The sequence below is a fragment of the Elgaria multicarinata genome, chromosome 22 (genome assembly GCF_023053635.1).
Source record: "Elgaria multicarinata webbii isolate HBS135686 ecotype San Diego chromosome 22, rElgMul1.1.pri, whole genome shotgun sequence".
NCBI lineage: Eukaryota > Metazoa > Chordata > Lepidosauria > Squamata > Anguidae > Elgaria > Elgaria multicarinata.
The window spans coordinates 15210098-15352304 of NC_086192.1; the positions used below are offsets into that span (position 1 = coordinate 15210098).

The 142207-nt window shown below is 48.3% G+C and overlaps 2 protein-coding genes across 3 annotated transcripts; one reads left to right on the top strand and one right to left on the bottom strand.

Moving 5' to 3' along the window:
• Positions 1 to 7967: 7967 nt before the first annotated feature.
• On the bottom strand, positions 7968 to 13863 carry LOC134412753 (putative methyltransferase DDB_G0268948). The gene is made up of 6 exons (XM_063146766.1): positions 13753 to 13863; positions 12684 to 12844; positions 11859 to 12072; positions 10803 to 10903; positions 9292 to 9429; positions 7968 to 8058 (listed from the first exon to the last, which is right to left on the bottom strand). The coding sequence occupies exons 1-6, from the start codon at positions 13861 to 13863 to the stop codon at positions 7968 to 7970; spliced, it is 816 nt and encodes a 271-aa protein (XP_063002836.1).
• A 5103-nt stretch (positions 13864 to 18966) lies between these two features.
• ZZEF1 (zinc finger ZZ-type and EF-hand domain containing 1) lies at positions 18967 to 108921 on the top strand. Of its 2 annotated transcripts, XM_063146676.1 has the most exons (56): positions 18967 to 19476; positions 19594 to 19611; positions 27126 to 27270; positions 30808 to 31002; positions 33117 to 33288; positions 35829 to 36028; positions 37426 to 37636; positions 40320 to 40436; positions 42031 to 42209; positions 44240 to 44338; positions 45987 to 46078; positions 47350 to 47498; positions 48325 to 48436; positions 49809 to 50024; positions 51001 to 51101; positions 52431 to 52603; positions 53686 to 53816; positions 54116 to 54186; positions 54977 to 55091; positions 55526 to 55685; positions 55776 to 55897; positions 56792 to 56914; positions 58860 to 59026; positions 60057 to 60138; positions 60873 to 61074; positions 62089 to 62237; positions 63745 to 63985; positions 66157 to 66236; positions 67474 to 67567; positions 69789 to 70290; positions 71349 to 71513; positions 73439 to 73558; positions 74134 to 74295; positions 75012 to 75141; positions 76774 to 76912; positions 77858 to 78023; positions 79171 to 79433; positions 80841 to 81007; positions 81674 to 81848; positions 83722 to 83879; positions 85632 to 85909; positions 87111 to 87285; positions 87435 to 87567; positions 89204 to 89403; positions 90623 to 90742; positions 91259 to 91441; positions 92998 to 93098; positions 94110 to 94245; positions 95745 to 96104; positions 96919 to 97062; positions 98892 to 99060; positions 101045 to 101143; positions 102049 to 102214; positions 103837 to 103987; positions 104439 to 104510; positions 106113 to 108921. In XM_063146676.1, the coding sequence occupies exons 1-56, from the start codon at positions 19066 to 19068 to the stop codon at positions 106185 to 106187; spliced, it is 9036 nt and encodes a 3011-aa protein (XP_063002746.1). In that variant the 5' UTR covers positions 18967 to 19065; the 3' UTR covers positions 106188 to 108921. The 2 variants fall into 2 exon arrangements, with proteins under 2 accessions (XP_063002746.1, XP_063002745.1); XM_063146675.1 differs by lacking the exon at positions 18967 to 19476 and having other exon boundaries at positions 19568 to 19611; positions 83734 to 83879; positions 95727 to 96104.
• The last annotated feature ends 33286 nt before the right edge of the window (positions 108922 to 142207 follow it).

Consider the following 142207-nt stretch of genomic DNA (forward strand, 5'->3'; position numbering starts at 1 on the left):
TAAGTCTAGAATGTAAATAGTGTTCCATGTAACAGCCGGTATAGCTCATTCACTTATCCAACTGTACTACCTGAAGCTGAACAGGTGAGCGGCTTCCATTCAAAAGTATTGTGCTTGATGTTATTGGAGGTGAAATTAAAGTTTTTACTCACACATGCAGGACATCACTATATATATATATATATTCTAGCATCATAGAATCATAGAATAGCAGAGTTGGAAGGGGCCTACAAGGCCATCGAGTCCAACCCCCTGCTCAATGCAGGAATCCACCCTAAAGCATCCCTGACAGAGGGTTGCCTCTTGAAGGAGAGCCCACAACCCCCCTAGGTAACTGGTTCCATTGTCATACTGCTCTAACAGTCAGGAAGTTTTTCCTGATGTCCAACCAGAATCTGGCTTCCTGTAACTTCAGCCCGTTATTCCATATCCTGCAGTCTTCCGTTAAGAGACGCTGAGCATCAGCAGTGCAAGGAGAATGAACATCTGTTTATTTTAATTTTTTTTAAAAAGCAGCCCTCGGGGCAAAGCGTATCTGAGTCCATTTTCTTTGGGGAGGGTTCTCAATTCTGTTTTTAATAGTGGAACCCAGGGCAAAGGGGGTGTTCAACCTCAGCCTGAGAGCTGAATTCCGCTTTGGAGAAGCCGTCAGGGGCCAAATTCCCATGGTAGGTGTAGCCCAGGTGAAAGGGGGAGGGGCCCAGGCAAAAGGGGGAGGGGCCCAGGCAAAAGGGGGAGCCCCCCCAAAAAAGTACCAGCATTCATTAGCTGGAAACTCTTCTTGCCAAGTTAACTAAACTTTAGAAGAGGCATATCAGTCTTTTAGAACAGGGGGTGGGAACTGCAGAAAAAACAGAAACCACCCAATGGCCAGTGGTTGTGGGAAAGGAGGTGGAGTCAAGAGAAGAAGGCGTGGCCTCCTAGATGGGGCTGGATGGGGCTACAGGCCTGCACTTCAGTGCATGTGTTTGTGCGTGTTTAAATGCATCTTCCAGAAACCAGGGTAGTATTCATTTAAGTTTGAAACACACACACACACACACACACCTTTTCTTCCCGGCTTTATAGCCTTCTTTTCTTTAGGAGGGTGAAATTCTGGCAGGGCTACTAAAAATAATCTTTGAGTGATGAACAAACCCAAACCTGGAATTGTCCGCCCTCTTTAAAAATCCTGGAGGCATCCTTAGGATTTTTACAGGATGGTTCCTCATTCCAGAACACAGCGCTCTTGATCCCGTCGAGCAGAATTAACCCACAAATGGTCCCCATCGTGGTGACCATGGGCCAAGGAAATATTTTATTTATTTATTATTATTTCCATCTTTTAACTATACATACATGGATTTGTATGAAATGCATATAAGTTTCTAACAATTATACATGGGCTGCAAGAAAAAATATATCCAAATATCCACCAAATAAGTATCTATTTGAAGGTGACGTCTATATGCTACCCATTCAAATATTGAAAGTGTTATAAGGTCTTCAATCCATCACATTATAGGTGAGTGTTTATCCTTGCAATGTTGTAATATCAGTTTTTGAGCTGTCAAAAGGGTGCAGAGAATCCATTTACGCTGACCATTTGTTAATTTCCATGAAGGAGGTCAATAACCAGTACACTAGTGAATATGAAAGACTGTTCCGGTACAAAATTTATCTGTGTAATAACCTCCTCCCCAAAAGAAGCAACCACTGGACACTGCCAAAACATACGCTGTATTGAATTGCCAGTAATCAGCTGAATTAGACAATCCCTTATTAACGAGACAGTGTGACAACCAACAGACCTGAAACAAACCTTTTTTTCCCTGAATAAGACGCAGTCTAAGGTCCATAGACGTGACAGGTAGATGCCAAAGCAGTGGCCCACGGATTAGGCATTTTGTCGTGGTGCCCACAGCATGGTTTCAAATTCCTAAACGTTCCCATGAGTCCAAAAGCGTTGGGGTCTCCTGTTCTATGAATCCTCCTTGCCAGCCTGCTGCAAAACCTCAAAGCTCCCGTCTTCTTTGCTAACTGCTCTGTAAATTTCTCTGGCTTCCACTTGAGCTACCAGCCTTCCGAGGTTATCGACAGTCATCCTTATGTGCTTGTATGCCACCCACTTTAAGACATCTTCATCAATTCATGACATGGAGGGGGATCAACTGATTGGTTGGCCAATTGATTGAAGATGCACACCTAATTGTTGTTGTTTTTTTAATGATGCCTGCATCCCTCTTCTTGGAAGAGGCATTCTCACCCATGAGAGGAAGAATACCTCTTCTTAGATGTGACCTTTGGAAGCATTTTTATTAAAGGTTCATCATGTTGTCCAGTTAATCGAGGGCACATTTTTAAGCCAATCAAAGGTTTCTTTGTTTTATAAATGGAAAGGCAGGGTATACATTTTTTAAAACACACACACACACACGTATGAAACATTTCTCCCAGTTGAATGCAAACATTACTCTGCAGCTAGAAACTGGAATATGAGACCAACACAAATGAAGCCACCTAAAAGGAGAGTGTACACAATTAAGAAATAAGCAAGAGCTCTCTGAACTTCTCGAAGAAACTCAGCTACAAGCCCAGGAACTTCCTTCTTCTCAAACATGTCCAATGCTGTGTGTGCCTTTAAATCGCCGTTGAACTCACAGCCTTTGGGAGGCTGAGATAATGAACGGAGCCCTGAATGCACGGAAATCTCCATTTGTGCGTCTCAGCTTGGTTCTCCTTCCATCTTAAGTTGCTGTGTTGTTGTTCCTGTGGGAAGACAGAAAGAGAAGGAGCTTTTAGGTGGTTGGGTTTGGTTTTTTTTTACCTTCAACTTTCATGCTCAAGGAAGGTAACATTTAAAGGGAAGGGTCTGATCCTTTCGACTTTGACAGTTCCCTTGAAGAAATGCACTTTCTTGCCTTATTGAAATGAATATTCACCGATGTTCAACGTTTCCCAAAGTGGCCACGCACATTTTGAAGGTAGTCTTGAAGGAAATTTTAATGGTGGGATTCTAAAATTTGAGTGCGTTAAAATATTAGCTCTCGTGAACCCCAGTCCTTCCATTGTTCTGCAGAGTATTCTGATGAGGGCCCTGAATAAGGACAGCCAGTGCCTTCTTTGGAGTCCTCCCAGAAAGAAGACACAATGCTGCCATCTCCTGGCTCAAAAGGACAGAAACCTGGCAGAACCTGGCAGAACCTCCTTCACCCCAGTCTCAGGCTACAAAATCAGCCATGTGCCCTATAATAATCCAGTCAGCTCCCCCAAGAAGGGGTGAAGTCCATCACACAATAGGTCTTGTCAGCCTTCAATTGAAGCTTTATTTTGGCTTTCACCTATATAAAGTTTCATTTGGCTTTAGCTCCCTGCTAAGACAACATCCTCCTATTGTTCTAGTTGAGAGTTTTGTCCAGCAACACCTACTTGGAGCTATCTAAGGCCCTACTTTCTTCCTACCTTGATCTTACTACCAGCTTCCTTTGTGAGCTTCAAGGGACTGCAGAAGGGGACACTGGCCTCTGTTGATTGATTGGATTTTGGCAGGTTTCAAAAAGAAATCAGCTGTCATTTATTTATTTCTATACCACCCAAAAGTTGAAGCTCTCTGGGAGATTCACAAAACTATCAAATCCTAATTGCTATTACATGTCAGCTATCAAACACTATTAAATGCCACTGCATGAGAATCATCACATATATGGGAGAGCATTAAGACAGAGTTCATATGTGGCGCAATGCACATACATGAGCATATGCAAATTTTATGTAAATACAAGTGCTCTGGATCAGAAATGCATTTCGTGCCTCCTGAGACCACAGAGGCCCTTTTGGTGATGGATGTCCTTCTTTGGGGCAACGATGGTGCCTGAGGCAGAAATACCATTTTGTGGAATTCTAGCATTCATTCATTCTTCATTCATTCATTCCACCCATTAGTTCTTCAGTCAAATCTCCTCTTCCTTACTGCAAGTCTCTGTAATTATATGGGTTCAGGATACAGCAGTCTTCCCTAACCTGGGCCCTGTAGATGTGTTGGACTTCAATTCCCATCATCCCCAGGCAGCATGGCAATTGGAAAGGAAGCCCAACTAGACATCCCCAGTTTTAATCCAGAAGAACACCTCCTTCAAGCCCTCCACTGGGAAAGGCAAAGAATTTTGTTTCAGTTTGGTTTTGGCAAGAATTTACCAAAATTCACCAAACATTCCATCTTCAGGACAAAAAGAACTTGCGGTTCAAAAAAATAAATCGAATGTGGGGGACACCTGAACTGACAGATTTCGCTCTTCAAAGTCTGGGTTTGAATCTCCGTGATCTCTCAACCATGTTAGTGCTCAATTTGGGTTGCCACCTCTTTTTTTCTTGCGGGCGCCTCAACTTTAACAGCTACAGGGCAGGCACATGATGGTTCTTCCCACGCTGGGAATTTCTGCACCTATTGAATTTGGCTGGTGCCGACGGCTGCAAATTCCACTCCAGTTGGCTTTTGATCAGCATTGACCCAAATCCGCAAAGTTCATGTTCAGGAGAGAAAGAACTTGAGGTTAACAGATTTGGAATCCAGAAGAAATGCATAGATGTGTCTCTGAGAGTGGTCTGCTTACCTTAATTTGCCCCACGCCTTGACCAGTGACGCCCACGGATCTGGAGCGTCTCACCCTGCAAATCCTACATTTCAAAGACAAGGAAGAGGTCGCTTCCCAACCTCCCTTGCGTGATTCACCAGGATGCTTTCTCTGTCCTGCTGCCGGGTGCCAGAGCAATTTCACGGTGGGGATTTGCAGCCGCTCAGGGCAGGAGCTGTTCAAGAAGTGATGGATCCGAGCGACGGAGCAGCTCACACATTCTGACAGAGTGGGGAGTGGGAAAAGGCGACGGCGATTTACGCCTTCCCCTGCCGCCTACGGCCTCTTTCATCTGCCTCTCGCCGTCCTCTTTGTCGAATGGCTGCCGTTGCTGGGAGACTCCGTTATCATCCGATGCACATCTTGTCCTGCTGTCTACAGTCCGGAGTGATTGATGGTGGGAGAGAAAGGTTGCCTTCGCTTGCAAATGTTCGAGGCTACGCCGGCCTCCTTGGTTTGGTGAGATCGCCAGCTGGGGACGAGTTTTTACCGGGTGCACCATCAATCCTTATCGTCTTCTTCCTCATGGGTCCGGACATTGTGATCACCCAGAAATGCCAGAAACAGTTACCTTCGCAAGTTGCACCATTGCTTCAAAACAGAAGTGCAGAACCTCACCTCTGGTGGTGTGTCCCCGAGGGCTACGCCCCCTTCTTTTGACCACACCCCTTCCACGCAACCACTGACCATTGAGTTCCTGCCTCTTTGCATTGTTAGTCCGTCCCCCCAATTCTAAATGTAGGGGAAGGTTTTGCTTGTCATTTACTGAAGGGGTTGCCTGTTATTCTTTTGTGAGCGGTGTCGTTGGGTGTTTATTTAGGGGATGAGTGTGTGTGGGGGGGTGTGAGGTGTGTGTGTGTGTTGCATTTCTCTGATCATCACCGGTTTGCCTTCTGTGAATTGGTTTTGCATGCGCAGGAACGCTTTGTTTTTAACATTTATTTTCTTTAAACAATATGCATCAAATGCAATAAACGTGACGCACAAATCTATCGTCTAGAATAAAACTTATAAACAGAGGAAGAGAAAAGAAAAAAAGGGGGGAAAGAGAGGGAAATCCGCAGTAATTTAAGCAACCTATGGAGATTTACTACAAAACATCGTGAACGATGAACAGAAATCTTGGGGGGATATAAAGATAAACAAATATAAACATAAGCAAATATAAACATAAACATTATGGGACTGTTCAGACAACATGCTAAACCATGGTTAGGGCCACTAACCCTTTTGGATCAAATCAGGGGTCTGGAAACAAAGCCCTATGAAGAGAGACTGAAAGAACTGGGCATGTTTAGCCTGGAGAAGAGAAGATTCAGGGGAGACATGAGAGCACTCTTCAAATACTTAAAAGGTTGTCACACAGACGAGGGCCAGGATCTCTTCTCGATCCTCCCAGAGTGCAGGACACGGAATAACGGGATCAAGTGACAGGAAGCCAGATTCCGGCTGGACGTCAGGAAAAACTTCCTGACTGTTAGAGCAGTACAACAATGGAATCAGTTACCTAGGGAGGTGGTGGGCTCTCCCACACTAGAGGCCTTCAAGAGGCAGCTGGACAACCATCTGTCAGGGATGCTTTAGGGTGGCTTCCTGCGTTGAGCAGGGGGTTGGACTCGATGGCCTTGTAGGCCCCTTCCAACTCTGCTATTCAATGATTCTATGATTCTAAATGGTTAGTGAGTGTGTTTAAACACTGGCTCCGTAGCCACCATGGTTAGGAATGGTTCGCATGACACACTAAGGCCATGGTTCACACGACATGCTAAGCGATAATGTTTAGCTCAAAATGTTTAACCACTGTGGCTCAGTGTGTTGTCTGAACAGGGTCTATACTTAAAGGCGGTTTATACCTTAGGTAAGGCACTGTGGCGCAGAGCGGTGAAGCAGCAGTTTCTGCAGCTGAAACTCTCCCCACGGCCTGAGTTCGATCCCAGCGGAAGCTGGTTTCAGGAAGCCGGCTCAGGTCGACTCAGCCTTCCATCCTCCCGAGGTCAGTAAAATGAGTACCCAGTTAGCTGGGGGAAAGGTAATAATGGCCGGGGAAGGCAGCGGCAAACCACCCCGCTTATAAGACCTGCCAAGAAAACGTCAGCGAAAGCTGGCGTCCCTCCAAGAGTCAGTGATGACTCAGTGCTTGCACGAGAGGTTCCTTTCCTTTCCTAAGGCAAATATTACTGAAGGCTTTGGGGACTAAATGCATATTGCTATCTTTAATCACATGGGCCATAAAAGTTCCCCACTTGACTGCAAAACTTTGCTCTCTTTTGTCCTTTTGCTATACGTAACCTTTGAGTCACGTTTTCTATTAGCGCTTCTCCCTTCCTATACCACCTAATTATTGAATTTCCTTGTAGATTTCCAATGTCTGATAAGAAGCACTCGTGCTGCTATTAAAAGGTATCCCACCAATCTCTTATGAAATAGGTTGTTATACTGCCCATACATGTGCTTTGTGAGGATTTGGGAGTCAGCCCCCACCTCTGCGTTGCACTCAGTTGCTTGGCCAATGAACGAAGGAGATCCGCCGGGCGGATGCAATAGCCGATTTGCAGGTGCACAGGGGAGGAGAGGTGTAAAGACGCACGAACCCTAAAAGCGTACAGGTGTAAGTGATCAGGGCTTCACACGCTTTGGAAACAAAGGGGGATAATACGAGCAGGCCCGGTGCTGCCATAGAGGCAACTCAGGCGGCCGCCTAGAGTGCCAAGCAAATGAGGGCGCCGAACAGCACACCCGGAAGCTGCTCTCCTAGAGCAGCTTCCGGGTGTGCTGTTCCAAAGCCGCCGCCCCAGCCTCCGCCCAACCCCAGCGTCCTGGCTCCTTCGAAGCCAGGATGCTGGGGTTGGAGGCAGAGGCTTCAGTATGGCGCACCAGGAAGCCACTTCCAGGCGCGCCGCTTCAAAGCCGGGAGCGGGAGGGAGCGGGCGGTGAGTGGGCGAGCAAGGGGGGAGCCGTAGCAGTGAGCGAGCGAGCGGGGGTGGCGGACGAACGATGGGGGAGCCGGAGCGTGTGAGCGAGGGGAGAGCCGGAGCGGCGAGCGGGCGGGTGGGCGGGTGAGGGGGAGCAGTGAGTGAGCGAGCGAGCGAGTGGGCAGGCGAGTGGGCAGGCAAGTGAGCGAGCGGGGGGGGGGGCGGCTTCAGAACACACCTGCCTAGGGTGCAATATAGTCTGGTGCCGGCCCTGAATACGAGGGCAAAGTGTAGGTGCAATGCAGCGTAGTGTCGTAAATCACAGGAGTTGCGAGATAAGTAGCAGCTATTTTCTTTTATTGGAATCGTTTATCTTTTAGCGTGTCCGCCAGGCACGGTTTTCTTCGGTCTCGGTGCGCCTTCCCAGTGTGGATCTTGGCTCCTTTCAAGGGTTCTTACAACCCAGAATGCAAATGTGCTTCATCCACAGCTCCACTGTGGTGTCGCGAGAAGAAACCCCCATCGCCTCTAGGAACCTGGGGGCATGGGAACAGAGATGAAAACGGGGTTCAGATCAAAAAGCATTTGTAAAAGAATGGCCACCCCACCGCAGATCCATCTAGCTCAGCCGTTCGGCTTGTTCAGCCCACCGCCGGCCATGATGAGGAAATGCTTCCCAACCCGCCCATTGTTTAACCTGAATCGAGGCCACCACTGGCACACAAAAACAACAACGTGGTGACCTCAAAGCAAAGGAAAAAGACGTGGTCAATCGACACTCACAACACAGTTTTGGGGGGGAAAGACTGTGGTGGCTGCAAGCTGGCATCACCTAAAGAATGCAGCGCAACTGCGTTGCCGCAAAGGGGTATATAGTGCAACTCCCATAATTACCAGCCAGCATGCAGGCTAGGGATTACGTGAGCTGTGGCACAACACTTCCGGGTGCTGCTAATCTATAGAAAACAATCACATTTCATTGGTGAGGGATGGGAGAAGCAGCAATGTTCTAGGTTGCTGAGACTCTCCAAACTTCACTTTGAAGCTCAGATTGGCTCCCATTTTGTGATGTATTTTTCTCTTGGATCAAATAGGGAAGTGTGCATTTGGGTACACTTTAAAAGAAGAACTGCACATCCAAATGTGCACTTTTCCAGCATAGATGAAAGCATGAAATACGTATTGTTATATTTTTAAAAGTGCACTTTTTTTAAAAAAAAAAAAGGTACACATTTTTTTTACAGGTGTACATTTTTTAAAGAGCACATTTTTTTTACAGGAGTACATTTTTTAAAAGTGCACATTTTTTACAGGAGTACATTTTTTTAAAAGTGCACATTTTTTTACAGGAGTACATTTTTTTAAAGTGCACATTTTTTTACAGGAGTACATTTTTTTAAAGTGCACATTTTTTACAGGAGTACTTTTTTAAAGTGCACATTTTTTTACAGGAGTACTTTTTTAAAGTGCACATTTTTTTACAGGAGTACGTTTTTTAAAAGTGCACATTTTTTACAGGAGTACGTTTTTTTAAAAGTGCACATTTTTTTTACAGGTGTACTTTTTTAAAGTGCACATTTTTTTTTACAGGAGTACATTTTTTTAAAGGTGCACATTTTTTTAAGGTATGTATTTTTTTCAATGAGAACACAAGTTTGGGGAAATGCAAGATTTCCCCTCCCAAAAAAAGGGCTTGTATTCATGTTCACTTTCAGTGGGGCTTATCCCAGTTAAGCATACACAGCTAAATTAAGTTTTGTTTTGTTTACCTTTTTTCTGTGTTTTGCAGAAGCGCTTTTGCTACCTCAGGCTGGGCTTTTAGGAAAGTTTGGTACATGGCAAGAGACTCGACATATCCCATCAGGCCAGCAATACTGAAGGGAACTTTATCGACAATATCAATGAACCTGGAAAGAAATGGAAATCGTTTGGGAATGCAAGGTTGACTAGATAAAATTGTCAGTTGCATTTTCAGTCCAGATCAATGGAGAAGCTTTGCATGTTTGCTTAGGAGGAAGCCCAGTTGAATTGAATGGGCTGGATCTGGAAGTAGTTAGTTACACATAATCCCCCATTGAATTCAATGGGATTTAAAACCACCTTGTGTAATCTGCATGGCAGGAGGTCAATGAGGTGATGCTAGCCTCTCCCACATCTCCCCACATTCATTGGGTGATCGGACACCTCCAGGCTCAGGGGCTTACAATCACTGAGAGTGCAATCCATATGATGTCTATCAGGTGATACTTGGGGCAAAATCCCAGTGATAGAGACCCATTCTCTGTCATCCAGATGGCCAGACTCACAAAGCTGTTAGATTTACGATACTTTTGTTTTGCTCATTGCTTTGGGTAGAAAGGTTGCTGGGATTAGGGTGACCATATGGAAAGGAGGACTGGGCTCCTGTATCCCGGGCAACCAGGATGATCAGGGGTCTGGAAACAAAGCCCTATGAAGAGAGACTGAAAGAACTGGGCATGTTTAGCCTGGAGAACAGAAGATTGAGGGGAGACATGAGAGCACTCTTCAAATTCTTAAAAGGTTGTCACACAGAGGAGGGCCAGGATCTCTTCGTGATCCTCCCAGAGTGCAGGACACGGAATAACGGGCTCAAGTGACAGGAAGCCAGATTCCAGCTGGAGATCAGGAAAAACTTCCTGACTGTTAGAGCAGTACGACAACGGAACCAGTGATCTAGGGAGGTTGTGGGCTCTCCCACACTAGAGGCCTTCAAGAGGCAGCTGGACAACCCTCTGTCAGAGATGCTTTAGGGTGGATTCCTGCATTCAGCAGGGGGTTGGACTTGATGGCCTTGTAGGCCCCTTCCAACTCTGCTATTCTATGATGTTTAACAGCTGTGTAGAAAAGGGAATTTCAGCAGGTGTCATTTGTACGCATGCAGCACCTGGCAAAATTCCCTCTCCATCACAAAAGATCACAACAGTTAAAGCTGCAAGAGCCATGCCTAGCGTGACCAGATACAAAAGGGGGCAGGGCTCCTGAAGCTTTAACTGTTGGGATGAAGAGGGAAATTCACCAGGTGCTGTGGGCATACAAATGACACCTGCTGACATTCCCTTTTCTACACAACTGTTAAAGATACAGGAGCCCGGTCCTCCTCTCCACATGGTCACCCTAGCATAGACCATAAAAAAAACACGCCCTTTTATGCAAAATAAATTCATCCATTCATTCATCCAAGTTGCAAGTGGTTAGATCCAGCGTGGTTTAGGTCTTAGCCAATTGCAGAGCGGTATACAAAACCCTATCGTTCACTCACCTCTTCTTGTCCTGATAGAGCAGGGAATCAAATATTTCTTTGTAACCATTCATAACACGTTGGATCTTTTCGTCCGCGTAGGCAAAAAACTGTTCCCGAAGCTGTCAAGAAAGAGAGGAGGTGTGGATGGCTTAAAAGATCATTTCGCTTCAAGCTCTTGCTGCCAGCAGCTGAGCCTTAAGAAAGGGCATTTCAACTTTTTAGACTGAGGGAAAAACTGGACAAAAACTTCCAAATGATTGGTTGTTGGGTGGAAGTGGGAGATGCCTAGATTGGGTTCTGCAGCCCACTGGAGGCTCAACTCTGAGCAGATTTCAAATGGACCTTGGGTCCATTCGGAACCACCAGAGTGACCAGATACAAAAGAAGGCAGGGCTCCTGCAGCGTTAACTGTTGTGATGAAGAGGGAAGTTCACCAGGTGCTGCATGCATGCAAAGGACACCTGCTGAAACTCCCCTTTTTATACAACGGTTAAAGATACAGGAGCCCTGTCCTCTTTTCCATATGGTCACCCTAATTCCTAGCGCTTCTACCACTAGGGATCTTTGTGCAGAAATGAGACCCTGGAGGTTGTATAAAAGGAGGCCAATGATTGGACCATCCTAATTCTGTGTTGAAGCTATTCTCTCTCTCTCTTTCTCTCTCTGGGCCCATCAGCTCTCTAGGGTGACCAACTGTCAGGATTTATCCGGATTTGTCCTGGTTTTTGTTCTATCCTGGGTGCCAGGGTATTTTTCTATAATGTCCTGGAATGATGCGCTTTCTCCTTTAAGGCCTCTATTAGCATGGCTACACGCTTTCTGGAGGTGCATCATGCCCCCCCCCTCCGCTACAATCGGGACCTTAAAGGGGAAAGCGTGTCATTCCCGGACATTATAAAAAAGGCCTTTAACCACTGTGGCAGGGGTCATGACATGCTTTCTGGAAGCCCTGGAAAGCCACATTCCCACCCACCCCTTGCACTGGGTGTCCTCTTTTTCGGTTTCCCAGAAATGGCCACCCTAGCCTCCCCCCGCCACGAAGACATGATTTGGAAGGCTGCCTTCTCAACTGACCTCCATGAAGATCTCCGTCAACTTCTCCGAACAGTCTTTGTAATGCACTTCTGCCTCTAGGTTGTAGGAGCTGACGGCCACGCAGCCTGCCGGCGTGAGGACACGGTCCACCTCCCTGAGGAAGCGAGGAGCATCAAACCAGTGAGCTGCATTGAAGGCTGTGATGAGGTCGACAGAGCTATCTTTGAAAGGAAGGGCTTCTGCAGGGCACAGGCTGTGTGAGAAAACGGCACAACGGTTGTTGGAGGGCTAGGTTTCAGGGCTGACTTTGAGGAAAGATATAAGAAGAACCTTGCTGGATGAGACCAGGGGTCCATCTAGTCCAGCACTCTGATCACACAGTGGCCAACCAGCTGTCGGCCAGGGACCCATAAGCTGTTGGCCAAGGACCCCTCCCACCCATGTTCCCCAGCAACTGGTGCATATAGGCTTACTGCCTCTGATATTGGAGGTAGCACAGAGCTATCAGGACTAGTAGCCATTGATAGCCTTTTCCTTCTTCAGGAATTTGTCCAGTCCCCCCTTAAAGTCATCCAAATTGGTGGCCATCACTACATCTTGTGGCAGCATATTCCATTCTATATTCTATTCTCTCTGCACCGGCTGGCAGAAGGAAGGGGAGAAGGTTTTGGAGGGAAAACAAGCAATTCTCTCTTTGCCATATTAAGTTTCAAACGACGATGAGGCATCCAAGTTGAGATATCTGAAAGACGTGCCGAGATATGATCCTGATACAATTGAATAAGCCAAGCACTTCTTTGCATTCACGGAGCACAGAAGAATAGGAGGCGTGTGAGCGCATGTGTCGAGCCCAGTTTGACTTACAAGTAGTCGACATTTGGAGGGTGGCTAGCTCTCTTGGCTTCCTTAATCTGAGCTGCGCTGATGTCCGTCCCAACCACCTTCTCAAAACGCTTCGCTAGGACCAGAGTGCTCTGACCTGAGCCACATCCCACGTCCACCGCCAGTTGAAAGGAATTTGTTTTCTGCAGTAAGGTAGAGTCAGATCTCCAAAAATTCACCCTCAATTCGCTTACAAGACCACATCCTACTGTGTTCCATATACAGCCTGTTCTTGCCTTCAATGGCAGGGCTTAAAACAGCTCTTGCCTGGTTGAGCAATGGGGATGCCTTGGAATGTTCATTGACATTCTAACTGGTGAAGGGAAAGGCTGGATGTCACTTCACGTGTTCACTTCTCTTACGTGCAAGCAGCTCTAGTAGTTCTTTGGCCTACAGAGGTAGACCTCACCCCCCATACCTATGCCCCCAAGGAAATCCCATAGTTATGCCTCCAGGATTACAAATCTGTCTTTCTCTGTGTCTATCATCTATCCTTCCATTCCTGCTTTTTTATTATTTATACTCAAAAGGAGCTAACACTCTGCTTGAAAACTCCATCATAAAACACAGACATTCTAAACAAATCAACAAAAGCATCATTAATAAAATCTTGCAATTGTCTTTATGGTAGGATGACCCTATGAAAAGCAGGACAGGGCTCCTGTATCTTTAACAGTTGCATAGAAAAGGGAATTTCAGCAGGTGTCATTTGTATATATGGGGAACCTGGTGACTTTCCCTCTTCATCACAACAGTTAAAGCTGCAGGAGCTAGACTAGAGTGACAAGATACAAAAGAGGGCAGGGCTCCTGCAGCTTTAACTGTTGCGATGAAGAGGGAATTTCACCAGGGGCTGCATGCATACAAACAGCACCTGCTGAAATTCCACTTTCAGTACAACTGTTAAAAGATACCGGAGCCCTGTCATCCTTTACATAGGGCCACTCTACCTTCCTAAACATCTCTTTCAGGTTGCTCTTGGGTTTCCAAACTGGTAGCCATTTGCTCTCTCCTTTTCAAAGCCTGCTCAACCATTCTCTGCATCCCTTACCTTTCTTTCCAGGTATGAGAAAATCACCCCAAGCAGGTTCTGCTGGGGAGAGAACCTGAATTGCTGATATAAAGCAATGTGATCTTTCTCCTCAAACAAGCGGGTGGCCATCGCCTGTGAGCACCGCAGTTCCTCTGGAGAAGGGTCAAACTGGGTTGGATGTTTCTGTTGCACAAATTATGCCAAATCCGAGTGTGTCAAACTCCAATACCGAGACACTCGCGAAAGATCACAGGCAAGGCGTTGGGCTCCAAACGTTTATTCTCGAGAATAGGTGATGACTTGGAGCTCACGCAGCAAAGACAGGGTGACACTGTGCTGAGGCAAGGCAACACCTTATATACTTCCATGCAGCGGTCAGAGGTCCCAGAAGTGAAAAGAGAAATTTGTCAACAAGTCAAACTTCAATGACACTTGAGAGAACGTTTATGGGGCAGCAGGACCTGTTTTGTGGGAATGTGGTCGGAGAAAAAGAACGAGTGGATATGATTGCGTTTGTACTCTGAATCAGACAATGGTGAAGGTTTGGGGAAATAAGTGCACCAAGTGGGCCAGTGGGAAAAAACCCTGCTTAAGTGCACCCACGTCATCTCAGAGACCTTGCGGGCACTACTCGAAGACCGCAGGGTTATAGCTAATATGTGGGAAGTTTGCTTACAAGCAACTTCTAAAGGACTGGAGCGGGAGCTGCTACATAGGAGTGATGGCCCCCGCTTTCAGGATCCTGGATGACTACCCTAAAGGGAGGTGGAGGAATGCAAGAGAAATAACTTGGGGTGACGTAGGAAACTTCTCTAAAGGTTAAAGGTGAACACACTGCCTTGGCAGTCCTAGTGAACGTGCCCAAAGTACTGGAGCAACTCATGAGCACTACTGAACGAGAGTTTCAAGCTGTAAAGGAGGGGTTTTAAGAAGTTTAGTAGTTTAGTAGCAGTTCAGAACATAATGTTACTTAAGAATTAGTTGACCTCATAGTTTAGCAGTCTCAGTTATCCATGGAGGGGATGGATGTTTTTGTTTGTTTGTAATAATATGTATCCGTGTGTTTACTTTTTATTTTATTTATTTTATTTTATTTATTACATTTTTATACCACCCAATAGAGTGTCCAATTCCCCCTGACACGGACACACCTAGAAAATGTAAAGAGGCACACAAGGCAGGGAGGGGGGAGTGGCGAGATGTCCCCAGCAAAGAACTCCTTTTACCGCCATACAAGTGGCATGTAGACACTTTCCCAGCCCCCTAGCCTTGTCAGTCCCAAAGGACACCGAATGAGTTAATCCCATCAAATCCACTCACACTAGCCCACATCTCACCACATAGGGGAAAGGTTAAGTGCAGATATGCAGGGCAAAGGACATCTGAGAACAGTTATTTCACATTAGAATCATAGAATAGCAGAGTTGGAAGGGGCCTACAAGGCCATCGAGTCCAACCCCCTGTTCAATGCAGGAATCCACCCTAAAGCATCCCTGACAGATGCTTGTCCAGCTGCCTCTGGAAGGCCTCTAGTGTGGGAGAGCCCACAACCTTCCTAGGTAACTGATTCCATTGTCGCACTGCTCTAACAGTCAGGAAGTTTTTCCTGATGTCCAGCTGGAATCTGGCTTCCTTTAACTTGAGCCCGTTATTCCGTGTCCTGCACTCTGGGAGGATCGAGAAGAGTTTGAGAAGGTTCCATTGATGAGTACTCTTTGAGTCCGATTCTGTAGCCAACTGTGAATCCACCTAATAGTTGTTCCATCTAGCCCACTTTTAGCTAGTTTGTTAATCAGAATATCATGGGGCACTTTGTCAAAAGCTTTGCTGAAGTCAAGATATATGACATCCACAGCATTCCCACAGTCCACAAGGGAGGGTACCCGATCAAAAAATGAGATCAAATTAGTCCAACAGGACTTGTTCCTGACAAATCCATGTTGGCTTCTAGTGATCACCACATTGATTTCAAGGTGTTTACAGATTGACTTCTTTATAATCTGCTCCAGAATTTTCCCAGGGATGGATGTCAGACTGACTGGTCTGTAGTTCCCAGGTTCCTCCTTTTTGCCCTTTTTGAAGATAGGGATGTTAGCCCTCCTCCAGTCGTCCGGCACCTCACCCGTCTTCCATGATTTTGCAAAGATAATAGACAAAGGTTCTGAGAGTTCTTCCGCTAGCTCCTTCATTACTCTAGGATGCAGTTCATCGGGCCCTGGAGATCTGAACTCATTCAAGGAAATTAGGTGTTTTTTGACCATTTGTTTATCAATCTCAAACTGCAACCCTGCCCCCTCAACTTCTGCTTCACTTTCTCCATTGATGGGGCTTCCACGTTCTGGCTGCGTTCCAATTCAGCTTGTTTCTCTGCACGCTCTAAAATTCTTCTTTTCTCTGCTTGCATGCAAAGTGCATCAAGGAGCAACTACATATGCGGCACTCTACGTAGGGCTGCGTTTGAAGACAGTTCGGAAGCTGCAGACATCTGCTTTGATTACTCTTAAGTTGGAGTAATTTTGGCTATTGACATGATTTGTCACATTAAGTACCTCAGTGCAGGCCACAAGTACCCCCCACATTCTTGGCATTCTCTCCTACCCATCTAGAGAGACAGGCAGTGTGATTGCTGGATGTGGTACAGACCACTGGGAAGAGGAGGCTGAGAGTTTTGCAGGATTCGTTTCCCCAAGCCTCTTTCTCTTGAAAAAGAGCCATTAAACATTCCATACCTTGTCGGTTATTACTCCATCCAAAAGGGAAAGAAACCACTTGAGCCACTGGTCTTCCTGATGCACAAGGATAACAATTACTTTTGTTTAAACTATGTGCTGTGTACTTGACCTATTCTAACCAGGCATTTACTTCTCCATATCCTGTTTCTACTTCAAATGTTTGACGTAAATCATCAATCTTAACCAACTTTATTTCCTCTAGTTTATATGCTGGAGGTCTGAATGGTTGTATAACTGGCATGGTAATTCTAGCTAACTGTTTCAGATCTCCAATTTGTATGTTGAAACAACAGCCTTCGTGATCCCCATTGATTCCTGTTCCAAAACTCCAATTAACATTAGTCACTCTTGCTTGATTCTTTATAGCTAGTAGGATTGGGTTACATTGTTTGTTAGCACAATTCTGAATGGATTTTCTTTTCATTAATGTGATCATACCTTTGGGTGGTCCAAATTTAATATCACTGGTCTACTCTTTTCTTCCCTCTGTGTTCCAGGCACGGTTTTTCCAATAATCACATGGCCCGAGACACATGTATTTGTGGGAAGAACTTAGTTTTCGTTGGGCTTCTAGATTTCCACAGTCCACTAGATTGCACACATCAGACTTCACCGTATAAGGTTTGTTACTCTCTGGAAGTATGATTGTGAATTTCGTAGGACGGTGGACTGGTGTAATTCCTGACTTCTCTATCCAAGCTATCACTTCCCGACTTAGGAGAGGAAGGAGGAGTCGGAAAAACATTAAGCAGTATGTTTTCATGTTGTTCTATGTGTTCAGTGTCTGGACAGAAGGTATTTTTATACATACAACAAACAACGATTTTTTTCTATCACACTTACAGCCACTATCCAAACAAGCAATTAGCGCAGTGTCTGTTATTGGTAAGGTGGTATTCTCTATCCAGGAAATATAGGACGTGAGTGGGAGGAGGGCCCAATCGTACAGATGATTTTTTGCTAATTTTAAGGGTCTTTCTTTCTGTGACCTTTGCAAGATGATGATTTCTTGTACTCCAGGGGTTCTAATTTGGAGTGGTTGTACTTCAACGGGACTTCCTATATGAATCAGAGGTCTGCCCTCAATCCTCCCCCACAGTAGATGTATTCTCCTTTAGTCCCTTCAAAAATGACTGTGGTTGTGTGTATGTATTCGTCTGAGTCTTCTGAGTCACTAGTGTCAGGGAAACAGAACTTCTCTAATACTCCCTGCCTTCCACACTTCTTGCACACTTGCTCATGGAAATTATTCAACTGAGGAGGGTATTGAGAGATTACGTGATTTGCCCACTGTTGTCTCAGGTCCCGTTTTGCCTGTTCTTCTTGTATTTCAAATACCTCTATGGTAGGGTGACCCTATGAAAAGGACGACAGGGCTCCTGTATCTTTAACAGTTGCATAGAAAAGGAAATTTTATTTGTATATATGGGGAACCTGGTGAAATTCCTTCTTCATCACTCCAGTTAAAGCTGCAGGAGCCCTGCCCTCTTTTAAATCTGGTCACTCTAGTATAGCTCCTGCAGCTTTCACTGCTGTGATGAAGAGGGAATTTCACCAGGTTCTCCATATATACAAATGACACCTGCTGAAATTCCCTTTTCTATGCAACTGTGAAAGATGCAGGAGCCCTGCCCTCCTTTTCATAGGGTCACCCTACTCTATGGGTCGGTTCTCTCTTACTCTCAAGATGTACCATATATCCCATTCTCTACTTTTTCCTCTTTTTTTACCAAACAAGACCCAAAACTGCATGACCTCGACAGGCCCAATGCACATTGTAACTCTATTTGTATATCTTTATGCCATGGGCGACTCCCTTCTTTTGCGACGTTGCCGCAAAGTGATAGCTTAGTGGCCGGCCGGCTGCAGCCAAGGGCCAGTTTTACGACGCTGCCGCAAAACGACAAAGAAAACCTCCTTTTTGCGACGTTGTCGTAAAGCATTGACCGGCTATCCCTGCCTCTAAGCTATGGCTATACTTTATGCCGGGTTTACCTGGGTAACGGAAAGCAACAGCCGTCAAGGTTTTTGCGACTATGTTGTACATCAAATTTTATACCCTGGCCTAGCCTCTTTCCACAGGGCTGGGTTTGCGACGCTGCCGTAAAGCGGCGCCAGTTCCCTACTCATCCCGAGTTTACGACGCTGCCGCAAAGCGAGACAAGCCTGCTATTGCCATAGAGATGATGGTAATATTTCCCTTCCTCCCTCTGAAGGGCTGCGTTCCCACCCCACAGAGACGGAAAGGCGCCCCGTTTTTGCGACTATGTCGTACATCAAATTTTATACCCCGGCCTAGCCTCTTTCCACAGGGCTGGGTTTGCGACGTTGTCGGAAAGCGCCGCCTCCGCCGTCCTTTCTGAGGGCGGCGCCCGTTTCGCGACGCCTCCGCCGTAAAGCGCGCTGTTCGCCTTCCCCCTTCTCCTCACAGCCTCCCTTCGCGCCCAAGCGCTGCTTTGCGGCCGGGCCGTAAAACGGCCGTCGGGCGAGGAGGCCCGTTCGCGACGCCTTGGCGGAAGTGTGGCGGCCTGAGGCGAGGCCAGGCCCTGGGCGAGCGCTGACAGGAGCCGCCGGAGCCGGAGCCGGAGCCGGGCGCTCCATGGGGAACGTGGGCAGCCACAGCGAGGGCGAGGAGGAGGAGGCGGCGGAGGCGGCACCGTCGTCCGAGGCAGGAGCCGCCGCGTCCGCGTCCGCGGGAGAGGCCTCCGCGCCGGCGGCCTCCATGGCCGCGGCCTGCCCGGCCCCCTCAGCGCCGCCGCCTCCTCCGCTGCTGCCGCCGGCCTCGGTCTCGTCGCTGCCGCCGGCCGCGGTGCTGCTGGGCCAGGCCCGGCTGCGCGAGGAGGCGGCGGCCCGGCTGCGCGAGGCGCCCTCGGCCGAGCTGCTGCTCTCGCGCCACCACGCCGCCCTGCTGCGCTGGCTGGAGGAGCGCCTGGGCCGCGGCGAGCGCGTCGTCAGCCTACAGCAGCTCGCAGAGGTCCTCGAGAGCCGCGCCGGGGCCGCCGCTGGAGCCGCAGGAGGGGCCACAGCTGGAGCCGGAGCCGGAGGGGCCACCGCCATCCCCACGGGACCCGCCGCCGCCGCCGCCGCCGCCTTAGGCCTCCCCGCGGGCACCGCCGCCGCCGAGGAGCGAGCCCGCAGCGAAGAGGTGAGCCCCTGCGCGCCTCCTTCCCCTGGGGAGAACCGGGCCCATGTGGCCCGTTTACTCGGGAGCAAGCCCCAACAACCCCCCCCCCCGGGGAAAGCCCAATGCACTCTGCCCATGTTCATAGAATCATAGAATAGCAGAGTGCCTCTAGGCTATAGCAGAGTGCCTACAAGGCCATCCAGTCCAACCCCCTGCTCAAGGCAGGGATCCACCTGCTTCAGAGGAGCTTTGCCCTTTGGCCCTTTCATACCCCTATATAATTATCCCCAAAGCAAACAGAGGCAGGCTTAGGAAAACTTCCGCCCTCCAGGTATCCTTGGGAGTTTGACTCCCATCAGCCCCGGCCCATGTGGGTTTTCTCAGGAGTAAGCCCCAACACACACACACACACCTGGGGAAAGCCCAAGGCACTCCGCCCATGTCCACAAGCATCCCAATGGCTGCATTTTGCGCCAGTTGATGTTTCAGAGTTGTCTTCAAGGGCAGTCCCACACAGAACACGTTGCAGTAGTCTAGGCCGGATATAACAAGAGCATGGGTGGCTGAAGCAAGAATTGTCTTCCCTAGATAGCCACGATACCACTCATGTTCAGGTTATTGTTTTTAGGTATCTATTTTAGATCTTTGGCTTTGGACTTTGAATTCTGATGGCTAAGCTGGGCTGTGGAGCATTTTAACGTGTGTGTTACGTGAATTGTTTGCTGGTTTCTCCAACTTTTGTGATGCGTCTTGAACCTTCTGATGAATTTTTATCGTGATTGCTATGTTATGTTTTTAAGCCACCCTGAGCGGACTTTTCCTATAATGTGATCCAAAAATAGCCCATAAAGCTCATCAGAAATTTGTTTCCTTTTTAAATCTGTTGCTGTTGTCTCTGCCCATAATGGGAGATAAAATGTGCTCTTGTTTCTTTTCCTTCCTAAATGTGACGTTAGGAAGTATTTAGACATACAGGTTCATAAGGACTTGGTGTATGGTGTTTAGGACTGTCTGGGTTCTTTTGGGTTATAAAGTATCAGCACTTGAGAAGGTATAAAGATACCTGGAAGGCACCTGACAGATTTAGAACTGAGAAGTTACATGTACATACTTCAGCGTGCCCCAGGACCATTTTAGAGTTTAAGTTGGTAGAGCTGAGAATGGAGGAGGCAGGACGTGTGTCAACTGGGTGTTGCTATGGGCATTTGTATACAATGCAAATCTCACAGATGAGGATTTGGGTTTATTGGTCTTGGAACGATCCAGGCTTAGAACTGAGTGCAGGGAATTTAGTCAAGAAAGGTGGATTTGGGAAGGAAGTAGTATATTACTATTTAGAGTTTATACTTCATGTCTGTGGATATGCAAAGTGCTTTATTTAAGAACATATGAAGAGCCGTGCTGGATCAGACCAAGGGTTCAGTGCTTGCAGCTACAGCCTCCAGTGACTTTTTCTCCTTTGCTTGTAAGTGTCAAATAAGAAGAAGAAGAAGAGGGGGCTATTTATTTAATAATAAACACTGGGCTTCAAATCACATGAGGTACTGGTTCCCCTCTATTCGGCCCTAGTTAGGCCTCATCTAGAGTATTGCATCCAGTTCTGGGCTCCACAATTCAAGAAGGATGCAGACAAGCTGGAGCGTGTCCAGAGGAGGGCAACCAGGATGATCAGGGGTCTGGAAACAAAGCCCTATGAAGAGAGACTGAAAGAACTGGGCATGTTTAGCGTGGAGAAGAGAAGATTGAGGGGAGACATGAGAGCACTCTTCAAATACTTAAAAGGTTGTCACACAGAGGAGGGCCAGGATCTCTTCTTGATCCTCCCAGAGTGCAGGACACGGAATAACGGGCTCAAGTTAAAGGAAGCCAGATTCCAGCTGGACATCAGGAAAAACTTCCTGACAGTTAGAGCAGTACGACAATGGAATCAGTTGCCTGGTGAGGTTGTGGGCTGTCCCACACAAGAGGCCTTCAAGAGGCAGCTGGACAAGCATCTGTCAGGGATGCTCTAGGATGGATTCCTGCATTGAGCAGGAGGTTGGACTCGATGGCCTTGTAGGCCCCTTCCAACTCTGCTATTCTATGATTCTATGTTTTTCAGAGGGCATGAGGCAAAACACTTCCTCTTGAGGATAAATTATACTGGCCTATGTAAGGACATAAGAGCCTTGCTGGATCAGACTAAGGGTCCATCTAGTCCAGCACTCTGTTCACATAGTGGCCAACCAGCTGCACACAGGAAAGCCACAAGCCTCCCACCCATGTTCCCCAGCAACGGGTGTAAATAGCCATATTGTCTCTGTTTACTGCAGGTAGCATAGAGGCATCAGGACCTAGTAGCCATAGAAAGCCTTCTCCTCCAGGAATTTATCCAACCCCCTTTAAAAGCCATCCACATTGGTGGCCATCACTATATCTTGTGGCACTGAGTTCCATAGTTTAACTCTGCACTCTGTGAAGAAGGACTTTGATCTATCCTGAATCTCCCACCAATCAGCTTCATGGCATGACCCCAGCTTCTAGTATTATGAGAGAGGGAGAAAAAATATCTCTATATACGTTCTCTGTACCATGCATAACTTTTCACACCTCCATTGTGTCTCCCCTTAGTCACCATTTTTCTAAGCTAAACCAACCCTGATGCTGCAACCGTTCCTCATAGGAGTTGGCTCCATCCTCTTGTTTATTTTAGTTGGCGTTTCCAGCACCTCTTCCAACTGTACAGTGTCCATTTTTAGGTGCGGTGGCCAGAACTGGATACTGAATTCCAAGCGTGGTCACACTGTAGATGACAAAATGATGGGATCCGTGAAACATCAGTATCAATACAGGGCTGGAAGGAAGGAACTAGTTAGGGCACTGCATTATGTCAAGTGCGTTTTGGAACCGTGTAACGGTGGGGTATATTTTGGTCCAGTATGAAGTTGTCTCACTGTACTGCGACAAGCAACCTTTCCCCATATGACACATGGCCATAAATAACCTTCAGCTGTGGGAGCAATGTGATCCCAAAGACATGTTTGAGGCATGCTGTTTCATGCAATGGCCTCAATCCAGAATCATAGAATCATAGAAAAGCAGAGTTGGAAGGGGCCTACAAGGCCATCGAGTCCAACCCCCTGCTCAAGGCAGGAATCCACCCTAAAGCATTCCTGACAGATGGTTGTCCAGCTGCCTCTTGAAGGCCTCTAGTGTGGGAGAGCCCACAACCTCCCTAGGTCACTGGTTCCATTGTCGTACTGCTCTTACAGTCAGGAAGTTTTTCCTGATGTCCAGCTGGAATCTGGCTTCCTTTAACTTGAGCCCGTTATTCCGTGTCCTGCACTCTGAGAGGATCAAGAAGAGATCCTGGCCCTCCTCTGTGGGACAACCTTTTAAGTATTTGAAGAGTGCTATCAAGAGTGTGTGTGTTATTGTGCATAGTGGAGCTTTTAACTCCCCTCTCATCTCTAAAAAAAAACCAAGCCAGAATGCAATTTGGAAGCTGAAATTAAGAATCCCAGTATGGGAAATGCATGCATAAGGAGAGCATCTAAATGTGAGGCGGTTATTGCGTAAGAATGCAAAGTCAATTTCGCGTTGGCTGTTCTCCACAGTTTAGGACTTCAGAAGAATGTGAGTCCAGGTCCCTAGAATGGACTGCTGCTTTCTCAAACAACTTATTTCTGGGAGTATTGAAGAATTCTCCCTGTGAAAATGAAAGTTTCATAGCAAAGTTTGCCCACAACTGAGAAGAAGTGGGTTTATATATAAGTGAGACTAGTAGCGCTTTTAGTTTGCAATATCCACTTTTTAAGGTGCAATCTTATGCATGTTTAGACCGAAAAAAAAGTCCTGGAACATTCAGCATGGCTGGCTGGCGAATGCTAGGAGTTCTACGAGTTTTTTCCTGTCTAAACATGCATAGGATTGTCCCTTGGTGCCTTTTAATTTGAGGTAAAAAATGTAAGAGGGTCACCTTGAAATTCAGTACACATTCTAGTCAAGAAACGGGTTTAAATTTATACTGTAAAGGCGAAAAATGCAAAAAAGCAGTTTACGGGTAGCTTGCGGGGAAAACTTCCTGGAAAGTGCAGTTGAATCCTGTAGGAGAACTTGCACTGCCTGTGCTGGACAGGGTGTGGTTTCACCTTTATGTAACATCTCATGTTGATCGTTCCAGGGTTATGATTTCTGAGCAAAGGTTCGGGGACAACACCCTCTTAAGAAACATGACCTCCCGTTGTTCAGGCTGCCCTCAGGGCTCTTAGTGAATGACAGAGCTCTCTGCCTTTTGTAACTCATGCTCACATGTGTGTGTACATGTGTTATATATATTGCGTATATATAATAAGCTGTACCCGGCGTAACATACGCCGTTGTAGCATATCTTAAAGTTTATTAATTAAATATCATCGCGGGGGCGCAGGGTGCTTGGAGGTTGCCGATACAGCGCCGTCTGGCAAACCTGGGGGGCTTGGAGGGAGGGGGAGCAGGTGTCCCCCTCTCCCCGGGGTTCCTGTCAGCCTTGGACCGCCCGCTCAGCTCGCATGAGATCAGGCCGGGCCTGGGCTCGCAGCAGGCTCCGGACCTCACTCATGCTCCGGACTGTGGTGCTGCCCCCTTCGTGGGGGGGGGAGCGAAGAGGCAGAAAGGGGGGCAGGATTACCTTGGAAAGCCCGGAGGAGTCAGGCGAGGGGCTTAGCTACCTGTATCAGCTGACGTTACACGTTGTTACTGTTGCTTAGCAACCTGTATCAGCTGAAGCCTGTACGGAAACATACCTAAGCATTTTATATATATCTCCTGGATCCTCCTCTTTAAATCTAAGCAAATGGGTGCTGATAAACAAGGCAAAAGCACAGGATGTGTGCCGCCAATCTTTTCTTAAGTGTTTCCAAACCTGATGCTCTCTAGATGTGTTCATAGAATCATCATCATCATAATACTAATAATTAAAAACATTTATTTATTTCTTACCCGCCTCTGGATCGAGGTGGGGAAGAGCATCGAATATAAAATACATAAACTGATTAAAAACATATAAAACTAATACATTATTAAACTAAAAGCCAGACACCTTAAAATTCGACCGGGTAGGCCTGCCGGAAGAATAATCTATCTATTTGTACATTAAGACCTTCAGTGGAGGGCCTCTTGCGGGTGTCTCCACCATCAGATCTAAGGCGGGTAGCCTCCAGCAAGGAGGCCTTCTCGGTGGTAGCCCCATGGTTATGGAATGGTTCTCCTCCTGCCTACCTTATTGTCCTTTCAGTGCCAGGTGAAGACTTTTAAACTTTGCAGAGCTTTTTAGAAACAGTTTTAATACTTTTGACTATCCTGCTCTTTTGACTTTATGACCTTTTCATTTGTTCGGTTTTGTGTTTACATTTTAATTGTTTCCCCTCCCGTTGTTTGTAAACTGCCTTGGGAATATGATTGAAGGGCAGTATAAAACATTTACAATAAGTGCATAATGGGCTCTTCCCAATTCCCTACCGTTCAACCCCTGATTTCCCCTGCCCTCTGCTTACTAATACTTTTGTTTGAATATACATGGTGTCAGAGTGAAGGATGAAAGCCCATTGCGGGAGCCAACACCATTTTAAAAGCGGCGACATACATTTTTGTGTGTGTGCTTTAGATCACTGCTGTATCAGACCATTTGGTGCTTCTGTCTGTAAATAGTTATTTCTGTTGGGTACATCTTTGCTGATAATACTGCTTGTAAATGGAGATTAATTATCTTCTTATAACAAAGGTCAGAAGCAGCGTCTCAATAAGTTAACTCTGAAATAGCACAATTTAAACAAAGGTATCTGAGTGCCTTGTTTGTTGTGCGAAATTGTCCCCAAATCTGTGCGGTCAACAGGTTTATTCAAACCTACTTTGCATGGAGGAAGACCGTGGGTTGTATTGAGTTTAGCTGCAGAGGTGGGGAAGTCAGTGGCCTTTACCTCCAGAAGTATTTGTATCCGTGGACTCTGCGGTTCTCTGAAAGTGAATTCTCTTGGCGAAAGGCGGGGTTCAGTTTGGCCATAATACGGTCCCCTTGGCAACAACTTGCCCAACTCTCTGTGTGTGTTGGTGCAGTAGGTGTGTCATCTTTGCGCAATGAATGCATGCTCCGATTGCTCCCCCTGTGAGGTGTGGTTGCAGTACTTTGAGTTTTCTCATGCTTAGGCCTTAGCTAGACCTAAGATTTATCCCGGGATCATCCCTGCCTGCTCCCGGGATCCCCTGTGCGTCATTTACATGAACAGGGATGACCTCAGGACGATCCTAGGATAAACCTTAGGTCTAGCTAAGGCCTCAGTCTCAGATTATGCTTCATAGGGATGCAATTAGAAGGAAAACTCACCGTGCAGAAATGACGAAGTCCAGACTGCTTTTAGCATGTCAGAAACTTGGAAGTCTCATAGATACAACGGGAGCACCTGAGCTGGGAGCAGCAGGTGCCAGAGAAGAAAATGGAACTAATTGTGATGTACATAATACTGCCAGGCATTCACACCAGATATAAGTGGTTGTTGATGCTGTTTCTGTTGCTTTGAGAGCACTATAATTTATACTCTCCCTCTCGCTCGTCTTCACAGCCATGTTTTAAGGAAGGTTTTGGTGTTGAGGCACTAAAGGGCTACAAGAACAGCTAGTTCTGCAGAGCAACCCTCTAAATTTTGGCAGAGATCTGAAACCAGTCCCCCAAACCCAAAGCTAGTATCAGAATTCCCCACAGTGAGTTGTGCTAATGGCTGAAGGCTGCTGCGTTAACACACCCCAGCTTAGGGAGAACTGTATTTGGACCGGATACACTGCATGTTCTGGCTTTTTGAGTAAGATGACTTGGCAATGTGATGGGGCAAACCTAGTTGAGAAGTAATAAACCCTGAGAATTCACCGCAGGTGATGAACTTCCCCGCCCAAATCCTAATGAATTTCATGCCAACGGAGTAAAGCTTTCTGTTGTTGTGAGTTGTGCCTCATCTAGAGTATTGTGTCCAGTTCTGGGCTCCACAATTCAAGAAGGACGCAGACAAGCTGGAGCGTGTTCAGAGGAGGGCAACCAGGATGATCAGGGGTCAGGAAACAAAGCCCTATGAGGAGAGACTGAAAGAACTGGGCATGTTTAGCCTGGAGAAGAGAAGACTGAGGGGAGACATGATAGCACTCTTCAAAGACTTGAAAGGTTGTCACACAGAGGAGGGCCAGGATCTCTTCTCGGTCCTCCCACAGTGCAGGACACGGAATAACGGGCTCAAGTTAAAGGAAGCCAGATTCCGGCTGGACATCAGGAAAAACTTCCTGACTGTTAGAGCAGTGCGATGGTGGAATCAGTTACCTAGGGAGGTTGTGGGCTCTCCCACACTAGAGGCCTTCAAGAGGCAGCTGGACAACCCTCTGTCAGGGATGCTTTAGGGTGGATTCCTGCATTGAGCAGGGGGTTGGACTAGATGGCCTTGTAGGCCCCTTCCAACTCTGCTATTCTATGATTCTATGCCCGTCTTTAAGAAGTGATGGGAGTGATAAAACAGCTGATCCTTTTTTCTCCCTTCCAGGCCTTTGCTCAGTTTGACACTGAGGGAGATGGCATGGTGGACGTGGAGGACATGTTGGAGGCTCTCAAGAACTCCAGCGGAGCCAACCTACAAGGAGACCTCAGTCACGTGATCAGGCAGCTGCAGGCTTGTTTGCTCGTTCCAGGTAAGGAAAAGGGAATGGGCAGGAGAGATTTGACACCCCGGGAACTCGGGGACCGCCGCAATGGATTTGGGGATAGGGAGGTGTGCCAAGACACAACCTTGCATATCGGTGCTTCACTGGAAGAGCCGATACTTTGCATGAGGGAAAGTGACAGTCATTCCCTGGAATCTTCAATTCAGTGGCCTTGATAGGCTGGTGGAGACCTTACCCAGAGACCCCGGATCGTTACCATCATTTGGGACATACAGTTTTACGATTTTCATCATTTTTAATTTTTCCCAACAACGTCTAAGCAAACATCACACATCATACAAACACGCATTATGCATACCAACAAAAATACATATAACAACTACAATTACACTAAAGAAACACTTAGGGGTGAGGTTAGGATATATATTTTTCTTCTTCTTTCGCCCTCTTCATGCCAGAAATGCCCCTTAATTTCTCAGTTACCCTTCCACCTAATTTACATACATTAGATTCATAAAATTGTTCCCTTTCCCCCTCTTGATTTAAAGTCCACAAACAAATACATCATTTTTCTCTGTCTCTTTCAAATATTCTATCAAAGGTTTCCATTCCAACATAAATGTGACTGCTCACTTTTCTCTCATTATCGCTGTAAGTTTTGCCATCTCTGCCATTTTCAACATCTTCAACATCCATTCTTCCATTGTCGGTATTGCTGGATCTTTCCAGTTGCAATCTTGCTGCTGTCACTGTATACAAAAACAAATTTCCCCCTTCTCTTTTCTTTGTTTGTCAATTAGTCCAAGTAAGAATGCTTCCGGTTTCATTTCTATATTTGTCTTCAATATTTTTTGAATTAAAGAATGTATCTGAACCCAAAATGTCTTGGCTTTTTTTACAAGTCCACCAAAGATGATAGAAGGTTCCTACCGGGACATACAGTTTTTAAAGAACCTAAGATGGTTTCATGTGAAGTAGAAGCTGACTAACATTTTTCAGATTTTTGAAGCACTAACCAAGCCTCTAAGCAGAAGCGGAACAAAATTGTGTCCCCTTTAAATTTTGTGAACCGCCCAGAGAGCTCCGGCTATTGGGCGGTTTAGAAATGTAATAAATAAATAAATAAATTTCTGGCAAAAAGCTATTATCTAACAGAACTCCAAAACTCAGGGCTAGGAACTTTAAAATGTGAAAGACATGTTTGCCAGAAATTGAGGCTTTTTGTGAAATCAGACAACGCAGAAAACTCTGCTACCAGGGCTTTACAAGGGCTTTTTCAGTTAAGTTCGTCTGTTCAGTTTCTGATAATGGATTGCTTCACAAAAAGGCTAGGCCGTGGTTTGACCATCGGGCCTGTACTTTAACTTCAGGTGTGCCTCCCTGTTTGTTTCCACTCCTCAGGCTCGGATTCCCTCCTCTTACTTCCTTGTTTTGGAAAACCGTAGGTTTGCACATGATTGTAAATTATGGTTGCTGCAAACCAGGAACTGAAGGGGAAATCGGAGGCTGGAATTGTGGTGGTGGTGGAACTCTGCTCAGCTGTGATATTACTCACGGCAAGCCTCAATCTCATCTTAGTGTTTTGAAAGACTTTCAAAACTTGCAAACAAATCAGAGGCTTAAGTTTTAATTTCCTCAACTAAAATATTTATACCTTGCTGTTCCATCCCTAATGGGGTTTTGAAAGCAGTTCCTCATAGAAACATTAAAGCAATCACTATTATGCTGGTTTCAGGCATTGTCCTTATACCCTGTTTCCCCGAAAATAAGACAGTGTCATATATTAATTTTTGCTCCCAAAGATGCGCTAGGTCTCATTTTCAGGGGATGTCTTATTTTTCCATGAAGAAGAATACGGTACACGTTTATTGTTGAACAACAAAAAAAAGGTCTTATTTTCGGGGGGATGCCTTATACTACAGCGAGAGGCAAAACTGGAAGTAGGTCTTATTTTCGGGGGATGTCTTACTTTCGGGGAAACAGGGTAGCACAGTTTATGCAAACTAGGACTCAATTGTGAAATCAGCACGTGAATGGAACAGAACTGCTGATTACTATGTTTGAGGGGGGTGCTTGGATGAACTCATAAACAATAGCTTTTAAGGCATGTGGGCACTTACCAGGACATGCTGCAACAGCACCCTCCCACCCATGTTCCCCAGCAACTGGTGCTCACAGGCTTACTCCCTCGGATACTGGAGGTAGCACATAACCATCAGGGCTAGTAGCCATGGATAGCCTTCTCCTCCAGGAATTTATCCAACCCCCTTTTAGAGCCATCCAAATGGATGGCCATCAATACATCTTGTGGTAAGGAATTCCATAGTTTAACTCTGCGCTGTGTGAAGAAGTCCTTCCTTTAATTTGTCCTGAATCTCCCACCCATCATCTTCATGGGATGACCCCGTCGGGTTCTAGTATTTTGAGAGAGGGAGAAAAATGTCTCCCTGTCCACATTCTCCACACTCTGCATAATTTCGTCCACCTCTATCACGTCTCCCCGTAGCCTCCTTCTTTCCAAGCTAAACAATCCCAGTTGATGTAACCTTCCCTCGTAGGGGAGATGCCCCAGTCCCTTAATCATTTTAGTTGCCCTTTTCTGCACTTTCCCCAGCTCTATAATATCTTTCTTTAGGTGTGGTGATTTAAGAACTGTATCCAGTAAGGAGAATCCAAAAGAGCAAAACGTTACCTATAGATTTGCTGCACTTGCATTTAAATCTAAACCCTTTCACAGGTTTTGCTAAAAGTCTTCGTGCCCCTGGTTCTCCTAATGCAGTTTGAAATCACCTAGGCATTTTCCATTTGGGGTGGGTTTTATCAACTGATTTCATCGCAGCCTATCAAGAGTCAGAGGGGCGGGAAAGAAATATGGCAGCCCCCTCATTTGGTGACCTCCAGCTGGCCTTTGGCCTTGTAGCCTGGGACCTATGTTAGTTGCCGTCCAACACATCTAGAAGGCAATAGATAGGGCACCACACTTCAAGAAGGACGCAGACAAGCAGGAGCATGTTCAGAGGAGGGCAACCAGGATGATCAGGGGTCTGGAAACAAAGCCCTGTGAAGAGAGACTGAAAGAACCGGGCATGTTTAGCCTGGAGAAGAGAAGATTGAGGGGAGACATGAAAGCACTCTTCAAATACTTGGAAGGTTGTCACACAGAGGAGGGCCAGGATCTCTTCTCGATCCTCCCAGAGTGCAGGACACAGAATAATGGGCTCAAGTGGCAGCAGGATTCTGGCTGGACATCAGAAAAAACTTCCTGACTGTTAGAGCAGTCCGACAATGGAACCAGTGACCTAGGGAGGTTGTGGGCTCTCCCACCCTAGAGGCCTTCAAGAGGCAGCTGGACAACCATCTCTCAAGTATGCTGTAGGGTGGATTCCTGCATTGAGCAGGGGGTTGGACTTGATGGCCTTAGAGGCCCCTTCCAACTCTGCTATTCTATGATTGTAGGGTGAGTCTAAAATACGGCATTGCTAATTGGAGCACACAGTTATTCTTTTTCCTTCCTAGTAACGTTTGACTGTAGCGTCCTAAGCAACTCTCCTTCTTTGTCTCAAGGTTTTATAGACATATTTTCAGACTCGAATGATCGCCTTAGCCTTCATGCTTCCATGCTGCTGAGATTCCTACATCGACACCGTATCTCCAGCGCCGTCATCCCATATCCAGTCTTGGAGTATTTCAACAATATTTGCACTATGCGTTCTTCTGTACTCAAGGATTCTTTAGACCGACTCCTCCTGAAAGAAAAGGGTATTGGAATTTATTTGTCTTCTGCTCAGTGACTTATTTCTGCTAGCAATCCTCCAAGGCAGCTTTCAAAATCAGAATGAAACAGCTGGGATTTATTCTTTGGAAATTGTCGCATGGGCCCTTTGGCTGCATTTTTATTCGTCTTCCCCTGATCTTGGCTATTTATGCTTGATCTTCATTGATAATTATGCTTTCGTGGTTGAAATCGGTCTATAATAAAGCCAGCTCATTTGGCTTCTTGATAATAATAATAATAACAACAATAATAATAATTATTTATTTCTTACCCGCCTCTCCCTTTGGATCGAGGCGGGGAACAACATTAGAACAGGAATCAACACATCTTAAAAATTCTTGATTTAACATTGATCGGGATAGGCCTGCCGGAAAAGGCTAGTCTTTAAAGCTGCCTTAAAATCACACAGTGAGTTAATTTTACGAATCTCATCCGGCAGACCATTCTACAATCTGGGGGCGACAGAAGAAAAGGTCCTCTGGGAAACTGATGTCAGACTAGTTTTAGCTGACTGAATTAAGTTCACCCCAGAGGACCTGAGTGTGCGGGGCGGACTATATGGGAGAAGGCAATCCCGCAGGTAACCTGGACCCAAACCATTTAGGGCTTTAAAGGTAATGAGCAACACTTTGTACTTTGCCCGGAAACTAATTGGCAGCCAGTGGAGTGATTTTAATGTTGGAGTAATGTGGTCACCCCTAGATGTACCGGTGACCAACCTGGCTGCCATATTTTGAACTAGTTGAAGTTTCCGAACTAGGTACAAAGGTAGCCCTACGTAGAGCGCATTGCAGAAGTCAAACCTTGAGGTTACCAGCGCGTGCACGACCGTCTTTAGGTCTTCCGACTCTAGGAAGGGGCGCAGCTGGCGTATCAGCCGAAGCTGATAGTAGGCACTCCTGGCCGTCGCATCCATCTGGGCTGTCATTTGGAGCGACGGATCCAGGAGCACCCCCAAACATTTGTTACATCAGTCGCTTCCAGATGGGTTGGAGGAAGCAAATATTTGTATCGAGCACAGACTGTTGGAGATAAACTTCCAGAACTGTTGTTTTGACGGAAGAGGTTTACTCGCCAGTGTACCTTGGCTTACAATCTAAGGCTGATTTGCAGCCTGCAAGGTACTTGACAACATTAAATATTCCCAAATATGGAAGAGCGTTTTCCATGGCCACGCTGAATTCTTTGCCATTAGCTGTCATAGAAAGCCAATTTAAAAGTGTTCCCTGGGCCTTTAGAGTCTGTCCATAGAAACAGTATCTCCTATCTGTCTTGCAATTTCTATAGGATTATGAGAACCCAGACTGGGCCCATTCAGAGGACATCTTAAACCATGGCTTTAACCACGGTAAATAAGGCCTTTTGCTTTATCCACCATGGTTAAAGCCATGGTTTAAGGTGTCTTCTGAACTTTGTTTATGTCCAGGAAGGTCTGATGATTTTTTTTTTTATTATTTCTATACTAATGTGACAGATACTAATATCATGATCACTGTGAAACCACAGCCAAATTCCTTGCTGCAGCTATTAGAACGAGGTCACAGATACTCAGCGAGATTGAGCTGTTTTGATTCTGATCTTGTTAAAGATTATTATTATTATTTGTTTATTCTATTTGTTTACATCTATATACCGCCCCATAGCCGAAGCTCTCTGAGCGTTTTACAAAGATAACGTAATGTTCCATTAATAGAATGCATTTGGTTTAATTTTGGCTCATTTTTTGGTTGCCTGAATGTTTTTTTATGGTCTGTGGACTAGAAATTTAACTACTATTAAGTAATCTACTAAAGATAAACCAACTGACAACACAATCCGAATAGAATTGACTAGCAACCCAAAATATACAATCCGTAGTAGCTGCAATGAAAACAATCATTTGCTTAAACAGCAGGGAAAATGTTACTGTTAACTCTTTGCCTGAAAGATAAATGTATGCAAAGAAATTAAAAAGGGTCTCTGCCCAAAATGGCTCGTGGACTCCCCAGGGCATGAAAACAACCACTTGGCGGGGGACAGAGGGAAAGGCAGAAGTCAATATATTGGTGGCAGTTCTTCTAATTATCCTGTCTTTGTCTCCCTTCTGGTCCTTTTACAGAGTGCCCTAGTGACTTAAACGGAAACCAGGAATTAGACAAACTCAAATCGGTTACGAAGTGTTACACTCACATAGAAACCTCCTCCAATTCGGCTGACATTGACAAAATGACGAACGGAGAGACGTCCTCCTTCTGGCAATCTGATGGGAGTGCTCGGTCACACTGGATACGGTAAGCGAGAGGCTCCCTTCCGTGATGAATGAGCTGCCTACGATATCCAGGGTTAAAATGATTCTCTGTTTGCCAGTCTTTGATGGAGTTAACACAAAACTCCCAAGTGGAACATATTTTTGATGTTAAGCCCAGGATTATGTTGTCTAACCTCACGGTTTGCTGGGTATCCATATGCCAGATATAGGTCCTGTTCAGACAACACACTAAGCCACGGTTAGGCCGCTAACCCTTCTGCAGCAAACGGTTAGTGAGCATGTTTTAACTGTGGTTATGTAGCCACCATGGTTAAGAATGGTTCACACAATATGCTAAGCCATAATGTTTACCCCAAAATGCTTAACCACCATGGCTTTGCAGGTCGTCTGAACAGGGTCATAATGTTGGGAAATGGTTGATGCACGTAAAGTCCAACCTTTTGTAGCCCTGATCTGTTTGGCTATGTGTGAGTAGAGCCAAAAGCATTGATCTGATGCCGGTAAGTTGATCTTAGATAGGATGTAATGTTTACCTTTAGTAGTGGTGTCTCTCGATTAAAGAAATTTTATTTGTTGGGTTATATCTGCATCCAAGACAAAACAAAACATAGCTCTAAAGAAAAAAAAGCCTTACTCGGTGGCTAAGTGTGGGTTGTTGAACTATGGGTTATCGTGTTGTCTGAACCCATCTATGTTAGGAAACCATGCTAGTTAACCATGAAAAACGCAAAGTTTACAATCCAACACAACAAAAAAGGGTTCTCAGGGTGGCTTGTTCGAGAGAAAAAATATGCCACCCTGCAAAAAACGTGCTGGGTTCAGACATCCCGGTAACCCTCAGTTCAACAATTTATAGGGATATAGGAGGAGCCATGCCTGATCAGACCCAGGGTCCGTCTAGTCCAGTGTTCTATTCACACAGTGGCCCACCAGCTGTCTACGGAAAACCCACAATCACGACATGAATGCAACAGCACCCCTCTGCCCATGTTCCCCAGCAGCTGGTATGCATAGCCGTATTGCCTCTGCTACTTGTGGTAGCAAATAGCCATCAGGACTAGTAGCCATTGATGGCCTTCTCCTCCAGGAATTTATCCAACCCACTTTTTAAGCCATCCAAATCACTGGCCATCGCTACATTTTGTGACAGAGAATTCCACAGGGGGCCATGAAGAAAAATAACTGTTTTAAAACACTGGAATAATTGTTCTTCCATGGAGAACAATGCTGAACTAGTTTCCCCCTATCTTTAATGCGATAACCCAGGGTCATCCATTGAAGCTGAATGGTGGGAGACTGAGGGTAGATAAAAGCAAGGAAAGTAGTCACATGGTGCAGGCCTGTGGACTTCTGATGGCCACCAAATTGGATATTATTATTTATTTATTTATTTATTTATTTATTTATTTATTTATTACCTGCCTCTCCCTCTGGATCGAGGTGGGGAACAACACCAAACACAATATAATACGTAAAATTAGTTAAAAGAGCATATAAAAGCTATACAATATTAAAATAACAATCACAGCATCTTAAAATTCTTAGGTTTAAAATTCGTCTGGGTAGGCCTGCTGGAAGAGACTGTCTTAAGCTCAGAGAGAGCATTAAGCTGATGAATCTCCTCCGGCAGGCCATTCCATAGTCTGAGGGCAGCAGAAGAAAAGGTCCTCTGGGTAACAGTTGCCAGCCTAGTTGTGGCTGACTGAAGTAGATTCTTCCCAGAGGACCTGAGTGTGCAGGGAAAGGCGACCCCGCAGGTAGCCTGGACCCAAACCACGTAGGGCTTTAAAGGTAATGACCCACACTTTATACTTTGCCCGGAAGGCCGTTCCCAGTCTGGGATGGCTTTAAATTCATGGAGGGGTAAGGCTGCTAGTCACAATGGCTTTATGTGAAGCCATGGAGCGTGTTCAGAGGAGGGCAACCAGGAAACAAAGCCCTATGAAGAGAGACTGAAAGAACTGGGCAGGTTTAGCCTGGAGAAGAGAAGATTGAGGGGAGACATGAGAGCACTCTTCAAATACTTGAAAGGTTGTCACACAGAGGAGGGCCAGGATCTCTTCTCGATCCTCCCAGAGTGCAGGACACGGAATAACGGAAGCCAGATTCCGGCTGGACATCAGGAAAAACCTCCTGATTGTTAGAGCAGTACAACAGTGGAATCAGTTACCTAGGGAGGTGGTGGGCTCTCCCGCACTAGAGGCCTTCAAGAGGCCACTGGACAACCCTCTGTCAGGGATGCTTTAGGATGGATTCCTGCATTGAGCAGAGGGTTGGACTCGATGGCCTTGTAGGCCCCTTCCAACTCTGCTATTCTACGATTCTATGTTACCTCCAGCACTAGGCACTGTGTGGTTCTTAATACGAGTTGGAGGGTGCTGTGGCACTCCCATCTGGGCACCTGTCTGGCCGCTGTGGGAAGGCATCGCTGGACTAGCGAGGCCTGTGCTCGGATCCAGCGAGCCTCTTCTCACCTCCCCGTAGAAGCATTCTGCTTCCGGAGAAGAACACCAGCCCCACACCAAGCGGCCCGCAACGCCCCCTTTCCTCTTTGCCTCGCAGCTTAAAGATGAAACCGGACGTGATCCTGAGGCACCTCTCGATCGCCGTCGCGGCCAACGACCAGAGCTACATGCCGCAGCAAGTTACCGTAGCGGTTGGAAGGACTGCCAGCAATCTCCAGGAGGTCCGCGATGTTCACATTCCCAGCAATGTTACTGGATACGTGACATTGTTGGAAAACGCTAACATTAGTCAGATGTGTGAGTCAATAACAATACAATTGGTGTTCCTTCTTCTCCCCCCCCCCCTCACCCTTTTTTTAAAGAAAAAATAAATCTATCTTGACTGAATGGCTTGTAAGGTACAGGGAGAAGACCTCAAAAACAGCGTCTTTAGGGTGCCTGGCATTAAATGTATTGGGCAGTGGTCAGCAAATGCCAGCTTCGCTTGCTAGTAGAAGCCATTACTTGTGTCCGTTATTTCTCCTCCCTTCCATGAGTCCCTTGGCATGTGCAGAGATCTCAGGGAAGTCAGGGTGTTGCTGCTTGCTTTAGGGCTTTTGAAAAAGGTCCAGGCAGCTCCTTGGAGATCCCAAAGGGAAGAAGCCGCTGCTCTTGCCCATCCCTCCAGCAAAAACCAAACAGGAAAGGAAAGAAGCTACCCCCTGGAGAAGAAAAGAAAAGGGGGGTGTCTCGTTTTTCTCAATTCTTGTTGGGTTTTTGCAGGAAGTACTCGGAATGTGCTGCGGATACTTTTTATGAAAATCACTTTTGTGTCCTAACCTCTTGGGGCGTATTCTCTGTACAGAAATAACAGCGTTCCAGAGCTGTGTTTCTCGCAAGTCCTCTCTACTCGGGGACTTGGTCCGTTGCTAGAATTATTATACGTGCAAATCGCAAACTTGGAGGGGTTGAGCGCCTTGTCAGTGGGAAATAGAAATCGGTTGGCTGGCTCCTACATGCTCGGTGGACTCGCTACGTGTACAGAAGTGTAAATGTTTGTAAAGTTCAAAGGAAAAGAAAAAAAAATGACCCCAGAATGACCTGACAAGGACCTGTGAGCTCCCAGGATGTACAAAATGTTGAGGTGTCAGTTTGGGTGGGTGGGTGGCAAAGGAAAGGGAGAGGGCAGAGAAGGAATACCTGTGCTCAGGCCTCTTATGGTTTTCAGTAAGTATCCAAGGGTGCTAGGATACACCAACCCCCCACCTCTGCATTATACAGGGATGTTTCAGGATGCAAGAAAGGAAAAAGGACCCCTTTCCCACTTTCCAGAATTCTCTGCCAGAAAGCGGGTTTGACCCCAAAGGTACCTATAAATCAAATGTGTCTAGATAGCCAAAGAAACTGAGCCAAGCCTTGGATTGCAAGTGAAGTTGATCTTCTGCCCTCTGCCGTCAAGATGACCAGTTTGACCCTGATTGTAACTTGAGGCGAGATGAATTGAGGTGTCCCTTCTCTCCGCACAATTCACTGCTAGTTGTGGTGTCACACGCGGAGCTGCAGATATTCACGGCACATCCGGCAGCGGTGCGCCCCGTTAGCTGTTCTTAAATGTGATCGGTTATCAAGAGCTTCTTTTTGCGCGATAGAGCGGTAGAGCTTCCATTTCGGCCCACGGGCAGGAAGAAATGACCCTTGTTTGGTCCTCTTGACAGATGTGCAGATAAACATCAAACGCTGCCTTAGCGACGGGTGCGACACCAGAATCCACGGTCTCAGGGCTGTCGGGTACCAGAGGGTGAAGAAGGGCGGCGTCTCCGTCTGCGATGCCTCCGCGATCTGGTACTGGTCGCTTTTGACCTCCTTGGTCACAGCCTCCATGGAGACCAACCCTGCGATTGTTCACGCCATCCTGCAAAACACTCAGTGAGTGCAGCAATCTCCTGCCCTGTGGCTCTTCTCTAAGCCTTTATAATTTAATATTTATTTATTATTGTGTTTATATCCCACCTTTTTTCCTCCAAGGAACCAAGGCGGCGTACATAACCCTCCTCCTCTCCATGTTATCCTCACAACAACAACCCTGTGAGGTGGGTTGGGCTGAGAGTCTGTGACTGGCCCCAAGTCACCCAGTGGGTTTCCGTGTCCGAGTGGGGACTATTATTATTATTATTATTATTATTTATTTATTTATAAAGCACCATCAATGTACATGGTGCTGTACAGAGTAAAACAGTAAATAGCAAGACTCTGCCGCATAGGCTTACAATCTAATAAAATCATAATGAAACAATAAGGAGGGAGAGAATGCAAACAGGCACAGGGTAGGGTAAAACTCACAGTATAAAGTCAGAACAAAATCAAGTTTTAAAAGCTTTAGGAAAAAGAAAAGTTTTTAGTTGAGCTTTAAAAGCTGCGATTGAACTTGTAGTTCTCAAATGTTCTGGAAGAGCGTTCCAGGCGTAAGGGGCAGCAGAAGAAAATGGACGGAGCCGAGCAAGGGAACCCGGGTCTCCCGGCTCCCAGTCTGACACTTTAGCTGCCACACCACACTGGCTTGTCTTCTACTATATCAAGTGGTCTTGACAGCTAGAAATTCCAGTTAAGCATTTCCTTGCTGATATAACCGTTTCAGCCTTACAGTACATCCAGGCACGTCCATTATTCCAATCTCGTCACGCAGTTCACTTGCAAGAACCAAACCACATACAGAGCAGGCATATCAAGGCTTCTGGCCTTGTTTTCTTAAACCCAGTGTGGCTAACAACAAGCAACCATCCGGAAAAGAATATAACACAATTATTCCGGGGTGCAGGCAAGCCCTACCTTGGCAAATGTCCGCCATTATGTACTTCTGCTGCTGCTGTGTTGTGGGAAACCTCGTCTGTTCTCAACCAAGGCCGTTCTGCAGGGTTTTTTTTATAGTGCAGTTGGACACAAAATGTGCAGTTGGGGGGGAAAAATGTGCAGTTGGAAATCTGATAATGTGCAGTTGAAAAAAGGGGTGAAAAAATAAGACACGTGTTATGTGTAGTGTGTTTGCTAAGAACTCCGCTATAGACAAAGTCAGGGATGGCGTGTAACACAAATTCTATAAGGGTGCAGGTGATGGTGTGACTGATGTTGTTGGGTCCTGTGACAGGGGTGCCTGAATAGATGTGGGGGCAGAGTTGGCCCTTGGGTCTATTGCATGGACTGGTCTCTCTGTCTGTGTCTCTGTCCTGTGTACTGTTGCTGGTTAGCATCTGCTTCAGTTGTCTGGAGGCCAGGACCGCTCTGCCTCCCAAGGCTTGTGAGAGAGAAGTGTCTCTGCTGGGTTGGAGTTCACTGATGATCCGTTGCTGTGGTTTCAATTGGGGGCTGAAGGTGACCATCAGTGGTGTGCTTCTCTTGGCCTGTCGTCCTTCCTGGGTATCCATACGGCCCTGTCGATATGTCTTTAGGTTTAAGGTGCTACTAGTGTTGGTGACCCTCTGTCCAGTCGTGGAAGAGAAATGTGTTCAGCTTGGGCGGGACGGGTGGAGTGTTTGTTCTACACTTGACCTTAGCCAAAAGGCCGAGAAGCGATATTTGGGATGTGGAATTGCAAAATCATTTGAGTTTGGCTTCAAGGTATCCTGAATTTAGAGATAATGGGAGGATATTTGCTTATGCAAAATATCTGGTGGACTTGAATATTCCTAAATTCAGGAAAGCGTTCACTCTGGCCAGGTTTAACGCTCTGCCTTCAGCCCTTTTGGATGGAAGGTTTGGAAATATACCCTACCAAGAATGGGTATGTCCTTGTGAGATGGGTGAAGGGGAAACAGTAGGCCATGTTCTGCTGTATTGTTCCTTTTACCAAGATTTGCGCCAAACATTTATAACCTCTATCTTGCAGCGAACTCCCGGTAGATCAGATGAATATTACATAAAACATCTTCTATCGCAGCCTTTCTCAACCTGGGGCACTCCAGATGTGTTGGACTGCACCTCCCAGAATGCCCCAGCCAGAGCTGGCTGGGGCATTCTGGGAGTTGTAGTCCAACACATCTGGAGCGCCCCAGGTTGAGGAAGGCTGTTCTATCGGATCAGAATCCTCAGGTTACTCTAAGAGTGGCCAGTTTTTGTGCGGCTGCCATAAGCCGACGGAAATTGATGTTGAAGAATTGTATTGCACCTTAGACTTAGTCTGAGACTGCCGTGTTTTTTTGTATTTTATTTATTTATTTAAAATATTTATATCCCGGCCTATATCACTCAGATCTCAGGGCGGCGTACAGATAAAAGCATACAGTATAAAACAATAAATATATACAGTTAAAAACAAATTAAACCATGATCCAAGCATCCAAATATGTATGTATGTATTTTATTGTACGTCGGGTTTTTAAATATTATTATTATTATTATTTATTTATATAGCACCATCAATGTACATGGTGCTGTACAGAGTAAAACAGTAAATAGCATTGACGATGTTTTCTGCTGCGCTGGTCTATGACCGAAATAAACAAACAAGTGTCTGACAGGGCATTTGTGCAGTTGGGAAAACCCGGCCGTTCCGCCTCGTTGCAGTCAGCTTGAGTTTCCTGACAAGATGCTCTCTTTCCTCTTCCTTGTCGTCTAGGAAGGCCCTGCAGCATATGCCGCCGCTCTCTCTGTCGCCAGGTTCCACAGACTTCTCAAGTTTCTTATCTCCAAATGTTCTGGAAGAAGTGGACAGTTTTCTCCTGGGAATTACCAGGTATGATCATAATGGAGCCAGGGTGCAGGAGGAGGAGGAGGAGGAAAAGGTGTTACAAGGATTTAAGTCTGTCCCTCCACACCCCTCTCTGTTTACAAAAAAAAAGAAAAGTGGCTAAGGGGGGGGATGAATGAATGAATAGTTTATTTGTTTGTAGCACAAAGACCATTACAAAATACAGAGTTGCTCACATACAGCAGCACACATTATTTAAAATATTCAAAATATTTGAGGTACAATCCTTTCTCAACCAAGGAGTCAGTCAGTGGGTCGCTCTAGGGGTGCTCCATTTATGTGCAGCACCCACCCTTTGCGATCACGACGATGACATACATGCCAAAGTCACAAGGATAATTTCAGGGATTACATTATAACCTGAAATGCTGGCAGTCAGTATCTGGCACTATCAGATAGGTGGGATCTCTGATGATTGTTTATACAAAACTATTAAATCAAATGGTCCCCCTTGCAATCTACGCAGACTTTGTTAAGAAAGTTATTTCTGATTTTTTGGGGCTGCAGCCGCAAACTTTGCTGCCTTAATTGTGATTGCTTTACTATGGTCCGCCAGCAGATCGCAGATAATGTCTCTAGTGTGCCAACTCGCTCTTGCTAACAATAGTTCTTTTAGCAAACGCTCCCTGATTTCTTTGTACAGAGGGCAACGCAGAAGATAATGCGCTAGGTCTTCGATCTCCCCCGAGCCACAAAAACAGATCCGCTGGGCATGGGGGACTTTTTTATACTTCCCCTCCAAGAAAGCAGAGGGCATTGTCTGAAAACGAAGGGCAGTAAAGGCCTTTCTTAGGGCAGGTTTACTCTGGTTTCTCTTCAGAAGTATAAATCTTTCGCCTTTTACTAAGGGGGGATGTGATAGAACAGGTGTCTCCCAAGTTTTTTGGGCCTGCGGGCACGTCTGGGTGCCGCCACCAAACAGCTCCCGTGGTGGATATGGCTCTTCTTACAATAGCTGCCACGGGGCCCCAGCTAATAAAAACTGAGCTAAAGAGATGGTGATGGGGAAGAGCCAAGTTTCTCTCCCCCATCATCAAATAATATACAATTATTTGTATATTTTATTTCATATACAAATATATTTTATTTGTATATTTTATTTAATAGACAAATAAAACACCAATACCCTGCCTCTAGGCAATACCCTGTCAGCCTCTAGGCAGGGTATTGCTGTTTTATTTGTATATTCTGTACAGCACCAAGTACATTGTTGGTGCTATATAAATAAATAATAATAATAATAATAGAAGGGACGGGCAAGAGAAAGAGCAATGCTAGATATTCAAAAAGGAGAGAAAGAGAGAGCAAGAGCGCTGCTTTTAACATTTTCCAAGGTTTTTCTTAAAACAATTTCTTTTACGGCGGCAGGGAAGGAGAGGGCTTCGTAGGCACCAAATTGGTTTATAGAATTCTGAGTCATGAGAAAAGGAGTATATCTGGATTTCTTTTCCTTCCAGTTCCTTCGTAACAGAATCTGGGGTTTCTTCGCGTGTGGTCTTCCACTGAAACCTGTGACAGTTGTGAAACGATCATCCAAGCTTCTTCTTTTTCTAATATAGACTTTCTGTTCCTTTTCCAGTTGTTACGCTACTCCAGAGGTAGAGCTTACGTTGCTGGCGTTTTCCCTGGCCCGAGGGAGCATCGGCAAAGTGCTGGGTTCGCTTTGCACCATCGCTGGCCACCTGGAAACGCCCTACAAGGCGGCCTCTCTAATCGCTGCCATGGCCACAGTCAGGCAGAATTTGCTCTACAAATACGGTAAATCGGTTTAAGAATAATAATAATAAATTTCTTGCCTGCCTCTCCGTTTTGATCGAGGCAGGGGACAACAATAAAAGATAAAATACATAAAACTGAATTAAAACATAATTTACATTGTTAAAAACATCCTAAAAACATCTTAAAATTCCACTGGATAGGCCTGCCGGAAGAGATCAGTCTATTTATAGCTTTCTTGAATGCTAATAGACCGTCAAGTTGACGAGTCTCCTCCGGCAGGCCGTTCCACAGTCTGGGAGCAGCAGAAGAGAAGGTCCTCTGGGTAACAGTTGTTAATCTAGTTTTTGCTAGCTGAAGTGGATTCTTCCCAGAGGACCTGAGTGTGTGGGGCGGATTGTACAGGAGAAGGCGATCCTGCAGGTCACCTGGACCCAAACCATGTAGGGCTTTAAAGGTGATCACCAACACTTTATACTTTGCCCGGAAACTAATCGGCAGCCAGTGATGAGATTTTAAGACTGGTGTAATGTGGCCACCCCTAGGTGTACCGCTGACCAGTTTGTTTATCCCTTACATTTGTACACCACCCAGTAGCCAGAGGGCTCAGGCGATTCACAACAATTAAAACCATAAAAATAAAATATGGTACAATACAATATAAACGTTTTTGTGTGTGTTTTATACCTTTACTGAAACCTCAGGATCCAGCAGCTAATTCAGCTTTCCCCAACCTGGTGCCCTCCAGCTGTGTTGGAACGCATCTCCCATCATTCACAGCCTGCATGGCTATGCCCATGCAGGCTGGGAATCATCACCATTATCACCTATTTATTTCTTACCCGCCTCTCCCTCTGGATCGAGGTGGGGAACAATATTAAAATACCATAAAATGCATTAAAACGGATTAAGAGCCTATACAACTGATACAATATTAAAATAACAATTGGACATCTTAAAATTCATCTGGGTCGGCCTGCCGAAAGAGATCTTAAACTCAGAAAGACTGTTAAGTTGACGAACCTCTCCCGTCAGGCCATTCCACAATTTGGGATGGAGGATGCTGTCTAACACAGCTGGAGGGCACCAGGTTGGGGAAAGCTGGGCTAGAGCCAGAGGCAAAACGACGATTGTGCAGGTCCGGAGGCAAATGACGCCGCAATCTATGCTCTTGATTGCATAAATTTATACACCACTTTCTAACAAACTTTTACAGCAGTTAACATAAGACATAACGATAAATGCAGAATTGGAAAATAAATAAATCTCCGGTCAGTTATAACCATGCTGGCAGGAACACTTCCTCAGGGAAAGGCTGCATAAAGAAGTAACCTTTGAGCAGAGGACTAAAGATCAAGACAGAAGTCGCCCGTGTAATGTCAGGGGGGGCGCACACTCCTGAGGGTGGGCACTGTAACAATAGACGCTCCGTTACGGGTGAGTCTCAGAAGCGTGTGGCGCCTTCAGCAGTGGTTCTGGCTGGGGAGAAGAATTGCCTCCTGTTCCCAATGAACCATACGCTGGGAAGACCTGCATATACAAGATAAACCATGCTGCCTCTCTTCAGCATCACAACATTTGGAGAAGTGCAAATAACAAAGGATAACTGTGTTTGGATTCGCGTATTAGTTTGGGAAGCGTGAATCCGGTCAGTTCGTATTAAAACGTGAACCAAATGCGTTTCTCCTCCACCCCGTCTACTTAAGTACGCGTGAGTTTACAGCCAGAAGTCGTGGACGTGATCCACCACCGCTCCCAGCGGTCACAAGCTAGGTGGATGCAGGTTTGAACAATATTCCCAGCACTGAGCAGCTCTCCTCAGATTTTCCTGTCTTGGATTGAAACAAAACCTCCGTTGTAGATTTTGTATTCATGGGGGGAAAAGGATGCATCTGCAAGATTATTGGTAATTATTATTTATTACATTTAAATGGTTTCCTTTTCTCTTTGGGAAATCGTGTTCATTCCTGGTAAAATGGTAGTTTTGGCCACAGCTCAGATTGAAGAATCTGCAGGGAGCAATTTTTGCAGGTTCTCTATTTGTTGACAGCCCTGTCCATCTGCTTTTCCAGGCGCGCCCTTGCACCTGACTCTTCAGGCCTGTGATGTCAAAGGAAAAGAAGACAAATCGGGTCCTGAGAACCTCCTTTTGGAGCCCTGGACAGGGGACGGTAAGGACTCAACTTGTTCTGATTCTGTTTTGTTAGAAACGAAACAAATGACCAGAAGAGGGGAGACATGAGAGCACTCTTCAAATACTTGAAAGGTTGTCACACAGAGGGGGGCCAGGATCTCTTCTCGATCCTCCCAGAGTGCAGGACACGGAATAAGGGGCTCAAGTGACAGGAAGCCAGATTCCAGCTGGACATCAGGAAAAACTTCCTGACTGTTAGAACAGTACGACGATGGAACCAGTGACCTAGGGAGATTGTGGGCTCTCCCACACTAGAGGCCTTCAAGAGGCAGCTGAACAACCTTCTGTCAGGGATGCTTTAGGGTGGATTCCTGCATTGAGCAGGGGGTTGGACTTGATGGCCTTGTAGGTCCCTTCCAACTCTGCTATTCTATGATTCTAAGTACCGTATCCGCTGTTGCATCAGGTCCGTCGTCGTCACGAGGGCGTACTCCTGGGCAGGGAGGATTAAATCACGATTTAAATCACTACTCATAAAGACTAGATTTAATCATGTGATTTCCCCCCCCCCCCCCAAAAAAAGTGCACTCTTCCTCGCTATATTTTACAAAACTCAGTTACCAAAGACTCATTCTTGCTGGTATAGTCTTAATATTTACAACCGGATGATGGTTTCATTTTTAGAATAACAACTTTTCAGATTAGTTTTACAGTTATATAAAAAAACCCACTGATTTGGTGATACTATTAGAAACGCATCATAGAGAGAAAATTATGAAATTATTGCGAGGTGAACGATCTCCAGTTTAATAGGTTAATCATACATATTTGGACCACTTTTCTGCTGTACTTCATTGGAAGGAGAAAAATAATCTTACAGGTACGTCTGGAAGAACGTGACATTGTGAATGGATTCATGGAATTCATTTACCAAAAAATTTAAGCCTCATGCTACATAATTAAAAACAAATCCTTATTTCATGATGAATAACCTTTGGACTATAATGTATCTTAAATAGAAAACTATCTTTAGATAGATTTTCCTCAAAAAGCATTTTATTAAAAAAAAAATCCGATTTAAATAAAAAAAATCTGATTTTAAACCATTGATTTTTATCCACCCTGCTCCTGGGAGAGTCCACCAGGAGAAGAGCCTTCAACGTGGTGGCCCCCTTTCTGTGGAACTCCCTGCCACTGTGTTGTTTACAGTGCTGACACTGTAAACTGACAGCTATGTCTTCATTGGCATTCTGTGTTCTTTAGCATAACAATGGTGTCTTAATTTTTGTATCTTTTACTATTTGACTTCTTACATTCACCGCTCCAGAATCTGTTTCAGATATGGAGCGGTATATGAGTTTTGTGAATATATCAATCATTTTTTAAAAAATGAAATTGTGAACCAGGAAATCCTGAGCCACTCCTAACAGGGGCCTTGGTATGAATTTTGAAGTCTCCACGACCACCAACCTAGTGGATTCCTCCACCACACCCAAGATCACCAACAGCTAGCTCAAGCAAGGAAACTCATTCAGCAGAGTGATGCTAGACGCAGGTCTTGTTCTAACCAAATGCGGTGCACATCAAGTAATTGGTCCCCCGAGGTTTGGTGCAGCGGTCATGTTGAAAAGACTCCATCTGAAAGTTCTGGCTCAATGGCTGGGTCTTGTGTTTTTCTTTCAAAGGCTTCCTTACGGAGACTGGGAAACGCCAGGCCACCATCATCCTCTCGACAGGGACGGAATCCGCCCTTCAAGTGACGCAAATCAGAGTAAAGGTCTGGATGCTCTTGAGAAACATTCCTAGTGAAACATTCCTTGAAACAGTGAATTCTTTTGCCGTAGTTTTGAGAGAGGGTTTTCACTGCATGCTTGGCTTATGCTGCTTTAAGGCTTAGCCTCATTACAGCGGTGTTTCCCTGTGTTAAGGATGTTCAGTAAAAAAAGCATTCCACCATGTTAAAAGGCGTTATTGGGGGTGGGTCATTCTAGCATCCTAAAATGAAAAATATGTCACCAATCTTTCTGAAACGGAGTCCTGCCAGAAAGAAATGCTGGTTTTACATTCCCTGCGCGTTTCAAGAAGATTGTTGAAATATTGAGGACAGGATGTCACTTTAAATGACAAAAGTGGGGGGTAGCTTCTCTGTTTCAAACTGACACGGAAATGCTCCCGGGTTGGCGACCATTTTTTTGCGCACTAAAAGCTCTGACTTGGGACCCTTACCATGCAATCCAATAGTAGGTTCCCCTGTCCTTCTAGTTGTTGGAATGGCCTTTCTTTTTAAAAATATTTTTTTTAAAAAAAACCAAGAAAAAATAAATCAAACGGTCATCTTACAAAAGTCGCCTGCAGTTTCTTTCAGGGGGATAAAACAATCACGGTTGAGATTTTTCCAAATTGTCTGTTTGCTGAAAGAAGTACAAACTCCCCTAGTTTCTGTTCAGACGTAGTCTGTTAAAACCACGTGCTCCCTCTGTCCCTTAACTTAAGAATTACTGGGATCGTGCTTAAGAACACTTTGAATGACCAGGAGAAGTATTATTTGTGTAGAATAAGTTTATAGTCAGGTATTGGATGGCTTTAAAACGGGGTTGGATAAATTCCTGGAGGAGAAGTCTACCCATGGCTACTAGCCCTGATGGCTATGTGCTACCTCCAGTATCCGAGGCAGTAAGCCTGTGTGCACCAGCTGCTGGGGAACATGGGTGGGAGGGTGCTGTTGCACTGTGTCCTGCTTTGTTGGTCCCTTGTTCACAGCTGGTGGGCCCCTGTGTGACCAGAGTGCTGGCCTAGATAGACCCTTGGGCTGTTCCAGCAGGGCTCTTCTGATGTTCTTAGGTGTGAGGATGGAGTCTCAGCCAGGTGGAGCAAGGGGATCTGCAGTGTAGTAACTCTCTCCTCTCTGCCCTTCTGGGATCAGACTGCGGGGTGGGGATTTGCTTGCTGAAGCTGTTCAGTATCTCTGTCCGGCCTCGATTTCTTTACGCCGTATTTTGCGCCTTCCCTCGTAGCTTGTGCACGGTTAAAGCTTCGTTTTCCCCCTAGGTCCGGAGAGGAGCGATTGGGGCCCGGTGCGGGTTGGTCTTTGCGTACAACTGCCCTACGGAGAAATTTCACGCAGAGGAGCATTTCAAACGGTTCGAGAGCTACGACAAATGGAAGCTCGAGGATTTCCGGCACTTCTTAAAAATCAGGTACATGCAGCTCAAATGAGCCCCGTGAACCCGTTGGGTGTAGGGCGCTGCCTTGAACTGAGCTGGCCCGCACGTTCTTCCTGAACTGAGCTGGCCCGCACCTTCTTCCTGAACTGAGCTGGCCCGCACCTTCTTCCTGAACTGAGCTGGCCCGCACCTTCTTCCTGAACTGAGCTGGCCCGCACCTTCTTCCTGAACTGAGCTGGCCCGCACCTTCTTCCTGAACTGAGCTGGCCCGCACCTTCTTCCTGAACTGAGTTGGCCCGCACCTTCTTCCTGAACTGAGTTGGCCCGCACGTTCTTCCTGAACTGAGCTGGCCCACACCTTCTTCCTGAACTGAGCTGGCCTGCACGAGTTCCAAAGCACTGGAGCAGCCACCGAGAAGGCCCTCTCCCATGTTCCCACCAAACGCGCCTGTGAAGATGGCGGGACTGAAAGAAGGGCTTCTCCAGAAGATCTCAAAGCACGAGCAGGCTCATAAGGGAGAATGTGGTCTTTCAAATAACCTGGACCCGAGCCATATAGGGTAGATACTGGAGGTAGCACATAGCCATCAGGACTAGTAGCCATGGATAGAGGAAGCCCCTCCCTGGGAGCAGGACTAAAAAGGCCTCTCCGGTTCTCTGCTGCAGACTGGCTCTACATTTGCAGCACCTTTCTCTCCTGCTCTGGTGCATCTCTCAAAGGGATCTTTAGGTCAGCTGTATCGGTCACACCCACTTAATGATGATCAGGTCCATGCCGGGAGGGCCTGAGACTTGACAAGGCGCAAGCCCTGTGGATTTCCACACACACACACATACACACCTCTTTCTACGTTTGCAGGAGCGGCACTCCGCGTGACGACCTGGGAGAGGAGGACCCCGTCGGCTGGTTTGAAATGGAAGAGGAATGGGATGAAGTGGAAGTCAAAATGCAGCAGTGCAGAATTTCCAGGGTAAATCTGCTCATCTTGGTGGGAATGAGTAAAACCGTGGGTGGGTGGGGGTGGGTGTAACCAGAGGGTTAAAACTTTTGGGGCTGACTTGGCGAGCCGGGCGAAAAAATCGTGGTTGCTAGGTCCCTTCCCCCTCTGTGGCAGGATCTATACTACTGCTTTATAACGGTTTATTGACAACTGCTAGGGCCCAGGAGACATTCCATATGCCGCTTTCAACGTGTTATATCCTGCTCGGTGTAAATTTGGCCTCTCTCTCATGTCTTCTTGGCTGTTGCTTGGCATGGCCAAAGAAGGCCAGTGGGGAAGAGCATGGAGGGCGTGTTGGCTTGGGTGACGCTCACTGCAGGCACTCAGAGAAGGCAGAAGTAGCCAGGGAATCATTCTCTCTCTCCCCCGCCCCACTGCAGTGGACGTTGGTGACTCCAGTATCAGTAGGGCTGTGAATCCGCTCCAAGTTTCAGTAAGAACTCTAAAAGAGCTTTCCAAAGTGTTTTGCCGGGGCAACATTATTTTTTTAAAGAGAGACATTTGCGCAATTGCGTGGGTGTGATCCTGCGCAAAGGAATGATTAAAAACCGCCCCCCAGCAAACTCAGCACTGGAAGACGCCAAGCGCCATCCTAAAGATGCCGAAAATGTTCACCCCCAATGCCCACAGACTCCCCACACACAACTCCATTCCCAAAACAAGGCTGACAACTATTGCCCGGAGGGCCTTTTCTTCTGCCGCTCCCGGTTTGTGGAATGGCCTGCCGGGAGAGCTTCGTCAACTTAACAGTCTTCCGGAATTTAAGAAAGCCGTAAAGACTGATCTCTTCCGGCAGGCTTACCCAGTGGTATTTTAAATGTGCCTTTTTTTAATGGTGTGCTGCTTTTAATGATGCACTGGTTTTAAACTGGTTTGAATTAGTTGTACGTATTTTATGGTGTGTTGTACCCTGCCTTGATCCAGAAGGAGAGGTGGGTAACAAATAAAAAATTATTATTATTATTATTATTATTATTATTATTATTATTATTATTATTATTTCCTGAGCCCTGCTGCTTGTGGGGAAGAGGGAAGATCCCAGGAGAGCCACACCGCCCGCAGAGTTTGGGATGGTCCCGAGACAGCGGGGAAAAACCAGGGGGAAAAGCGGTCGCAGCTATCCCGGGAGAACTGAGCGCTCATCCCTGGTTCACCCCGGGATCAGCTGTGCGTCATTTGGATGCACAGGGAGGATCTTGTGACCACCCAGGGGATGAATGGCAGGTGTAAATTAGGCCTCTCTCTTTTAAAAAAATGAAATATTGCTATGCCACTGGTGCAACCTTTACACTTTATTTCGGAAGTAACGATTTGGGTGTCACGTCCCTTTCCGCATTTCTAGTACTTGATGGTGAAGTTCTTGTGCACACGTCAAGAAAAGGCCGAGCGGCTCGGAGTACAAGGGTTGAGCGTCTTCGGGTACCTTCGTCCCGCATCGACGGAGCCCGACAGAAGCCAGAGCTGTAAGGAATGTGGCCGACCCAGCGGCGATACCGTTTGCGGCACGACTCTCCTCCTGAAAACGCTCTCCTTCATCCAACAGCTGGCTCAGGATCTGGTATGTTCTCCCCGACCGCTTGCTGCCCCTTCTCCCCAAATGCTGGGCTGTTCCTTAGAAACACGACGAGTTCACAGGATGCTTTAAACAGTTCCTAGCAAAAGTAAAAGCTGTTTCGGAGAAAGTCATTGGCTGTGTTCAGGGTGGTTTGAGTCATCAACCGCTAGTTGAACAGTCAACCGTTGGTTATTGTGTCGTCTGTTGGGCAAAACCCACCCCATGGTTGACTATTTCCCCAAAATAACCAACGCTCTGCAGAGTTGGTTAGTCGCACAACCGTTGGCTAACGTCTTGTCACAACCCAGTTGAGTTGACTATTTCGGCTGCCTACAGAGTCCTCCAGCAAGAGCGGCCAAAGCTATGCTGGCTGGCGGATTATGAGAGTTGCAGTCCAACCCATAAATTGAACTGGAGGCTGTGGTCCCTCCCACACTAGAGGCCTTCAAGAGGCAGCTGGACAACCATGTGTCAGGTGTGCTTTAGGGTGGATTCCTGCGTTGCGCGGGGGGTTGGACTTGATGGCCTTATAGCCCCTTCCAACCCTACTATTCTATGGTTCTATGACACCAGGTTGGGGGCAGCCGTACTAGCAGTATCCAGACTAGATTACTCTAATGCCTTCATACCAGGCTAATGTTGAAAAACATCCAGAAATGTCAACTGGTACGGGTTTTGTGTCTCAGCGGCAAGCGGACCGAGCCCTGTGACTTAGAGTTTTATTCAGCTTTCGTGGACTAGAGCATCAGATGCATGAGCCATTTTCTGAAGTGATCCACAAAAGGTTATTCTGCACATTCGGTAGCTTTTAAGGCGCCCCAAAGATTCCTCATTATTAAAACCAGATGTTCATCTGGTAGAGCGTGGGGGAAGAAAGGACGGGGGCTTTCCCCTCTTTTTTCCCTAGGAAAACCCCCTTCCCCAAACTCCTTGATGTGAAATTCTTTTGCAGCTCCATATTTAGTCTCTTTCTTCCTAGGTTCAGAAGAAAGAAAGCGGCTTACGATACAGGTCATACTTGGACTTTGCGGGCCTGGATTTAAAGCTTTTCTGGAATTTCTATACCAAACTTCATGAAAAGTAGGTGTCCTTGAGTTACATCAAATTAGCTCAAAGTGAGGAAAGTTTAGTTGAACGTTGTTGCCGCGGTGGCCTGTGTTGTGAGATGGGCAGACGCTTCAGTCTGCGGCCGGGTACAACCCAACCAATTGCCCGAGGTCCTGGGAGGTTAGTACCGTGCCCGGATGTGTGTTCAGAGGAGGGCAACCAGGATGATCAGGGGTCTGGAAACAAAGCCCTATGAGGAGAGACTGAAAGAACTGGGCAGGTTTAGCCTGGAGAAGAGAAGATGGAGGGGAGACATGATAGCACTCTTCAAATACTTAAAAGGTTGTCACAGAGAGGAGGGCCAGGATCTCTTCTCGATCCTCCCAGAGTGCAGGACACGGAATAACAGGCTCAAGCTACAGGAAACCAGATTTCCTGTAGCAGGAAAAAGATCCTGACGGTTACAGCAGTACGACAGTGGAACCCATGTCCTAGGGAGGTTGTGGGCTCTCCCACACTAGAGGCCTTCAAGAGGCAGCTGGACAAGCATCTGTCAGGGATGCTTTAGGGTGGATTCCTGCCTTGAGCAGGGGGTTGGACTCGATGGCCTTATGGGCCCCTTCCAACTCTGCTATTCTATGATTCTATGCACCCAGTGCAAGAGTCTCAAGTATCTCAGACATGTGACAAGCCTGCTACAAGATATGGTGGAACAGAGCTGTAATTAATTGCCAACAGACTCAGCGCTGTTGTGTAAAAAAAAAAAAACCCCAAAAGAAGCCAACATTATTGCCCCGTTCATGCTCTTCACTCATTGAATGCCCGGTTTCTAACCCGCCCAAGGGTCTCTTCTTCTCTTGCTCAGCTTCGTCCGTTTTCTCTCGCTGCCCCTTATGCCTGGAATTCTCTCCCAGAGCATTTGTGAATCACAAGTTCAATGACTGTTTTTAAAGCTCAGTTGAAAACTTTTCCTTTTTTCTGCAGCTTTTAGAACTTGACTTTGATCTTACTTTCACACTGTTCGTTTTACTCTCCCCTGTGCCTGTTTGGTGCCTTCCCTTCCCTTCCTTACTGTTTTATTGCGATTTTATTAGAACGTAAGCCTACGTGGCTGGGTGTTGCTGTTTTATTGTTTTACTATGTACAGCACCTTGGGGGAGCTAGGGGTGGCGACGGCCGACAGAAAGCTCTGGCGTGGGCTGGTCCATGACGTCACGAAGAGCCGGAAGCGACTGAACGAATAAGCAACATGTACAGCACCATGTACATTGTTGATGCTATATAAATAAAGTATTGCTGCTCTTGCAAATGCCATGATAAAAGGGTGTTTGCCACAGCGCTTTTGTGACTTCCCCCCCTTAGCCCAAGAGAAGAGTGCGTCGACGGCCAAACCATGTTGCTTCGGCTTCTCCAGAGCTGCTTCTCGGCGCTGGCTTCGGGCAACAAAGACGTTGACAAGTCTCAGGAAACGGCTCAAAGCAAAATGCCGGACAGCGCAGAAGCGGCTGAGGAGCTCTACAAGCACCTGTGTGAAGGTGATCCCTCTCCCTCCTCTGCAATGCCCCCCTTTGCCACATGGCCTTGGCCTGGCCCATTTAATCAGATTGGATGGGCAAGTTCAGTGGGAGGCTAGCATCAGCTTTGCACACTGGAAATCCCAGTTTCAGTGCCCAGTAACTCAGATTGAAAAGAGCTTAGCTAGCAAGCCTGGGAGAAGTCTACTTATCTACCTGAAGCAGTGGTTCCCAAAGTGGGTGGTACTGCCCCCTTGGGGGCGGTGGGATTTCACAGGGGGGCGCTAAGAGGCAAGGGGGCAGCAGAGGGGGGGCGCTCGAGGTGGTCTTTTCTGAGAAGCACCTCACCAGCAGGTCTTAAAACCCAGGGACATTTTTATGGGAGAAGGTAGTTTGGTCCCAAGCCATATAGGGGAAGAATCCACACATGTATTAATACCGTTTAAGAAGAGTCCTTTTAACGGTGAATTGAAATATTTCAAAAGCACCAAAACACTAATGAAGAGACATACCCTGCTTGGTGTGCCCCGCCATGCCGGCTGCAAAACAGAGGCGTTTGCTCTCTTTTCCCTCCCTCCCTTGGCAAGCCTGTGGCAAGTGCTTCGGAGTTTGAATAAATATTCAATTAATTGTTACTGTTTTGAATTTTATTGTTATTATCTTCCTTAGTGGGTCGTTGAAAACCGCTGTTCTGAATAATGATTTTTATAGTGTAGGGTAGGGGGCACTGGGCATGAGTTTGTGGAACCAAGGGGGCAGCTACCTGAAACAATTTGGGAACCGCTGACCTAAATGGTTGCTAGCATGAATGATGGTAGCCTTAATTATTATCATTATTTATTACATTTATTTACCGCCCCATAGCCGAAGCTCTCTGGGCGGTTGACATGATTAAAACACGGCAACGTTAAAAACAAATATACAAAATGTAAAAGCATAAAAGCTTCCTTAAGCTCCTTAACAGATTGTAAAGCACAGGGTGACGTTGCAGGCAGAAGCTTGGGGACACGGAAAAGGACGTGGGATTCCACGTTGCTCTTGTTTTCCTTAGTTGAGCACAAATCTCTCTTTGCCTTTCTTCTCGTTTTTTTTCAAATGAACAGTCGTTGACAGCAACAGCCAGGCCACACCACTGAAGACCTTGAAGCAGGAAGTCAATAACACGTTACTGAACGGAGCAGCCATCTTCTTCCCTCACAGACATACCAGGCGGGAGCAGCTCTTTGCGATGTTGGTATGTTGCGGACATGGGAATTGTAGTAAAAGCCAGTGTGGCCTAGTGGTTGGAGCGATGGACTGGGAGTCGGGAGATCCGGGTTCTAGTCCCCACTCGGCCATGAAACTCACTGGGCCAGCCACAGACTCTCAGCCCAGCCTACCCCAAAGGGTTGTTGTTGTGAGGATAAACATGGAAAGGAGGAGAAGGATGTGTTCACCCTTGCCATAGACCTTCCATCCTACATATATGTTCTGTTTAGGGGGGTGGGGGAAGGTGAGAATTAAACCCCAAAACTTTTCCTTCCTGTTTTCCAGAAAAACATCACAGAGCAAGAGCACAAACCATCTGTCCAACTTACTTTCAAGTCCCTCTGTGCGTATTTCAGGTAAGCAACCCAATGAGAGCCTTTATTTTGGACGCAGTTGTCTCATGCCCCGTTCAGAAGACACCTTAAGCCACAGCTTTAACCGCAGTGAATAAGGCTTTCTGGCTTAACCACCATGGTAAAAGCCGTGGTTTACGGTGTCCTCTGAACACAGGTCTGCTTTCTGGCTTAACCACCGTGGTTAAAGCTGTGGTTTAAGGTGTCTTCTGAATGACATCTTCTTCCCCCGCTTTCTTTTTAGCAGATCCTGCAGGTGAGCAAGATGGCCTGCAGAGGTTGCAGATTCCGGCAAGACAAACGGAAAAGTCCGTTGAGGAAGAGAATCTGCAACCTTAGGTCCAACGATCGCGTAGGAAGAAGAAGCCATCATAGCTCTCCCTCCCCCTGCATGTGCTGGGCGTATGCTCGACCGCCGTTCGCATAATTCCCCGTGACGCAGCGTGGGTTGGCGTGTCGTCCGAACCCGACGCGTGGCGCAGCGGGGCTGGCTTCGTACCCACCCTACAACTCGCCGCTCGTGGTAGAGGTTGCAGGGGTGGGTACGAAGCCGCCTCGCCCTGCGCTGGGTTTGGACGACACACCAACCCACGCTGCGTCTCTGGGGATTACCCGAGTGGCGGTAGCGCACACCACATGCGCGGGGCTGGGAGGCGATGCCGCGACGCCTCTCCCTATGCGCTCGCCCGAGCTCAGTCCGCGTGTGAAAGTTCGGCCTGCAGGGTTGGTGGGAGATGATTTGAGGGCAAACCGGCGTTAATAACATCTTCGTAAAATGTTCTTTCTTTGTTAGTAATCGGGACCCAGGCGGGCTTCTTTTATTACCAGACAAGGGAGCTCCTACAGAAGTGGACGTGGACCAAGTGTTAGCAGTGACGGAGACCCTTCTGATGGTGACATCAAGAGAGGTTGTCATTCTTACCCGCTTTGGGGGGCGATAGTGAGCTGTTGTTGTTTTTCATGTGGAACCGATGAACTTGATTGCAACATTTAGAATACTGACATGCCGGTCCTGTGGGGTTCTCCCCCCCCCCCCCCCCCTTAGCTTGAATTTAATGTTCTAAAATCCTCAACTTCGAAAAGGCGAGAGAATAAAAAGCCGTGCGATCTTGAACCCCGTGCCCTTCTAGGGCAGTTACCCTAGCTCAGGGCTTGAGGAGCTCATGACCCTCGATTTCTGGTTGGACTTCAATTCCCATCAGCCTCAGCCAGCCTGGCCAATAGTGACGTGTCATGGCTGTAGTAGTTCATCGACCTCTGGCGATCTCCAAGTACCCCAGGCCTGTCCTGGTAGCTTTATATCTCACATTTTTTACATCTGCGTTTCGTTTTGTTTCTTTAGTGCGAAATGTTGATGACGGGCGTTGCCCAGCACGACATCGGTCCGGTGCTCTCGTCTTTATTCTGGTCCGTACAGGGCAGCCTCCTTTCTTGGTGCTATTTGCAACTCAAGGGCAGCGAAGCGGCACCCAAGAACCTCGCTGCAGAAATCCTCACGAAATGTAAGTATCCGAGCCGGGAAATTTGCTGCAAAGCCTCAAATCTGTGCCTGCTTCGTTTCAGTTACCTGCATTTCGCTCTTCTCTGTCTAGATGTGCAGCAGTTCCTGACGAGCGTTAGGACAATCTTAGGGTCGCTCCTTTCCCAACACAGCGGGAAAACCGTCATGGAGAAATTAAGCCACTCCGTCTTCGCCAGTGTCACCCGCCAACTGGTGAGTGAGTTTCACTGGATTCTTGCGATGGGGGCCGTCCCCCGTCCTTAGAGTTTTGTGTCCTTAGAATCATAGAACAGGAGAGTTGGAAGGGGCCTACAAGGCCATCGAGTCCAACCCCCCACTCAGTGCAGGAATCCACCCTAAAGCATCCCTGACAGATGGTTGTCCAGCTGCCTCTTGAAGGCCTCTAGTGTGGGAGAGCACACAACCTCCCTAGGTAACTGGTTCCATTGTCGTACTGTTTTTCCTAATGTCCAGTTGGAATCTGGCTTCTTTTAACTTGAGCCCATTATCCAGTGTCCTGCACTCTGGGAGGATCGAGAAGAGATCCTGGCCCTCCTCTGTGTGACAACCTTTCAAGTATTTGAAGAGTGCTGTCATGTCTCCCCTCAATCTTCTCTTCTCCAGGCTAAACATGCCCAGTTCTTTCAGTCTCTCCTCATAGGGCTTTGTTTCCAGACCCCTGATCATCCTGGTTGCTCTCCTCTGAATATGCTCCAGCTTGTCTGCGTCCTTCTTGAATTGTGGAGCCCAGAACTGGACGCAATACTCTAGATGAGGCCTAACCAGGGCCAAATAGAGAGGAACCAGGACCTCACGTGATTTGGGAGCTATACTACTATTAATGCAGCCCAAAATAGCATTTGCCTTTCTTGCAGCCATATCGCACTGTTGGCTCATATTCAGCTTGTGATCTACAACAATTCCAAGATCCTTCTCGTTTGTAGTATTGCTGAGCCAAGTATCCCCCATCTTGTAACTGTGCATTTGGTTCCTATTTCCCAGATGTAGAACTTGGCATTTATCCCTATTACATTTCATTCTGTTGTTTTCAGCCCTGTTTCCGTTGTTGTTGTTGTAATTGTAACATGACGTCTTTTATGCCCCCAGATGACCTTCCTGCAGGACTTCTACGCTTTAGACATTCCACACCGTACCCTCCTGCAAGATGTGAGCACGTTGACGACTCTATTAAACGATCTGTCTGCGGAGCCTGGAGACGGTCCAAATAAGGTAGCCCTAGAGAAGGCGCTGATGCAGGGCTGTGTTGCTGTTGAATCCTAGGATCCTAGAGCTGGAAGGGGCCAAGAGTACAAACCGCTACTCAGTGCAGGAAGACACTGTGTGGGACCCTGGTCGAGAAGAGATCCTGGCCCTCCTCTGTGTGACAACCTTTTAAGTATTTGATAGCACTCTTCAAGGACTTGAAAGGTTGTCACACAGAGGAGGGCCAGGATCTCTTCTCGATCCTCCCAGAGTGCAGGACACGGAATAACGGGCTCAAGTTACAGGAAGCCAGATTCCGGCTGGACATCAGGAAAAACTTCCTGACTGTTAGAGCAGTACGGCAATGGAACCAGTGACCTAGGGAGGTGGTGGGCTCTCCCACACTAGAAGCAGCTGGACAGCCATCTGTCAGGGATGCTTCAGGGTGGATTCCTGCATTGAGCAGGGCCTTGGACTCGATGGCCTTATAGGCCCCTTCCAACTCCACTTTCTATGATTCTATATGTGGGACCCTATTATTATTATCTGCCTTTTCTCGCTCGTAGCGGGTTTTTTAGACGGACATGACAGGCTTTGCCAAGTCATGCTGTCCTTTATTGACTCATAAACTTCCTGACAATTGAGCATGTTTTAAGTACGCCTGCTTTCTGGATGTGGGTGTGGATGACAGGCATTTGATGACTCTTGTATTTTTTTGCTGCTGCTGCATTCTTTTTTTATAAACTTTTGTATTTGGTATTTCCCTTTGCTGCTTTGAGTGATTTGTGTGTGTGGAATAGAGGGAATGGGATGAAATGTTGGGATGGGGTGGGGGAACCAGCCTCCACCTCTGCTAAGTCATGCAAAAGAAAGAAGGTTCTAGCTTACGCGGTGTTGAAGCTGCAGGATCTGAGTTGCCAAGACCCTGGCCTATGAGGAGGCCGTGTGGAGAGACGCCTGTGCAAGCCAGCCTAGTGCTCCCACGGGCCCCGGTCAAAACCCACTTCCATTATTATTATTGTTGTTGTTGTTATTATTATTATTATTTATTTATTTATTTATTTATTTATATAGCACCATCAATGTACATGGTGCTGTACAGAGTAAAACAGTAAATCGCAAGACCCTGCCGCATAGGCTTACAATCTAATAAATCATAGTAAAGCAATAAGGAGGGGAAGAGAATGTAAACAGGCACAGGGTAGGGTAAAACTAACAGTGTAAAGTCCAAACAACATCAAGTTTTAAAAGCTTTAGGAAAAAGAAAAGTTTTTAGCTGAGCTTTAAAAGCTGCGATTGAACTTGTGGATCTCAGATGTTCTGGAAGAGCGTTCCAGGCGTAAGGGGCAACGGAAGAAAACGGACGAAGCCGAGCAAGGGAAGTAGAGACCCTTGGGCAGGCGAGAAACATGGCATCAGAGGAGCGGAGAGCACGAGCGGAGCAATAGTGTGAGATGAGAGAGGAGAGATAGGCAGGAGCTAGACCGTGAAAAGCTTTGAAGGTCGACAGGAGAAGTTTATATTGGATTCTGAAGTGAATTGGAAGCCAGTGAAGAGATTTCAGAAGTTGGAGTAACATGATCAGAGCGGCAAGCCAAGAAGATGATCTTAGCAGCAGAGTGGTGGACAGAAACCAACGGACTGTTGTGAGAAGAAGGAAGGCCAGAGAGAAGAAGGTTGCAGTAGTCCAACCGAGAAATAACCAGTGCATGAAGCTCTGGATTCCAAGCTCTGGATTAACTTCTCAGATGCCCACTGGGCAGCTGGTTGTTACGGCTTCCTTGTCGATGGGAATCCAGGATGTTAGGCCGTTTCTACACCTGCCTTTCCCCCCGGCATCATCCTTGTGCCTCCACAGGGGATCCCGGGAGCAGGCAGGGACGGTCCCTTCATTTGCCTAGGATAACCCTTAGGTGTAGAAAGGGCCTTAGCCAATCTGTGCTCACTTTGACCTGATTTTTGTCCGTGTCAGCTGGCCATCGAAAGCTGCCAGCAGGAGCAGCCCGTGGTGCTGCGAACGTGGACGGCGGAATCTCCCCACAACTACGACAACAATTGCCACGATGTCACCGTCTTCCTCTGCCCGGGGGCAACGTATTTCGAGGTGGAGTTCGACGAAAGATGCGAAACGGAGCGGAGGTAAACGCGCAGCGAGGTAGCCCAAGCCCTGACTCCCGTGCCGACTTCTCCCTTTGGCTCTGCCGGCTGTATTTTTGAAGGCAGTCCAAGAGAGCCGGCTCACGCAGGCACACGCGTAAGAGCACACCCAGGGCGCTTGCGTCCCCTCTGGCTGAAAACCCAAGGGCCAAACCGGGGAGAGGGGGCGTGTCTCATGCATGTGCAGCCGTTAGCATGAGGGATGGCAGCTTAGGGATAGAGCAGCGGCTGTTTGGCATGCAGAAGAGTCCAGGTTAAAAGGATCAGGCAACAGCAGCAGGAAAGACCCGTCTCTGTCTGAGAACCTGGTCACTTGCTGCCAGTCAGTGTAGATGGTCCTGGGCTGGGCGATGCTGGGTGTTTTGGGACACTTCTCCCCCCACCCACCCCCCGGCTGTCTAAACATGCATAGGATTGTAGGATGGCTTTTCTGCCTGAACATGCATAGGATGATAGGACTTTTTTTCCCTTTATAACCATGCATGGGATTGTACCCTTACTTTTGTATCTCAGGATACATATGTGTGGAGAAGCCTTGGGGGAAGGACTTTAGCCTCACCTAGAGTAAGGGAATTTCTCGCACCCTGATCCTTCTCCTCTGTTACTCCTCATTCTCTGCCTGATCTTAAAGAGCCACAGAGCTCCTTCTTGGGCCTTTTATGTGCCGCCTTCCAGCCAGGCCTTCTCCCTACCGTCACTTCCTTGCTTACAAGTAGGCCCTTACTCCCAAGCTGGCTATTCTCGTAGCCAGCCTCCGTCTGGCTCAAAGGAACTGGCAGCCTGGTCAGCCGTCTTCCTCTGGGGCTCCCCTCCCCATTCATCTCTTCCTTCATCCGTACCCCTATATGGGGGGGTGCCTTTGGCTGCTAAGAGTCCCCCCTCAACCCTAACACTGAGAATTTTCACGCAGGGTTCATTTGCTTCTCTCATTTCCCAGCTGAGGGGACAGTGAGCGCCAGAAGAAGCCCGTGTAAAGTTTGTTCTTTAATGCTGTTCAAATACACCTTTGTAGGTATGATTATCTGGAATTTACTGATGCCAAAGGTGCGAAAACGCGCTACGACACCAAAGTAGGCACGGACAAGTGGCCCAAGGTGAGTGTTGGTCAAATACTGATCAAGCGAGACTTCTGTGCGAGTTTAAAACCTTCTCCGGTGCAGTTGGTGTTGAGGCAGGCCTAGATCGTCTGGTGACAGCAGTGAGAGAATCTTTAAGAGGACCACGGATCTTATACCTTCTGAAGCGAGGGAGGAAGAGCGTTGCCTTTTGACAACGCCACACGCAGTCGTGTTTCGCAGCGTGTGACTTAAAACTTTGCACGACGTTGCGATTGCGGGGATGTATATAATCACTCGAAGACGATTGAAAACCACCATTAGAAACGGGCAACGTCAGACTCACTCAGCTTCGGGAACTTGGCCTTGAGCTGATGTCTCTTACTAACCCCAGAGAGTGCAACTTCTTTAGACTCACAGCAGCCTTTTTAAAGCTCCTCAGGTTTCTGGACCTCATGGTTACAGAGTGACGTCTTAGTGTATGACTGCCGTTCCTTTCGTACCAGACGCATGACCAAGCTTCTTGCAAAACCCATGGCGTGGGAAATGTTACTTTTCTAAAAAAAAAAACCCCACAACAACTGCATTTTAGACTCTTCACATTAAATAGATTATTATCCCACCCTTCCATTTAAAATTTACCGGGGTGGCTTTCGTGCAATCAGAGTACTCTTGAGGGCTGTTGGGTTGGCTTTCATAGCCTGGGTATTCCTGATTTGTCTTCCTGCCTTGTTACCCTTGGCAAAAGATGAAGCTGTTGTCTTTCTCCCTAGAAAGTGACCTTTAAAGCCGGCCCTCGACTGCAGTTCGTTTTCCGCTCTGACAGCAGCAATAACGAGTGGGGCTACAAATTCTCCGTCACCGCGTACGGCTTGCCGGACGTCGAAGTTACTTGGGGCCTGGACTTGCACCTTCTTGTGGCCAGGCTGATGGGCCGCCTGGCTTCTCAGAGCATGGTGCTGAAATCCCTGCAGGGTGAGAGTCGAGACCTTCGTTGTCAAGCCGTCGGGGGGGGGGGGGGGAGCTTTTGGAACTGTGGTGGGGAGGGAGAAAGTTAAGGATGTTTTTTAGCAATAATTGTGCAGGAGGAAAGCACACACACACGCACACACACACACCCAACTCCAGGTCTAAACAAGATGCAAAGAATTCTCGGGCCAACAATAACATTCAAAACTGGATGTCCAATAGCAGTGCTGACTTCATCTGCACTCAGAGCCTTCGGTTTGTTCCCTGTTCCAGAAGTGAAGCGGCTGAGCATTGTTCGAAGTGCGTGTGCATGTGTGCGTTGGGGGAAGCTTGCTGCTATGCTAAGGGGCTTGGCTTGGCTAGAAAGCAGGACAGCTTAAGGGTGTCTAGTCTCTGCTGCTTCCCCCAACAGCTTGGGCCTTTATCCACATCCCTGCCCCGGGCGATCCAACTTTCCCCAACCTTGTGCCCTCCAGATGTGTGGGGGTCACAACTCCCAGCATTCCTAGCTGATCGAGAATACTACAAGTTCTGGTCCGCCGACACATCTGAAGGTCATCCGGTTGAAGAAGGCGAGGTTCATGCCTTGGACTTTGATGTATGAATCCCAGATGCACACTCAGCCATGATTCTCATCGCCCTGTTCCTTTCCTTGGCCTAGTTACTTTGCATTTATGCTGTTGGATAAATTTCTTCTCCCACTCAGCCAAAAAGCCAGACAGCTTATAAAAACAAAAGCGCAAAAACACACTGTTTAAAACAGCCGAAACCAGGGACGTTGCTGCAGCCCGGGTGTCTATATTGCTCCCCAGAAGGAGGGCGGCTCAGAGGTGCCTGCTTAACTTCCCTGTTACAGAATCCACAAGGCCTGGCGTATCTTGGCTGTTTTGTCCATTTAATTTCCTTTTCACTTTCCACTGATTTTAGGTTCCTAATCCTGTAATCTTAATAGATGTTTCCTAGGACAGATTTAAAGGCTCCGCTATTCTGATTCCAACTTTTTCTTGCCGTCCTCCCCAGAGGCAGGAAACGGAATAGAATTGCCCCCCGCGAAAGTGACCGCTGTTCTGAACTCTCCTCTCTGGAAGCCGGTATTCAGGCATCAGATGCGTTCCGAGCAAAAGCCGAGAGCCAGTGAGCAAAGCCAAACCCACCAGGAAAATAAAGAGGTATTTCAGTCCGTTTCCCAAATCTAGTCTTCGGGAAAACACTTGAGTCGCTCGTTGCCTGCCCCTGTCGTAATGTCTAACCAGGGTTGAGCACCACGTCTGAATGTAGCCATCCAAGGTTGTTTTATTGGTGTGTGTTTTTAATACTTACGTCTATAGTGCTCACAGCACTATGGACATAAATAAATGAACTCCACTTCTGAAATCCCTTCATTGGCTTCCAATTCACCTCAAAATCCAATATAAGCGTCTCCTGTTGCCTTTCAAAGCTTGCCACAGTCTAGCCCCTTCCTGTTTTTCTTCTCTCATCTCACACTATTGCCCCACTCGTGCTCTTCGCTCATCAAATTATATTATTATTATTATTATTATTATTATTATTATTATTAGTATCCCGCCTTTTGCCCAATGCTGGGCCTCAAGGCGGCCTTACATAGTTTAAAATATACTGGGGGCGGGGGGAGGGAAACAAAACCATAAACAATTTAAAAATACACAACAAAATTATAAGACATTTATTTATTTATTTAAGCATTTTTATGCCACCATTCAGCCAAAAAAGGCTCTCATGGCGGCTTACAAAAGTATTTCTTGACAGTCCCTGCCCACAGGCTTACAATCTAAAAGACATGACACAAAAGGAAAGGGGATTGGGAGGGAGGAGGAGGAGGGGGAAAAGGAAAGCAAATTCAGACACTACAATCTTAGTTGCAAAGTTCAGCATTTACAGGTGACAGCAGGAGGGAGGGGGCTCTCAGCTGGAGCTGGACCCAGGCACGATGGAGAGGTGCCTGGCTGCTGCTTCCTCCCTCACTGGTGGCCTCTGCAGAGACAGTTGACAGCAGGAGGGAGGGGGCTCTCAGCTGGAGCTGGACCCAGGCACGATGGAGAGGTGCCCGGCTGCTGCTTCCTCCCTCACTGGTGGCCTCTGCAGTGACCAGCACATTAACATAGATGGAGGGCTGGATTATTCTCCAAAGGCCTGCTTGAACAAAAAAGTTTTAGCCTGCTTCCGAAAGCCCATCAAGGAGGAAGCCAGCCTAGCTTCCCCGGGAAGAGAGTTCCAGAGCACCGGAGCAGCCACCGTGAAGGCCCTCTCCCGTGTTCCCAGCGTGCCTGTGAAGAAGGTGGGACTGAAAGAAATGCCCTGTTTCTGACCCACCTAAGGGTCTCTACTTCTCTCACTCGGCTTCGTCCATTTTCCCTCGCTGCCCCATAGGCCTGGAATTCTCTCCCGGAGCATTTGCAGAACGCGACTTCAATGGCTGTTTTTAAAGCTCAATTGAGAACTTTTTCTTTTTTCTACAGCTTTTAGGACTTGACTTTGATCTTTCTTTCACACTGTTCGTTTTATTGTCCCCTGTGCCTCTTTGGTGCCTTTTCTTCCTTTTACTATGTCCAACTCCATGTACATTGACGGTGCTATATAAATAAATACTAATAGCTGCTATTTTGAGGATGTGGTTGGGGGTGCTACTGACTAAATCTCTTCTAATCTTCTTTCCAGGCCATCAGCTCTGATGCCGGCGACTGCCATAAATTCCTCCTTGACTTCTCAAAGTCAGACCCTGCCCAGGAGTCCTGTGGGCCAAATACTGACCTTTCCAAAGGACTCATACAGGCATGTAAAAAACAGGCTCCAAAGACGGATCTAGTTGCAGGTTCCACTATTGATCAAGCTGTCCGCTCTACGTTTTCTGCTTTGGTGTATCTCTCTCCAGATTTGTATGGGAAGCTGCAAAGATATGGTAACTCCTACCTTAGTGAATATATATTCGTAACGCAGGCTGCTACACCTATTTATACATAATTCAGCTGTAAAGTGGGACTCGCATGTCAAGGAGTCTATATTATTTGGAAGGAACATGCATCGCTTTACAATCGGGAAAACCTGCAGCCCCTGGCTTGAATAAACACAGCAATGTTTCATGTGGTGGGTGGGTGGGGAGGGAATCACTGCCATAGAATAGTAGAGTTGGAAGGGGCCGCTGTTGTGGTTCTTTTCGAAAGCTGTTTCCCATATATTTATTTATTTATTATTTATTTATTTAAGGATTTTTATGCCGCCATTCAGCCAAAAAAGGCTCTCACGGCAGCTTACAAAAGTATTTCTTGACAGTCCCTGCCCAGAGGCTTACAATCTAAAAGACATGACACAAAAGGAAAGGGGATTGGGAGGGAGGAGGGGGGGGGGGAAAGGAAAGCAAATTCAGACACTACAATCTTAGTTGCAAAGTTCAGCAGTTACAGTTGACAGCAGGAGGGAGGGGGCTCTCAGCTGGAGCTGGACCCAGGCACGATGGAGAGGTGCCTGGCTGCTGCTTCCTCCCTCACTGGTGGCCTCTGCAGAGACAGTTGACAGCAGGAGGGAGGGGGCTCTCAGCTGGAGCTGGACCCAGGCACGATGGAGAGGTGCCTGGCTGCTGCTTCCTCCCTCACTGGTGGCCTCTGCAGAGACAGTTGATAGCAGGAGGGAGGGGGCTCTCAGCTGGAGCTGGACTTAATACATAAATCCTATATTAAGGATTTTAACTGTTGTGGTTGTTTTCAAAAGCTGCTTCCCATATATTAAGGATTTTAACTATGTCTAAAGTGGCTGTGTGGAAAAGTTTCTGTATGATCTATAGAAAGCCAAGTTTTGATCTGCCCAAAGTTTTTTAATTAAAGTTGTAGCCGCTTCTAATCCTGACACCTGGTCTGCTAGCGGTTCGGGGCTGGAAGAGGGTGAACCACATCTGAGGCAGGACTGACAAGATGGCCCTTAAACAGGTGTGCGTTGAATTAAAAATGGCCACGTCCCTGCATTTTATGCTGCATCAGGTTACACTCATGCTCTCTTTAATGGCATGTGTGTCCTGTGCGAAATCAACCTAAGGGCGGGTTTATACAAAGAACAGAAAAGTTTTAAAAGTTTCCCACCCCAGGCTGTGTACGTAGGAGGGGGGAAATGAATCTCCCCTGAGCACTTCAAACAGAACAACAGGGAACAAATAACCAGTTAGTAGCGCATGCAGTTAATAGAATTATTAGGATTTTAAAAATGATCTATGAAAGTTTACAAACTGCTAGCGGTCATTTGTTTTGCTTGCTGTGCCGTGCGCATCGCCTGCAGAACGGCCGATAACCCCATAGCATGCAAAACTAGCACGTTTTGGAGGGAGCTAGGCTGAAGCCTTCTCTCTGACTTGTTCGTTTTCCTCTGAAGGAGTGCAACCATCAAACATCCAATCCTCCGCTTGGCAGGCTGAAGTGGTCCAGTCTGGGGTGGGGTTTTTTTGGGGTATAAACTGGATCCACAGTTAAAGCTTGCTGGTCTACTGTGGAATCAGGGTTCCATTACTGTGACTGGGTTCAGATGACGTGATAACCAACGGTGTGGTTAAACAGTCAATGGTGGGTTATTGCGTTGTCTGTCGAGACCTTTTCACACCACGGTTGGTTATTTGGCTGAAATAACCAATGCTGTGCAGAGTTGGTTATTTGAACAACTGTTGGTTATCGTGTTGTGTGTCGGGCACCGTTGGCTATTCCGTCGCACGCGGTTGGTTTATTTTTGGCGACTACAGAGTCCCCTGGCAAGAGTGACCAGCCGGCAGAATTCGCAGTGGCTTATGGGATAACAGCAGGACTGGGGAGGGGGAGGGAGACGGGATGTGTCAATCAAACACACCATTGACTAATAGTCAGCTTGACCCTAGCCTTAATCCACACCACAGTTGATTATGACCCTGTTGTGTGGGCAGTCCCCCCTCGATAATCAACTGTGGAGCTGACTATTAACCCACCCTTGGCTATTGTGTTGTCCGAACGCCGCCTGTGTCTTCGGTTGTTGCATTTCATCCTCAAGTGGGCGGCATGACCAGAACAAGCTTAAAGGATTTCCTTTCCTCCCTCTTTCTCTCTCTCTCTGTCCTCGCAGTCAACAGTGGAGGCAAAACGCCGCTGAATGAAGAGTTTGCGCAAGTCTATTCCCTGGCCGACGGGATTAGAATATGGATGGTAAGATTTCCTCTCTCCATCTCCAGAAGATGTCTGCCGCTAAGCTTTTCTATTTGTTCCACGTTTCCTGAAGTTACTTTGGGTTTGTTTGATTCCGTAGTATCAACCAATTTGGGTCCCTGTCCCCCGTCCCCCGTCCCCGCTAGCAACTAACCCACCAAGCCAGGCCCACTTCTCCCTCACAGCCCGCGCCTGGAGCGTACCCCTAGATCGCAGGCGAGAACTCGCATAAACTCCCTATTTTTATGTTTAAAATCCCTCCACTGGAAAGCTAGCATTTCAGGGCCAAAGTTAGCCTAGGCTTCTTTCTCCCTGACAAACTAGCTTGTTTCATGCGGAGGAGGAATCTGCCTTGTGAGCCCCCAACTGCAGTCTGAAATCACGTAGCACCTGCCATCTGGTTGTCAGTCCTGCTTTGCAAGTCGCAGACTCCCTACGCAGGTTGGATACTGCACGACGATGGCCTGATGAACACTCCAGTGGTGGGCGGCTTTTCTTCTTCTTCTTCTTCTTCTGAGGGCCATGTTCAGGTGCCATGTGCTAGCAGTAAGTGGGCCCGGAGCTACGTGGGCACAGGCCCTCTCCTTCCCAATTTCCTCTTCCTCCCCACCCATTCCACTGCCAGAGAAAGCGCAGAAAACTTTTGCGAGGTGTCTGAACTGAACAGTCGAAATTAGCCAGAGGGCTGCAGGTTGCCCACCACCCGACTTGCGCACTGTGAGGACACCCGCATTACAGGGGTCATCTCTCATTACAATGGACACGTTGGTGTTCATTCCCATAAACAAGTACTTTCCGTTTAGGAAATAATGGTTCTGTGCTACCTCCAGTATCCGAGGCAGTAAGCCTGTGTGCACCTGTTGCTGGGGAACATGGGCGGGAGGGTGCTGTTGCACCGTGTCCTGCTTTATGGATCCCTGGTCGACAGCTGCCTGGCCACTGTGTGAACAGAGTGCTGGACTAGATGGACCCTTGGTCTGATCCAGCAGGGCTCTGCTTATGCCATAGCTAAAGTTGGCCCTCAGCTTTTCCATGTATTTGTATACATTGGTTTTTATTCATGGGGATGGGGTGGGGTTGTGGAATGAATCGGTACGCCTCACTCGACGTTGGTCTCCCCTCCTGATCTCCCCCTTTGTTTGACGAAATGTGCTCACTGAAGTGGCACCTGGGAAGGGCCAATGTGAAAGCACTTTCCACTCTCTTCAACCTCTTTCTCTCTCTCTCCTTCCTACAGCTAGAAATGAAGCAGAAGTTCCTTGTGGGCCAAGGAAGGGATGGAGAGGAGAAGCCGGCTGGTGAGGTGGGCGAGGTGAACCCAGAAACCCTTGGTAGGCGTCCTTCCGTTGCTCACCTCTCTCTGCCGCCCCGGGTAGTTGCCAACTTTCTAAATGAGGGGAAGACGACAGAAGCTGGTGCACCATAATATATGTGTTAGTCTTTTAAGATGCCACAAGCCTCTTTGTTTAGGGTGACCCTGTGGAAAGGAGGACCGGGCTCCTGCATCTTTAACGCTTGCATCGAAAAGGAGGATTTCAGCAGGTGTCGTTTGTAGGCATGCAGCACCTGCTGAAATTCCCTCCCCATCACAACAGTTAAAGCTACAGGAGCCCTGCCGTCTTTTGTATCTGGAGACATGATAGCACTCTTCAAATACTTGAAAGGTTGTCACACAGAGGAGGGCCAGGATCTCTTCTCGATCCTCCCAGAGTGCAGGACACGGAATAACGGGCTCAAGTGACAGGAAGCCAGATTCCAGCTGGACATCAGGAAAAACTTCCTGACTGTTAGAGCAGTATGACAATGGAACCAGTTACCTAGGGAGGTTGTGGGCTCTCCCACACTAGAGGCCTTCAAGAGGCAGCTGGACAACCATCTGTCACGGATGCTTTAGGGTGGATTCCTGGATTGAGCAGGGAGTTGGACTCGATGGCGTTGTAGGCCCCTTCCGACTCTGCTATTCTATGACTCTATGAAATGACCCCTGCTGAAATTCCCCTTTTCTATGCCACTGTTAAAGATACAGGAGCCCTGTCCTCCTTTTCTATATGGTCCCCCTATACAAAGAGTCTTGTGGCATCTTAAAGACTAACACATATATTATGGTGCACAAGCTTTTGTGGGCTAGAGTCTACTTTATCAGATGCAAGAAGTGTTATCCTACGTTGGCGTGTGTGTGTGTATCTGTGTTCATGCACACAAACACGTACATGGGTGGGCGGATTTGTAAGCAGTGTGGTTAGACGGAAATGAATTGCCAGGAAGTCCATAATGTAACAATTACCTTAAAGATGGGGTGAGCAATCTTATGGACCCTAGACAGCATCTAGTTCAGATTCCTGAATCTGAGGTCAGAAACATGCTGGCTAAGGAATGCTGGGAGTTGTAATACTTTTATTTCTGCCTAAATATGTGTAGGATTTTGCCCTAAATGTCGATAAAATGATCACAGCGTCCCATTTACAGTGCCAAGTTGATGATTGTGATGCATTTAATCTTTTACGTAATTGTCAGAGTCTACACGTCTTGCACTTCATTAGTGAGTACTTCATTTTAGCACTTCATTAGTGAGTATATCCCTGCCAACTTAGGATAGAACTTCATGCTGTCGTGTTTCTCAGAAAACTCCTGCTCTCGATGGGAGGCAAATGACGAGGCCTGCTAGGTAATCCACAAAGCTTTTATTAAGCAATGAACATCTCTTCCACCTGAAGAGAGTCTAATCTCTTGGAAACGTCCCCCTAGGCAAAACTATGCAAACTAAGCGAGACAATTGTACGATCAAGGAGCGCAGGAAGCCTTTCCCCAAACGCCCGTAACTTCAGAGAGCCTGGTGTGGAGGCAGGTTCTGGCGTAATTGGACTGACTTTCTCACGCCTTCCTTCCGCTCTGTGCGTTTGAGCTTCCAGCGGACCCTAGCATCAGCCAGCTTGTCGGGACGCTCACCTCCGGAAGAAACCTCACTTCCCCCTGAGTGTATGGGATTTGGCCTTGAGGAGATAAGCTCTGGAGAGGGCTGACTCCCAGCTGGGGAATTGCCCGTGAGAGCTTCCTCCCCCACTGGTACAGGCTAGTTTATGATTTATATGTGGGACCTCGACACCTGAGAGAGTGCCTCTCCTTATATACGCCTGCCCGAGACCTTAGATTTGTTGGAGGAGCCCTTCTCCACATCCCACCAATGCAACATATACGCTATGATGGGACAAGGGAGAGGGCTTTCTCTGTGGTGGCCCCCCGACGGTGGAATGCCTTCCCCTTGGAGGCCCGATTGGCACCAACGCTGATTTCATTTCGATGCCAAGTAAAAACATGGCTTTTTAACAAAGCCGTTAATGGTTAAATTCACTAAGACGGCACATTGTTTTAACTGCTTTTAAATGATATATTGTTTTAACTTGGTTCATGGTTTAATTTGTTTTTAACTCTGCATACTTATTGTTTTATACTGTATGCTTTTATCTGTACGCCGTTCTGAGATCTTAATGATATAGGGCGGGATAGAAATGTTTTAAATAAATAAACGAATAAATACGTGACTTTCCGTTGCAGCCGAGCAGTGCATCCAGAAAAGCCTTTTGCTGCTGAATTTCTTGCCTTCGCGGACGAAGGCGGAAGGCCGTGACTCGGATACCGTGGAGGAATTTGGGCGGTGCCACAAGGACAAGCGTCGAAGGACGAGCTCTGTGGTCGAAGCGGATTTCCAAGCCTCCGACTCCGCCGCCGCCTGCGGAATAAGCGGTTTTGTCTTCCCAGAGGGGAGTCAAGCGATAGACTCTGAGCCGAAGAGAAAGCAAGCGCCCGGCTCCCCGCAGGCCGAGTCGGTCTCCGCATCCCAGAATAAGCCCCTCGAGAGAGTCCCCTCGGAGCAAGAAGACGGGATGTCCCCTCCCTCTACCCCCACGCGCAAGCCTCCGTTCAACCGCGGCCGACTCCGGCTCCTCTCCTTCCGGTCAATGGAAGAGTCCAAACCAGTTCCCAGCATTAAGGAGAAATACCCCATCCTGAGACACACCTTGGACTTCATTAAGGACCAGTCTCTTTCTCATGAAAAGTGAGCCCCTTCGCAAACTGGCGGTCTGCGTCACTCTGTGCTTTTAGCGCTGGGTATATTTAAGGGTCCATTTAGTCCAGCGTTCTGTTGACACAGTGGCCCAACAGCTGTCCACAGGAAACCCACAAGCAGGACACGAATCATAGAATCAAAGGCCTTAGCTAGACCTAAGGTTTATCCCAGGATCGTCCCTGCCTGCTCCTGGATATCCTGTGTGTCATTTACATGAACAGGGATGACCCTGGGATAAACCTTAGGTCTAGCTAAAGCCATGGAATAGCAGAGTTATTGGCTCAGCAATACTACAAACGAGAAGGATCTTGGAATTGTTGTAGATCACAAGCTGAATATGAGCCAACAGTGCAAAAGGCTGCAAGAAAGGCAAATGCTATTTTGGGCTGCATTAAGAGAAGTATAGCTTCCAAATCACGTGAGGTCCTGGTTCCTCTCTATTTGGCCCTGGTTAGGCCTCATCTATAGTATTGCGTCCAGTTCTGGGCTCCACAATTCAAGAAGGATGCAGACAAGCTGGAGCGTGTTCAGAGGAGGGCAACCAGGATGATCAGGGGTCTGGAAACAAAGCCCTATGAAGAGAGACTGAAAGAACTGGGCAGGTTTAGCCTGGAGAAGATTGAGGGGAGACATGAGAGCACTCTTCAAATACTTGAAAGGTTGTCACACAGAGGAGGGCCAGTATCTCTTCTCGATTCTCCCAGAGTGCAGGACACGGAATAATGGGCTCAAGTTAAAGGAAGCCAGATTCCGGCTGGTCATCAGGAAAAACTTCCTGACTGTTAGAGCAGTACGACAATGGAATCAGTGACCTAGGGAGGTGGTGGGCTCTCCCACACTAGAGGCCTTCAAGAGGCAGCTGGACAACCGTCTGTCAGGGATGCTTTAGGGTGGATTCCTGCATGGAGGGGGTTAAATTTGATGGCCTTATGGGCCCCTTCCAACCCTACTATTCTATGATTCTATGTTCCGCTTGATCCCACGTCTCAGCCCCCTGCTCCTTTCGTTGCGTTGTCGTAACCCCCTTTGCGTGTTTTCTCCCCTAGTGTGCTGAAAGTGCTGGCTTTGAGAAAAGCTCAGGCCAAAAACATCCTGGAAGTCCTGAAGTTGATCCTCCAGTGCCTTGAATCCCTCGGGCAGCCTCACTGTTTCGTCCCGCCCTGCATCGTTTTCTTGCTGGAACTCCTAGCTTGCCAGAAAGACTTCACGAAGTAAGACCCGCCTTCTGGCAGAGGGATTTCCTTCTTTTGGTTTATCAGAGGGATTTTTCTGCCGCTCCTCGGTCAAAAAGGGCGGCTTCCATCCAATCAGAAATGCAAGACGGCTTTCTGGCTTATAATATATAAAAAATAAAACGAGGAAAATATAAAGTGGAGGGGAAGGGGGAGGCGTGGAATTAATTCTTTCAGTCGGGCTGGTGGAACGGGCCTGCTGGTTCTCTCCTCTTGCTCTGTGCAGTTTGCTGGTGGTAACGTTTTCGTTCCGGCTGCAGGAAGTCGATCAAAAGTTGCCTAACCCATGGCCCTTCCTTGCCCAGCAGAAATGAAAAATAATTGGACGAGGCAGGGATTTATTTATTTATTTATTTATTTATTTCTACGCCGCCCAATCTCCGAAGCTCTCTGGGCGGTTCGCAAATATTTTATTTACTCTATTTATTTATTTTATTACATTTTGATACCGCCCAACAGCCGAAGCTCTCTGGGCGGTTCACAAAATTTTAAAACCCTAATAAAATCAACCGACAGTCTTAAAAACACAAATACAAAATACGGTATCAAAAGCACAACCGGGATAAAACCAGGCAGCAGAAGTTGATATAAGATTAAAATGTAGAATTAGATGAGTAAAATTTAAATTTAAGTTCAAATTAAGTGTTAAAATAATAACATAATAGCATATCCATACTCAATCACACCACAATCAGACGAATAATACAAGCTAATAATATGCTATTATGTTAATATGTTATTTTGCCACTATTTTATTTGTTTGCGAATGGCCTAGTTGGCTAACAAGCAATAAAGATTCAGAGAGAAGTGTTAAAATACTGAGAGAATAAAAAGGTCTTCAGCTGGCGACGGAAGGAGTACAGTGTAGGCGCCAGGAGGACCTCTCTGGGGAGCTCATTCCACAGCCGGGGTGCCACAGCAGAGAAAGCCCTCCTCCTAGTAGCCACCTGCCTCACTTCCTTCGGCAGGGGCTCACGGAGAAGGACCCCTGCGGATGATCTTAAGGTCCGGGTAGGTACATATGGGAGGAGGCGTTCCTTCAAATAACCTGGCCCCAAACCGTTTAGGGCTTTGAATCGGGCCCGGACCTGGACTGGCAGCCAATGAAGTTGTAAAAGGACTGGCGTAATGTGCTCTCGCCAGCCAGTCCCTGTTAGTAAACGGGTATTAAAACCCAAAGGTACAGCGTAAAAAGGACAAAATTTGGAAGTTAAACCCCCGCAGTACAAAAGTGCAACCTGAATAAAACCGAGGCATAGATTTAAAATACGGACCTAAAACAGCTGAGCTGAAAGACTAGGATGGTAAAACTTTTGTAAACTTCCCAGAGAGCTTCGGCTATGGGGCAGTATGGAAATAATAATAATAAATAATACTACACTACAAACCGGGAAAATAAAAAGGGCTTCACCTGGCACCGGAAGGAGTCCAATGTAGGTGCCAGGGAGCTCATTCCACAGCCGGGGTGCCACAGCAGAAAAGGCCCTCTTCCTGGTAGCCACCTGCCTCACCTCCTTTGGCGGGGGCTCACGGAGATTGGGGGAGCAGTGTTCGTGGTGGGGGAGGGGGAAGAAGGGTTCATTCTGCCACCGCAGGACCGCTTTCATCCAACTGGGCGTCCGTCCCCCCGCCCCGCCCTGCCCCGCCCCCCCGCCCCGCCCCGCCCCGCCCCGCCCCGTCCCCCTGCAGCAGCTTTCGAGTTAAACTGTCTATGTCAAGACATCTGATCTCATCTGTTTGGGCCCGAACGTGACGTCGGAGGTTGTGGGTGAGCACGTCTCAATGAAAACAGCTGGGGCCAAAGGCAAGCAGGAACCGTGCAGGTAACCGTTGCCCTGGGATGGACGTCGCCGTGGTTGTCTTAGAGATGTGCAGTTCAACAGCCGGTCCCTTCTATTTTCCAGCTATTTCGGACACCTGGAAGGCTGCGGGGCCGAGCTGCACCGAGAAATACGGGGGTCTTACTACCAGCTGCTTCTCTTTCTGGTCAACGCTCTGAAAGGATTCAACAACCTCAATGACAAGTATGGCTCCTCCCTCACTCGTAAAACACGCCAGAATTCTGTCCAGAAAGCCCACAAGCCAGGAAGGGAGCCCCTCTCCCAGCTAATTGCCTGCCTGTCAGCAACTGGCATCCCCTGAACCTCCATGAACAACTCCTCCTCCTCCTCCTCCTCCTCCTCCTCCTCCTCCTCCTCCTCCTCCTCCATCTCCAAGAATGTGTCTAATCCCCTTTTAAAACCATTTTAAGCCTGCAGCCTTGATCACACCTTGTGGCAGGTAATTACACCCTCTGGGAAGAGCACGCTCTCTCGCCTGCCTTGACCCTGCTGTCACCCCGTTTAAATGGCCGGCTCTTGAGAGTCCCAGCGTTACGGGAGAGGGCTGGCCGGCCAGCAGTTGTTCCCATCTCTTCCACACCACGCACCATTTCCTCGACTCCTGCCATGCTCTCTCCTCTCCGTCCCCCTGGGTCGTATCCTTTCCCCCCTAAGCTACAGTTAAGGCTGCTTCTCCCTCCTGCTTAACGCCGTCCGCGGCCTTTCAGTTCCTCGTGTTTTAACTGCGCCGCCCCGGTTTGTCTCCCCTGTCGGTTTAGATCATTGCTCCCTGCCTTGTCCTGCGTCCAGACGTCCCTCCTTCACCTCTTGGATATGGGCTGGGAACCCAGTGACCTTTCCTTCTTTGTCGATATACAGCTGCCACATCTCCTTATCACTATGTCACGAGAGAACATCAGTACCCACGACAGCATCATTTGGTGAGTCGGGTGTGTGTGTGTTCTGTAGGCGTAATAAATAGAGAAGCCCGTGGAAGCATCTTGCTGAGAAAGAATGTTGTGTACATGTCAGGGTTGCCCAGGGCAGCCTTCCCCAACCTGGTGCCCCCCCTCCCAGATGTCTTGGCTACAACTCCCAGCATGCCCTCTGCCAGTTCAACACATCTGGAGAGCACCAGGTTGGGGAAAAATTTGCCTTGGACTCCGTATAGAACCCTACACTAGTAGAGTTGGAAGGGGCCTATAAGGCCATCGAATCCAACCCCCTGCTTAATGCAGGAATCCACCCTAAAGCATCCCTGACAGAGGGCTGTTCAGCTGCCTCTTGAAGGCCTCTAGTGTGGGAGAGCCCACCACCTCCCTAGGTCACTGATTCCATTGCCGTACTGCTCTAACAGTGAGGAAGTTTTTCCTGATGTCCAGCCGGAATCTGGCTTCCTGTCACTTGAGCCTGTTATTCCGTGTCCTGCACTCTGGGAAGATCGAGAAGAGATCCTGGCCCTCCTCTGTGTGACAACCTTTGTCCAGCTGGAATCCAGCTTCCTGTCACTTGAGCTCGTATCTGGTTTTTGTCCGCAGTGAAGGGATTTAGGATTGGGGTTTTTCTTTCCCCGTTTGTTTAGTTAGGCTCGCTGGATGATGGTCGTCCGGGTCCCGCCGTTCTTTCAGAAAGCTTTAATTTCCTGCCTTGTTCTTAGCCAGTGGAGTAAAGAAGAAGAAATTACAGACTACAAGCAGAATTCCGAGTGGATGGACGAGTGTCAAGAAGGCGTCTTTGAAAGCTGGTGTGACAAGATAAGCCAAGCGGATCCGGAGAAGCAGAGAAAGGTCACTAAAATGGGGTTGGGAATCCTGTCGTTTTGGAAGGCTTGTTATTGGGTTAGGGGGATGCAGCTTAAATTCAAGGGAGCCATTATAATAATAATTATAATCATTTATTTCTTACCCACCTCTCCGATTAGATCGAGGTGGAGAACAGCAATAAGCGTAAAATACATAAAATACTGATTAAAAACATGGTATACACTGTTTAAAAATACCCTAAAAGCATCCTAAAAACATAATAAAACATCCTAAAATTCCACTAGGTAGGCCTGCCGGAATTGATCAGTCTTGATAGCTTCCTTGAATGCTAGTAGACTATCAAGCTGACGAGTCTCCTCCGGCAGGCTATTCCACAGTCTGGGAGCAGCAGAAGAGAAGGTCCTCTGGGTAATGGTTGTCAGCCTAGTCTTTGCTGACTGAAGTAGATTCTTCCCAGAGGACCTGAGTGTGCGGGGCGGATTGTACGGGAGAAGGTGATCCTGCAGTTAGCCTGGACCCAAACCATGTAGGGCTTTAACCAACACTTTATAATTTGCCCGGAAACTAATTGGCAGCCAGTGAAGAGATTTTAGGACTGGTGTGATGTGGCCACCCCTAGGTTAACCAGTGACCAACCTGGCTGCCATATTTTGAACTAGTTGAAGTTTCCAGACTAGGCACAAAGGTAGCCCTTCTAGGTAGAGCGCATTGCAGAAGTCGAGCCTCAAAGTTACCAGTGCGTGCGCTACCATCTTTAGGTCTTCCGACTCTAGGAAGGGGCGCAGCTGATGTATCAGTTGATCGATTGATTACGTTTCTATACCACTCAAAAGCCAAAGTTCTCTGGGCGGTTTACGAAAGATGAAAACCGTAGAGATGCGATACAAAACTATCAGCAATAGAAACCGTTGTTAAAAACATTGTCATGTGCTGCCGATTGCCTGGGAGTAGAGGAAAGTCTTAAAACTTGGCATCGAAAGAATGACAACGTTGGCGCGAGGCGGACCTCAACGGGGGGCGTGGTCCACAATTCGGGGTGCGGAGGGGGGGACACGACACCTCCGCCAGGGCACTGTCCCTTGTTACCATTCTCCGAACCTTCCTTGGAGGAGGCCGCACTGCGCGAACCGTCAAGTTCGCCCAGGCAAACGCCGCGACCTTCATCCTATTTTCACATTTAGGATTGGAAGGGATACCATGAACTAACTCATACGTAATTCTCCCGGGGTGTAAGCAAAACTAGTATTGCATTACCCTAGTAATGACTCAGTGCTTGCACGAGAGGTTCCTTTCCTTTCCTTCCATCAACCTGGAAGGAAGGGCATTAAATCTAGCCAAGGTAAATGCCCGCCTATACTGGGGAATAGTCAACCGGCATAAATATGGAGGACCATCTTTATTAGTGTGTCTAGTTAGGCCTAATGAGTAATAAATAACTAAATCGGCCATGCAAGCCCCCTTGGTTCTCCTTGCTGACTCCTCCAAGCTCCACCGAGGCCTCTTCCTGTTGCTTTGGGTCCTTTCCCCGCCTCCCGTTCCGTTCCTAAACGGCTTTGCAGCCCGGCTCGTTCTCGAGGCGGGCCTTGGTTTGGCACCGCCGAGGAAATGCCGTTCGGTGTTCCGCCCAGGCAAACGCCGCTCTGCGTCTCGTTCCAGATGCACATGTTCATCGCCCGCTACTGTGACCAGCTGCACGTCGACATCTCGTGCGACGGTTGCAACGAGATCGCGCCGTGGCATCGCTACCGCTGTTTGCAGTGCAACGACATGGATCTTTGCAAAACCTGCTTTTTGGGTACGCGCCCTCGTTTCTTCCAGGACGTGCTGCTCAGTTTTCTGAATTAAAGTGTAAACTTTCAAGGACGGGGTGGTGGTTTTTTTGGGGGGTGGGCGGGCGGGCGGTTGTGCCGGTTTGCTGGATTTTGAAGTGAATGTTATCCATACATTTTGTATGTAATGGGGTGGCATAGAAGTTAGGGACATTAAACATGCTTAAATCCTATGCATGTTTCGACAGAAAATGCCCTACAATCCCATGCATGTTCAGACTGAAAACATCCTATAATACTATGCATGTTTAGACAGAAAAAGACGTACAATCCTACGTATATTTAGACAGAAAAAAGTCCTACAGCTCCCAGCATCCCCCAGCCAACATGCTGGGAATTGTAGGGGTTTTTTTACTGTCTAAACATGCGTAGAGTAGTCCTTTTTTCCATCTGAACCTGCACAGGATTGCAGTCCTTTTTTCCATCTGAACCTGCACAGGATTGTAGTCCTTTTTCCCCTCTGAACCTGCACAGGATTGTAGTCCTTTTACCCCTCTGAACCTGCACAGGATTGTAGTCCTTTTTTCCATCTGAATATGCACAGGATTATGTGTTCAGGTGTGCGGGCAGTGGAATGTGCATGTGTAGAACAGGGGCAGATTATGTTTTGGCTAACGACTCCCATCATCTCTCACCGGTGGCTATGCCAGCTAAGACTGATGGGAGTTGTGGGTCAAAACACCCGGAGAGCGCCTCAAGCCGCCCGTTCCTGGTGTAGAAGGGGAGAGTTCCTGTGACTCCCAGGGCTTGCCCTTCTTCTGCACAGGAATAGCTTTACGTTGTCTCCCCTCACCACCACCCGCAGCCTTTCAAAATGGGGGGTGGGTGGGATTTCCGGGGTGGGGAGGCACAGAGAAAGGCAGATGGCCTGATGGTACCCTCCGTCCCCTCCCTTGACTTTTGGCCCACAGGTGGAGTGAGGCCTGAAGGCCATGAGGCCAACCACGACATGGTCAACATGGAGTTCGCCTGCAACCACTGCCAGGGCATCATTGTTGGCCAGCGGATAAACTGCAGCGTGTGCGAAGACTTTGACCTTTGCTTCGGGTGTTACTCTGCAAAGAAGTACTCCGACAGGTACTGTGCGCCGCCCGGTTCTAGGAGAAGCCAAGCCGTCACGTGGACATGCCCGGGGGCCTTTGCCGCTCTTCTCCAACCTGGTGCCCTCCAGAAGCTTTGGACTACAGCTCCCAGCATTCCTGATCCTTAGCCATGCTGTCCAGGGCCGATGGGAGTGGAAACTCCAAACATCTGGAGGGCACCAGGTTGGGGAAGGTTGCTGCATGGGGAGAGATGGGGGTGGCCTTCGTTAGAGATTGAATCATAGAATCATAGAATAGCAGAGCTGGAAGGGGCCTACAAGGCCATCGAGTCCAACCCCCTGCTCAGTGCAGGAATCCACCCTAAAGCATCCCTGACAGATGGTTGTCCAGCTGCCTCTTGAATGCCTCTAGTGTGGGAGAGCCCACCACCTCCCTAGGGAACTGGTTCCATGGTCATACTGCTCTAACAGTCAGGAAGTTTTTCCTGATGTCCAGCCGGAATCTGGCTTCCTTTAACTTGAGCCCATTATTCCGTGTCCTGCACTCTGGGAGGATCGAGAATGCCCCCCTAGCCTCAGCTAACTCAGCAGTTCTGCTGATCTACTCCATGGCACAAACATGATCTCCTCTCCGGTGCCATCTTTCCCCCTCCCAGTAGAGTGGAAGAACGGGTGGTTCTCCTCAACCCTCCCCCAGCACTCCCCGACATCTGGATTCTCCTATTGTCCCCTTAGATCAGGGGTGCAGGACCTCTTTTGGCCCTCAGAGAAACTCTTGGGGGGCCGCATTCCCCAAAGGTGCCAACCTATCGCAGTTTGAAGCTCTTCCCGCCAGGCCCCAGCTTAGCCCCAGGAAAGGCATTTCAGTGGTACCGTTCAATGAGGCCGTAGTCCTGATGGCTCTATGCTACCTCCAGTATCAGAGGCAGTGGGCCTATATGCTGGGGAACATGGGCGGGAGGGTGCTTTTGCACTCTCGTGTCCTGCTTGTGGGTCGACGGCTGGCGGGCCACTGTGTGAGCGGAGCGCTGGGCTCGATGGACCCTCGGTCTGATGCAGCATCAGGGCTCTTCTGTTCTTAGGATTGGTGGAGCCTTCTAGTGCACGCACGGCTGCGGCCGGCACTTTGCCCGCAGGTCTCGCCCGCCCGCCTTTCTCACGGCAAGCCTGTCTCCCTTTCAGCCACCTGCCTACTCACAGCGTCACGGTGCACCCCATGACGACCATGAGGATCAGCGACCGCCACCGGCTCATCCAGCCGTACCTCCACAACTACGCCTGGCTACTGTTCTCCGCCTTGGCGCTGTACAGCGCCGACTTGTCCAGCGGCGAACAGGAGGACGGCGAGGCGCCGGACCCCCGGGCCGTCTCCCACGCCAGGCTCCTGCAGCAAGAGTGCGTCCGGCTGATTGGGGACTGCCTCATGAAAGTGCAGCATGGAAAAGGTGACCTTGGGACTAACGGCTCCTTGAACCCAGGGCCGAGCACCCGGGGCAGTCTCCTGGCCCTAGACAGGCTCTTCTCGGCTAGTGCGCTCCTGAGAAGAAACTATGCCCGTGCTGCTTTTCAGAGTTGGAAGCTGGCCCTCCAAAACTGGGCTGTGGGGGCTCTTGGGAATGTTAGGACACTTTCCCTCCCTCCCCCCCCTCTATTTTGCTTGGAGCACTATCCAACTGGGATGGCCGCTGTAAAGGAAGCACACCCCAGCAAAGCTGGCCTTTCCACTGGATTTTGCACAGATCCCCAGAACACACGCACACGGCTCACAATTTGGAGGTTTAAGACCAATTTTATTACAGGATAAGTGGTAGGTTACATGGGATTAGCATACTAAAAACTATAAAACATGCATATATATAAGAACCCAGAAAAAGCAAGCTAGAAACTAAGTTACAACTCACACATCACCCAGCCTTGGAGTCAGCTCAACCCTCCTTCCCAAAAATAGCCTTTATAGTTTCTTTTCCTTACTCCTTCCCCCCTCCCCTTGGCTTTCCATACGAAGATCTTTCACACCTCCGCTTGAGATGTTAATTCTCTCTCAAGGCCAGCCAGGCCGGGCCCCAAGCGGTTCCTGGATGCGCCAGAACGCCCCCATGCACCTGGACGCTTATCTCCCAGTTCCTAGGAACCATAATAAAATTTAACATATTAAAAGACGAACCATTCCCAGTACCATTCACCCATCCCTTACAGCCGCAAGCTCTGAACTCGGAAGCTTACGGCTATCGGGTGCCGAAGCTCTCTGGGCCGATGACAACAGTTAAAAACAGTGAACCCTAAAAACAAATACACAAAAATCTAAAACCATCAAAAGCATAAAAACAACAATATGCATTTAAAAAGACTATTCTGGGGTCAGTTTAAAAACTCTGCATATGTTGCTAACTGCCTGGGAGAAGAGAAAAGTCTTGACCCGGCGCCGAAAAGATAACAATGTTGGCGCCAGGCGAGCCTCGTCGGGGAGATCGTTCCAGAGTCGGGGGGCCACCACCGAAAAGGCCCTCTCCCTTGTTGCCATCCTCCGAGCTTCCCTCGGAGAAGGCACTCGGAGGAGGACCTTGGATGTTGAGCGCAGTGTACGGGTAGGTTCATGTCGGGAGAGGCGTTCCATCAGGTATTGTGGTCCCAAGCCATGTAAGGCTTTATAGGTTAAAACCAGCACCTTGAATTGGGCTCGGAAACGTACAGGCAGCCAATGCAAGCGGGCCAGAGTGGGTCTTCATTTTTCCCTTGTGCAGAGAGGTTAACGTTCCCCTCCCTCCCTTTCTCCATGTCCCACTGTTAAGGTTTGGTCTGCCCACGTCCCTGAATGCTTCTTGAACTTCTTAACTTTCTTCCCCCACATCCAGGTTTGAAAAGCCTAGCTCTGCTCTCCATGCTGCCAGAAGGTGAATCTTTGCCCGAAAATGTGATGCCATCTGTTGATTATTCCACAGACAGTAACGTGGAAAATTATACTAGTCAGGCAGCTGTGGGAAATCACAAGACGACACCTGCACCTTTCACCCATTGCAATGTAAATACTTCTCCGAATGTTTTATTCTACTGTCCTATTCGTTTAAAGTTTCCTTGAGAGTTCCGGCTGGAATGATTTAAATATTTTCTTCTAGAATTATAGAAACGTTTGACACAAATAATAGCGGGAGATGGAGGAAAGAAAGGCGGTTTATCAAAGTAATAAATAAATATTACATTTCGAAGTATATCTTATTCCGATGATAATTACAAATTTACTAGTTGTGTTTGCTTTTAAATGTTTTTAAATTTAATTGCTATTTTATGAGCCAACCAAGTTATACATAATGCATCTCTTGACTTTAGATCTGTAAGGAGAGCTTTAAGAAAAAGCTATTGCCTATTTTTCCAGTTTTTTTAAAAAAAAGAAAGTCATTTTTATCTGGAAGGAAACGGGAAAATGTATTTTCCCACGGCTTCAAAACTTCCAGAGATGTGACATCTCTAGGCATGCTTCCTGGGAGACCAGGAAGGTAGGTGTTTGGTTCAGATGCTAGGAACGCCCTGAGTAGCGGGGTGCATTTCCTGGACAATGCCAATACACCTGGCAGTGGTTCGGATAGCAGGGCAGCAGTTCTGAACTCTGGTTCTGCGAAAGTTAGTTAAATGGCTAAACTGCGTGAGAGTGGCATTGGCATTGCAAGTTCAACCTGTCATTTCTTCCCAGGGGACCGGAACCGTTAATGGCATTCAGGCCTCTGTAAGTACCGAACGAGAACATAACATGAGAACTGAGAGCAAACCTTCCAACGGTCTTCCGCTGAAGAAAGAGGTGGCATCTAAAGAGAGAGAGAGGCCTGCTGTAAATTCGCACTTGCTCGCAAAAGATGACCTGTCTCCAGGTAAAGATCGCTTCCTGGTTCCTTCATGAAAGCACGAGACACTTTTCTGTTTTGTTTTTCTCCTCTCGTGCGCACACGCCATCCTTCCAGGTCAGTGGCTTTGCTAGGAAATTTCCAGCGGCCGATTTGGTTTTTTATATAAACGTTCCCCCTGTCTACTGGAAGCTATTAATCCTTTCTAAATTGCTTAACGTTTACTAAGGGCTGTCAAAAGCGAGGCAGTCCCTGCCTAAAGGCTTACGAATGGAATTTTATGTTCAATGTAGAGAGGCACGTTTTGTGAAGGGGGAGTAAGTAATTGCCGGCTAGCACAGTTATAGTGATTCCGAGTATTCGGGAGAAGAGCAACGGTTAGTCAGAGTTTGCCAAGCTGAACATTACCACGAGCGACGATTTAGGGCTAAACTGCCAACCGAAAGTTAAGTTCTGTGAGAGATTGGAGGGGCAGAGTTCACAGGCCTCTGGCTCACTTCCATCCCTCCAAAACCTGGCTTGGAGGATTGTGTAAACCAGGGCCCGACAGATGTTAGACCCCCCAGATAGAATCATAGAATAGCAGAGTTGGAAGGGGCCTTCAAGGCCATCTAGTCCAACCCCCTGCTCAATGCAGGAATCCACCTTAAAGCATCCCTGACAGGTAGCTGTCCAGCTGCCTCTTGAATGACTCCAGTGTGGGAGAGCCCACCACCTCCCTAAGTAACTGGTTCCATTGTCGCACTGCTCTAACAGTCAGGTAGTTTTTCCTGATGTCCAACTGGAATCTGGCTTCCTGTCACTTGAGCCTGTTATTCCGTGTCCTGCATTCTGGGAGGATCGGGAAGAGATCCTGGCCCTCCTCTGTGTGACAACCTTTTAAGTATTTGAATACTTGGGACTTAAACTCCCAGGAGCCCCTGCCAAACATGGCCAGTGGTCAGGAATGCTGGGAGTTGAATCCGAAACATCTGGAGATCTACTTTCTGCCCACCCTTGCTCTATACTCATCCTAAATGCATGTACGAGGGTGTTTTAGAAAGTAACAGCAAGGTGGTTGCCAAAAGTGCATGTTGAAAACTGTAAAGGTTTTTTCCAAAACACTCCCTCCTATAGATTTTGCCCATAATCTGCAAACTCAAAGCTAACCACGCTTAGCGTGTTGCAGATGTAATGGTGCACCATGGTTCGTGCCAAAAGTCGAGGTTGGGAAGGAATTCATGCACGTAGAGGGTGTGCAGGAGCCTGTGGCCTGGGTTCACACAACCTCTGAGTGTGGGTGGTTTGTTGAGCCATGGTTAGCACTCAGGTCATTTTTCACAAGGTGGCTTATTAACTTTGCAGCGTTGCTTGTTAACCACCCTGAACAACCCGGCAACAAACCGTGGGTTCTCAAGGTGGCTTGTTGATGGTTAACAACCCACCCACCCCCGTGGAAAATATCTTGGGTTCAGGCAACACAACCCATGGCTCAACGCACAACCCACGGTTCAACAACAACCCACCCTCAACCACTGAGTGTGGGTTAGCGTGTTGTGTGAACCCAACCACATGTTCTCTCTAACGTGACGCGTGACCCAGTCCTCAAGCCTCTGTTCTCCCATGTATGAACTCAGGGTCTCTACCAATCCCATCTCACTAGATCAGGGGTGAGACATCCCTTGATGATGCCCTCCCAGAATCCCTAACCATTGGCCATGCTGGCTGGAGCTTATGGGACTTGTAGTCCAAAACATCTGGAGGGCATCTGGTTGCCTGCCCCCGCACCAAGATGCGCTGAGGGAATGTGAGCTGCCCGCATTGTTAAGGTTTGCACATATGGACTGAAAATGCGTAGTCGAGCCAGCTTTACTACTATTGTCAACTTTAATAATAATTCTGCATTTTGGCGGCGTGGGAGGTGCTTTTACAGATGCTGAAGATGCCGAAGTTGCCGAAATCTTGTCTTCAAGCCAAGCTGAAGGCAAGGCAGCGCCTAGTCAAGAGGAGGTCTTTGCCGAATGTTCCCAGAAGAGGATACTTGGGCTGCTGGCCGCCATGTTGCCTCGCCTGAAATCAGTAAGGACCGCCGTGCAACCTGGCGAAAGCAGCAAGAATGAGGAAGTGGCTGAAGGAAGATGCAAAGAGGACCATGTGAGCCATTCATTGGTTCTGGCATCTCCTTCATGGGCCCTCTTTCTTGATAGGCTGCTTGCTTTCCCCTTCTCCTTCAGCAGCAGTGGTTGTCTATGCTTTGGAGGCAGGGCTATGCCAGGGACTTTGGAGGCAGGGCTATGCCAGGGACTTTGGAGGCAGGGCTATGCCAGGGACTTTGGAGGCAGGGCTATGCCAGGGACTATGGAGGCAGGGCTATGCCAGGGACTATGGAGGCAGGGCTATGCCAGGGACTATGGAGGCAGGGCTATGCCAGGGACTATGGAGGCAGGGCTATGCCAGGGACTATGGAGGCAGGGCTATGCCAGGGACTATGGAGGCAGGGCTATGCCAGGGACTATGGAGGCAGGGCTATGCCAGGGACTTTGGAGGCAGGGCTATGCCAGGGACTATGGAGGCAGGGCTATGCCAGGGACTATGGAGGCAGGGCTATGCCAGGGACTATGGAGGCAGGGCTATGCCAGGGACTATGGAGGCAGGGCTATGCCAGGGACTTTAGAGGCAGAACTATGCCAGGGACTTTGGAGGCAGGGTACTAGACAAGTACCGCCCAGTATCAAACACCCCCTTTTTAGGGAAGGTACTTGAGAGGGTTGTGGCGGAGCAACTGCAAGCACTCTTGGAGGATACTGATGATCTAGACACATTCCAGTCTGGTTTTCGATTCTGTTATGGGACTGACTCAACCTTTGCCGCCCTGATGGATGACCTTTCTTGAGAGAGGGACAAGGGGGAATGCATGGTTGTGGTATCCTCCTGGATCGACTCCGTGGGATGGGCATCAGAGGCACTGTGCTACAGGGGGTTCAGTCCTACCTACGGGGTTGTTTTCAGAGAGTAGCATTGGGTGACCACTCCTCGGCCCCCTGGCAATTGAGCTATGGGATGCCACAGGGCACCATCTTGTCCCCAGTGTAATTTAACTTCTGTATGAAGCCGTTGGGAGCAGTCAGGAGGGGATTTGGAGCTAAATGCCATCAATACGCTGATGACACGCAGCTCTGTCTCCCTGTGACAACTGAATCAGGTGAGGCTGTTCGGGTCTTGGACTGGTGCCTAGATTCAGTAATGGGCTGGATGACGGCCAATAAAAGACAGAAGCCCTGTGGGTCAGTGGTTCCTGAGTCCGGGAGAGAGGCTCATGGCCTGTTCTGGATGGGGTTGCCCTCCCTCGGAAAGATCAGGTTCGTAGTTTGGGGGTACTCTTCGATCCATCTCTGTCGCTGGAGGCCCAAGAGGCCTGCTTCAGTTGGACACTCACAGGGCTAACGCTCATCTTGACCCTGCGGGGAAGAAGAAGGAGCTGTGGGTCTGCCCCTCCATTGGCAGATGAGAGGGGGGAGCAGGGCCTTCCTATCAGTCCCGCTAAAGAGTCTCCTTCATTTCTTTTTCTTTTCTTCCTCTTCCCTCCCCATCCCCTTTTCCTTGTGTGTCATGACTTTTTCTTTTTTTCTTTTTAGAATGTAAGCCTGTCTTCTTTACCGATTTATTGTAAGCCGCTCTGGGGGCCCTTTTTGGCTGAGGTGCGGGATAAAAATAGTCTAAATAACTAAATAAATATGAAGCCAGAAGCAGGAATGTGGAGGAGAAGTGTTTCGCATCACCAGCCCCTGCTAATCCCCCCCCCCACCTCCTCCTCCTATTTTCTCTCCAAAGGGCGTGACGATGTCTCTGATTAACCTGGACCAGATCCTCCCTCTCATGTTTGAAGTCGTCATCTCTAACGCCGGCCACTTAAACGAAACCTACCACCTGACCCTGGGGCTCCTTGGGAAGTTGATCCGGAGGCTGACGCCCGCGGAAGTTGACGCTGCCGTGACCAAGGTCCTCTCAGCCAAGCATAGCCTGGTGGCCGCCGGAGACGGCTCCACGGTGCCGGAAGGATGGAAGACCACTCACCTGCTCTTCAGCCTGGGAGCCGTCTGCCTGGACAGGTGTGTTTGCTACCGTGACTGAAACGCCAGCGGCTTTCAGACACCGTCAGGCTGTCAGCATGTATGTGTCGTGTCTCTCAGAACGCTCTTACTTTCGCTGGGAGGCAAACGATGAGGCTTGCTAAGTAATCCACAAAGCTTTTATTAAGCAACAAACGTCTCTTAGAATCATAGAATAGCAGAGTTGGAAGGGGCCTACAAGGCCATCGAGTCCAACCCCCCTGCTCAATGCAGGAATCCACGCTAAAGCATCCCTGACAGATGGTTGTCCAGCTGCCTCTTGAAGGCCTCTAGTGTGGGAGAGCCCACCACCTCCCTAGGTCACTGGTTCTATTGTCGTACTGCCCCAACAGTCAGGACGTTTTTTCCTGATGTCCAGCCGGAATCTGGCTTCCTTTAACTTGAGCCCGTTATTCCGTGTCCTGCACTCTGGGAGGATTGAGAAGAGATCCTGACCCTCCTCTGTGTGACAACCTTTTAAGTCTTTGAAGAGGGCTATCATGTCTCCCCTCAATCTTCTCCTTTCCAGGCTAAACAGGCCCAGTTCTTTCAGTCTCTCTTCATAGGGCTTTGTAGAGTCTACCTCTTGGAAACAACCCCCTAGGCAAAACTATTTAAACTAAGCAGAACAATTGTCTGTTCAAGAAGAGTAAGAAGTTACTTCTCAAATGCCCGTAACTTAGAGCGCCTGTTGCGGTGGTAGGTTCTGGCGTGATCCCTCCGACTTTCTCACGCCCTCTTTACGCGCCGTGTGTTTCAGCTTCCGGCGGACCCTAGCATCAGTTAGTGTTTCGGAACGCTCGCCCCCGGAAGCACACTCACTTCCCACTGAGCGTGTAGGATTTGGCCTTGAGGAGAGAAGCTCTGGAGAGGGCTGACTCCCAGCTGGGGAATCGCCCGTGAGAGCTTCCTCTCCCGCTGGTACAGGCTGGTTGGTGTCTGGCGCGCTGCGTCTTCTCGTTCTGACTCTGATTCTGATTGATTACCTGAAACACCTTCTCCTAAAACAGGGGCAGTAGGGTTAGACATGACACCATGCTCATGTCGGCCAAATGTGTTGCAAAGAATAAACGAACCTAACTTAAAATATTTCTGAGCGGTCCTTCTGTTTAGAAGGACTCCCTGGGCAGCTAACGTGACAATAATGTCTGAAACAAATCCACACCCCAACGAGCCGTTCACTCTGACTGTTGGTTCGCAGCCGCGTCGGCCTCGACTGGGCCTGCACCATGGCCGACATCCTTCGCGCCCTGAACGCCTCCGCTCAGTGGCACGACGTCGTCGCCGCGTTCACAGACCACTGCATCAAACAGCTGCCTTTCCAGTTGAAACACACCAACATCTTTACCTTATTGGTCCTCGTCGGGTTTCCAGAGGTGAGCAGATGAGTCAGCTCCGGGCTTTTCAGGAACAGACGCGCGATCAGGCCGAAGGAAGCGGCTCGCTGGGATGGGGGGACGCGACAGGAGCTGCGCTCTCCGTCGGTTGACTGCCTGGCATTTGAATTCCTCTTCCTGCCCTGCAGGTCCTGTGCATGGGAACCAGATCGGTGTACATGGATAATGCGAACGAAGCCCACAACGTGGTCATCCTCAAGCACTTCACGGAGAAGAACAGGGCGGTGGTGGTCGACGTTAAAACCCGGAAGAGGAAAGCAGGTTCGTTTGTTCATGTGTTTTCTCTCTCAGCCTGGTACCACCCCGAAGGTGAGATATAAATATGAAAAGGCGGGCCGTAGGTGTAAATAGGCGGGCCGTAGGTGTAAATAGGCGGGCCGTAGGTGTAAATAGGCGGGCCGTAGGTGTAAAAAGGCGGGCCGTAGGTGTAATAAATAAATAAAGGTGTGTGTTGCTACCAGAACAGACATGATGTTAACAAGACCAGAACTCATGAGGCAGGGTGTTTCAGAGGTTTCGTCTTGAGTTACCCCTGGTGTGTGTGTGCGTGCGTGCGTGCATGCATGCAGACTCTCTCTCTCTCTCTCTCTCTCTCTCTCTCTCTCTCTCTCTCTCTCTCTCCTGTTTTAGCTCATTCCCAGTTCATTGTGCTCTTCACTGTTGTTGTTCTTCAACCTCTGATTCATTCCTCCAAAGTATAATTCAGCCTTTCCCAACCTGGCTTCCTCTGGATGTGTTGGACCACGACACCCATCATCTCCAACGTCCACGCTGGCTGAGGACGATAGGAGTTGTCCAAGTCATCGGGAAGGCGCTGGGTCGGGAAAGACTGACTTAAGGCATCTGACACCCAGCTCCCCTTATTAATTAGTTTAATTGTTTATTAGTTATTTTTTCTCCCTTTCTTCTTTTTTCTTTCCTCCTTTGTATTATCCCCGCCTCCCTAAAATTGTATTAATTAATTTTATATAACAGCTGTTTAGACACCAATTGTTAGGGGACTGATCACGTTTTGGTTACAATTAAAGTAAAAAAGTTTTTAAAATAATAATAAAATAATCAAAATGCAATATTAATAACTTGAGTAGAAGGTGGCTGTTTGAACATGTGGCGAAATAGATGCCGTTGCACCATAAAACCTCTGCCTTGCCTACCTACCCTTCCCGCGGCTGGCAGAAGCACCATTAAGTTATGAAAACCAGCTGAATTTCTTTAGGGAGGGGTTGTTTTCGTGCGGAATTTCATTTCAGGTCCACTGATTCTGGCCCACTTGCATTGGCTGCCTATACGTTTCCGAGCCCAATTCAAGGTGCTGGTTTTAACCTATAAAGCCCTACATGGCTTGGGACCATAATACCCGATGGAACGTCTCTCCCGACATGAACCTACCCGCTCACTGCGCTCAACATCTAAGGTCCTCCTCCGAGTGCCTACTCCGAGGGAAGCTCGGAGGATGGCAACAAGGGACAGGGCCTTCTCTGCGGTGGCTCCCTGACGAGGCTCGCCTGGCGCCGACACTGTTATCTTTCAGGCGCCAGGTCAAGACTTTTCTCTCCTCCCAGGCATTTAACACCATTTAACACCGCTAAGTTTGTTTTTTAACGGACTCCCAGAACTGTTGTTTTTTAAATGGATACTGTTGTTTTTATACTGTTATTTTTATGTTTTTAAATTTTTGTATACTTTTAATGTTTACTGTTTTTAACTTTTGTAAACCGCCCAGAGAGCTTCAGCTATGGGGCGGTATATAAATGTAACAATTAAATAAATATAAATAAATAAATAAAACACTTGCCAAGAGGCCTCCGCCGAGGCCGGCGTTAACCTTGATGGCCTCCGTGTTCCTTGCCCCTGGCTCAAGCCCTGGCCGACGCGCTCCTGTTTTTCCGCTTTCTAGTGAAGGACCTCCAGCTGGCTCAGTCGTGTGGACAAGAGGACGACCGCGTGTGCCGAGGCCAGCTGCACCAGTACCTCCAGCACTTCGTCTTCATCGCTAGCCACCTTCTCCAGACCAGCATCGACAGCAACTTCGCAGAGGCCGTGGAGGCAACCTGGGTCTTGTCCCTCGCGCTGAAAGGGCTTTACAGAACGCTTAAGGTACAGAATGGCACCGGGCAGGGCGTAGGCAACCTTTTGGGGGACGGGGGACAGGGGGGCGCGGAAACGTTTGACGTAATTAAAAAGGGTCCTGGGCACCATCACAAAATGGCATGGGTTGGATGACCAGTGATGTGGTGGAAGCTCTCCCTACACCCAAGCCCGGATTTTGACTTCTGCCCCACACCTCCAGGCTCTTTCTCTGGCTCAAGTTCAGACGGCGCTTTTCTCTTCGCAGTGGGAAAGTTTTTAGGAGGTATTCACCGCACAACGTGTTCTACCACCACCGTTGTGCGACTGCGGGCTCCTGTGGAGTTGAGTAAAAGGCAACACGGCGTTTGGTTGACAGTTCCTCCAGCCCCTTTCCTCCCCCAGTCCTACTGATGGTATCCCATCAGCCCTTGCTGCAAAAAAAAAAGGAAAGAAAGAAAAAAGCAAACCCGGCAGCTCTCCTAGAGCGGCACTCGCTCCTTTCGCCGCTCTTGCCAGAGAACTCTGTAGCCAGTGGGGAAAGTCCACTCAATGCAACGGAAAGCTGCACACAACACGCAACACAACGGTTGTGCAGGAACTCTGCTCTGCACAGCGTGGCTATTCAGCGTGGAGGGTTCCCCAAAACAAACTCCACCGTTGCATGGGTTTTTTTTTCCCCTTTGGACCACAAATTTGCCGCTCCCAGTTTGTGGAATGGCCTGCCGGGAGAGATTCCTCAACTTAACAGTCTTCCGGAATTTAAGAAAGCCATAAAGACTGATCTCTTCCGGCAGGCCTACCCAGTGGAATTTTAAATGTGCCTTTTTTTAACGGTGTGCTGCTTTTAACGATGCACTGGTTTTAAACGTTTGAATTCGTTGCATGTATTTTATGGTGTTTTTATTTGTGTTGTACCCCGCCTCGATCCAGAGGGAGAGGCGGGTAACAAATAAATAAATTTTATTATTATTATTATTATTATTATTATTATTTCTCAACAGTGGTGTAAAAACTCCACCGTGGAGTTCAAAAACCACTGCTGAGAAACGTGTTGTCTGAATTGAGCCTCTCTCTTTCTCTCTGGCTTCTTTCTCGGCTGGCTGGGGGGCTGCTGGGGGTTGTAGTCCAACACGTCTGGAGGGTGCCAGAACGCTGATATCCAGCCACATCTGTGAAAGCACTTGTTCATCTAGGCCTACGCCGTACCAAATTTTAACTGTCACCGTTCCTTTCCTCTGTCCGGCAGGTGCACGCCTTTGAAGAGATCCGCACGGCCTTTCTCCAGACAGGTTTGCTTAAGCTGCTGGTGAACAAGTGTAGCAAAGGAACGGGCTTCAGCAAGACCTGGCTTCTCCGAGACTTAGAGGTAACGGAGTCCTCGTATTTAACAAACGACAAAGCTATTTTTAAAAAAAAAAAGACCCCATGTTAATTATTCCTCCCAACACACCACAGATCTTTGAGCTGAAATCTCAGGTAGGAGTGTGGAGAGTGGGATTAACGCGCACTCTACATGATTTAAATGTCAGCTGATAGTGTGTGTTTTTTCATTGGAATACTTATACAGATTTAAAGGCAATAGCATGTACTTCTGTTATACTAATTAATTTAGGGGGGCGAACGAAGGAAACCAACGGCTGACCCACTAATAAGTTTTAGCGAGCCCAAGAACCACATTGAATCATAGAATCATAGACTAGCAGAGTTGGAAGGGACCTATAAGGCCATCAAGTCCAACCCCCTGCTCAGTGCAGGAATCCACCCTAGATGGTTGTCCAGCTGCCTCTTGAAGGCCTCTCGTGTGGGACAGCCCACCACCTCACCAGGCAACTGATTGCAGTTGCCTGATTGCAGCTTTGTCTTTTCTCTCGTCCTCTTGTAGATCTTGTCAGTCTTGCTTTACTCCTCCAAAAAGGAGACCAGCTCCCTGGCTGAACACAAGGACTCCGCGCTCGAGGAACGAGACCAAGCCCTCGACCAGCCCGTCGTCACCCCCACCGATGCTGACCAGAACAGGCTTGACCCGCTGGAGGGCTTGGATGAAACCACCAAGATATGCTTCCTGGTACTCTTCGACGCACCCTCGGGTGGGGTGGGGCCTAGCCATTGGCCTGGCTACAATGGTTGTGTCCAGTAAGCTTGTATTTCAAAGCCCAGTAGCCGCCACGTTCTTTTTAATAAAAAGAACATGTTCCCAGTCCTCATCACGGCAAAAGAAAGACCTGAGGATGCAAGACAGCAATTACAGCCCTTCTCTCGTAGGGAGAATCTTGCTCTTGATGTAACGTGGCTGCGGAGGTCAATCACAGCAGCGGTCCTCACTGTGACTGTATCCCTTCACGCCACCCTCTCTCCTTGCCAGGGTTCGACTCCAGTTCGATTCTCTGTGAGAGCACCAGGCCTGCAACAAACGCTACTGTGACACCTTAAAGGCGAACCCAGACGCCTTGTGCCATCCGAATCGGTGGACTAGAGCCCATTTTCTTAGATGCACGGTTAGGCCGGCCCTAGCATTAGGCAGAGTGAGGCGACCAGCTTTGGGTGTCGTGAAAGGGCTGCAAACTCATAGTTATTTAGAGCACCATCCTATGCATGTTTAGGCAAAAACAAGTCTTATAACTCCCAGCATCCCCAGGCACCATGGTTGGCAGAGGATACTGGGACTTGTAGGCCTTTTTTCTGTCTAAACATGCATAGGGTTGCACCCTTGATGTATTATCATCATCATCATCATCACAACAACAACAACAATAATAATTTTAGTGCCAGGCACAGGGAGTGGAGGTTCTCTGTCTCAGCTTCCAAAATAGCTTTGGGCACAAGGCGCCTTGAATTGGGGTGGGGGTGGGGGCTCTGTTTGCGTCTCCGCCTCAGGCAGCAAAGGTTTGGGGGTGGCCCTGAATGTCAGGTAAAAACAACCGGAAATCTAGGTTCTGCAGCCCCATAGATCTTGATTATGTGGACCAAAGAGGTATCCTAGTTTAATGAACATACATGCTTAATTGAATCCTAGAATCCTAGAATAGTAGAGTTGGAAGGGTCCTATAAGGCCATCAAGTCCAACCCCCCGCTCAATGCAGGAATCCACTGTAAAGCATCCCTGACAGAGGGTTGTCCAGCTGCCTCTTGAAGGCCTCTAGTGTGGGAGAGCCCACCACCTCCCTAGGTCACTGATTCCGTTGTTGTACTGCTCTAACAGTCAGAAAGTTTTTCCTGATGTCCGGCTGGAATCTGGCTTCTTTTAACTTGAGCCCGTTATTCCGTGTCCTGCACTCTGGGAGGATCGAGAAGAGATCCTGGCCCTCCTCTGTGTGACAACCTTTCAAGTATTTGAAGAGTGCTCTCATGTCTCCCCTCCATCTTCTCTTCTCCAGGCTAAACCTGCCCAGTTCTTTCAGTCTCTCTTCCTAGGGCTTTGTTTCCAGACCCCTGATCATCCTGGTTGCCCTCCTCTGAACCCCCTCCAGCTCGTCTTTATCCTTCTGGAAGTGTGGTTGGGGCAGGATTTCAGGCCTGCAAAGCCCACCCCCACTCACGCCTGCATCTCCAAATTCTTCTCAGAGGCAGGGAGAAATGCCGTTGCCCGTTCTCTCCCCTCATCTCCATGAAACTCCATTTCAGATGACGCACGATGCCCTTGACGCTCCTCTGCACATTCTCCGGGCCATGTACGAGCTGCAGATGAAGAGGACGGATTCTTTCTTCCTGGAGGTCCAGAAGAGGTAAAAGAGAGGGGGGCGGCTGTTGTTTCTGAGCCGGGCTGAAAATAGAAGGCTTGTGGGTCCATGGAGTGGTTTGAGGGTTGGGTGTGAGAACAAAAACCGCCTAACCCTGGGGAAAGGAGGGTAAGATTTGCCGCGGATTGTTCAGAATCGCAGGCCTTGAGTTGAGGTGGGAGAGCGGGGGCAGGTTTATTTATTTATTATTTATTTATTTAATTACATTTATATACCGCCCCACAGCCGAAGCTCTCTGGGCGGTTTACAACATTTAAAAATAGTAAACATTAAAAGAAAGTGTGGATTGTTTTTGGGATGAGTGGAGCAACCTTTAGTGAGGATTCTTCAAGGCTGGCGCTACGTACAAGGAGTCCTTTTGTATGCTGCAAGATAGAGGTTATAAATGTTTGGCGCAAATCTTGGTAAAAGGAACAATACAGCAGAACGTGGCCTACGGTTTCCACTTCACCCATCTCACAGGGACATACCCGTTCTTGGTAACGGTATATTTCCAAACCGTCCATCCAAAAGGGCTGAAGGCAGAACGTTAAACCTGGCCAGAGTGAAAGCTTTCCTGAATTTAGGAATATTCAAGTCCACCAGATATCAGTAATGACTCAAGTGCTTGCACGAGAGGTTCCTTTCCTTTCTTAAACGGACAATTACATTGGGAACACAACTTGGGACTCCCAACGCTGAACGCAAAAACTTAGTCTGAGTGACTTCAAAGGGGGCAAAGCTTTTGTATGCACACAACTGTGATCCATATAACATCTGGGAGATGGCAAATTAAGTCTGACAGGCAAAGAGAGACGAGCTGATTTGCAAGGAGCGTATTCCAGGTTTCTACGAACGGGAAAGCTAACTTGAGAGATTCAGCCCGCCCACCCACCTCACCCCGATGTAAAGCAGGATACAAAAATGCAAATAGGGGAGGAAGCTCTGTACGCAAATGCAGTCGCTGATTTTAATTGCGGTCTTTTGACTGTAAAATATTTCTTTACGTTCTTAAAGATTCGACGGTGATGTAGTTACAACGGACGAGCGGATCCGGACGCTGGCTCAAAAATGGCAGCCCTGTAAGCAATTGCGATCTGAGGAGCAGAGTTCCAAAGCGCTGGATACAGACATGATTATCGTGCCGTGTCTGGTGAGTGTGCCGTCTTGAGCAGAATTCTCTTTACGCGGTTCCATGTGTGCAGCAAGCGAAGCCCGTCTAATGCAGCCGCAGATCTCGGGACATGCTGATGTCATGTCCATAAAACCAATACTTCCAAGTCTTCAGATAACCAAAAAAATAAGGAACGTCACAAGTTCAGAGTACTCAGAGTCCCCATGACCTCAGAAGGAGATGCATTTAGGAATAATGCCCACAATCCGTTTTGAGGCGCTTCGTTGACGTCGTCACCATTTTGTTAGAGGTTTGCCATAGGTCTCTCTTGGCCATCAGGGGAAGGCCTCCTCAGTCTTTTGGGGTCCGTGGGCACGTTTGGAATGTGGAGAGCCTTGTGGGCACTCTCGCAAAATGGCTACCACGGGGGAGCTTGCCCCGTTCATAAAATGGTTACCAGCGTGTGCGTGGCCCGTCACAGTCCCCAAAAGGTAAAGCAGGCAAGACACACAAAAAAAGAAAAGAAGAGGAACTTGCCTCAGAATAGGGAAAGAGGTCGGCTGGACTCCCAAATACAAAACCACGCTGTGGAAACCAAAATGAAGATTTGCAGAATGCCATCCTTGCAGGCCCTATGAAGAGAGACTGAAAGAACTGGGCAGGTTTAGCCTGGAGAAGAGAAGATCGAGGGGAGACAGGATAGCACTCTTCAAAGACTTGAAAGGTTGTCACCCAGAGGAGGGCCAGGATCTCTTCTCGATCCTCCCAGAGTGCAGGACACGGAATATCGGGCTCAAGTTAAAGGAAGCCAGATTCCAGCTGGGCATCAGGAAAAACTTCCTGACTGTTAGAGCAGTACGACGATGGAATCAGTTCCCTAGGGAGGTTGTGGGCTGTCCCACACGAGAGGCCTTCAAGAGGCAGCTGGACAACCCTCTGTCAGGGATGCTCTAGGGTGGATTCCTGCATTGAGCAGGAGGTTGGACTCGATGGCCTTGTAGGCCCCTTCCAACTCTGCTATTCTATGATTCTAGGGTTGGTTTTTTTTATTTTAAAAAAATTAAAAAACACTTAAGAAATAAAGTAAAATCAGGAGAGGCAGTTTGCCTAGCAGACACCAAGAGATGTGTCTGTGGGAAAATCTGGAACTCACGACCACAAGACGTAGTGACGGCCACCAATTTGGATGGCTTTAAAAGGGGGTTGGATAAATTCCTGGAGGAGATGGCTACTAGCCCTGATGGCTATCTGCTACCTCCCGCGTCAGAGGAGACTGTGTTAGGGAACCTGGGCGGGAGGGCGCTGTTGCCGCCATGTCCTGCTTGGCCACTGTGAGAACAGGGTGCTGAACTGGATGGACCCTTGTTCTGATCCAGCAGGGCTCTTACGTTTTTAGACACCAGGGTTAGGATGACAGGCTAGGAAGTCTTGGGTTCAAACTCCCCGCTTGTAAACGTTGGTGGTGGTGGCTTCGGCATCTGTGTTTGATTTTGCAATGCAATAACTCTGAATCTGTCCAGCCGGCTCCTGTCTTCCAGCCGAAACCCGCTCCCTGCAACAAAGCCACCGAAGAATCCAACCCCATCACCCAGAAACTCATCACCAACACAGAAAGCGACCTTCAGCTCAGCTACGCCAAGCAGCGGCGCACGAAGAGCTCGGTCCTCCTGCACAAGGAGCTGGACTCCAGGGGCAAGAAAGCCGCGCGGGGCTACCTCTACCGGGTCAACGAGGCCACCGCCGTCCTCTACGCCAGGCACGTCCTGGCTTTGCTCTTGGCTGAGTGGCCCGAGGACGTGGCGATCAGCGAGGAGATGTTGGAGCTCAGCGGGCCGGCGCACATGACCTACATCTTGGATATGCTTTTGCAACTGGAGGAGAAGCAGCTCTGTGAGAAGGTAATAATAATAATAATAATAATAATAATAATAATAATAATAATAATAATAATAATATATTTATTTCTTACCCGCCTCTCCCTTTGGATCGAGGCGGGGAACAACATTAGTACAGGAATCAACACATCTTAAAAATTCTTGATTTAACATTGATCTGGGTAGGCCTGCCGGAAAAGGCTAGTCTTTAAAGCTGCCTTAAAATCACACAGAGAGTTAATTTTACGAATCTCCTCCGGCAGGCCGGACTGCTCTAACAGTCAGGAAGTTTTTCCTGATGTCCAGCTGGAATCTGGCTTCCTTTAACTTGAGCGATGTGGTATTGTGGTAGGTGCATGTTGGGAGTTGTAGGAGAGGCATGGAGGGGAGCTGAGAGGAAGAGGAAGTAAAGGGGTGGAGTCAGGAAGATTGGAGTGTGTTTGTTAGAGTTGCAGTTCCAGTCTAGGCCGAGAATAAAGGAGTGTTTAAGAAGATGTCTCTGGTGTCTTAAGATTCTTGCAATACAACAAATTGGCGAGGAGGATGGGATGGCTCTTCTACCTTTGACTCCACCCCTTTACTTCCTCTTCCTCTCAGCTCCCCTCCATGCCTCTCCTACAACTCCCAACATGCACCTACCACAATACCACATATCCCCTTTATTTAAACACAATAACTTTTCCCCACCCTAGTACATAACAGACTCGCACATCCCTGCAAACAACATAATACAACTTTTATCCTTGAGTCAATAACGTTGTTAATTGCTGCTGATGTCATTACTTAACATAGTCTTTAGCCGATGCAGGCTGTTGTCTAGCGTGCCGTGTTCTTACAGATCCTCCTGAAGGTGCTCCGCGGATGCAACGAAAGCATGCTGGCCACCATGGCGCTCACGGCCTGTCAGTTCATGGAGGAGCCCGGGATGGCAGTCCAGGTGCGCGAGTCCAAGCACCCCTACAACAACAATACAAATCTTGAGGTAAGGTGCCTCGTGGCGTTGGCATCAGATACGGGAAATTTAGCAGACACGCAGCGTGTGGCTCATTTTCTCGAGCAAACCACCTTGAGAACCCAGGGCTGGTTGTTTTTTTTAGCCATTATATATTATTACATTTCTATACTACCCAATTGCTGAAGCAATGTTCAGGGTGGTTAGCCCCTCCGTGAGCCCCTGCCAAAGGAAGGGAAGCAGGTGGCTACTAGGAGCAGGGCCTTCTCCACTGTGGCACCCTGGCTGTGGAACGAGCTCCCCAGAGAGGTCCGCCTGGCGCCTACACTGTACTCCTTTCGTCGTCAGCTGAAGACCTTTTTATTCTCCCAGTATTTTAACACTTAATTTCAACTTAAATTTAAATGTTCTAACTCTGTATTTTAATCTTATATCAATTTTGCTGTGCGGTTTTTATCCTGGTTGTGCTTTTGATACTGTATTTTTTGTATTTGTGCTTTTAACCTGTTGGTTGTTTTATTATGGTTTTAATGTTTGTGAACCGCCCAGAGAGCTTCGGCTATTGGGCGGTATAAAAATGTAATCAATCAATCAATCAATCAATAGCAAGCCACCCTGGCTGCGTCGCGGCAACGCGCGAACACGTCCTGCTGAAAATGGGCTGCGTTTTAGACGACGCGACCCCCTCACAGTTCAACGAACAACCCCACGGTTCGAAACACCTCGCGCTCCACCGCTGGGTGCGGCTTGGCGTGTTGTGTGAACAGCCCTAATATGGTTTAGTGGGTGGGCCAAACCCAGGGAGGCCTGAGTTCAGATCCCCGTTCTTCTATGTGGCTCGTTTGGTCATCGCTTCTCACCACAGTTGACTTCACAGGGTGGCTGTGATGATCAAGAGAGAGCCATCTGGGAGCTCCTTGAAAAAGAAGGATGGGATAAAAAATACGTAGCTCTTACTCATCGTGGATTCAGAAGTATCCGTCTGGGTTGCAGTTTGCAAAGCCTTCCCCTCTACTTGAAGCCACAGATCTCCAGCAGACGGTTCTTAGCCCAGCCTCCCCACCTGGTGCTACAACTCCCAGGATTCCGGACCATTCTCCAGGCTACTGGGGCTGATGGGGATTGGAGTCCGGAGCATCCTGAGGTCATCATCTTAGGGAAGGCTGGCTGGCTGACTTATTTATTTATTTATTTATTTATTACATTTTTATACCGCCCAATAGCCGAAGCTCTCTGGGCGGTTCACAAAAATTAAAATCATCATAAAACAACCAACAAGTTAAAAATACAAATACAAAATACAATATAAAAAGCACAACCAGGATAAAAACCATGCAGCAAAATTGGTATAAGATTAAAATACAGAGTTAGAACAGTAAAATTTAAATTTAAGTTAAAATTAAGTGTTAAAATACTGAGAGAATAAAAAGGTCTTCAGCTGGCGACGAAAGGAGTACAGTGTAGGCGCCAGGCGGACCTCTCTGAGGAGCTCATTCCACAACCGGGGTGCCACAGCAGAAAAGGCCCTGCTCCTAGTAGCCACCTGCCTCACTTCCTTTGGCAGGGGCTCACGGAGAAGGACCCCTGTGGATGATCTTAAGGTCCGGGCAGGTACATATGGGAGGAGGCGTTCCTTCAGATAACCTGGCGCCAAGCCGTTTAGGGCTTTAAATGTCAATACCAGCACTTTGGTATTGGTATTGATTTGGTACTTAGATATTCCCCTTCGTTGGTTCCTCACTCGCCACAGATTCCACTGATCCCTGTCCTCCAGCCAGCTGCCTTCGGGGCGGATCTTGACGCGCGCCTGGAGCGTCTCAAGCGCTCCGTTAATCCCGGTGCCCTGCTCCCTTCCACAGGATAAGGTTCACATCCCCGGCGCGATCTACCTCTCGGTCAAGTTTGATGCTCAGTGCAATACGGAAGAGGGTTGCGACGAGCTCGTCATTGCCAGCAGCGGTGACCTGGTCCACGATCGGCACACATTCAGCGGGCCTCCGCACAAGTGGACGGACTTCGAGCTCCCAGGTAAAACCCAGCAGCACTGGTTGGGGTTGGGCAGTGCGGGGGGAGGCCGTTTTTCAAGGCTGGCGGCTCCTTCAGCAAACCCTCCCTGTGTCTTGCAAAGCGCCAGGCGGGGCGGAAGTACTACGGCTGTGCACAGCCCCCCCCCTGATTCACCTTGGAGGCCGATTCGGCGCTTCGGATTTGACCCCAATTTGATTCGGGGTGCCTTGGAACCACCGCGGCCCACTTCGGGTTCAGAATCCGAAGCAGGGCGGCGGTCGCCGTTCCCTGGGCTCAAGGCTACTGGGTGTCCATAGGACTCCTCCTCCTCTTCCTCACCTCCCGAAAGGGCAGGCGGGTGGGGGGCAGCAGCTAGCCATCGGGCTGAATTGGCAGCCCAGGCCAGACCCAAGTTGGATTCGGGGATCCTTCCGCCTGCGAAGCGGCTGCTCCTTCACACTGAGCTCGGGGCTTCCTCCTCCTCCTCCTCCTCCCACCGCTGTGGACGTCTTCACTTACATGACGAACTGGGTAACGACGCTTCCTGCGAAAGAAAAGGGTTCCGGGGTTCCAGCGTGTTTTGCGGGTTTGATTCCTTTCCTCCGGCCGCCTTTGAACTGGGGGCTGGCAACCGGGGTGGGCGGGTTCAGTTTGAACCCGGTGTCTTCCCCCCCACCCCCCTCAACAGCACCCCTTCTTCGCTCTCGGGGATTTCGTTCCCCGAGCTTGGCAGGGATTGAAAAACACCAGCTGTCCTGCCCTATGCTTGCGCTTATTCCCTGCCTTAGCACCCTTATGGAGCAGCTTATTAATGGAGAGCGCTCTCTGCCTTTGTTCAGAACATTTTGCTTGAGGGGGGGGGGGAATGCACTAGCAACCGCATGGAGCCGACATTTCAGCGCTTTCGAGATCAGAACCCTGTTTTGTCTTGCAAAGAACCGGTTGTTTTTATTTAAAATAAGAAAAAGGAAAGCCTCTCTGTGCAGAAAAAAACATTGATGCCATCTCTTCCCCACTACCCCCACCCCGGATATAATGATTAATGAACAAGGGTTTCATTTTAGGGTTCTGTAAGAGCCTTTGGAACCGCTGTTTTCATCTTCTAACATTTACCAAGTGGGGCGTGAGGATACTGTTCTGCTGAACCCACAGGGTATTGCAAGAGGGCCTTCTCTGTGGTGGCCCCCCGGTTGTGGAATTATTATTATTGTTGTTGTTATTATTATTATTATTATATTGATTTGTATCCCGCCTTTTGCCCAATGCTGGGCCTCAAGGCGGCCTTACAAAGTTTAAAATATACATGGGGGGGAGAGGGAAACAAAACCATAAACATTTAAAATACACAACAAAATTATAAGACGATAACATAGATGGAGGGGCAGATTATTCTCCAAAGGCCTGCTGGAACAAAAAAGTTTTAGCCTGCTTCCGAAAGCCCGTCAAGGAGGGAGCCAGCCTAGCTGACGTTTTCGCTGACGTTTTCTTGGCAGGCTTTATAGCGGGGTGGTTCGCCGTTGCCTTCCCCGGCCGTGATTGCCTTTCCCCCAGCTAACTGGGTCCTCATTTTACCGACCTCGGGAGGATGGAAGGATGAGTCAACCTGAGCCGGCTGCCTGAAACCAGATTCTGCTGGGATCGAACTCAGGCCGTAGGGAGAGTTTCGGCTGCAGAAACTGCTGCTTTACCGCTCTGCGCCACACGAGGCTCTACTGTATATTAAACATGCACCTATTTGTGAATATTTGTTTAAATGTATATATTGGAAAAATAAATAAAGCAATTTAAACACACACACACACACACCAAAACAGCAACAACGAAAGATACCTCAAATGAATCAGGAGAGGTGTGGTTCTTTTTAAAGAAAAACTATAGCTATGGATACGTTTTAATGCAAGCGCTTACAAAAAAAACTGTGATGGCAACCAGGTGAGAGAACAGGGGGAGCCTCTTCTCCGCCTGCTGTCCCTGGATGAGAGAATTCCACCTTCCTTTCCGGCAGGAGACACGCTCTACTATCGCTTCACCACCGACATGAGCAACACCGAGTGGGGCTACAAGTTTACAGTGACGGCGGGTCACCTGGGGCGCTTCCAGACAGGTCAGTACCCTTCAGGACGGCTGCAATCCCAGCCTTGCTTTCGTTATTATTATTAATTTATTTATATAGCACCATCCGTGTACATGGCGCTGTACAGAGTAAAACAGTACAATAGCAAAACCCTGCAGCGTGGGCTTACATTCTAATAGAATCATCATAAAACAATAAGGAGGGGAAGAGAAGGCACCAAACAGGCACAGGGGAGAGTAAAACTAACAGTAGAAAAGTCAGATCAAAATCAAGTTTTAAAAGCTTTAGAAAAAGGAAAAGTTTTTAGCCGAGCTTTAAAAACTGTGATTGAACTTGTAATTTGCAAATGTTCTGGAAGAGCGTTCCAGGCGTAAGGGGCGGCGGAAGAAAATGGACCATCAAGGAGGGAGCTGGTCTAGCTTCCCCGGGAAGAGAGTTCCAGAGCACCGGAGCAGCCACCGAGAAGGCCCTGTCCCATGTTCCCAACAAGCGCTCCTGTGAAGATGGCGGGACTGAAAGAAGGGCTTCTCCAGAAGATCTCAAAGCACGGGCAGGCTCATAAGGGAGAATACGTGCTTTCAAATAACCTGGACCCGAGCCATATAGGGCTTTATAGGTCATAACCAGCACTTTGAATTGAGCCCGGAAACAGACTGGAAGCCATTGGAGCTGTTTTAACAGGGGAGTTGTCTGCTCCCTGTAACCAGCCCCGGTCAACAATCTGGTGGTGCCCTTAGGATATGCTGGACTTCAACTCAATCTGGGAACTATTGGAGTTGCAGTCCAACACATCCCGAGGGCCCCACCGGGTTGGGAAAAGCTGTTTTACAATTCTAAGCATCTGGGAAGGGTTAAGAGCGGAGAGGTGGGGCGGCCTTGAAGGGAACGCAAAGGAAACATAGGCAGCCATGTCAAGCCCTCCCGTTGCATTTCAGGCTTCGAGATCCTGAAGCAGATGCTGTCGGAAGAGAGGGTCGTCCCCCACATCCCCTTGGCCAAAGTGTGGGAGTGGCAGGTGGGCGTGGCTTGCCGGCAAACCGGCCACCAGCGATTGAAGGCCATCCACCTGCTCCTGAAGATAGTGCAGTGCTGCAGCGAGAGGTAAGCTCAGCGTTGTCCTTCTTTGAGCAAGTGTCTAGTCCATGTCGTTCCACGGAAAACCGATTCCCCAACGGTGATACACTCTTCGAGGCCTTAACGTTTCAGAAGCAATCAATTCTCCCGGTCCTGAGCGCCGCTCTTTGTTAAATTCTCTTCCGTTCTTCCGTGGGTGGCCAGTCGATGGGCACCGAAAGCTGAAAAGCAGGGAACGTCGGTCGAAATAGTTCGGAACTGCAGCTGCTCCGGTTCCCATTTCTCCACAAACCACCAGCTTTTAATTTTATGTATTTGTTAAATTGATATCCTGCCTTTTCCTCCCAAGTAGTTTCCACGGTCGTCCTCCGCTCCTGACCTGCTTTCCTCCAGACCAGCCTTCCTCAACCTGGGGCGCTCCAGATGTGTTGGACTACAACTCCCAGAATGCCCCAGCCAGCTGGGGCATTCTGGGAGATGCAGTCCAACACATCTGGAGCGTCCCAGGTTGAGGAAGGCTGCTCCAGACGCTGCAGGCGTGTTGTGGGATTGCTGTGATGAGCAGAGCCGTTCACGCTAGCTGGGGGGTTGGATTTAGACAGGGGAGAAACCGGGTTCAAATCCTTACTCAGCCATAAAGCAGATTTGGGTGATCTTGGGCCAGTTGCTACCCTCTTGCCTTGCCTACCTCACAGGGTTGTTGTGAGTAAATATTGTGTGCAGGGGAGAGTACCATGTACTGGGCACTCTGCCTGAGCTCTTTGGAAGCACAGTTACAAGATGGGGGATACTTGGCTCAGCAAGACTACAAACGAGAAGGATCTTGGAATTGTTGTAGATCACAAGCTGAATAGGAGCCAACAGTGCGATATGGCTGCAAGAAAGGCAAATGCTATTTGAGGCTGCATTCATAGAAGTATAGCTTCCAAATTGCGTGAGATACTGGTTCCTCTCTATTCGGCCCTGGTTAGGCCTCATCTAGAGTATTGCGTCCAGTTCTGGGCTCCACAATTCAAGAAGGACGCAGACAAGCTGGAGCGGATTCAGAGGAGGGCAACCAGGATTATCAGGGGTCTGGAAACAAAGCCCTATGAAGAGAGACTGAAAGAACTGGGCCTGTTTAGCCTGGAGAAGAGAAGATGGAGGGGAGACATGATAGGACTTGAAAGGTTGTCACACAGAGGAGGGCCAGGATCTCTTCTCGATCCTCCCAGAGTGCAGGACACGGAATAATGGGCTCAAGTGACAGGAAGCCAGATTCCGGCTGGACATCAGGAAAAACTTCCTGACTCTTAGAGCAGTACGACCATGGAGCCAATGTCCTAGGGAGGTGGTGGGCTCTCCCACACTAGAGAGGCAGCTGGACAGCCATCTGTCTGGGATGCTTTAAGGGGGATTCCTGCACTGAGCAGGGGGTTGGACTCGATGGCCTTGTAGGCCCCCTTCCAAGTCTATGATTCTAGGATTCTGTGAAGAGGAAGGACAGGGCAGCTAGATGAAAGAGAACGTAGAGAGATTCAGAACCGGAGCTTGAGAAACGAGCATGCTTGAGGGGTGGGCGTTAGCGCTCAGACTGCGAGCGCACACAGTGATTCCCCAGCATGGCGCCTCCTCCGCATCAATCCCAGCATCCTCTCCTTCCCTTTCAGGGATTGTGACCTCACTTTGCTGAAGCCGCTATGGCACCTCTTCAGCTGCATGGAGAACAACGTGCACCAGGACGTCACCCGGCCGGGGATCCTCCTCCCGCTTCACCGGGCGCTGACCGAACTTTTCTTCGTTACCGAAAGCAGAGTTGGCGTAAGCGTTTCGCTTCTCTCCGGCACTGTGAAGAGCTTGTAGGCAAATAGCTCAGGCTCTTCTCCGCCCCACCACCCACCCACCCCTGCTTTTCAGAGGTACAGTCTGTGGAAATGCCGCATCAGGCTGGAATTAGTCTCCTGCGGCTGTTGACACGAACGCTCTTTTCCCGAGGGCTGCACCGGAGCGATACTTTTGCCCGCCTGGGACTTCTGTTCCCACACTGGAAAGAAGCGTTCCGGTGCGGTCTGGCTGAAGACTTAAGCGTGTTTGTTATTCCGGATGAATTTGTAGCAAAATAAAAAATAAAAGCCCCGCACCAAAAACTTTGCAACGAGAAATTGCAAGCCCTGTTCAGGCCCCATTGCGGACTCTGCGTGTGCATGTTTATTTTCTCAACAGAAGCTTGTTTCTGAGTCTCGCTTCTCATTGCCCTTTTTCCGCTTCGCAGGAACTCGGATCTCTGCAGGATTATTTGCTTGCCTTAAATACGGAAGACCAGCTCCATCGCTGTACAGCACAGGTAAAAAGCTCCAGTTGTGCCCGTTTATCTCCCTCCCCTCCTGTCCCAAGGCTGCTAACCACCTCTGTGCCAGGTGAAACACCACCCCGCCTCATGAGAAAAGAGGGCAGGACCCTAGGGCAAAGAAAGAGCTTCTTGGAGGAGCCGGGAAGGGTTAGGAATGGGCGCAGTAACGTCCTTGGGAGAGCTGAACCGGCATCCTTTGTAATAATAATATAATAATAATATATTTATTTGTTACCCGCCTCTCCCTCTGGATCGAGGCGGGGTACAACACAAATAAAAACAACATAAAATATATACAACTAATTCAAATGTTTAAAACCAGTGCATCATTAAAGCAGCACACCATTAAAAAAGGCATCTTAAAATTCAACTGGGCAGGCCTGCCGGAAGAGATCAGTCTTTATGGCTTTCTTAAATTCCGGAAGGCTGTTAAGTTGAGGAATCTCTCCCGGCAAGCCATTCCTCAAACTGGGAGCGGCAGAAGAAAAGGTCCTCCGGGTAACAGTTGTCAGCCTTGTTTTTGTTGGCTGGAGTAAATTCTTCCCAGAGGACCTGAGTGTGCGAGGCGGATTGTATGGGAGAAGGCGATCCCGCAGGTCACCTGGACCCAAACCATGTAGGGCTTTAAAGGTGAGAACCAACACTTTGTACTTCGCCCGGAAACTAATTGGCAGCCAGTGAAGAGATTTTAAGACTGGTGTGATGTGGTCACCCCTAGGTGTGCCGGTGACCAGCCTGGCTGCCATATTTTGAACTAGTTGTAAGTCATCATCACCCTAACTGATTCCATTGTCGGACTGCTCTAACAGTCAGGACGTTTTTCCTGATGTCCAGCCGGAATCTGGCTTCCTGTCACTTGAGCCCGTTATTCCGTGTCCTGCACTCTGGGAGGATCGAGAAGAGATCCTGGCCCTCCTCTGTGTGACAACCTTTCAAGTCTTTGAAGAGTGCTATCACTCCTCTGCACAGCGTGGGTATTCTGCGTGGAGTGTTTTCCCAAAAAAAACTCCACTGTTGCGTAGAGTGTTTCCTTCCCTCTGATAGGCTCTCGACATGTTGCCTTCCCAACAAAGCCCTGACAAAACCTACAGTACGAGTAGAAAGCATCGAATTTAATTTTGACTCCAGCAGCAAAGGACGTCCACAGTCCCAGACTGGTTGCTTTCTCTTTAGACTTTTGGCCCTGGCAGAAGGCGGCTGGATTCAACCACCGAAAAGCCCTCTCCGCTTGCCTCATGCCTGTGTGCAGAGGCTCCTGGAGGTGGTCCTACGATGAGCAATCCAGAGACCCTTTAAGCACCCCAGGTCCCGTCTGTTTAGGATTTTAAAGGATTGTGAATTGAGCCTGGAAACAAGCTGAGAACCTGTAGAACAGCCTTCCTCAACCTGGGGCGCTCCAGATGTGTTGGACTGCAACTCCCAGAATGCCCCAGCCAGCTGGCTGGGGCATTCTGGGAGATGCAGTCCAACACATCTGGAGCGCCCAGGTTGAGGAAGGCTGCTGTAGAAAAACTCCTTGAGAACAAAGGGTCCTATGCTCACCCCAGAGAGCCTTAATAATCCTCTGTCTCTGTCTCTCTCTCTCTTTCCGTACAGGCCCTGAAAAACATAGCTGCTATTAGCCTCGCCATTAACTATCCCAACAAATCAACAAGCCCCTGGAATGTTTAATAGCGGCTTTTGCGGCTCGGGGCAGGACGGGGTTGGTCCGTAGGAACCTTGACGCGAGCGCCTTCGCTTGGTTCAGGCACCGGAGAAAGAGAAGGGTCCCTTCTGCTTCTGTGTATATCCACTCTGCCGCCAGCCCGCCCACCGTCCTTCCTTCCGCCTCGTTGTAGATTCCGTAAAAGCAACTGCACACCTCCCAGGAAAACGGCGGTGGGGGGGGGGGCGCACACACTGCCCCCCCCCCTCCTGCGTCATGTATGCGCTTCTCTCGTAGCATGTCCGTGGAACAGTATTTACTTTCTCTGGATTTTGGAAGGAGAACGGAAAGGCCAGGGAAGAGGGGAACGCGGCACGCCCACCCCAACCCACCCCACAAGGATGAGGAAACTCTTCCGGTTACCGTCCCCGCCTTCCCCCGAAAAACCGAATCACTGGGAGTGGCTCGAAGCGTTGCTTTGAACACGAGCGGCTGCAAGAAGAGGCAAAGGAGGATTTTCTGAGTGCGGCAAGGCAGAAGACAGCCCAAAGTTGCCACCTCGTTTCTTTTTTTTCTCTCCCCCCTCCCCTCTTTTGCGACCAGGAGACAACTCCTTTCCCCGTGAGCCGTGGTTTCTTGTGTACGACGTAGGACTCGTGGCCTGGACATTGTACTGCTTCCTCACAAGGAGGCAAGTGAAGGAGAGGATTCTTCTCTCCAGCGGGGTGATGAAGTAGAAGGGGGGCTTCTCTCCCCCCCCCCCCCCACCTCCCAGATCCCTTTGAATTTCCGGCAGTGTAGGAAGTTGCCGCTCTCTCTGGCAGCTAGCGACCAGCCCATCTTGCTTCACACAGCAATAACAGCGTGGACTCCTCCTCGGCGTGGCGTCTGCAGGACAGCCTGTGCAACGGAATCAATCAGCTTTCCTTTCTTCCCCGGGGAGGCGGAGGACCGGGGGCTGCTGGTTTTTCCCCCTCTCCGAGAACAAGCTGCCCGAAAGGCCAGGGCCCTTGTGCGCGGAGGCGGGGAAACGGGCGCGGTGCCGGTCGCCTCCCCACGTTGCCGGCTTTATTTTCGTCCCGGGTCGAGCTTGCAGGGATGTCTCCTTTTCGGAGCCCGTCGGCATAAGCAGGCTCCGGTGACGTTCTGTCCGGCGGTACAGCCTGCCGCAGAACGCACCAGGAAGCCGTGCTCGCTGAAGCACCTCTTCGAAAGCGTCGGAAAGGCCGCGCCGCCTTCCCGGCCTCGCCAGGTGGAAGGGAAAGGCTTAGCAGTCGCTGGAATCCGAGAGGGTGATGGTGGGGGGAAATGTGTGATCGTGGGGATGCTGTTTATAAGGTCTTTTGTGTGGCTGGGAAAGGGACGGGAGCCTCGCTGGCGTAGGCCATGCAAAATTCACAAGATTGGGCAGAATGTGACCCTTGAGGGCGGAGGACATTCCCCCTAACGCCGCCCCTGAGAGCAGTAGCCATAACCATCTATTGTCCAGACTGTATTTGCGCTCTCATATACACACACACACACACACCAGGTTTTCTTTGGAACATGAATCGTGGGAGGTGTTCCTATTGGAAGCCAAGAGAGGAGCGGCATCGTTTGCAGCCACGTGGCCGGTGTTTTCCAAAGCCCACCTTGATACATGTCGTTGCCAAAGGGGGCGAAGGGGATCCCTTTTTGGGGGGGCGGACCTGTGGAGCTCTGGGGAAAATCAAATCATAAGACAAGCGGGCGAGAGTCCCTTCACATCCAGCTTGCTTCAAGGGGAAAAGGGGACTCTTCCGAAACCCCCGGGTGTTTTCTTTCTCTCCTGCCTCTTTCAAAACCAAAACCCAGGGACGCAGCATGTACAACGCCTCCGAATCAACGCCCTCCCTCCTGTTTCTGACGGCGTCTGGGTTTGCCTTCCTACATCGCCGTGCGCGTGAAAAAGAAGCGAAGGAATCTCATGGTTGGCCCCGGCGCTCAGCGGGAGTTTGTGAAGCCAGTAAAAGGCCTTTTCCCCTTCCTTTCTTCCTCCGCCGCCTTCCTCGTCTCCTCTACACAGAACCTGCTGGGCCAATGCTAAAGCCTTACCTCGGTTGCACTTTTGCGTTCCCCTCTCCCCACGCCTAGGAAACGTGACCTTCCTTTGAGCTAGAGTAGTAGCGTGAAGAAAAGCAGGTTACACATTGAACGAAGGTGGCTTCCGGAAGCCTTGCGGAGGCGTGGGACTACAGCGCCCATCATTCCCAGCCTGGAATGATGGGCGCTGTAGTCCAACGCACCCACACAGCCGCCAAGCTGCAGGAGCTTTCACTCAAGATATTTTGACGCACGCGCCTCTCCTAATATCCGTAGTTTTCACTCGAACACAGGACCCGCGTTTCGAACCGTACAAACCGGGAGGGAAGGGGGAATGAAATGTGCCTATAACAATGTTTGCGTGTGTTTAATTGCATCTGACATATTAAGAAACCGCCGCCGCCCTAACACATTTTTTATTTTTTTGGGGTCTTTGTTTGTCACCATAAACGCTTAAAATGGGTGGTCATTTCATTTTCTTACGGGTTTTCTTTTGGGCATCATGAAATTTAATCATTGAGGCAGGGTGGGAGGGAAGTTTATATTTCGGTTTAAGATTATTAAAACCAACCCCTTAGATTTCTTCCTGTTTGGTTTAATGTATATTAAAAAAAAAAAAAAAGTTATAGATGCGGTGGATATATGCAAATGAAGAGATATATTGTAAAAAAAAAATCTATTAAAAATGGAAGTATGAGGTGATGTGTCTGATCATTGTGAAGGGTGGCGGAGGGAATTTTTGTTGACTTTCAACAAAAATTAGCAGAATTGAAAGCATCCCTGACAGACGGTTGTCCAGCTTCCTCTTGAATGCCTCTAGTGTGGGATAGACTTGGAAGGGGGCCTCTAAGGCCATCGAGTCCAACCCCCTGCTCAGTGCAGGAATCCACCCTAAAGCATCCCTGACAGGTGGCTTTCCAGTTGCCTCTCTAGTGTAGGAGAGCCCACCACCTCCCTAGGACTTTGGCTCCATGGTCGTACTGCTCTAAGAGTCAGGAAGTTTTTCCTGATGTCCATCCAGAATCTGGCTTCCTTTAACTTGAGCCCGTTATTCCGTGTCCTGCACTCTGGGAGGATCGAGAAGCGATCCTGGCCCTCCTCTGTGGGACAACCTTTTAAGTGTTTGAAGAGTGCTCTCATGTCTCCCCCTCTGTCTTCTCTTCTCCCGGTTAAACCTGCCCAGTTCTTTTCCATCTCTCCTCATCGGGCTTTGTTTCCAGACCCCTGATCATCCTCGTTGCCAAGGAATACGTGAGCTTCCTCTGCAAAATGTGCTCCCGTTCGGGGGTGCGAGTGGAGAAAGTTCTGATGCTAAGCCCAACTATGTCTCTGGGCAGTATCCAATGGGGCTGTCACCCAATTCTCTCCTCCTACCGATTCTGTTGTGCAAGCGAGATGCACCACTTGTGCAACAGAGGTTTAATGCTTCCTATAGGAAGCCCCAAAAGAGCGTCAACACATCCTTCTGGATCGGGAGAGGTCGGCAGAACTCCCTTACGCAGGTTCTACTGACCCCGTTCCAGAAATGAGTGTTGGTCTTCTGTTCCGGATGCTCCTAGAAGCGCTAAAACTCCAGTGGGTCTCGCTTGCGGAACGGAACTGACGGAGTGCGTAACAAAATCGGCGAGGGCGTAGCACCCTGTTGGATATTCTCTGTTAAATACTAGAACCCAACGGGGTCATCCCATGAAGCTGACGGGGAGATTCAGGACAGATCAAAGGAAGGACTTCTTCACACAGCGCAGAGTTGAACTATGGAACTCACTACCGCAAGACGTAGCGATGGCCACCAAGTTTGGATGGCTTTAAAAAGGGGTTGCATAAATTCCTGGAGGAGAAGGCTGTCAATGGCTACCAGCCCTGATGGTTATGTGTGCACCTGGGGAACATGGGTGGGAGGGTGTTGCTGCACCATGTTCTGCTTCTGTGTTTCCTATGGGCAGCTGTTGGGACACTGTGTGAACAGAGAGCTTGATTAGATGGACCCTTGGTCTGATCCAGCAGGGCTCTTCTGACATTCTTATACTATTACCCTTGAATCATGAGCAACATTTAAAGTTCAAAAGCAGCTGCCTTTTTTCTCCTTTCAATAAAGGATTCTCTCTCCCTAACCCTTTTTAAAGCTCCCTTTCATCGTGCTCATCGTCATAGGTCCCAAAGGAAAGCAGAATTCAGGATCAATTTAGCACAGGAGGAGGGCTGGGGTTGCGGCAATTCCTCTCCGAGCCAAGGGAAATTCGAGTCGGCAGGGCTGTGGCGTAATCCCACTGTGAGGAGGCACAGACACCACTTTTTAAGCGCCAGACATGTTCCCGTTAACAAAGGCTCTTTGAAAAAGCAAGCTGTCACGTAATAAATGAAAAAGCCTGTTTAATTATTATTATTTTTTTGAACCGGACTGAAGCTGGCACCTTGTCCGTGCAAAGCAATGACATCTGCTCTTCCCTTGAGTTGCAGCCCAACAAAGTCACCTGTTTGCTAGTGAAACCGGTTTCACATGCTTCAAGCGCACTCAACCAGGGTTCATGCTAGTAGGTTATATCATTTTTTCCTTAATTCCAGACCATCTAACACTCTTGTCCATATTTGTTCTTGCAATCCCACGAGCAAACTCATGACGTTGTGTCCCATACATAAACGCAGCACATCTCATTAGGGTCTGCACCCAGGGAGTTGTTTTTTTTTTTAAAGGGGAACATTGAAAACTCAATCATAAGGGCCATTTTTTAAAATTCATTTATTTATTAAACACTGTGGACACTGATGCCCTCCTCTGCGTTCCACCTTTCCAGTCTTTGAAGAGTGCTCTCATGTCTCCCCTCCATCTTCTCTTCTCCAGGCTAAACAGGCCCAGTTCTTTCAGTCCCTCCTCATAGGGCTTTGTTTCCAGACCCCTGATCATAGAATCGTAGAATAGCAGAGTTGGAAGGGGCCTACAAGGCCATCGAGTTCAACCCCCTGCTCAATGCAGGAATCCACCCTAAAGCATCCCTGACAGAGGGTTGTCCAGCTGCCTCTTGAAGGCCTCTAGTGTGGGAGAGGCCACAACCTCACCAGGCAACTGATTCCATTGTCATACTGCTCTAACAATCAGGAAGTTTTTCCTGATGTCCAGCTGGAATCTGGCTTCCTTTAACTTGAGCTCGTTATTCCGTGTCCTGCACTCTGGGAGGATCGAGAAGAGATCCTGGCCCTCCTCTGTGGGACAAACTTTCAAATATTTGAAGAGTGCTCTCATGTCTCCCCTCCATCTTCTCTTCTCCAGGCTAAACAGGCCCAGTTCTTTCAGTCTCTCCTTGTAGGGCTTTGTTTCCAGACCCCTGATCATCCTCGTTGCCCTCCTCTGAGTCAAAAGCTGCCTGGATGTTTCCAAATGGGCACTCTTGTGGCCTTCCTCCTTTCTTGAGTGTTTAGACAATTTGGGGAGCAACCAGAGTTTATTCCTGATGGCTCCCCCAGTTCCTTTCCTTGTGTCCTCGCTCGTCAATATCTCGGTGGATCTCCAAGGCAGACAAATGCCATTAGGAACACCGCGTCCCGCTGTCAAACCTGGGTGTGCCTGTTCCCGGAACCGTGACATAAGGCCCTGTATGCAGCTATTCCCCCACCCACAGATCAGCTGTCTGGGTGAAGGTCTCCTACCAGAGAATATAAGCGGCTGTTCTCTTGCAAATCCCTTCTGTTCCTCCGTTTCCTGGAGCGGGTTTGTTTTGTTAATGCTGCTTCTCTCCTCCAAAGCCGTTTTTAGATCAGCTTCCTCTACCTGATTTGCCTTAAAACTTTTTGCGTTCATAAACAGCTCTGCTCTGTATGCCTCGGGAAACCAGCTTCTTCCGACCCTGCAAGATACGAATAAAGAGGACTTATTTCATGGGTGGGGCTTCTTTGATTTCTGTCCCCCCCCCCCCCAATCGTGCATCCCAAACCTGGCCAAAGTGGAATGAACCCCCTTGACAGAAACGAAAGGTCAAAAGCTGCCTCCCACCTTTACTGCAAGACGACGCCTCGAAATATTGATTTGACCTGAATGCGGTTCATGATTTTTCTTGGCTGCCTGCCAAAACCCTGCAGGAAGTACTTAAAAAAGGATGATGGCTGGGAAAATAGATTCAGATGGGCTACGTATAGAAGCCCTCTGAACCCAGGGAGGTTGGACGGGAAGGATTGTGCTAGGCGAGTGGCCAGCAGAGCTCTCTAGGGCAGCTGCAGGTTGAGGAGGAGGCAGGCAGAGCAGAGCAATTTGTGTCCAGTTCTGGCCACCACACTTCAAGAAGGATAAAGATGAGCTGGAGGGGGTTCAGAGGAGGGCAACCAGGATGATCAGGGGCCTGGAAACAAAGCCCTATGAAGAGAGACTGAAATAACTGGGCATGTTTAGCCTGGAGAAGAGAAGATGGAGGGGAGACAGGAGAGCACTCTTCAAATACTTGAAAGGTTGTCACACACAGGAGGGTTAGGATCTCTTCTCCATCATCCCAGAGTGCAGGACACAGAATAACGGGCTCAAGTTACAGGAAGTCAGATTCCGGCTGGACATCAGGAAAAACGTCCTGACTGTTAGAGCAGTACGACAATGGAACCAGTGACGTAGGGAGGTTGTGGGCTCTCCCACACTAGAGGCAGCTGGACAACCATCTGTCAGGGATGCTTTAGGGTGGATTCCTGCATTGAGCAGGGGGTTGGACTCGATGGCCTTGTGGGCCCCTTCCAACTCTACTATTCTATGATTCTATGAGGGCCGGGCCTGGATCCTAATAGGATAACCTGTTTTAAATCTATCGACCAATGCTGACATTTGTGTCTTAATCGATGGCCCTGTTCAGAGGACACCTTAAACCATAGCTTTAAGGTGTCTTCTGAACCAGGGCCAATGTGTGTGAACTAAAAGTAAGACGGTGATTCAAAAGAACGAGTGCATTTCTTTCTGTGGAACTAACGTAACCCTCGAGAAATCTTTGTGCATCTGCAGAAATCTCGCCAGCCCGCCTCCACATTTTCCCTTGCTTTATTTCTCTCCATCATGCTTGCCTCACAGGCCTTTTCCTGCTTCCTTTTGCTTCCACGGCTTGCTCCTGGCACCTCGGGCGTGCCGTCAGCCACGGGCCGACATCCGCAGAACGGCGCGTTCGAGGCCTTCCAAGACGGAGCCGCGATCTCACCCAGCTGTTCTTCTTGCAGCGAAAATCTCTCCCGCTTGCCACGGGGAGCAGGTGACTCACCCGCGTGAGACTCCCACCGCTTTTAAGAAAATCGGTTGGCAAGGGAGATAATCCATTTCTGTTTGGCTTTGCTTGGACTCCCTGGGAATCCTGAACGTGGCTCAGAGCTCTGCAAAGCCGCATTCCTGAACCTGGGGTGTTTGCCAAGGTAACACGGATGCACAGGCAATTGTGTTTGTTTGGGAAAAGGTCCTTGCTGCCCTGGCCGGGGATCTGTGAGCAGCAAGGAGCAGTGCTGAACCCTTCCCACACCTGCTGAATTTCTGCTGCAAATGCTACCCCCACCACCCCCACCTGCTCCGCTCCTAAAAGGCTTTGGTTACTTCCAATTTTGGTTGTGAAGGGGGCGGGGTGGAAACAAAACGGCCTGGGATTTGTAGAGAAGAAATGGTGGTGTGTGGAGGATGAAGCTGCCCCCAACTGCCTACCAGTTATCTGTGGCATAGCGGTAAATTTTGGAGGCACCCCATAGCCTAGGTCTCAAGGAAAGTCCGAAACCTCAGGCAGCTGTGTTGATTCGTATCGACAAACGTGTCCTAGCGCTTTTCATCTCTCCCAGGAGCACATCTTTGTTCAAAGCAAAACTCTGCAAGCTTCGGGTTCAGATTCGGGTTCCTGCCGCTTCGGCGGCCGTTTTATGACGAATCTGCCATTTAGTGCACAGCCGTAGTCCGAAGTGGGGAAAGAGCCTACCATCCCAGCATGCACTGCTAAGGAGGGACAGATTCGTTGATTCGTCCTAGCACTTTTCATCTTCCCCAGGAGCACATCTTTGTTCAAAGCAAAGCTGTGCACGCTTCGGGTTCAGATTTGGGTTCCTGCCGCTTCGGCGGCCATTTTATGACGAATCCGCTGTTTAGTGCACAGCCGTAGTCTGAAGTGGGGGAAGAGCCTACCAATCCCAGCATGCACTGTTAAGGAGGGACAGAATTACTGGGATCAGAGGGGCGGGCACTCGTGGCCTCGCTACTGCAATCGCCTGCACAGGGCTCTGCATGGGTCCACACACGTCCCACGAGCATCCCCAGAGCTGCCTACTTCTTCTCGCTGCTGGCAAAGGCGGTGCTGGCAAGGTCACAAGTGCCCACTGTTCCTGGACCCTGCCATAAAATGGGATGTTGCAGCGAGATCTGGCTGCCTGATGGTGTTCGGAAGGCCTTGCCAGGAACAAAAAAAACATTTAAAGGAAAGCCGGGTCAGAAATGGCCCCCTTGCAGCTGCCCACCACCACCACCATCCTGATGGTGCCCCTTTCTCCAGGAGTCCCTCACATTAAGGAGAAGCCCCAACCTGTAGCCCAGGGGTTTCCCAAGGTAGTGGAGGCCAGTGGGGCTATGAATCCATTCTGGGTTCCAGCCAGAACTCTAAATGTGCTGTCCATGGTGCTGAACATATTGTTGGGGTGAGGTTCAGCACCTTGGATAGCTCCTTTACAATTCTGGCTGCTCCTGAATGATTCACAGCCCCACTGGAATCCAGCCGCCAGCCCTTCCAATATTCCTAGGCAGTGAAAGGATTCAGGCCTTTCGGACATGAATGTGTGCGCGCATATATATGCAAATTTAGAAACCATTCCTACGATCGGTTTAGATTTTACGAGGGGGCAACGCCAGCCGATTAATTTCTCGCCCAAATCGTCTCAAATGCAACCAGCCCTTTAATTAATTTGCACCCTGCCCCAGACCGTCCCAATCCAATGGACAGGGTTCTTCTCTCACTTCATTGCCATGCAGGGGGACTTGGAGGCGGGGCCGTTGCAGGTGTAACCCCTCTTGAAAATTGCCACCCTAGATGGCTATTATGCTGAGGAGGGGAGAGGGGGGAAACTGACCACTTGCAATGATGGACACTCTGTGGAATAGATCCTGGGCACTTTGAAATAGAGTCAGGGCCCGGGCCCCATGGGCCCACGCCTGGTGACCCCCACCACAGAAGGGAGCCATTCACGGAACTGGGAACTCTTGAGTTTCTAGTAGGGCTGTGCTCCACTTTGCTTCAAATCGGAGAAGCGATAGTGAGGTGGCCTGATTCGCCTCCGACAAAGGCAGAGACGGATCGGGTTGGGGGAGCTGCGGATCGAGACCAAGCGGATCCTTCACCTCAATCTGGAGCTCCAAAAAAAAGTAAGTGGGGGCTTACCTGGCGCTGCCACAGTCCATGCAGTGACAGCGGCAGAGCCAGGTAAGGGGCAGGGGGCAGCTTACCTGGCTCCGTCGTGGTCCGGTGGCAGCTTCAACTGAGGCTGAGGAATCCTCGGCCTCAGTTGAAGCAGCCGCCAGACAACGACGGAGGTAGGAAAGTTGTGAGGGGATGGGGAGCCTTACCTGGCGGTGGCGCTACCCTAGAGCTCCAATTCGGATCCGGAGCTCCGCAGCAGAACGGACCATAGGCGGATCGACGCGGAGCGGACCTGATCCAAAAGTTGTGGATCGGGAACCGGAGCGGATCAGGGGGTCCATGCACAGCCCTAGTTTCTAGCCCAGCTCCTAACCCAGCTTAAGTAACTAATGAGTCCAACTGCCCCTAAAAGTGCTGTTGTGATCAGCCAAGCCCTGGGTTTTGTGTGGGTGAAGCAAGGTTTTCCAAAGAGCTTTTTTTAAAAATAATAATAATAATAATCAAAGTCTCGGGACTTCCTGCTTAAAAACGAATTCTCTGAGAAAAAAGAACAACACTGTTAAACAAGGCAAGTTTCTCCGCCCGCGCTGGTTTTGGGGCCGGGCAGACTTCAAAAACAATGCGGCATTGTTTCGCGTGGAATAAAGCACTCCCCACCAGCTGGTTCTGCCCAGTTCCTGTGGAAACGGATTGCTCCGATTGATTTACCGCTTGTTTTGGTGGTCCTTGAGTTGTTTTGCTAGCGGGCCGGGGGAGGAAATGTACCAAAGCGGAACGCCGAGATGGACATCTACAATATCCTCTCAGAGTCGAATTGTATTTTAGTCGAGGGCAGTAATTTCCAAGCACCCTGCCAAGGCCTGCTCGTCTCCCATGAGAAATCGATGCAAGTCCACCCGTAAAGCTCAAACCGTCATAGAATCAGAATCGTAGAGTTGGAAGGGGCCTATAAGGCCATCAAGTCCAACCCCCTGCTCCAGGCAGGAATCCACCTTAAAGCTTCCACGGTTTCCTGCTGCCTCTCTGCCTGAGTCGCTGGTCTGAATCTACTCTCACAGCAGAGGCTCATTCAGAAAGACGGGGAAGGATCTTCTCTTAGGGAATTTGTACGTTTTCACATTCAAAAATAACTCGGCCTGGTCCAAAAGTGCATTTCATTCATTTATTTATTTATTACTGCATTTATATCCCACCCTTTTCCCTCCAAAGAACTCTAGACCTCGTACACAATCCTCCTCGCCATGTTTATCCTCACAACAACAACCCTGTGAGGTAGGTTGGGCTGAGAGTCTGTAATTGGCCCAAAGTCACCCAGTGGGTTTCCATGGTCGAGTGGGGACTAGAACCCAGATCTACCGACTCCCACTCCATTGATCTAGCCACTACTCCACACCGGTGCCATGTTAATTCCGAGGAAATGGTGTGTCAGCTACCAGATGTTCACGGAAACCGAGTATAGGATAAGAGAGTGAATGTCAACGGCTCTCTAACTTTTGTAAACCGCCCAGAGAGCTTCGGCTATGGGGCGGTATATAAATATAATAAATAGGGATTTTAATGATTAAAATATAATAAATAAAATAAATAAAAGCAGAGGAAAGAAATAGTGGTTCAAGTGCTTAATAAGGATGGCAAATTAAGAACAGGTGACAAAGAAAAGGCCGAAGTGCTCAATTCCTACTTTGGCTCAGTCTTCTCCCAAAAGCAGGCCGGGATCTCTTCTTCGTCATCCCAGAGCATTGGTTATTTGTGTGTGTTATTTTGGCCAAATAACCAACCATTGGTTAAAAAAAAAACCCTCCCCACAACGCGATAACCCATCATGGGTTAAATAACCATCGACTATTTAAACCACTGTTGGTTATCGTGTTGTCTGAACCCAGTCACTGTGGCCTTCTAAGAACGGTGAAGGTGAGCAGAGTTCGGCAGAAAATGGCAGCGGTTTCCTTTCTTATCCAACCCCTGGATCAATTTCAATCTACAGTCCTCAGTGAGTCACCAAAACAGAGGCACAGATTTGAGAGGCAGCTTCAGATATAAAAGCAAACTCGCGGAGGAATAGATTAGTCCACCGATTTACCTAAGTGGTGACCAGGCAGGTAATATTGTGCTTTCGTTCAGGCTGAGTTACTCACTCTCAGCCTAGCCTACCTCACAGGGTTGTTGTGAGGATAAAATGGACAGGAGGAGTATGTTAGCTGCCTTGGGTTCCATGTTAGACGAAAAAAGGTGGCATATAAATGTGATGATGATATATATATAAGAACGTAAGAATATCAGAAGACCCCTGATGCTGGATCAAGCCAAGGGTCCATCTAGTCCACCGCTCTGTTCACACAGTGGGCAACCAGCCATCGGTCAGGGATGAACAAGCAGGACACGGTGCAACAGCACCCTCCCACCCATGTTCCCCAGCAACTGGTATACCACTTTTCATTGTCAAATCACAGGCTGATGGAGAAAATTCCTTAGAACCACAATTAAAATAAAATACCAAGATATAAAGGAACCGTCGAAGACTCTACTGATTAAAATGACCCAACGCCTGGGTAAACATGTGTGTCTTCAGCAGGCTCTGAAACACCTCCAAGGTTGGTGCCTGTCGTACTACAGCGGGGAGAGAATTCCAAAGGCGGGAGCCACAACTGAAAAGTCCCTTCCCCCTTTATGGTTGTCATCAGACGGACCTTTGCAGGTGATGGGACCGCCAGGAGCTGGTTGATGGTTGAGGTCATGTGCGTTGTCTGTTCAGCCTCCGAAAACTGGGAGCATTTCTAAGTTGGCAACTGAAGGCGAAAGCAGCCGAAGCGAGCAAGTAACCGGAGGTTTTGCCGACAGGCGTTGTACTCTAGAGCAGCGTTTATTTTTCCCTGCCGAGGGTTAACACAACAGGCCCCAGACGAAAGGGTCATGGTGAGCCCGGCTTCTCCCTCCGACTGCTCCCTCCGGCTGACCTTACGAGAGGAAAATTGGCAGTGCTCTCGGCTATTGTGAGGGGGCCTTGTTCAACTCAAAGAGCGGCGAAGGAACGACCTTATCGGGGCAAACACGCTCTTTAAAAAGAAAAGGAAAATGTCCTCACGCCAAGCGTTTCAAGGCCTTGTCGGGGCCATTGTTCTACGGAAATTGAGCAAAGGATGCCCCTGCCAAATTCGGGAGTGGGGAGGGGGCATGTGTCCTCTTTTACAGAGGACATTCCTCTTATTTGAAGAGCTACCAACAGATCAACTCTGTTTCAAGGCGTACAATTACAGCTTAAAGGTAAAGAATCAAAAAGACTGTTCCTTGTCAACAGTTCGCCCCAGGACAGCAAGGGGAGCAGGCAGGTCCTGTGGTGACAGCGATCTACATTGTGGTGAGATTTAAGAACGTAAGAAGAGCCCTGATGCCGGATCAGACCCAGGGTCCATCTAGTCCAGCACTCTGTTCACACAGGGGCCCACCAGCCGTCGGCCAGGGATGAACAAGCAGGACATGGTGCAACAGCACCCTCCCACCCATGTTCCCCAGCAACTGGTGCACACAGGCTTACTGCCTCAAATACTGGAGACAGCACACAACCATCAGGGCTAGTAGCCTTCGCCTCCAGGAATTTATCCAACCCCCCTTTTCGAGCCATCCAAATGGGTGGCCCTCACTACATCCTGTGGTAGTGAGTTCCATAATTTAACTATGCGCTGTGTGAAGAAGTCCTCCTTTTTATTTGCCTGTATTCCTGTATTTATTTGTCTGTATTTATTTACTGTATTTCCCTTTAAATCATAGTAACTCTTTCTAAATTTGCATCTATCCGTATCAACTGGCACATGCAAATTTGCCATGCAAATTTGCCCCCGCATTTTTCAGCGACGCGTTTCCTCTTTTTTTCTTTTGCTTTTTTTGGGCAGTTCCGAAGTGGCCACCCTACCTCTTGGCCAGGTGGGTTGTGGTGGCCATCTTTGTTTCCAACAACACTTTAGGATTTGAATTGTTTCAGGACATTGTAAGGGAGAGGAACGTCTGACGCATAATCTGTCAAGAGGAGGGCAGGGCATTTCCCCACCCACAATGCCCTGGAATGACTCACCTTCCAAGGCATGGTCAGAAACAAAGATGGCACACGCAAGCCAGCTACTGCCTTGCCCCCACAACCCACACACATCTCTTAACTAGTCAGCCCTGCATGGCAGCCATGATGTAAATAGCCACTTCCTCCCTGGGAGCCATTTTGTGGTGGTGCCCACAGCAGTTTCTCAAATTCCTAAATGTGTCCATGGGTCTTGAAAGCTTGAGGACCGCTGCCATAGACAGAGCTATGACCTCAGAGAGCAAAATCCAGTGCTGGGTATTGTTGGACTTTCTGTTGTCTAAACATGCATAGGATTTTAGGACTTTTTTTCTGTTAACATGCACAGGGTTGTAGGACTTCCTGCTGTCTAAACATGCACAGTATTGTAGGACCTTTTATGTAAACATGCATAGGATCATAAGACCTTTTCTATAAACATGTATAGGCTTGTAGGACTTTCTGCTGACTAAACATGCACAGGATTGTAGGACCTTTTATGTAAACATGCATAGGTGTAGGCCTTTTTCTGCCTAAATACACATGGGATTGCACCTTTCATCTCTTTTCTATAATCCAAGGAATGGCTTTACATATACTGCCATGTATGTCCCCGATTTCTATATGAAATAAAATCATGCCATCAAAATCAGCTCTTTTGACTTTGACTTTAGCTAATTTCCATGGGTTCCTCCATTTTTCTACCGGGGCTATTTGCCACAACTCCATGTACCAAGCGTTCAACGTTAGAACATCTGTAGTGTGAGCTATTGCCCTGTGGGCTGCCACCGGCATGAGCATAATGAATTCCCTTAGATGCCACTTTCGCATTTTGCTCTCCCCGTGTCGATAATGACACATATATAGTTTGATGTGTATTGTTTGCTGTTTCTGAGAGGATCATGTTCCAAAACCGTTAACACAGCAGGACTTCACCACCACATATGACTCTCTAAACCTCGTCAATCACAATTCAGTCCCACATTTTGTATTGGATTTAGTTGTTATCCTCCCAAGACACACTGGGATAATATAACACCAGTGTTACAGTGTTAACGAATTCTCCCTCTGGCTTTTTTGATGCCATTTTCTTTGATGGAGACATCTATAATTATCCCATGCGTTTTGCTCCATGGTTAGTCTTCCCATGTTACTTTCAATCCATCTGACATTGTTGTGTGTCTATTTCAATAAAGTGCAAATACAGTTTAGAAAATATAAACCTTTTGTATTAACCAACGTGTTCCAACAAAATATCTTCAGATTTCTAATCGTGTTTTATCTGACTTGTAATAAGATAATACATTTGATTAAGGAAAGCCCAATTTCCTTTTGCTACAGTGAGTGGGGTTTCAGTTTCAGAGTGCAGGACATGGAATAACAGGCTCAAGTTAAAGGAAGCCAGATTCCGGGTGGACATCAGGAAAAACTTCCTGACTCTTAGAGCAGTACGACAATGGAACCAGTGACCTGGGGAGGTTGTGGGCTCTCCCACACTAGAGGCCTTCAAGAGGCAGCTGGACAAGCATCTGTCAGGGATGCTTTAGGGTGGATTCCTGCATTGAGCGGGGGGCTGGACTTGATGGCCTTGTAGGCCCCTTCCAACTCTGCTATTCTATGATTCTATTATGCTGTAAGGTGGATTCCTGCATTGAGCAGGGGGTTGGACTCGATGGCCTTATAGGCCCCTTCCAACTCTACTATTCTATGATTCTAATGTTTAACAGTATCCATTTAAACATTTGCTCCAGTATCCATGAATCCTTGGTTCTCTTTATCCTCATTGATCTAGTTGTGTTTGCCTATTTTTTTTTTAAAAAAAAAACTTGGTCTTTTCCCCTTGATGAATGAAATTTTCAGGTTTTTTTTTTTTTTGCCATTGTGCCAGATTCTTTGGAATCAATGATTATGGGAAGCGTTTGGTGGCATAAAATTAATTTAATTTTGACAGGGTTACCATTTTATAAGCACTAATTCTATCCATCCTTCTGCAATGTACCTGAAGCCATTTTTGCTATCCTTTTTCAAATTATTATTTGCCTGATCACTTGATGTAGATTGAACTGCTGGAATTTATTTATATTTTTCTAACTGCACCCGACTCTCACGCACACACCCCAACTCCATGCCTCATCGCAGCTTTGAGGCATGTGCGTGTTTTATTAGATCACGAATACGGTGCAGGGGAGTGGGGAAAAGAAGTCAGGAGATCTATTTGTGGATCTACGAAGTTGAGTCACCTCTGGTAACCTTTGGAAGCAATGCCAACCAGGCACTTGAACAGTCTTCAAAGGCAGCCCCACGCAGAGCCCGTTACGGTAGTCCAGGAGTATTGTTCCTGATAGTCAATACATTTCAACCTGAGTACCCAGAACAGCAATAACTCAGCACCAGGAATGGAGAAACCTGTTTCATGCTCTATAACCGCCTCCTGCAACCTAGCGTTCTCCAGATGTGTTGGACTACAAACCCATCACCGCCAGCCAGCATGGGCTGCTAGGAGTGATGGGCTTTGTCATTCAAAACCTCTGGAAGGTACTGGTTTGGAGATGACGGCTTTTCTGAGCCTTCTCCTTCATTTGTAAACTTTTTGTTTATTTCTCTCTCCTCCTTCCCCTTGTTCACTGGCACCCCTGAGCTCTTAGCAAATATTCGAGCCTCGGTCTACATCTGCGCATTGCCCTAACGTGACAAGATGGTTGCCAAGGCAACAATTTCATTAAAGAAAATGGCAGGCTTTGAAGCCCATCTAATTTCTCCAAGTGTGCAGCCCAGAGTTGCAGCGTCTAGTTCGCTTCAGCGCCGGCCTGATCCTTGGCAAATTGCGCAGGGCACCCTCGCGTGCCAGTAAAATAAAATAAAATGAAAATATTCCTTGGATGCCCAGAATTTCTTCACTCAGCCCACAATGAGCCAGTATTCATCAGAAGAGCCCTGATGCTGGATCAAACCAAGGGTCCATCTAGTCCAGCACTCTGTCCACACAGGGGCCAATCCGCTGTCGTCCAGGGACCAATAAAGCAGGACACGGTGCAACAGCACCCTCCCGCCCATGTTCCCCAGCAACTGGTGCACACAGGCTTACTGCCTCGAATACTGGAGATAGCACACAACCATCAGGGCTAGTTGCTATTGATTATCCAACCCCCTTTTAAAGCCATCCAAATTGGTGGCCATCACTATATCCTGTATCAGTGAGTTCCATAATTCACTTCCCCTTTTACCTTGGGAAACTTTGGTGAATTGTAATTACCAATGCAAACCAATAATAATAATTTTATGAAATGCCTCATAAAATAGATTTATCCAGGTGTCCTACAGTCGTAATAATCCTACAAAGAAAATCACTGTGAAATCAGCAATAGGAAATGAATTAATGAGCCAAACGCAGCATCAATTAAAATATGAGGTGTAGGAGGTGAAACCACATTGCGGGGATAAGGGTGATAAAACACACAAATATATTAAAATATTTTAAAAGACTTTAAGGGCGCAATCATATGCATGTTTTAGATAGGAAAGACAGACAACTCCCAGCATTCCCCAGACATCAATGCGGGGAGTTGGCTGGAGAATGCTAGGAGTTGAAGGACTTTTTGCCTATCTAAACATGCATGGAATTGCACCCTAATTTATATATATATATATTTAAACGCCTGGGGAGTTTAAAAAATAATCTTCACCTGGCACCAAAATAGCTTAGCTGCCTGCAGGAACAGTTCTAAGCTAAACTATGCTGGTCTTTGTAGTATTTTAGCCACTCGCCTCTTACCTGTTGTCCAGTCCTGGGTGCCTCATTCTAAGAAAGACATTGACAAGTTGGAGCATGTCCAGAGAAGCGCATACAGGTCCAGAAACCAGGTCCTGTGGGGAACGGTTGAAAGAGCTGGGCATATTTAGCCCGGAGAAGTGACGATCAAGGGGAGAGCTGTCTTCAAATATGTGGAAGGCCGCCATGCAGAAGTTGGAGGTGATGTGTTCTCTGAGGCTCCAGAGCACAGGACTGGGTGGGAGTGGCACGCAAGCAATTTGGGGCTAAGCATTAGGAGAAACTTCCTAAAAGTGGTACCTTAGAGATCATCTCACCTACCCTCTGTTCAATGTGGAGCGGGAGGCGGTGGGTTCTCTTTCACTGGAGGGATTTAAGCAGAGGCTGGGTGTCCATATCTCAGGGATGTTGTCGCTGCACCCTGCCGTGCAGAGCCCGCTTTGAACAGGGGCTGGACTAGATAACCTCTGAGATCAGAAGAGCCCCTGCTGGATCAGACCAAGGGTCCATCTAGTCCAGCACTCTGTTCACACAGTGGCCAACCAGCCATTGGCCAGGGACCAACAAGGCAGGACATGGTGCAACAGCACCTTCCCACCCATGTTCCCCAGCAACTGGTGCACACCAGTGGCACCTTACTGAGGCCTATGTTCCCCAGCAACTGGTGCCCACCAGTGGCACCCTACTGAGGTCCAGCCAACCCTCTGGCAAATCTGCCGTGGCCCAGCCGTTGTGATGGGGCTGCCCGTTTCCGCGGGGGCTGCCCTGGGCCAGAGAGATAAGAGCAGAACGGAGGAAGTTGCTGTTCAGCTCTTTGCTTCTGCCAAGCCTTATCAGATGTGGGCATCGGCCATGTGGAAGGAATCGTTAGCCGCTTGGTGGATTGCACCGTTTATTTATGCCCAAACCTGGGGGGGGGGGAGAAATGTCTTTGTTCAAAATAATAATCCTAACCAAGTCTGTGTTTCGGCGGGAGGCGTAGCGCTTCTTGACGCTAGCTTTGCCACGTCCCTTCTCTGCCCAGGAAGGGGTACGGCAGAGTTTGCGTCCTGCAATGACCTTTCCAGAGCTTTTAAAAGCAATCCTGATCTGGTGCTCACTGCAGCGGAGGGCATTCATAGCATGCACTAGCCGAAAAGGTAATCTTTTCTTGGAAAAAGATTAAGATCAGTACCTCTAAGCATGTGCAGAAGGCCTCCCCCTCAAAGCTGAGAAACGCGATCAGCACTCACAGATCAGTGTTTCGTGATTAGGGATGGTTACTATTCTCTTTTATTCATATTGATGTTCATGTTGTTATCATCGGTGAGGATGAAGTTTAGATATTTGTTGATCATATTCTGCACCTAACTCCCCAACCCTGAGGTCTTTGGAGGCTAAGCACCCACAAGACTCCCCATATGGGGCATGGAAACCACATCCCCTTTTGCGCTGCCGGTGTCTGCGTTTCCATGGCAGTAACTGCTCCGCAGTGTGCCATGAGAAAGAGCTGCTTAAAGGCTCCCATATGAGCTCCAAGCAGCTCTGCAGGATCTGATGTTCAGGTTTTGCATCCGTCTAAAAACAGCCTCCACCATAGGTGGGTGGGTTTTTTCTTTGGCACCTTGCCGTGGGGTGCGACGGAATGACCCCATCCCACCTCGTGCAGGGTTGCGGCGGAACGAGGGTGGCAGCTTCCCATTGTGCCTCTGTATGACTCACTCCCTGCTCAGGCGATTGGGTCGTACAATCATAACTTCCAGAAGGCCCCTGCACTGGTGAAATTCTTGCTTTCCGGAGCCTTGTAATGAACGGACGGATGGATTAATTTTCATCCCTTCCTTGTAGCACATCTCTGCGGCCCACTAGTGAATCCCAACATCCAGTTTAGGGAATTAACTGACTTTGGAACATCTTTCTTAAAAGACGGACCTGATTAAATGCTTGGGTCACAATGTCCTGTTATTTCCTTGGCTGTCGAAGGCATCGATCCATTTAAGAGGTTCAGAATGTGACTGAGTCACTCGCGAGAGGCGTCCAGAAATCCAACATCAACCAAAGTGGTTATGGGGACCTTTGGCACTGAAGGGAAAAGATGAGCCAAAAGTGAAAATTGTGACAGGCAGCGGCCCAATTGGAGTCTGGCTTTGGTCAGGGAAGCCAGGATCTAGACTTCCCCTGACCTGGTGCCTTCCCGATGTTTTGGACTTTGACTCCCAGAAGCCAACACAGCCAATGGTGAGGGATGCTGGGTGTTGTTGTCCAAAGCTTCTGGAGGGCATCAGGTTGAGGAAGGCTGGGTGAGAGGGTCTCCAAGTTAGCCACAGTCCCTGTGAGAAGGATCTCGGTAGGTGGAGTTGATCACAAGCTGACTACAGGCCGGCAGTGTGATGTGGATGCAGAAAAAGCCGATGCAATGTTTGGTTGCATCAACAGAAGACGATTTCCTACATCACGGGGAGCAACCCTTCCATCCTGCTCTGGTCAAGCCTCACCTCGAATACGGTGTCCAGGTCTGGACGCCACACTTTAAGAAGGAGTCAGATAAATCAGAACAGGTTCAGAGAAAGGAATTAAAGATGATCAGAGACTAGAAACGAAGTCCTGTGAGGAAAGACGGAAGGAACTGAGTATGTTTAGCCTTGAGAGGACTGAGGGGGATATAGCAGCACTTTTCAAGTGCCTGAAGGGTTGTCACACCGAAGAGGACAGTAACCTTTTCTCTGTCATCCAAGATACGCAGAGATGAAATAATGGGCCTAAGTCACTGGAAGACAGATTTCGGTTGAGTGTCAGGAAAAACTTCAGAATGGTTGAAGCCGTCAGACAATGGACCCAACTGCCTACAGCAGCATTAGGTTCTCCATTGCTGGAACGATTCAAGCAAAGACTGGGCAGTCATCTGTCAGGAATGGTTTAAACTGGATTCTTCCCATGATTATAGGGTTGGATTCGGTTGCTGAAACGGCCCCTTCCAATTCTGTGATTCTCTGTATGGCTGTGCACCGCTTCGGGCTGAAGCCCCGAATCCAAGTCGAGGAGAGCTAATTCCTCAGCCCGAATTTGAGGTAGTACTGGGCTGGCCCAAGGTGAAGCAGATTGGTTCCAAAGGCCTTGGGGTGCCTCAGGCTGATTTGGGGCAGGGGTGGGCCACTCCCTTGCCTACCCAGGAAAGCTGACGTAAGGCTGGCCATGAGTCCGTTGGATTCATAGGACACCTCCCTCCCTCCCTCCCTCCCTCCCTGGTCCCCCCCCCCCCGAACCCGCTGCTGATGCCACCGGTGGGACTTAACTCTGCTGTGCATCCTCAGAGCCACGATTTAAAGATAAGATGGGGGTCTTGCTTTTTTCTTCTTTTTATAGATCTATAGTTACAAACTAGGGAAATGGTCTAGAATTCTAGGACCACAGAAAGGCCTGTTTGCTCAGCCCACACAACCCACAGGGAAAATAAGTTAGAGGCCAGGGTCATGACTGCCAACAACCATCTGCATAGCTCATGCAAGCTTCTTGCAATACATGGAGTATTTTCTTACCTGTCTGCTCTATCTTGATTCACCCCACAAAATGATTCATTAGAGAAAACCATCTGTTCCAGGAAAAAAAAATATGATGCAGATTAAAGGGGAGAACAAATTATATCTCATTATATAATCGTTACGTTGCGAAACCGGGTCTTGTAGTGAAAATAAAGAAAGAAGAGAGTACAGCATCTTTAGTTCGGAGATGCAATTAATAAATGCTCAGGCCAATAGCTCAAGAGGCGTTGAAGGGGTCCAATCCAGATGAAGCAGATTCTTTAGGAATTGGAGCTCAACAGCCAGAGCCCAACAGAGCGCTTAGACAATATAATGTACTGTGTGTGTAGGACGCAAACAGAAATGCATATATTAGGAGGAAGAGCATTGCATAACACATTCGATCGGGGAACAGGCTTCCCCCCAAATGTGTCTGTTAGGCAAAAGGGCACACAAAAATACATGTATTCAGAGAAATGCACACAAACCCACCACAAAATGCCTGCCGTGGGGTGTGTGGCAAAGGTTAAAAAATCTGCTTCTAAGACTTAATACATCGCAAAGTCAATTGGGAAAGAGGGCGGTGTTTTCCAGCTTAAGATTGCCCTCACTCCGAATGGGCAAACACTCCGAAGCAGTTCCTAAATGATAGCTTTCACCACTTCCTAAAGTTTTCATAAAAAGAACTCCTTCTGTGTGAGTTCAGCCTTCTTTTGAATAGTAAGCTCTGACCATAGCAATGGGAAAGAAAAATAAGTAATGGAGAAGAAGCATTCTTTCTTTTTTCCCTTATTTTTTTTTAAAAAAGATTTTATTAGCTTTCCAAAACAAGATTAAACAAACCAACAAAAAGAAAAATAATTAAAAAGAAGCACATTGGAATTAAATCTACTTATTGACCGCCTTGAGGCCCAGCATTGGGCAAAAGGCAGGATACAAATAAATATAATAATATAATAATAATTGACCGAAAACAATACATTTCACCTATATGTGTATTTCCCCCTTTACCTTACAAGCCAAGCTATAGGTGGAATACTTGGTCTGCTTGGAATTTTCTTTATAATTCCTCACCGTAACAAATTAAACTTAAGTCACTTCATAGGAAACGTTCTTGATCATCCTATTAAAAGTGCCCCTCTATTCAAATTTCCCATCTATTAGCTCTCTCGACATTTATGACCTCCCACATATTATTTCAGCATCTTTGCTCCATAAATAATTCCTCCCCGGTCCTATTTTATGTTGGAAAACAATGTTGAGTAATGTGTCAGCCGATACTCCCGCAAGGACAGACAGTAAAACACAGAGCAGATAAACTGACTGATCTTAAAAAAAAAAAAAAAAATGGGGAGGGGAAAACCATGCGACATAAATCTGTCCCGTTAAAAATGGATCCATTAAACGGGGGATTTATTCGTTTGTTTATTTACTCGTTCGATTTATATCCCACTCCATCTTGAAGGCTCTGAGCAGCTGACGCTATATTTAAAAGTGCAATCACAAAGCAAAGCAAAATGGCGGCAGAGAGAAAAGAAGAAGTGGAATTTTCCTAAAACTTATTCCTAATGTCTTTAGAGCGGGGCGGATTTCTCCAAGTCAGCACAGAAAGCAATAGACATCGAAAGCAGTGAGTCCTCAGATCTAATGGATATGGATAGAGGCTCATTTATATGTATAGATGCAAATGTGAAAATATTATAATCCTGTCAAACCTCAGAGAGCTATGTCCTCTTTCCTTCAAACATCAATCACTTGTTGTTATTCCCAGTTTTGGTGGGTTGGTGGTGTGTGGGAGTGGTGAACCTCACTTCAGCTTCGGTTCAGAAGTGAGACGAAGCATCCTGAGTTGAATTGGGGGCATTTTGGATGCGCTGAAATGGCCTCCGAGGTGAATCGGGGTGGCTGTGTGTAGCCCTAATCGAAATATGATACATCTCACCCTAGTAGGGAAGAGTGTCAAGGTGGCCACCTGTGTGTTCAGTTTGTTGTCCAGGTGCTACATGTGGATGGGCAACTTCAAGTGCCCTACCTGCTCTCTCAGGGTTCTTGATGGGGCCAGCCCTACCCTTAGGCAGAATGAAGCAGTTGCCTCAGGCGGCAGTTGCTGTGCTGGAGGAGAAACCTGCTCAGCGACCCCTACGTTGGTTACTTGGATGTTCCCAGGTGCAATGGAGGATGCTACCCCAACATCAGGGCTGAAGACAGATCCATCTGCCAGTCTGGTTGGGTTCTGTACCTGGGGCGCCATCTTGTTCTTTGCCTCAGGCCGCAAAATGTCTTGGGTGGTCCCTGGTTCTCGATCTTGAAACCGGGCAGCCCGTTAAATCGAGGACTGACCCTGCATAACGTAGGCCACGAGGCCACCCTGGATTTGAATCAGGCCTGAGCTGAAACAAAAACTCATTTGTCCCGGTTTGTACCTGTGAATGGTTTGGAGGTGCTCAGAGCATGTGGGGTCACCTGGAGCCACTTAATCAGAAGAAAATGTGACACAAGCTGGAGAAACGGAACATAAACAGTGACCTGTTTAAGGTCTGCACAACAATGAGCCCCCAGGACTGGGCCATAATCCAAGAGGCTTCTGTCATCTGCATTGCTGCAAGGATGTTATGCCTGCCAGATGCCACGGGAATCGCCCAGTGCCAATTGAGAGAGAGAGAGAGAGAGAGAGAGATTTTCTTGGCATATTCCAGGAATTGCAGTAGCACCGAAAACAGGTTTCATAATTATTATTCCATAAATAATGTTTTATTCCTCCCCTTCCTCCAAGGAATTCAAGGCAGCATGCCATCTCCCCATCTCTCTTTTATACCCCTCACAACAGTCCTGCTCGGACTGCCCCTAAATCAAACCACTGGCCCTCTTGGGGGTCACCCACCTGGAATGGGGCTCTTGCGAGTTTCAAGAAGAAACGTTGGTAGGAGCCTTTCTGATACATCGGGGGGGGGGGGGCATTTTCAAACACACTTAGCAAAATATTTTTTTTTCCTGAGGCACTCCCATCCTCCCTCTCTCTCTCTCTCTCTCTCACACACACACACACACACATTCTCTGCTACCCCTCACTCTCTCTGCCGCCCTTTCTCTCTCTCTCTCTCTCTGTGCCACCCTTTTTTCTCTCTCTCTGCCACCCTCTCTCTCTCTGCTGCCCTTTCTCTCTCTCTCTGCCACTCTCTCTCTCTCTCTCTGATGCCCCCTCTCTCTGCCACCCTTTCTCTCTCTCTCTGCCACCCTTTCTCTCTCTCTCTCTCTGCCACCCTTTCTCTCTCTCTCTGCCACCCTTTCTCTCTCTCTCTGCCACCCTTTCTCTCTCTCTCTCTCTCTGCCACCCTTTCTCTCTCTCTCTGCCACCCTTTCTCTCTCTCTCTGCCACCCTTTCTCTCTCTCTCTCTCTCTGCCACCCTTTCTCTCTCTCTCTGCCACCCTTTCTCTCTCTCTCTGCCACCCTTTCTCTCTCTCTCTCTCTGCCACCCTTTCTCTCTCTCTCTCTCTGCCACCCTTTCTCTCTCTCTCTGCCACCCTTTCTCTCTCTCTCTGCCACCCTTTCTCTCTCTCTCTCTCTGCCACCCTTTCTCTCTCTCTCTGCCACCCTTTCTCTCTCTGTGCTGCTCTTCCTTCTCTCTCTCCCCCTCCCTTTCTTTCTTTTGTTTCATGATGGACAGTTGGGTTCTTGCCCAAGACGGACATTTCCCACAATGCGTTTCCCCCCTGGGCCAACGTCAAGGGTAGGCCTGGTCAGGCACCCACACAGCATCAGGGCCCAGGGACTGGAACTGTTCCTCATTTCCTCCATTGCGACCCACTTGTTCAACCTGCCTCTCGCTCCAGCCCAGACGAGGGAGGTGGTGAGAAGGAGGAGGAGCAGACACTGCGGCCTCCTGGCTCCCAGGCTCTCTGCCTGCCATGCAAGGAAGCGGTCGCAATAATGAGGAAGAGGAGGGGGAGGAGGAGGAGGAGGAGCGAGAGCAGCTGGAGACCATGGCGGTGGGAAGGTGGACTAGCCACTGAGGGAGGCGGCCCACTCCAGGGCCCTGCAAAACCCGGAGCCCCCACTGACTTCCCCCTTTGCTGGCTCCAATGTCAGTGGGGTGGGGGAATCCATTCCATATTTCAGTCCAAACCCATCAAAGCTCTGAAGGCGCTCTCCACGATGCGATGGCTCTGACTGAAACCCGGACCGGACTCACCGTCCCACTGACACCAGAGCCACCAGCCTCCACTGCTTGAGACAGACTCGATTGGCAAAGAGGTGAGCTACTCGCCGACGACCATTTATTTCGGAAAAGGTCTGGACATAAATAAATTGTACCGCCGCAGTAAAGCAAACAAGCAGCCCATGAAAAGCGCTGAAGGAGGCTTATGGCCTTTAAAATAAAATGCACCACAAAACGATACATCATCCCCAGAGAAGAAAAAAGGAAGCTAGGATAAGAATGGAGAGAGAGAGAGAATTCACAGGAGGAAAAATTAAGTCTCTGCTTCTTATGAGCCCTGCTGAGTTTCTTTGGCAAAGCGGCATCTGGAGCTGGTTCAAAAGCAATCATTTTCTGCCTCCTTGGTGGTGTATTAGTATTAACTTTAAAACAAAAAATGATGTCATGGTATTTTGGGGAGCGGGGAGAGGTCAGGATTGTTGCTGACTCGTCTTTAAGGGAGATTCTTACACTCTGAACCAGCCTGCTCCAACCTGCTGCCCTTTTCTTCCTCTTGGACAACAATTCATATCATCCCCGTGCCCCCAGCAGATGGGGATGATGGGAGCTGTAGTGCCGGAAGGGGGCCAGGTCGGGGAAGGTGAAACCAGTCCCTCAAAAATCCAGGAGGCATCTCAAATAAGTGTGGGGTCTCAGGATTGCCGAACGTTTGGGGAACAGGCCGCAGCTCAACGGGAGAGGCTGATGGCTCCAATTTGGGTGGGGTTGTGAATCCATTCTGGGTTTTATTCAGAGCCAGCTGGAACTCTAAAGAAACTCTCCAAGGTACTGGACGTCTTTTGGGGATAAGGCCACCAGCCTCCACTGGGTATTACACTTGCTTCACATGCAGAAAGGTCTATGTTTGGTCTAGATGCTTTGGACTCCAACTTCCCTTCTCCAGGCTGAACATGCCCAGTTCTTTCAGTCTCTCTTCACAGGGCCTTGTTTCCAGACCCCCTGATCATCCTGGTTGCCCTCCTCTGAACCCGCTCCAGCTTGTCTGCGTCCTTCTTGAAGTGTGGAGCCCAGAACTGGACCCAATACTCTAGATGAGGCCTAACCAGGGCCTCAGAACTGGACGCAATACTCTAGATGAGGCCTAACCAGTTCAGCATAGAACCTCCATGTTTACAGGCAGTGTACCAGATATTAGGAAGCATCTTGTTGGCCTCACTCACTTTCCAGACTCCTCTGGCTGGACGTCGGAGAAATAGGATGCTCGAGGCCTTTGCTTTCATCCAACTGTGTTTCCAGCCCGAGTACACAAGACAGTCCGACGGCCTGATCAATCCAAGGTAGCTCCATGCAGACTTCCTCAATATGAAGCAGACCTGGAGGCTTCACACTCTTTGTGGAGCTGGGAAAAGGGCCCCGCTCGCACCCGACGCACCCCTCAACCTGAACCGCACCTTCGATTTGCTCTGCCTCCTGCTGCAAACACCTGTTCTCAATCCTTCGCCCGTAGGGAAAGCACTGACCAGGGTCATGCAGCCTCGGACGAAAACAGCTGCAGCTTCCGAAGGAGACCAGAGAGCCTAGCAACGGTTCACATCACTTATGTAACCCCCCCCATATTTGCATCACTTTTAAGGATTTGCAAGAAAAGCATGACACACTCTTCGAGTGAGCGTGTAAATTCATTACTGTGACCATCTGAGCCTCCTACTCACTATGTTAAAATTATTATTATTTTCCTATCCCTCCCCCCCCCCCCCCGTTCTCTCTTCATTTTTAACTGTTTACTTTTGAGGTTCTCTGTAGTCCTGCCAGCACCGGAGAAGGGAGCAAGCCCGAGTGACTCTTGCTAGAAAGCAAAGCTTCGCGACAGAAATAGGCTGGCTTCCTGTTGAGCAAGGGGCTTAGGTGAAGTCATGCTGGTTTATTTTCAGTTCAGGCTGAAATGCAGACTCCTCTCTAGCATGGGGCTGAAAGGAAGCGTGCCCCCCCCCACAACAAGCAGTGACCGTGGTGGGGTGGGATGACATAAGGAAAAACTTACCGACGGTAAGTTCTGTACAACAGTGGAAGAGTCTACCTAAGAAGGCTGTGGCTTCTCCATCTCTGGAGGGTTTTAAGAAGAGGCCGGACAGCCAATTCTCATGGATGGTATCATTGGTTTTCCTGCACATTGCAGAGGGTTGGGCGAGATAATCCTTGTGATCCCTCCCAACTCTATGATTCTATAATCCCTCATCCCAAATTGAGAAGGAGAAGGCAACCTGGTATCACAGAATAGCAGAGTTGGAAGGGGCCTACAAGGCCATCGAGTCCAACCCCCTGCTCAGTGCAGGAATCCACCCTAAAGCATCCCCGACAGATGCTTGTCCATCTGCCTCTTGAAGGCCTCTAGTGTGAGAGAGCCCACCACCTCCCTAGGTAACTGGTTCCATTCTCGTACTGCTCTACCAGTCAGGAAGTTTTTCCTGATGTTTTGCCGTACTGCTCTAACAGTCAGGAAGTTTTTCCTGATGTCCAGCCGGAATCTGACTTCCTGTAACTTGAGCCCGTTATTTTGAATGGCATCGTGTACACTTCTGTGTGCCGCCTCTCCATTCCTGTCCATTCTCTTTTTTCCATCCCTCAATTGTTTAACTGCCCGAACGTTTTAATTGAAGCCGAGGGCAAACCTGTCTCTTCCCACCTTTCCCTAAACTGGGAGAGTTTTTTGGGTGGGGTGGGGAGGAGAGACAGAGAACGGGCTATTTCTGTCTGCTTGGTTTGTTTTGAGGGATGCCGCTTTTAATTGGCAACGGCCAATCTGGTTTGGAAAGTCCGCACACTCTTCCTGCAAGTCACACCCACCCGTCTTCAAGAAGCGTCTTTTTTTCTTTCTTTTTTTAATGGGATCGGCACTGGGACGGACGCTGATAAAAGAAGCAACCTCATCCACTGCCAAAGCTGAGTCAAGTCTTTTTAGAAAAGGGAGGGGGGCAATCCCAACTTTTCCCCCTAAGCAATCCATCAACCTTTCAACCGCATCCTTTCCAAGTCGTCTCTGCATGGCGCGGTGTGGCCAGAGACTCCAGTGTATTCTAACCGCAGCCTCGAAGTGAATTGCAGACCTTTCGTTCCCTCCTGGAAGATCTGTGGGTTGGCATTAAGGTGAAGGAAAGGACAGCAGCGCCTCCTCTTCAACCGTGACCCTACCCCTCCCTCCAACGACACACACACACAAATTAGTGCAAGCCAGAACTTTGAATCAGGCTGGAACTTTCTGGTCGGAATCCTCGGAATTGAGCCGTAACCATGTAAGGAGAGGCTTAGTGGATCAGACTTCATAGAATCATAGAATCATAGTATAGTAGAGTTGGAAGGGGCCTAAAAAGCCATCGAGTCCAACCCCCTGCTCAATGCAGGAATCCACCCTAAAGCATCCCTGACAGAGGGCTGTCCAGCTGCCTCTTGAAGGCTTCTAGTGTGGGAGAGCCCACCACCTCCCTAGGGAACTGGTTGCATTGTCGTACTGCTCTAACAGTCAGGAAGTTTTTCCTGATGTCCAGCCAGAATCTGGCTTCCTTTAACTTGAGCCCATGATGCCGTGTCCTGCACTCTGGGAGGATCGAGAAGAGATCCTGGCCCTCCTCTGTGTGACAACCTTGCAAGTCCTTGAAGAGTGCTCTCATGTCTCCCCTCAATCGTCTCTTCTCCAGGATAAACATGCCCAGTTCCTTCAGTCTCTCTTCAGAGGGCTTTGTTTCCAGACCCCTGATCATCCTGGTTGCCCTCCTCTGAACACGCTCCAGCTTGTCTGCATCCTTCTTGAAGTGTGGTGCCCAGAACTGGACACAACACTCAAGATGTCAGGATTAGGGTTAAAAGTGTGCCATAAGTATGCTCTTTCCCACTCTTTCCCTATTTTCTGCCTACTTTTTTCCTAAGCTCCATTGACATCTCTCCCACCGACGCCCATCCCAACATATCCGGATAATCTGCCAGCTACATTTAACCTGCACGGCAGAGTATTTACACATCAGTTTGTTGTGGAGGTTCTTCAATCCAGGTTAAACAGAGGCTGTTCAACCATCTGGTAAGGTTAAGAGGTTAATCCACCTTCTCCAATCTCAGCTGTCGCTCCCCGGCCAGTCCAGCTGATGGTATCTTTTTAATGCGACGTGGGAAATTAGTTTAGCCACCTCGCGACGGTTGGCCTGTAAGCATTTTCATGGACTGGGAGTTAGAGATATGCAACCAGTGATCAAGTCTTTTGGAGGAACCGTAGCTCAGCGGTAGAGCTGCCCCAAATACGCATTTCGGCATATTTGTATTTTAAGGCCTCCTTCAGGAAGTCGTGAAAGCATCTGCAGAAATTCTTATAATAAATATCTCCTACTAAAATTTACTGGCGTAAATATTTAGGAAATAAATCCACGATTTCCTTCCTAAATAGTAGGAGTTATTTATTCTAAGAGTTTCTGCAGACATTTTTTATAATCCCCCCCGAAGAAGGCCTTAAAATTCAAACGGGCCAAAATGAGTTGGGCTCTTTTTTCTTTTTAACAAATAAAATCCTAGTTTTGGCATCCTGAGACTTTTCTTTTCTATTCGTGGAATTTGCACCAGTGTTCTGGACTCACTGGGTCGAAAGCACTGATATTGGTGCTCTGATGGACCAGTGTGGGAATTTTGCTCCAATGGAACCTTTGTCTATAGAACATTTCCTTGGGCAGGAAGGGCGGGGCTTCGGATATGGCTCTATCATCGGAAGTAGCGTGAGTATCAAAATGCCTGTGTGCAATGTTCTGGTGCAGCCCCGTTTGGAATAATGAGCACAATTCTGGGTGCTGTCTGGCTGCTAAGTTAGGGTGACCATATGAAAAGAAGGACAGGGCTCCTGTATCTTTAACAATTGCATAGAAAAGGGAATTTCAGCAGGTGTCCTTTGTATATATGGAGAACCTGGTGAAATTCGCTCTTCATCACAACAGTTAAAGTGCAGGAGCTATACTACAGTGACCAGATTTAAAAGAGGGCAGGGCTCCTGCAGCTTTAACTGTGGTGATGAAGAGGGAATTTCACCAGGTTCTCCATATATACAAATGACACCTGCTAAAATTCCCTTTTCAATACAACTTGAAGATACAGGAGCTCTGTCCTCCTTTTCATAGGGTCACCCTAGCTAAGTGGTGAGAGGCAGTGTGGTGCAGTGGATAGAGAGTTGGACTCTCATGATTCACAAGGATTTGAATTCATTTGGATCCACTGGGGGGTTCTCCCGCCTCTCTAGCCTTCTGGACTCATCCTGCCCATTTTTGCAGCATCTCTGCAGCACTTTGTCCTTCTTTTCAGTTTCTTTGCTGTGTCAGCCCTCCAAGAAGCCAAGTCTTTCATGGTTCCCTTCACAGGTTTCCCCAGCTGGCTATCAATTCAAATCCCAATGTCCTCGCTGTTTTAATTAGGCAGACTTGATTTGGTTCTGGATGAGTCAGAGTTTGGATGGAGTGGCCAGGGTGGTTTTCTTAGGGGCTGCTATAATTTTGCCCAAAAGATGCACCAGGGGGGAGGGAGAGGAAGGGGTGGGGGTGGGTCGGTGGGGAACGACTCCGGCGTTTTCCTCCTAAGGTGCTTTCGGCCCTGTGGGTTCAGAACAGGGGAACTTGGAAGGGTTCCACGACTATAATTTACTCTCCGGGAGAGTTTGCTCGAGAGGTCTCGTTGCCAGCGATGACTAATGAAGCTGTGAAGTTGGCATTCTTCTTCTGCCAGCCTCTATTCACCCGTCAAATCCCTCGCGCCTAAGCCCTGCCCGCCAATTCACCGAAGCTAGAAGAAATCCGAAGGAAAAGTCAAAGCTGGGTTCACTTCGGACTTGAACTAAAGCAGGGATGTGGAATCCCTTTCTCCCTGTGGGCTGAATGCAATTTTGGAGACACTCTCGGGGGTGGGTGGGTGTGCATTCCAGTGGTGGGTGTGGCCAAAGGAAAAAGGGGAGTGGCCAAAACATCCCAAACATCCACCTACTTCAGCTTAAATCTAGTGAACTAATCCTTAGGAGAGGTGTTTCAAGCTTAAAGGATGGGGAGAAGATGGCAGAGAAAATGGGGAACCGTCCAGCCATTGGTGGAAAGGCTGGGGCCAAGGGAAGGAGGCGTGGCCATGTGGGGAGCCTTGGAGGGTTTGGGACCCCAGAAAGGGGGGAAATAGTTTGCAAAATTGAAACAGCAGTGGTATTTTCTGTTGGAAAAGGAACATTTCAGTAGGGCTGTGCACGGCCCCACGATTCACCTCAGGGCCCGATTCGGAACTTACGAATCAGCCCTGTTTCATCTAGCGGTGCCTCGGAATGGGCCCGGCCCACCTCAGATTCAGATTCGAATCTGAAGCGGGTTGGCTGTTGTGGTTTCCCAGGCACAAAACTGACCTGGAGTCCTGTGTCTGTCTCTGCGTGTGTTCCTCTGTGGTTGAGTGTCTCTGTGTCTTTGTGACTACGCGTATCTCTGTGTGCATGTGCCTCTGTGTTTCAGTGACTGTGTATGTCTCTCGGTGTGTCTCTGTACGTGTATCTCTGTGACTCACACTGTGTGTGTGAGTGTTTCTCTTTTTAGGTCTGTGTATGTGTGACTCTATGACTGAGTTTGTCCCTGTCTATGACTCTCTCTTTGTCTGTGTGTGTCTCTGTGTGTATCTGTGACTGTGTGTGCATATTTCTCTGTGTTGGTGTCTCTGTGGGTCTCTTTGACTGTGTGTCTGCCTCTGTGTGAATATGCCTCTGTGACTGTGTGTCTCTGTGTGTGTTTGTGTGTGTCTCTGCCACTGTGATCATGTGTGCCTCTGTGTATGACTCACAGTGTCTGGGCGTGCGTGTCAGCGTGGTAGAGCAATGCTACAAATGCATCCTCTTCATTTGCAAAATGGCAGAAAAAACGTTCTTAACACGCGGGGAAGACTCAGGGGCTATCTTTGGATGGGCCAGACTTGAAGCCAGCGACCTTCACCGAGGGTGACTTCTAGCCTTGGGACTTTCTCTTGAGAAAAGCAATGTACCGATAGCCTTTTGCCGGCGCAAACTGAAACAGAAAGTACTGTTCCAACTTTGAAGAAACGAAACTCTGCTTTTGTTGGTCCCTGGCTGATGGCTGGTTGGCCACTGTGTGAACAAAGTGCTGGTCTAGATGGACCCTTGGGCCCTGTCTAGACGCGCATGCATGCGCCCCAAGTACGACCCCAAAACGATAGTGTAGACTACAGCCAGAAGAGACGGAGGAGGAGGAGGCAGCTGGGGAATCCGGGCGTGTCCTTGCCGCCGCCGCCTCCCCGCCAGCCTCCTGCTGCCTGGGTAAGAGCGACCCGGGTCGGAGAGCTCGGCTTCTGCTTCGGCCGAGCTCTCCGATCCGGGTCGCTCTTACCCCGGCAGCAGGAGGCCGGCGGGGAGGCGGCGGCAAGGACGCACCCGGATTCCCCAGCCTCCTCCTCCTCCTCCGTCTCTTCTGTCTGCAGTCTATACTATCGTTTTGGGGTCGTACTTGGGGCGCATGCATGCGCCTTCAGTACGACATCTAGACAGGGCCCAGGTCTGATCCAGCATCAGGGCTCTTCTGATGTTCTTATCACGGGGCGTGTCTGTTAAGGATGATGCCTTAGTTTCCAGTTTCCCGTCTTCATGGAGCTCGAACCATCACGAGATAACCTCAGCTCTGGTCTTAAACCAGATCTTTTGATACTTGAATATGTTTGCCTCTCTGTGTCCTTAAAATCAGAGGTGAGAGGAATATCTTGACAGCACAAAAGCAAAAGGCAATGATTCCTTTCCTGGGTTCCCTTCAAGTGGGCTCTGCAATGCTACACATTTATTACCATGGTATCGAGCTATCTTTCTGCTGTTTCCATGACGAAACATATCAACGGGGTGTGTGTGTGTGTGTGTGTGTGTGGCAGGAGGTGGGGTGGGGTGAATGCAAAAGAAACCCTGGCCCCATGAGAAAAAAGTTTCCTGCTCACAATACAATGTATTTTAATGAAACCGGATCCCTTTGGGTGTCTGTGGACCGAACGGGTGATCTTGCCATCCTTGCAAGATAAGCAGTTGGCGCTCATGAACTGCAGGTTTTCAGTCAGCACCTAATTCCAACCCTGCCCCCCAGTTACCCTCCAACTGAGGACGCAGAAGGGCAAAGCAAATGATTAGCAGATACCGATGCAAAGTGCAAAACAAACCACCTGGAGAGAAATTGTTCTTGAGATGTGTTGTAAACAGCCGATCCGAAAGGAATGAAATGGGCACGTGGCGGTGGGTTGATGGTGCCTCCGTTTGCCAAAATGCCCTTCGTGACTTAACCAATCCAACCCGCATGGATCTGGGGATGTTGTGAGGATATCCTAGGTTGATATTGGGCAGTCTATGAACTCAGAGGCGGCTGAGTATCCTAACGTAGGGTGGCCAGAGCACGGAGGCAATCCTCGCCTCTGTGCTTCAGCCAGCCTGCATTTTTGCTAGACGGGCAATTTTTCCCATCTAGCCACGGGGATTCGGAGGCTGGTTGAGCATAGGAATCTGTATAAGATACCTCCCCCACTCTCCACCCTGACTCTGTGCTCAGGTTTCTGAGTGCAGAGAGGAAGCCGGTGCAGTTAGCCACACCAGCTATGGGGGGGGGGGACGTGTGATTTACTGTCTCTGTGGTCAGAGTCCTGTATCCAGCCTTGAAGCCAGTAAACCGAACAGTTCTATGCCTTCACAAAACAGTGTCTGGGGCCATAAAATTGCTTTCTTAGTCTGTTTACAGCTGTAGGGACCCTATACCTGGTCCTTGTCAGTTTCACATGTATTTAAACCTAACGCTGTTCTGTCCCATTTCTGCTTTCGTCTTCAAACACATCCACAAACATTCATATTTATTTCCATATGCAACTTTCCCTAATAAACACGTTTCGGATGCATCTTACCCCAATATAGCTTTTTTAAAAAACATATTTTTAATTCGCATTTATAACAGAAACAAAAAGGAGAAATGGTGTGTGGGGGGGGACCCAAACAAAAGAAAACCAGCAAAGAGCTACTCTGTCTTTCCCTCCTTAGTGGATTTTTTTTTCTGGTGAGAATAAGGCAGAAGAAATAGTGAGGAAAAATGAGAGGGTTACAAATGTCTGGGCCACCTGTACCCTCTCCTAAAAATCCATGAATGAAATTGGAGTCAACGTAGGGTTCTCCAATGCCGGGTGATAATTCTGCCCTGGATGGAAATACTTAGGTCAGTGGTTCCCAATTGGTGGTCCGTGGACCCCAGGGGGTCCACATAACCCACCCAGGGGGTCCATGGCACCATTCCCATATTCACCATTCATTTCTGGAGTCCACTGACGACGAATTCCTACCAGAAGTAAAATATAACATCACTGAGCACCTGTGTGATTTAGCAACTAGCTTTAGAGATTGCTTCCCTGCATCTAATCCTGAAAACTCATGGAGACGGAATCCTTTTGAATGTGGTGATGTACAACTAATAACTCTCTCTGCGGAAGAGTGAGATGCACTTGCTGACGTGACTTGTGCGATGGTTCACTGAAATCATTTTTCAAAGAATATAGACTGGACCAATGCTGGATGAAGGTTTTTCCTGGTTATAAGAAGTTGGGTGAAAAAGCTTTGAAACATCGAGTTCCCTTCTGTTCCACATATCTTTGTGAACAAACATTTTCGACATTTTGTTACATGAAGAACAAGCATAGAAATCGGCTCGATATTGATCCAGATTTGAGATTAAAAGTAGGAAATATTGAACCGGATGTGGAAGGGATTGTTCGGGACAAAAAGAGGCAGGATTTCTCCCATCGCATTTAGGTTTAGTAGCTGCTAGACATGTCATAATTTGTTCAATTGTAAACTAGACGTTAGTAAAATTGAATTCAGCTTTATATTCCTAACTAAATCATTGTCGTTTTTGTGTGGTAATATCACAAATATCACAATTTTTATGGTCTATTTTTTAGTATACCTAAAATCCTTTGCTTATTAGGGGCTACCCCTTATTTTCTCCAAAAAATTGCTTCGCACAGGTAACTACCATAGAGATAACATTTTTTTCAAAAGTAGGGGGTCCATGGCTTAGCATTTGAAAAACAAGGGGTCCCCAGTACTTAGCAAATTGGGAATCACAGACTTAGGTCAAGAATACCCTGCTTTTTAAGTCAAAGATCATCTCCGTTCACCTCCCCCTAATCACAACCTCTACAAATGAGTTTATTTTTCTTTAAATGAATGTGAACATTTTTACGACTCGAGCAGAAGTGTGTGAATCGCATTGCAAGCCACGTTTTGCCCACTCGACCTAGCTAGGTTTGCCCAAAGGATGCATCCTATCAAGTCAAACGCTTTGTTTTTACAGTGGTCTGTACGTTGCGCGAGTGAAATGGAGAACTTGTATTAGGGATATTGAAGAAATCCATTTTGGGTGGGGGGGGTTAGAATTCAATGAGTTTTCTAAATCTCCCCTCCCCACCGGATTTTGTATCGAGTCAGGCTAGCTTGTGGATTTTCCGGGAATTTTGCAGATTTTTAAAAAAAATTCTGCAAGTTGTGCAAATTACTGTCGAATTTGCGTAATTTGCACACATTGGGAAGAATTCACGCAGACTGCTCAGAAATTTGCACAAATTGCAGAACGAGGGCACAAAATTGTTACTGTAGTCCAGAGAGAAACTCGCAGCTCGGTTCGTAGAAGCCAAGCAAGTCGTACACAGCGTGGAACTCTGTTGAGTGAAAAAAGGAATGGTTTTCCTAGTGATGGACATCTCTAACTTGTATTATTATTATATCATCATCATCATCATCTCCTCTAACTTGTATACACGCAAACAAATGTGTATATTCATCCCAGGCAGGTACAGGCAGGAGAGTCCACTGGGCTCATTACTAAATTTCTATTTTGATTTGCATTCTCTAGGATATGAAATGCAATAGTTGACACAAGCAGGGGGTTGAATCCTGACCCTCCGACCAGGACATTCCACCCCTTCAGTGCTTCTGCTTTTGAAGATGCTCGTAACATCACCTTGGCTGGAATGATGCCCCTACAGGTTGCATCTGTACGATAGAGGAAGCAATTGGGAAACCACGCCATGCCACGTGCAAGAATTGTTGCAACCAAGCGGAGGTTGCCTTCAATCTCTCTTCTGGGTCTCTATATCAAAGTTTCATTCTCTTT

Excerpts from the sequence above, each read along its gene's own strand:
- LOC134412753 (XM_063146766.1), bottom strand. The coding sequence starts at position 13,863 with ATGGCCACCCGCTTGTTTGAGGAGAAAGATCACATTGCTTTATATCAG. Across the intron at positions 12,845-13,752 it reads TCTCATACCTGGAAAGAAAG|AAAACAAATTCCTTTCAACT; the intron begins GTAAGGGATGCA and ends ACCTTACTGCAG. Across the intron at positions 12,073-12,683 it reads CCTCCAAATGTCGACTACTT|CCTGTGCCCTGCAGAAGCCC; the intron begins GTAAGTCAAACT and ends TTTCTCACACAG.
- ZZEF1 (XM_063146676.1), top strand. The coding sequence starts at position 19,066 with ATGGGGAACGTGGGCAGCCACAGCGAGGGCGAGGAGGAGGAGGCGGCG. Across the intron at positions 87,568-89,203 it reads AACCCGGAAGAGGAAAGCAG|TGAAGGACCTCCAGCTGGCT; the intron begins GTTCGTTTGTTC and ends TCCGCTTTCTAG. Across the intron at positions 104,511-106,112 it reads TCCATCGCTGTACAGCACAG|GCCCTGAAAAACATAGCTGC; the intron begins GTAAAAAGCTCC and ends CTTTCCGTACAG.